This window comes from Bos indicus, chromosome 25 (assembly GCF_029378745.1).
Source record: "Bos indicus isolate NIAB-ARS_2022 breed Sahiwal x Tharparkar chromosome 25, NIAB-ARS_B.indTharparkar_mat_pri_1.0, whole genome shotgun sequence".
NCBI lineage: Eukaryota > Metazoa > Chordata > Mammalia > Artiodactyla > Bovidae > Bos > Bos indicus.
This window is the reverse complement of record NC_091784.1, coordinates 37,255,285-37,393,705: the sequence shown is the minus strand read 5'-3', so window position 1 is coordinate 37,393,705 and position 138,421 is coordinate 37,255,285. Positions and strand designations below refer to the sequence as shown.

The 138,421-nt window shown below is 47.7% G+C and overlaps 8 protein-coding genes and 2 long non-coding RNA genes across 19 annotated transcripts in view; 3 read left to right on the top strand and 7 right to left on the bottom strand.

The window, feature by feature from the left end:
* The window catches only part of LOC109578870 (paired immunoglobulin-like type 2 receptor alpha), a 16,893-nt gene extending 2,852 nt beyond the window's left edge, over positions 1-14,041 (bottom strand). Inside the window, exons 1-6 of the mRNA XM_019988392.2 lie at positions 13,826-14,041; positions 13,127-13,516; positions 7,031-7,225; positions 4,009-4,039; positions 2,958-3,007; positions 1-2,528 (exon numbers count right to left, since the gene is read on the bottom strand). The exon at positions 1-2,528 is cut by the window's left edge and continues 2,852 nt beyond it. Coding sequence (XP_019843951.2) covers positions 2,524-2,528; positions 2,958-3,007; positions 4,009-4,039; positions 7,031-7,225; positions 13,127-13,516; positions 13,826-13,880 — 726 coding nt within the window. The 5' untranslated portion in view covers positions 13,881-14,041 and the 3' untranslated portion in view covers positions 1-2,523. The remainder of the gene's footprint in view (positions 2,529-2,957; positions 3,008-4,008; positions 4,040-7,030; positions 7,226-13,126; positions 13,517-13,825) is intronic.
* Positions 14,042-37,388: 23,347 nt separating this feature from the next.
* LOC109578822 (NXPE family member 3-like) lies at positions 37,389-54,281 on the bottom strand. Of its 3 annotated transcripts, XM_070780167.1 has the most exons (7): positions 53,962-54,280; positions 52,810-52,979; positions 47,452-47,566; positions 42,204-42,928; positions 39,828-39,901; positions 39,510-39,722; positions 37,389-38,845 (listed from the first exon to the last, which is right to left on the bottom strand). In XM_070780167.1, the coding sequence occupies exons 3-7, from the start codon at positions 47,545-47,547 to the stop codon at positions 38,313-38,315; spliced, it is 1,641 nt and encodes a 546-aa protein (XP_070636268.1). In that variant the 5' UTR covers positions 47,548-47,566; positions 52,810-52,979; positions 53,962-54,280; the 3' UTR covers positions 37,389-38,312. The 3 variants fall into 3 exon arrangements, with proteins under 3 accessions (XP_070636268.1, XP_019843894.2, XP_019843892.2); XM_019988335.2 differs by lacking the exon at positions 52,810-52,979 and having other exon boundaries at positions 39,510-39,683; positions 53,962-54,281; XM_019988333.2 differs by lacking the exon at positions 52,810-52,979 and having other exon boundaries at positions 53,962-54,278.
* Positions 54,282-65,973: 11,692 nt separating this feature from the next.
* LAMTOR4 (late endosomal/lysosomal adaptor, MAPK and MTOR activator 4) lies at positions 65,974-69,339 on the top strand. The gene is made up of 4 exons (XM_019987975.2): positions 65,974-66,101; positions 66,593-66,673; positions 68,545-68,662; positions 69,011-69,339. The coding sequence occupies exons 1-4, from the start codon at positions 66,099-66,101 to the stop codon at positions 69,106-69,108; spliced, it is 300 nt and encodes a 99-aa protein (XP_019843534.1). The 5' UTR covers positions 65,974-66,098; the 3' UTR covers positions 69,109-69,339.
* A 216-nt stretch (positions 69,340-69,555) lies between these two features.
* TRAPPC14 (trafficking protein particle complex subunit 14) lies at positions 69,556-73,977 on the bottom strand. Its single transcript, XM_019987973.2, has 11 exons — positions 73,347-73,977; positions 73,038-73,133; positions 72,812-72,941; positions 72,560-72,646; positions 72,296-72,416; positions 72,044-72,191; positions 71,815-71,897; positions 71,542-71,705; positions 70,861-71,015; positions 70,456-70,649; positions 69,556-70,342 (listed from the first exon to the last, which is right to left on the bottom strand). Exons 1-11 carry the CDS (start codon positions 73,755-73,757, stop codon positions 70,189-70,191), a joined length of 1,743 nt encoding a protein of 580 aa, XP_019843532.2. The 5' UTR covers positions 73,758-73,977; the 3' UTR covers positions 69,556-70,188.
* A 204-nt stretch (positions 73,978-74,181) lies between these two features.
* On the bottom strand, positions 74,182-79,904 carry GAL3ST4 (galactose-3-O-sulfotransferase 4). The gene is made up of 4 exons (XM_019987974.2): positions 79,798-79,904; positions 78,308-78,620; positions 77,830-78,133; positions 74,182-75,630 (listed from the first exon to the last, which is right to left on the bottom strand). The coding sequence occupies exons 2-4, from the start codon at positions 78,430-78,432 to the stop codon at positions 74,608-74,610; spliced, it is 1,452 nt and encodes a 483-aa protein (XP_019843533.1). The 5' UTR covers positions 78,433-78,620; positions 79,798-79,904; the 3' UTR covers positions 74,182-74,607.
* A 983-nt stretch (positions 79,905-80,887) lies between these two features.
* On the bottom strand, positions 80,888-84,329 carry GPC2 (glypican 2). Its single transcript, XM_070780168.1, has 7 exons — positions 84,248-84,329; positions 83,353-83,515; positions 82,967-83,097; positions 82,581-82,733; positions 82,351-82,490; positions 82,082-82,254; positions 80,888-81,336 (listed from the first exon to the last, which is right to left on the bottom strand). Exons 2-7 carry the CDS (start codon positions 83,513-83,515, stop codon positions 81,089-81,091), a joined length of 1,008 nt encoding a protein of 335 aa, XP_070636269.1. The 5' UTR covers positions 84,248-84,329; the 3' UTR covers positions 80,888-81,088.
* STAG3 (STAG3 cohesin complex component) lies at positions 84,289-116,773 on the top strand. 7 transcript variants are annotated; one of them, XM_070780163.1, is made up of 37 exons: positions 84,289-84,371; positions 85,777-85,937; positions 86,829-86,974; positions 87,407-87,581; positions 89,054-89,242; positions 90,510-90,612; positions 90,993-91,106; positions 93,876-93,972; positions 94,656-94,732; positions 95,012-95,216; positions 95,633-95,784; positions 101,969-102,042; positions 102,965-103,088; positions 103,579-103,677; positions 103,885-103,964; positions 104,287-104,394; positions 104,641-104,755; positions 104,908-105,013; positions 105,196-105,299; positions 105,538-105,630; positions 105,740-105,829; positions 106,086-106,286; positions 106,407-106,477; positions 106,570-106,657; positions 107,116-107,196; positions 107,267-107,374; positions 107,519-107,687; positions 107,796-107,932; positions 108,865-108,966; positions 109,488-109,636; positions 109,881-110,009; positions 110,109-110,266; positions 114,178-114,352; positions 114,603-114,704; positions 115,011-115,089; positions 116,121-116,180; positions 116,391-116,773. In XM_070780163.1, exons 5-37 carry the CDS (start codon positions 89,064-89,066, stop codon positions 116,397-116,399), a joined length of 3,738 nt encoding a protein of 1,245 aa, XP_070636264.1. In that variant the 5' UTR covers positions 84,289-84,371; positions 85,777-85,937; positions 86,829-86,974; positions 87,407-87,581; positions 89,054-89,063; the 3' UTR covers positions 116,400-116,773. The 7 variants fall into 7 exon arrangements, with proteins under 7 accessions (XP_070636264.1, XP_019843941.2, XP_070636262.1 ...); XM_019988382.2 differs by lacking the exon at positions 84,289-84,371 and having other exon boundaries at positions 85,705-85,937; positions 107,282-107,374; XM_070780161.1 differs by lacking the exon at positions 84,289-84,371 and having other exon boundaries at positions 85,705-85,937.
* Positions 104,287-108,641, bottom strand: LOC139179764 (uncharacterized). The gene is made up of 2 exons (XR_011564119.1): positions 108,280-108,641; positions 104,287-107,990 (listed from the first exon to the last, which is right to left on the bottom strand). It is a non-coding gene; the product is annotated as an uncharacterized lncRNA (long non-coding RNA).
* On the bottom strand, positions 110,261-136,616 carry LOC109578838 (uncharacterized). Of its 2 annotated transcripts, none has more exons than XR_011564118.1 (3): positions 136,440-136,616; positions 117,442-119,718; positions 110,261-112,313 (listed from the first exon to the last, which is right to left on the bottom strand). It is a non-coding gene; the product is annotated as an uncharacterized lncRNA (long non-coding RNA). The 2 variants fall into 2 exon arrangements; XR_002183746.2 differs by lacking the exon at positions 110,261-112,313 and having other exon boundaries at positions 116,901-117,610; positions 117,760-119,718; positions 136,440-136,611.
* PVRIG (PVR related immunoglobulin domain containing) lies at positions 128,072-129,789 on the top strand. The gene is made up of 5 exons (XM_070780169.1): positions 128,072-128,249; positions 128,335-128,688; positions 128,774-128,897; positions 128,996-129,056; positions 129,158-129,789. Exons 1-5 carry the CDS (start codon positions 128,189-128,191, stop codon positions 129,488-129,490), a joined length of 933 nt encoding a protein of 310 aa, XP_070636270.1. The 5' UTR covers positions 128,072-128,188; the 3' UTR covers positions 129,491-129,789.
* Positions 136,617-138,421: the final 1,805 nt, after the last annotated feature.

The following is a 138,421-nucleotide window of genomic DNA, read 5'->3' as shown; positions in this document are numbered from 1 at the left end:
ATCCAGCGAATGTTGGCAATTTGATCTCTGGTTCCTCTGCCTTTTCTAAAACCAGCTTGAACACCTGGAAGTTCACGGTTCACGTATTGCTGAAGCCTGGCTTGGAGAATTTTGAGCATTACTTTACTAGCATGTGAGATGAGTGCAATTGTGCGGTAGTTTGAGCATTCTTTGGCATTGCCTTTCTTTGGGATTGGAATGAAAACTGACCTTTTCCAGTCCTGTGGCCACTGCTGAGTTTTCCAAATTTGCTGGCATATTGAGTGCCATGAGAAGATACCCATTGTCCAAGGTAAGAGAAACCCAAGTAAGATGGTAGGTGTTGCGAGAGGGCATCAGAGGGCAGACACACTGAAACCATAATCACAGAAAACTAGCCAATCTGATCACACGGACCACAGCCTTGTCTAACTCAAGGAAACTAAGCCATGCCCGTGGGGCAACCGAAGATGGGCGGGTCATGGTGGAGAGATCTGACGGAATGTGGTTCACTGGAGAAGGGAATGGCAAACCACTTCAGTATTCTTGCCTTGAGAACCCCATGAACAGTATGAAAAGGCAAAATGATAGGATACTGAAAGAGGAACTCCCCAAGTCAGTAGGTGCCCAATATGCTACTGGAGATCAGTGGAGAAATAACTCCAGAAAGAATGAAGGGATGGAGCCAAAGCAAAAACAATACCCAGCTGTGGATGTGACTGGTGATAGAAGCAAGGTCCAATGCTGTAAAGAGCAATATTGCATAGGAACCTGGAATGTCAGGTCCATGAATCAAGGCAAATTGGAAGTGGTCAAACAGGAGATGGCAAGAGTGAACGTTGACATTCTAGGAATCAGCGATCTAAAATGGACTGGAATGGGTGAATTTAACTCAGATGACCATTATATCTACTACTCTAGGCAGGAATCCCTTAGAATAAATGGAGTAGCCATCATGGTCAACAAAACAGTCTGAAATGCAGTACTTGGATGCAATATCAAAAACGACAGAATGATCTTTGTTTGTTTCCAATGCAAACCATTCAATAGCACAGTAATCCAAGCCTATGCCCCAACCAGTAAAACTGAAGAAGCTGAAGTTAAACGGTTCTATGAAGACCTACAAGACCTTTTAGAACTAACACCCCAAAAAGATGTCCTTTTCATTATAGGGGACTGGAATGCAAAAGTAGGAAGTCAAGAAACACCTGGAGTAACAGGAAAATTTGGCCTTGGAGTACGGAATGAAGCAGGGCAAAGGCTAATAGAGTTTTGCCAAGAGAACGCACTGGTCATAGCAAACACCCTCTTCCAACAACACAAGAGAAGACTGTACACATGGACATCACCTGATGGTCAACACCGAAATCAGATTGATTATATTCTTTGCAGCCGAAGATGGAGAAGCTCTATACAGTCAGCAAAAACAAGACCGTGAGCTGACTGTGGCTCAGATCATGAACTCATTGCCAAATTCAGACTTAAATTGAAAAAGTAGGGAAAACCACTAGACCATTCAGGTATGACCTAAATAAAATCCCTTATGATTATACAGTGGAAGTGAGAAATAGATTTAAGGGACTAGATCTGATAGAGTGCCTGATGAACTATGGACGGAGGTTCATGACATTGTACAGGAGACAGGGATCAAGACCATCCCCATGGAAAAGAAATGCAAAAAAGCAAAATGGCTGTCTGGGGAGGCCTTACAAATAGCTGTGAAAAGAAGAGAAGCAAAAAGCAAAGGAGAAAGCATCTGAATGCAGAGTTCCAAAGAATAGCAAAGAGAGATAAGAAAGTCTTCCTCAGCGATCAATGCAAAGAAATAGAGGAAAACAACAGAATGGGAAAGACTAGAGATCTCAAGAAAATTAGAGATACCAAGGGGACATTTCATGCAAAGATGGGCTCGATAAAGGACAGAAATGGTATGGATCTAACAGAAGCAGAAGATACTAAGAAGAGGTGGCGAGAATACACAGAACTGTATAAAAAAGAGCTTCACGACCCAGATAATCACGATGGTGTGATCACTCACCTAGAGCCAGACATCCTGGAATGTGAAGTCAAATGGGCCTTAGAAAGCATCACTACGAACAAAGCTAGTGGAGGTGATGGAATTCCAGTTGAGCTATTATGGTTCATTTTATCACTTTCTGGAAGGACAGAAGTTGAAGGTGACATCAGCTTTCTCCTTAGATGTGTTCAGGCAAATTGTACAGGTCCTTTTATTTTTGTGGTGAAAGGCTGGAAAGTTGAAGAGGAAATTGGGGCAGGGAGCTGTGTGACTCTCAGGTCCTTGGTGACTTTCAGCACCTGCAGGTCTCTGAGCTGTCTGTGTCTGGCCGGGGTGATTATGAGGAATTGAGATCCCTGTGCGCAGCTGACTCAAAGGAGGTCCTCACTCAGCCCTACTCCTTAGGTCTTTAAGACAGAGTATAGGGTCTCTTCCGGCGGTTCCCAGTGGGGAGGGGGGAGGGGAGGCGCTGCTGAGTTGGTGAGGTCAAGCTGAAGAGGGTGAGGGAGGCATGGAGGACTCCAGCGTCATCCTGGGGGAGAAAGAAGTGGGAGGGGGTGAGACAGCAGAGGGGAAGGGGTCCCATCTCAGAGCCACGATCCCACAGCTGATCCCCTACTGACACCACAGTCCCTCTGTCCATCCACCCCACCTCCTCCAACTTCCCTCTCATGCTTTCAGGCCCTAACCGGAGCTGCTTATGTCATTGTTGTGCTCTGGTTTTATATGTTGTCTTAGAAAAAAACAAGGTGTACTGGAGTCAGGTGACCAGGCAGTCAGGGTAGAGAAACGGGCAGGGGCTCCAGCAGTGAGGTCATCTCTAGATCAGGACCAGGGTCTCAGGGGAGGGTGGGTGAGGCAGGGGAGAGAGGAGGATGCTAAGGACACCTGTGGGGGGAGGGGGTGTGGGGAGGAGAAGGAAGACCCAGGTGAGAGCGGGGATGATGGCTGCAGGGCTTACCTTTATTCCCGATGTTCTCATAATTCTCTTCCATGTGTTTGAAGGACTCTCTGAGTGGGAACAGGAGGGCAGTGATGTGTCAGAGTCTGGGCAGAAAAGAGCTACCACCTGCCTCGGGCTGCTCCTCTCACTGGGGGCTCTGTGACCTGCCTGGTCACACTCGGAGATGAAGGCAGAGGTTTGAGGCTCTCAGACGGAGGCTGTCTGGATGGGGATGAGGGGCCATTTGCAGTGTAGCCCCGTCCCTGAGAGCTGACTGGGGTGCACTCTTGTAGAGAAGCAGCTTTATTGAGGGGAGCAGGGAGGAGAAGCAGGAGGGGGTGCCTGTCCTCTGTGGCAGCGCCTGTGTCCAAACTGGAGCGTGAGAACCAGGGAGCTTCTCTCTGGTCCCCTGGGAGACTCCCGAGGAGACGCCATCCGGGGAGGGGTCCCAGGAGGACACTGTCAAGAGTCAGGAAGGCGAGAAAGGAGGAAAGGGCTGTGAGAAGGAAAAGCCTGGACGTGGCAGAGAGGATGAGAAAGGAAAGCGGTGGGTGGTGAGGAGGGTGAGAGGAAAGGAAGAGGAGCCGGGGCCAGAAGAGAGGGAGCCAGGCTGGGGGCCGGAGGGAAGCTGCTCTAAGGAGAGACAGGGCGGAGCAGCCAGAGGCCCCGAGTCACAGGGCAAAGGAGGAGCAAGAAAGGGGACAGAGCATGGAGGAGGCTGGTGTGTTCTGGAAGGATGGTGTTCAAGGGGAAGACAAACCAGGATGAACAGAGGGAAAGGCTGAGACCTGAGGATGGAAGGAGGAAAGGCGGGTGCCAGAGACAGACAAAGGGAGATGTTCTGGGGTAGAGTCAGAGAAAGTGCTGGGGCATGGCTCTGACTGTTTAAGGATCGGGAGCCTCAGAAAGTGAATAGCCTGGCCTTTGGGGACTTGGGGGGATGTGGATGGAGGTCCAGGAGGGGAGGCCCGTGAAAGGCTCCCTGGTGCTGCGCTTGGGAGGAAACTTCTTGCTCATAAAATAGCACTCCCCACCTCCCCCCCACCCATACTGGAGGACAAGCGCTCACCTGGCTGGGGTCCTGGCTTCAGTCTGCACACCTGTAGGAGGACCAACAGCGAGTCACTGTGCCATCCACGGAGGCCTGTCTCCTCCCTGCTTATCTGCCCCATCCCAGCTGAAACCTCCCTGGGAAGGGCTCAGGACTCAGAGCTGACCTCCTCCTCCCCAGTGGCACCCCGAGGCTGCCTGCACCTGTGCTGCCTTGTCTTCCACACCAGTCAGGAGAGCAGCTCTTCCCGCACCCAGAGCCCTGTCACCCTCTGACACGGTGGTCTTGACCTCCCCCCAATTCAGGCTACCTCAGGTCCACTCAGCCAAATCCTGGACTCATTTTCTTTCCTCTTTCTTTTTAATCACTGCAACTGGGAACTCTGACAGAGCAAACACTAGTATTTTTATGCTCAGCTATCTTTCTGGCTGTCTTCAGTCATCATCCCTCTGTACCTGTACGTGACCTCACTGCACTCTTGTCCTGATGATCCACTCTCTCTCAGGTTACCCAAGCCCCCTGCTGAGCCCTCTCCTCTCCACCTGTGCCCTCCCATGGGCTCCCTGATCCCCTGGGTCGCCCTGTGCTTCTGCCACATTTGTTGACACGTCTCCAATCATGGATGCTCCCTGAGGCAGGGGATACTGTTTGTTGCCCCATATCCACTCTTCCTTGTTCAGTTACAGAAACTTGATTATATCTAGAGTGGCTGGGTGCCCCCCAACAGACAGATGTAGGATCTATAACTAAATCTAACATATAAGGGACTTCCCAAGTAGTCCAGTGGTTAAGAATCTGTCTTCCAATGCAAGGGACACAGGTTCAATCCCTGGGTGGTGGGGGTGGGGTGGGGTGGGGTGCAGGTAACAAATCCCACAAGCTGCACAGGGCACCTAAGCCCGAGTGCCACAAGGAGAAAGCCTGCGGGCCACAACGAAGAACATCCTCCCCCCACCCCCACAAAAAACGACAGCAACCATCATTTAAGTAAAACATTTTTTAAATATCACCAATAAGACATAAGGGGAAGTTGTGGGTAGGACTTGACAAAGGCTCTTTAAAAGGAGGACAGACAGCTGGGGAATAGTCTTTTTGTTCTTTCATCCTGATTGGATTCAGAAATAATGGCTGGAATTCTAGCAGCCATAATGAACCATGAGGTGGCCTTCAGGAGAGAAGCCAAAATGCAGAACAGTGAACAGAAAGGTAGGAATCTCCGTGCTTATGGATGGCAGCTTCTGCTCTCTGGCTCCACATTCTTTTATATGAGGGGGAAAAAGTAAGCTCTGTGTTATTTAACTTAACCATTCCTTCTGGATTTTGGTGCTAACAGTTGTATGCAAATTCTAACCAGTAATTCCTAAATGTTTCTAAACCTGCATGCTTGAATACTGCTGGGGGAAGACATAACTATGTGCAATGATGTTTCTACCCATTTGTGGTTTCTCATCTGAGTTGATCCTCAAATACCATTTTGCATTTCCACAGTGACTATGTCACATTTTCTCTTCATCTCTGACCCTCATCCTCACTCTCAGGAGACAACCACTATGGTTTTCACTCTGCAGAATTAAAAAACCAATTTGTATGTAGTTGAATTTATAAATATTTTTATTTATGACTTTGGATATTTTGTCATACTTAGTCCAGTCATCTTCAACCCATGGTTGTAAAATAGTTTCACCTGCTTTCTACTAGCACTAGGGTTAATTTTTCCTCATTTATATCTTCAATTTTGGTGCAAATTATAAGGCAGGGAGCTAATATTATTCTTTCTCAGCTGTGACTCCAGAAATACTCATTCTTCCTCCTTGATTAGAAATGCTTCCTTTTAACCTACTAAATTCCTGCATATATTTGGATCTGTGTTTACCCTGCTTGATTCTGATTTTTCACTTTTATTCCATTTGTTTACCTATATAATCCAGAATTACATAATTTTAATTGTTGTAGCTTAATTATAAGTGCTCATGCTCATATAGTGCTTACTTTGCAGCAGGATCTATTCTAAATGCCTTTTGTTTGTCATGACAACACCAGGGAAGTACTGTTTTCATTCCCATTTTACCGATCAGTAAGTTCAGGCTCACAGCAGTAGTATTAGTGTGCCAGAGTTTACCAGGCCAGAGTGTGAAGCAGGATTTGGCTGCAGGCATGCCCAATTCTGTGCTTTTCAATCTCTGAGCTTTACAATCTGACAGGGCTCATCACTCACTACAAATTTTAAAAATTATTTATGTACTTATTTTGCTATGCCATGTCTTGTTGCAACAAAAGGGACCTGTGTTTGTCATGCATGATCTTCCCTGTGATGCACTGACTGTCTAGCAGTGCATGGGCTTCAGTAATTCTGGCATGCAGGCTTAGCTGCTCTGCAGCATTTGGGATCTTAGTTCTGCCACCAGGGATCAAACCTGCATCCCCGGCATTGCAAGGCAGATTCTTAACCACTGGACCACTAGGGAAGTCCCCATATTGCAAATTAAAAAAAATATTTCAAATCAGTTTTGGAGTTTGTTGTGGCATAAATAGTTAATGCCTCTTGCCCTGTGGTCTCTTTCATCTGTAAATACATACATCCAAATTTCTGATGGGCATCTCTACTCAGATGCCAAACAAACACAAACCATCCCAAACTCAAGAATCATTCTCTCCCAATCATGGTCCTTGACCTCCTCTGCTCCCTAATTTACTTGGTGATCTCACCATGGCCTCGTTTGCCCAAGTTGGAAACATGGGACTTATTCCCACTCCTTCACCCTCACACCAATGCAATCACCAAGTCATACTGGTTTTCTCTCTTAAACTTTTCCAGGATCTGGCCTCTCCCTCCATGCACACAGACACGGTAGGTCCCAAATTTGATAGCACATGAATGCACCTGAGGAGGTCACTAAAAATTCAGATTCCCAAGCTCAGACCCCAGGTCCAGCAGGAACTTGCATTTTAACTGAGCACCCCTGGTCATCTCGTGCAGTAGGTTCTGAGAAACACCGAGCTGGGAATCTTGGGGAGAGGTTAGGGGTCCCGGACCACTTACCTTTGCTTCTCTTCCACCCGAGGTACACAGTCAGTCCCATGATTGGGATCTTGAGCAACACAACGCTGGCCAGCACCAACCCGACTATAGCTTCCATGGTCAGGGACCACAACTTGGAACTCTTTTTGCCCTCTGAGCCCCCGAGGCCAGCTCTGGTGGTGGTGGTGGTAGGACCCCAGGTGGTTGTCTTGCTGCCTGAAAAATATGCAAATTCTTCACTAAAGGGCTGGAGGTATCTGGGTGAAGCTGTCACATCTTGTTCCTTAGTTTGGGGAAAGGGGGGAGTGGGGAGCAGGTCTCTGAAGCTCTCCCACAGGGAGCTGAGTAACAAGAGGTGACAATGGAAGCTCTGAATCCTCTTCACATCTTTAAAATCCTGACTCTACCACTGATCAGTGCTATGACCTCAGAACCTCATTTTACCACCTACTCATAGGTGAACTAAATCACAGGATAAAAAATTATTTATTGTGGTAAAAGACACATAACATGAAAATTACTATTTTAACCATATTTAACTGTATAGTTCAGTGGCATTAAGTACATTCACACTATTGTACAAGTCTCACCTCCATCCATCTCCTGAATTTTTCACCTTCATAAACTGAAGCTCTGTCCCCCAATTCCCCTTCCCCCCAGCCCCTGCCCCAGCAGTCTTCTTTCTGATTCTGTGAATATGACTGTTCTAGGGACCTCCTGTAAGTGGAATCAAACAGTATTTGTCTGTACCTAATGTATACTGGAATGCATTTCTAAGGTAATTTCTAAGTCCTACAGACAGATTGTACCTCTTTTAATAGACAATTAAAAAATTACTTAATACCCCACTAAAGGGAAGAAAATCCCAAGTTCCAGTGAAGTCTTCCAGTTAGTGTGGACCAAATTCATGTCCACTCTTATTAGAAATTAATAATAAAAGTGTAAATACCATCCCTCAACTAAGATTTTCAAATTTAAATATTATTTAATTTTACTAACATATCAGATAATATCAGTGATAGGAATGCAAGTTAAAACCCTACAAAACTAAAGCTTCTATACACTTTCATTATTTTAAATGTGAAGATGCTTTAAATGAATGAAAGATTAGTATCCAAGAAACGAGTAACGAAAATAGTGAGGAGGCAGCTCTAAGGACACTTGTAGTTTGAAAGTAATGAAAACCTATACTGGATACATATTTAAGGAAATAGAACAGCAGAAGGAATGAAAAATGCAGGAGGCACTTAGAGAAAAACAAACCAGAAAGAAGATAAGACTCATAAATCTAACAGTGTCAAAAGAGTATTGAAATCATACATGCATTGAGAAAATCATTGAGAAATCTACAAAGCTCTGTGAAATGGCTGATTTTCTAAGACAAAAATTGAAAAGAATTAAAAAGTAGTAAACTTTAATGGGCAGACAAAGAAGAAATTGAGGACAGTTTTAAAGAACTACCTTTTGTAGAGATTTCAGCTCAGAAGGTTTAATGGCTAAATTCTTGTGAAAATTCAAGGAGTGAATAATTCCCAGACAGAAGGTTCCAGAACATAGAAAAATGATGCAATTCTAATTCCAAAACTTCCAGATGTACAAGCTGGGTTTTGAGGAGGAAGATCATGGAGAAAGCAAGGGAGTTCCAGAAAAACAGCTTCTTCAGGTTCATTGACTAACTAAAGCCTTTGACTGTGTGGATCACAACTAACTGTGGAAAATTCTTATAGAGATGGGAGTTCCAGGTCACCTTACCTGTCTCTCAGAAACCTGTGTGCGGGTCTAGGAGGAACAGTTAGAACCTGACATGGAACAAATTGACTGGTTTGGAAAAATTGGAAAGGAGCACGACAAGGCTATGTAGTGTTACCCTCCTTATTTAACTTCTATGCAGAGTACATCATATGAAATGCCAGGCTGGATGAAGCCCAAGCTGGAATCAAGATTGCTGGGAGAAATATCAACAACCTCAGATATGCAGATACTATCACTCTAATGGCATTAAGTGCAGCGCCTGGAGGGCTGCAGTCCATGGGGTAGCTGCGGGTCGGACGCGACTGAGCAACTTCACTTTCACTTTTCACTTTCATGCATTGGAGAGGGAAATGGCAACCCACTCCAGTGTTGTTGCCTGGAGAATCCCAGGGACAGGGGAGCTTGGTGGGCTGCCGTCTATGGGGTCGCACAGAGTCGGACATGGCTGGGGCGACTTAGCAGCAGTAGCAGCAGCAATGAGGATGAATGAAAGACAAGAATGAAAAAGCTGGCTTGAAACTCAATATTAAAAAATCTAAGATCATGGCATCTGGTCCCATCACTTCATGGCAAACAAAAGGAGAAAAAATGAGAGCAGTGATAGATTTTATTTTCCTGGGCTCCAAAATCACTGTGGATGGTGACTGCAGCCATGAAGTGAAATTTCCTTCCTTGCTCCTTGGAAGGATAGCTATGACAAACCTAGATAGCATATTAAAAAGCAGAGATGTCACTTTGCTGCAAAGGTCTGTATGGTCAAAGCTATGATTTTTCCAGTAGTCGTGTACAGATGTGAGAGCTGGATCATAAAGTAGGCTGAGCAGTGAACAATTGACACTTTTGAACTATGGTGTTGGAGAAGACTCTTGAGAGTCCCTTGGACTGCAAGGAGATCAAGCCAGTCAGTCCTAAAGGAAATCAAGCCTGAATATTCATTGTAAGGACTGATGCTTAAGTTGAAGCTCCAAATACTTTGGGCCCCTCACCTGATGCAAAGAGCCAACTCACTGGAAAAGACCCTGGTGCTGGGAAAGATTGAAGGCGGGAGGAGATAGGGGTGGCAGAAGATAAAATGGCTAGATAGCATGAGTGACTCAATGGACATGAATCTGAGCAAACTATGGGAGAGAGTGGAGTGCCGGGGTCCAGCCCCGGTGGATCCAGGGAATACGAAGCGGGGACGGCGTCGGCGAAGATCAGGAAACAACTGCTTAATTAAACTTTAATTAAGGATATAAAGAGTAATAGAATAAGGATAGCTCAGTGAGGAAATTCAGTGGAGAAAAGAGGCTGAAATAAGGATAGCTCAGTGAGGAAATTCAGTGGAGAAAAAAGGCTGAATAATTCAGCCAGAAGGTGAGAGAAAGAATGACATGGGGAGACCAAGTTTCGGTGAACAAGGCCCGCACTTCATTTTCCAAAGTAGTTTTTAATACCTTAAGTTATGCATAGAGGATAATGGGGGAAGGGGTAGAGTCATGCAGCAAGCCAGGCTTTCTTCCAGCAAACTTATCATATGCAAAAGCTTAGGTGATTTGCATCATCTTCTGGCCCAGAGGCCTGTTAACATTTTAAGACCCTTTCTTCAGAAAACTTACTTTTCTCTAAAGGTGATTGGTCAGGAGCCACCCTCCAAAAGCATTAGATAAAGTTGCATTCCTACAGAGCAAAGGTGTGGTGGGCTATAACAAGAAAAAGAATTAACTCAAGGGTCCCAGGTTACAAACATTAAAGCTACTACTTACACCAATTATATTAATCAATACACTGCCAGGGACACAGCAGGTAAAGGATATGGAAATTTAGCAGCAAACATTGGCCCAACAAGTGAAAATCCCTTCACCAATACAATTTCTAATCAATCTTTTAACTGCTCAAAGAATCTGTATTTAGACAGTTTAGAACATCTCATGCCTCTCACAGTTGGGAGGCTCTGAACAATCACATGTGGCCGGAAAAACCTATTCAGGCAGGCTAGAGGACTTCCAAAGGAGTTTGTAGGTTGAAACACTGTCACACCCAGGAATTATTAACTGGAGCTGTAAGCTAACTCTTTTTTCAGAGAGAGGTAGTGGGGGACAGCCCCCCGTAAAGTCAGAGGTGTAGGTGAAAGCACAAAGCAGAAAGTAGGCAGACTCTGGTTTGGGGGGGTAGATGCTCGAGAATTTCCAGGGGAACTCCTGAGGCTTGATCCCGCCTTTGCGTATGCCAAGCCTCCTTCCTCGTAACCTTTGCCACGGGCGGAGCTCGCTCTGGCTAGCTACAGTCCATGAGGTTGAAAAGAGTCAGACTCGTCTAAGTTACTGGACAGCAACAAAAACATAAACGTTATGCTAATCTGCCATCATAATCTGGACTGCTTCATACCCTCCTTCAGGGATATTCAGTTCAGCTCAGTTGCTCAGTCGTGTCTGACACTTGGCAATCCCATGGACTGCAGCACGCCAAGCTTCCCTGTCCATCACCAACTCCCGGAGCTTACTCAAACTCATGTCCATCAAGTCGGTGATGCCATCCAACCATCTCATCCTCTGTCATCCCCTTCTCCTCCTGCTTTCAATCTTTCCCAGCAGGGATATTAGGGGTTCACATTTATGACCCTTTAAGGGGGTTTGTAGCATGAATTGCTTTCCTCCTGGTTGTCCCCATTGCTAGCTTAGGGTTTAACTCCTGTGGTCTCCTGAGTGAGTTACATACATCTATTTCCAGCTTCCCAATTTTGTTTTTGTCCTCCTAGATCACAAATTTTTTGTTGTTGCTGGTTTTTGTCTTAAAAACTCCCTTCGCTGTCATTCATTAGATTTTGAGAGGGAGTGGAGATAAATATGTGCATATAACTCTCCATCTTGGTCAAAACGTATGCTTTACTTTCACAACTTAAATTATAAAAAGTAAACATTCAAAAGATAATGTTACACACTAATAATAAAAACAAAGAATGGAGAGGAAGTTAGGGAATTAGAAAAGGAAGAAGAGGGATCTAAGGAGGCCAAAAACCTCTCAGAAAAGGTCATTTAAGGAAATATGGAGAAGACACAGGAAATATTAATTCAAGGCTGTCTCAGTGAATTCAGATTCTGAGTCACTATCTGTTTGCTTTGAAATCAGCATAGTGGTCAAGAAGGGGCAGTCGTTTTCCAAGGGAGGAGTCTGAGAGAGTGCCCTTCCCAGGCCAGAGCCATCATCCCTGGTGGACACTGTTTAGAATTTCCAGCACAAGTGATTATTAAAGCAAACTATCTTAGTCAATCACTAGTTTTCTAAAAAGTTATAGACAACAACCCCCTTACTGCCTGTGACTGTCAGAGAGGACCCCACCCCCGTTGCTCTGGAGACAAATAAATTGAGGTTAAATAAATTGAGGTTCAAGTTCCGACAGCCCACTGAGTGACAGAGAGAGATCTGTTAATGCAACACATCCATTGTTAGGTTAAAAATACTCAGGACAACGAGATGACAGGTCAGTAGGTGAGGTTGAGAGGCTCATGGTTTAGAGAAGAGGTTCTGGGATTAAACTGGGGTCAAACCCCACCTGCACCAGGAGTGACGGGGCAGGTGTTTGCTGTCCGAGGACGACAGCAGGACCAACTGTTACATAGGGTCATGGGGAAGGTCAGTTGGGGCGATGCTGCCAAGGTGTCCCCCTGGGATGCAGGGCACAGTCAGGGGAGCTGCCGGGACTGCTGCCTTGTCATGACCAGGACAGAGGGGCACGGTCAGGGTGGACCCGGGGACAGGGTGACTGGAACCACATGGGGGGGGTGGTGGTAAGAGAAGGAAGGAGGTAAAGGGGATGGAAGAAGGGAGAAAGAGAAGGAAAGCGAGGAGAGATGAACTGAGGGAAGGATGGTTGAACTGATGTTCTGGGGTTCAGAGCAGAGAAGGAAGGGGAGATGGGAAAAGGTGATGGGGCACGGGGCCCCTCGGCACCTGCTGTGTGTGTGGGCTGAGCTCATGGCTGGGGGAACAGACATGGGGCAGCTGAGGCTCCACACAGGACTCAGGACAAAGGGGAGGAGCCACACCCTGAGGATGTCAAGTCACCTGGAGGACGTGGGGTGAGGTCAGGGGGCTGGGTGGAGCCCAGCTTGGAGCAGGAAGGGAGGACAGCTGGGAGCACAGAGGGTGCAGGATCTGGGGTAGGGGAGGGGCTGGATCTGGAGGGCAGAGAGGGAGATGGGCAAGGGAGGTGGTCCAGGGTTGGGGAAGATTAAGGTGAAAAGGGTAAAGTTGGCAGAGCCCTGGGGAGGAGAGGGGAGAAGGGAGAGGAGTTTGAGAGAAGAGTCAGAAGGAGGGGCCTAAGCCACATCTAGGGCTGAGGCACCAGTGGCCTCCAAGAGCCTCAGGCAGGACAGCTGGACTCACGGGGGGTGATGGTGAGTTTGGTCCCCTCGATGGACTGCCACTCCTTCTTGCCATCTCTCAGTGTGTCCAACTGCACCCGGCAGAAGTACACAGACTCGTCCTCCCTCCGCAGGTTTGAGATCCAGAGGGAGCCGTTCTTCTCAGGCTCTGCCCAGTTCAGGATGAGCCGGTTCTTGAAATTCTTGTGGGTGAACAGAGGGGTCATGTTGTAGATGAACTCCCCATGGTAGTGTTTCCATCTCCAGGATATTCTCATGTTGGGATCCTTGGCTAATTCCCAGGGGTGAGAGAAGGAGAAGGGGATGAGGATGGAGCCACCCTCAGGGGCTGAGAGATCCCTTGGTTGCTTCATCTCATGGTGTTGCTGTGAATTTCTTTGTGCCCGGTGACCTAGAGGAGGGAGGGAGAGACTCTGAAGCCACCAGGAGAGACACAGAAGGTGACCCCACCATCGGGCACCCTCACCTGCAGGGGGACGTGCGACGGGGTAGGACTGGCCCTCTGGCCTGCGTGATCCCCTCTCCAGGCTTGGGGCAGGCAGGAGGGTGAGGGGTTGGGGGACCCAGCACTGTGGGACCTGCCCTTTATTTGTTGGGGGTGGGAGGCCTGGCCAGCTACCCCAGGGGACCCTTCTACACACACCCAGCCACAGCTCCTCCCTGGGGTCCCTGGCAGAGCAGGACAGTTCCGGCCACTCACCAGCCTGCAGAGACGCCAGCAGCAGCAGCAGGGGCAGCAGCAGGGGCAGCCCCATGGCCTTGCCCTCCTCCCGGGTGAGAAGACAGGCAGAGCCCTCAAGGCCAGACAGGAGGCCTTGGGGGGCCCCTGGGAGTCTCAGCACCAGGAGTGAGGACTAGGCTCCTTCAGAGGACAGAGGAGGTAGGGGCCTTCCCCAAACCCGCCCACCCTGACAGTGATGGGCACTTCCTTTATCAACCTGGCTTCTTCTTTTCCTTTATTGCAAAAGGGCCTCCCTGTGGTCAGTGCAAAGGGAGCCATGATCTGGGGCTCCCCGCCCCCGTCTTCACGCTGAGGGGCTGGTCCTGACCTGCGCCTGCTGGGCCTCCTCCCTGCTCAGCTCCTGCCTCCCCGCCCTCACATCTCCCTGGCAGTCAGCCTCTGTGTCTCTCCTTGTCTCTGCTTCTCTGAGTGTCTCTCTCCTTCCGAGGGAAGGGACAGCAGCAGGACCAGCTGAGGCTCCTTTAGGGAGAGATGGGGGCCGAGTCCCTGCCCAGCTGCAGCCCCACAGGGAGGAGCAGGGGGGAGCCGCTGGTGGTCAAGCTCAGCCCCCCTCAGACACGGGGGCAGCAGCCCGCTCTGGGCCCCTCTCCCTCCAGGCAGGAGCTCCCTGCCGTGACTCCCTCTCTCAGTCTTCAGGCAGAACCAAGGCCCACGGCCAGGACTCCGAGAGTGGGACCAGCACTTGAGCTCCAGTCCTGCTGAGCCCACAGAACCGTCTGCTCCCTCTGGAAGCTTCCTCCTGGTCCCACCTCAGAATCTCTGGGTCTCACCTTCTGAGAGCAGAGCTCTGGGAGGTGACTCCCAGGAGGCTGTCGTTAATAACACTCCTAAGGAATCTATCTGCAGCTGTGAGTCCCTGGCTCATCCAGGGCCTTCCCTGGACAAAGGGGAGGAAGGTCAGAGCAGTCATGGGTCATCCTGACGACAGTCCCTGGGATCATCTCTGAGGGAGACATTGCCAGCTGTGACTGGTGGTGGGTGGGGTGAGAGACTGGGGGCTGGTGATCTTGGTGACCCCAGGGCTGCCTGTGAAGGAGGCTCCACTCACCACCTCCACGATGCACTTGGCATTGCATACTGAATGGACCATGGTGGTGGGAAGACACGGTTTTGACTTCCTTTCTCCTTTTCTCAGTTCCTCCCACCCAGTCCTAGTAGTTTTTTCCACACTTCTCTCATGGCCAGGCAGGCAGCTGTGCTATCTCTATGTACCTGTGTTTCCAGGCGGGAGAGGACAGATTCTGTGCTTCCATGGAACCCTCTTATCTGACTCAAGCCCTAAACATGCATTTTCCCACTTCCAGCTTTAGGACATTCTTTGGTTCAGTTCAGTTCAGTCGCTCAGTCGTGTCCGACTCTTTGCGACCCCATGAATCGCAGCATGCCAGGCCTCCCTGTCCATCACAAACTCCCGGAGTTCACTCAGACTCAAGTCCATCGAGTCAGTGATGCCATCCAGCCATCTCATCCTCTGTCGTCCCCTTCTCCTCCTGCCCTCAATCCCTCCCAGCATCAGAGTCTTTTCCAATGAGTCAGCTCTTCACATGAGGTGGCCAAAGTACTGGACTTTCAGCTTCAGCATCATTCCTTCCAAAGAAATCCTAGGGCTGATCTTCTTCAGAATGGACTGGTTGGATCTCCTTGCAGTCCAAGGGACTCTCAAGAGTCTTCTCCAACACCACAGTTCAAAAGCATCAATTCTTCAGCGCTCAGCCTTCTTCACAGTCCAACTCTCACATCCATACATGACCACTGGAAAAACCATAGCCTTGACTGGATGGGCCTTTGTTGGCAAAGTAATGTTTCTGCTTTTGAATATGCTATCTAGGTTGGTCATAACTTTCCTTCCAAGGAGTAAGCGTTTTTTAATTTCATGTCTGCAGTCACCATCTGCAGTGATTTTGGAGCTCAAAAAAATAAAGTCTGACACTGTTTCCACTGTTTCCCCATCTATTTCCCATGAAGTGATGGGACCGGATGCCATGATCTTCGTTTTCTGAATGTTGAGCTTTAAGCCAACTTTTTCACTCTCCACTTTCACTTTCATCAAGAAGCTTTTTAGTTCCTCTTCACTTTCTGCCATAAGGGTGGTGTCATCTGCATATCTGAGGTTATTGATATTTCTCCCGGCAATCTTGATTCTTTGGTGGATGCATCCTTATATCCCTTTTATCCCTGGGGGAAACTGAGGCACAGACCTTAATGTCATAGAGAGTCCCCAACTCTCCCATTCCTATGGGGGAAGGGAAGATGAATTCCTGTTATCAATTCAGCCCAAACATCTTCAGGATCCACAAAGAGGTCACCTTGAAGGCTCTTGCTTCCTCCAGGCTGGACTTGGACCACACTCAGGTCTGTCTGCCTTGTGAACCTGGCTCTTACCCAGATTGCCCCTCCCCTATCAATCACCCTGTTAATCACCAGTTAACTTCCCTCATGTCCCCTTCCTCCCACAGCCCAGGCTATAGGGGGGTCATTCATCGTGCTCCATTCGGCTGGCCACTTCTCAGGGTCTGGGGAAACAAAGGCAGGAGGGATGTGAGCATGGTCCGAGCCCGGGTGAGGCAGGACACACGAGGCACAGAAAGATGACGAGGGGTTCTCAGAAGGACGGGGACGGAGGAGAGAGGAGGGTCAAGGTCGTGGTCCCTACTCTCTCCCACGGACTGTCCGCAGGCCTCTGCTGACATCAGCACCCTTTATTTCCTCTTGTTTACCCTGGGGCAGGGGCCCAGAGAAGGCTTGTCCTGCCCTGGTTGGGTGCAGGCGTGCAGTGAGCCCTCCAGGACCCAGAGTCCAGCTGGGAAGGGAAGACCCACAGCATGAAACAAGCAGAGGGAGACCCAGGCCCCACGAAGTTAACGTTGAAACAGGCAGGAATGGCATCTCCCACTTATGCTGGGAGCCTTGTACTCACATTGACTGTGTTTTCTCATTCACTGTGTTCCTGATGCTCTGACATCTGGGGCCTCAGTGACCAGGGAGAGACTGTCCCTGCCAGGGCTGCCAGTTCTTAGAAGATCAATGGACGTGCGCAGGAGCTCACCCGTCAAATGCAAACCAACCAGTCCACAGCCCATGTTCCCCACCACCTCCTCCATTTGGCTCTTATGCTCCACGAGGCCCATATTCTTCTGCCTTATTCACTCCAGGGCCAGGTGCCAGGTTACCCGTGACAGCCCCTAATCCCCAGAGCCTGCAGACGTTGTTCAAACCAGCCAATCCTAAATCTCCCTGCTCACCCTTGCCTGTCTTTCTCAAAGAACCTACAGCAAAGGCTCCTGCCCATGATTCCCCCTTCCTCTCTCTGCTTCCTGACTGACTCGAGTGATGGGCATCTCATTTTTAAGGAGTTGTGAATGTAAAGTGCTTCCTTCATAACAGTTATTTGTGTGCTTGTCTTACCATACCTGATTAAAACAGATCCAGGTTTTATTTTAAAATATAAAAATATTTTATATTAGTATTTTAATAATATCAATGTAAATTCTAAAATTATACAACTGAAGGAAAAAAAACCAGGAGAAAATCTTTGTGACCTTGGGTTAGCCAAAGATTTCTTATATTCAGTGCCAAAAGTATGATCCATAAAAGAAAATATTTGAAAGTTAGAGTTCATCAAAATGAACAACTTCTCTTAACTCTCCCAGCAACCCCAGGAGGTAGGCAGGGTCTATTTTGATCCTCATTTTGTGCGGGAAGAAACTTGGGCCCCAACTGAGACTATGAGATTCAACCGAAGTCACATTGCATGTGAATGTTGGTGTGGTGTTGGGTCTGAACCCGGAGCCCATGCTCCCGACCACTTCCCCATGCAGTGACAAAGATCAGCAGCCCTCTGGCCGCATTAACAACCAACGCTTCCCTTTTCTGTCTTGTCTTCCTGCTACATACACAGATGCTTGAGGATCTAATGGGACAGTGCCTCAGGGGGCTTTGGGTCCTTGTCACCCAGCACAGGGTGTGGGGTAGTTGGTGCTGACCTAAGGTTTATGGAAAGAAGGAGAGATCTTGAAGGGATGGGTATCGGTGTGATGATCCATGTAGCTATCCAGGCCGTGTGCAGAGCCCCTGTGTCATCCTGTCCTCACTGGGCCCCTCCAAGGGAGGCGCTGTTACCACCCCCACTTTGCAGATGAGAAACCAGAAGCTCGGAGGAGGGAAGTCCTCTGCCCCACAGTTGGCTCCAGAGCCTGCATCTGCAGTTCCTGCCTCTGCCACATTCACAGGGTTCATCTTTGTGTGACTAGGTTTCCTCACGTCACTAGGATGCGTTTCAGCTCCTGATCCACCTGACAAATGCTGATTGGGCTTCCAGGAGATGAGAACAGAGGGCGAAGAACTGGGGAGTAAAGGCTGACCCCTGACCTGCTGAGCTTCTGGGCTGGGAGAAGTGAAGGACGATCACAAGAGTGGGACCAGGGGATTGTTGTCTGCACTTCCCCTCAGAGCAGTGTGCTGGTGAGCGTTCACCAAACAGTTTTCAGAGGTGTCCTGATTGGTAGGCTTTTACAGTTTCCATGTGTAAATACTCTCACAAAGTCAAGTTAACTATTGTGTGCACTGATTGTGTCCCCCCCCAACCCCAAATTCATATGTTGAACCCCTAACCTCTCAGTGTGTATTTGGAGATGAAGGCTCTAACAAAATACTGAAAGTTGAATGAGGTCATGAGGAGGGGACCCCAGCCCAATAGGATCAGTGTCCTCATCAGAAGTGAGCCCAGAGCAGCCCCTACACTCAGAGGCCATGTGAACACATGGCAAGAAGGCGGCTGCCTGCACACCAAGGGGAAGAGGCCTCAGAGTGAGACCTGCCTTGTGAGCATCAGAGTCTTGGGTTTCCCACCCTCCAGAACTGTAGAAATCAATGTCTCGTTTTTAGTCACCCTGTCTGTGGTATTTTGCCCTGGCAGCCTAAGCAGGTAATACAGCCACCAACGGGAAGTCACTGAATGTGAGTCGGGAAGCAATGTGGGGTGTGTGCCACGTGCAGCCTTCCCACCATGCAGCTACAATAAGTAGCACAGCAGCCTCGAAAGCATAGAAAGTAGTGGAATATGATGAAGTAAGTAGGCAGGGATGAGCGTCCCTCATTTCTAATATGATTTATTTAATTGTAGGGCTTCCCAGTTGGCGCTAGTGGTAAAGAACCCGCCTGCCAATGCAGGAGACTTAAGAGACACGGGTTTGATCCCTGGGTCGGGAAGATCTCCTGGAGGAGGGCATGGCAACCCACTCCAGTATTCTTGCCTGGAGAATCTCATGGACAGAGGAGCCCAGTGGGCTACAGTCCATGGGGTCACACAGAGTTGGACAATACTTAGCTCATGAACACATTTAACTGTAAGTTCATATTTTTTTCTTGATTAAGATTTTTTTTATTATGTAAAATATACCTAACATAAAATTTATCATTTTCACCATTTAAGTGGCATTAAGCCACTTTGTACAGGTACTATATAATTTTTACTAAGGCTGTGTTTTAACAACTGGCTTGCAACATTCCCCCAAATTTAACAATCAGCTCCAGCACATCCCTGTCAATGTGGTCTCCTTACCAATCCTCAGGTTGGTTGACAAATTTAGGATAAAAAGCCATGAAGTGATCTTGTTTATGTGCATTTCAAGTAATTCAAATTTATGATGAATTATGATTAACATAAAAATCCTCCGTTTTCTTCCTCTTCCTCCTTTCTTCCTCCCTCTCTCACACCCTCTCCTTCTTTATTTGTAATATCTTTTTAGTAAACTCTCATTCTGAACAGCTAAGTGAGAGTTGCTTCTAAGGCCTGAATTGGCAAATGGATCTCAGTCAAGGTCCTGAACTCCAGATACGTTTCATCTCAGCCCACAAAACGTCATGTTATTGCATGTCACTGGCCCTCATATTTATTTGTTTTCTGGTTTAAGACAACAGAAATTTGCTCTGTCACAATTCTGGAGGCCAGAATCCACAGTCACAAGGCTAGCAGTGCCATACGCCTCCCAACAGCATATGGGAGGAGGATGCCTCCCAGCCTCTTCCAGCTGCTGGTTCTTCCAGTGTCCTCAGCATTCCTTGGCTTGTAGATGCATCGCTTCAATCTCTATCTCCCACGTCTCTTTTTGAAAGTATTATTATTTGACTGCTCTGTGTCTCTGTTGGGGTGCACAGGCTCTTCCTTGCTGCATGAGGGCTTTTTCTGGTTGCAGCGAGCAGGGGCTGCTCTCTAATTGCAGTGCACAGGCTTCTCATGGCACTGGCTTCTCTGGACTCGAAGGTGCTCGGGTTTCAGTAGTTGCTGCCCTCGGGCTCTAGAGCGCGGGCTAAGTATTTGTGGCACTCAGGCTTAGTTCTCTCACGCCTGGTGGGCTCTTCCCAGACCAGGGATAGAACCCGTGTCCCCTGCATTGGCAGGAGGATTCTTAACCAATGGACCACCAGGGAAGTCCCCATGTCTACTCCTGAGTGTCACGACTGGGCTTCATTGCATTCCTGGTTCACAAAACTGGATCAATGGCTCTAGCGTGATCCTCTGAAGGGCAAATTGAAATTGTGAGGAAAATAGTTAACACTGAACTGCAGACAACACAGGCATGCGACAGCTGAGGAGACCAGGGGAGCAGCGAGGGAGTTTGCTTCTGCAGAGACGAGTGAGTGAGGGCAGCAACACCAGGACCAAGGGAGAGAAAGGCCTCTCCGAAGCCCAGGGATGATGTCTGAACGTTGGGAGAGACCCATGAAGTAGCGCCCCGCCCCACACACAGCTCTCCCTCCTCCCCCTCAGGACTGCAGGTCCTGAGCAGACTTGCTGGACTGGCCGTGGGCCACCACCCTGTCTCTCAGCGTTCGCTGGTGGCTCAGTGGTAAAGAAGCCGCCTGCCTATGCAGGAGATGCAAGTTTGATCCCTGAGTCAGGAAGATCCCCAGGAGAAGGAAATAGCAGCCCACTCCAGTATTCTTGCCTGGGAAATCCCATGGACAGAGGAGCCTGGCAGGCTACCATCCATGGGGTCGCAGAAGAGTTGGACACAACTTAACAACTAAACAATAACACCCTGCCCACCCCTTCTTCTCTAAGCATCCCTTTCTTCAGCTCTCTTTCAACTGCCTTCATCTGAGAGAGCCACCTGGTTCCAGCCAGGACACCCCCAACTTCATGACAGAGTCTGAATTTGCTTCCATTAAAGCCAGGGCGTCAAATTATAATAAATTCTAGTTTTGAAATAAATAGAAACTTTAAACTTAAAATAATGTGAGTTTTAATAGACCTTTTCAATTTTTCAATATTTTTTCAACTCTTCAGTATTCTGTTAAATGTTATCCATTAAATATACATGATGGTCTTCCCTGACTGCTCTGTGGTTAAGAGTCCCCGCTTGCCCTGCAGGGGGTGCAAGTGTGATCCCTGGTTGGGGAACCAAGATGCCACCTGCCATGTGGTGTGTCCAAGACAAGATTTTTTTAAAGCCCATGAAAGCGTGTACCTCGAGGTCCACACTCCTGTGTGTCTGGCAGGAAAGGGAGCTAGACCTTAAGGAACATGTGAGAGTCTCTGCCAAATCCCCACACTTTATGACTATTGAAAGCAAAATTATAATATCGTTGGTGGAATTTTCCATGATTATAGATTTAATACATATGATAATTACCACAAAAAGTGAACGGTAAATAAAACTCTATGGTTGTGAGGTGTCTACACGTCACTTAAAATAGTAAAATATTAATTTTAAGTAAACTGAAAAGTTAAGTACATATTACCATCCTAGAGCCCAATGTATTCTCATCCTTTACTTATTTCATCTTTCTCCTTTTTTATTTTTTGGCCTCGACACACCAAATGTGGGATCTTAGTTCCCTGTCCAGGGATCGAACCTGAGCCCCATGCACTGGAAGCAGAGTCTTAACCAATAGACTGCCAGGGAATTCCCTCATCTTTCTTCTTTGATCACAAATGCCTTTAACCCAGGATAGTTTCCTCTGCATACACGCTCATTGTGGTCAAGGTCTTGGTGACATGTTGTCCTTCTTACTGCTTCCTGAGAGGTTTGTTATTACCCTTTTAATTTCTTTTTAATCCCAGAGTTATTTAAGAGTATGTCTCTTCATTTCCTGGCTTCCCTGGTGGCTAAGCAGTAGAGAATCCACCTGCCAAGGCAGGTGCAAGAGACACAGGTTTGATCCCTGGATCAGGAAGATCCACTGGGAGAGGAAAGGGCACCCCACTTTATTTATTCTTGCCTGGAAAATCGCATGGACAGAGGAGCCTGGCAGGCTACAGTCCATGGGGGTCACAAAAGAGTCATACATGACTTGGTGAATAAACAACGAGAACAAAACAACTCTTCGTTTCCCAGTATATGTAGTTAAGATTTTTTGGTCCCATTAAAAAAAATTAGCCTCATGAGCAGTGTATAGTTCTATGGTGTTGGTGTATTACATTAGTCAGTTTTAATACTTGTGGTAAAATATACACAACATAAAATTTTACATTTTAACCCTTTTTTAGTGTACAACTCAGTGGCATTCTCACACTCACAATGTTGTACAGCCATCACCACTACCTCCTTACGAGTTTTCCATTACGCCATACAGAAACTTCCTTCTTTTGCATGTAGATATCCAGCTCTCCCAGCACCATTTATCCAAGAAAACTTGTGTAGTTTTTAGTGGTTGCTCTAGGATGATAATATGTGTACTTAATTTTTCAGTTTAGTTAAAATTACAATTATTTTACCATTTCAAGTGACACGAAGACACCTCACAACCAGAGTTTTCTTTCCCATTCACTTTATGTGGTAATTATCATGTGTATTATATCTATAATCACGGAAAATCCCACCAACAATGTTGTAATTTTGCTTTCAATAGTCATATATATTTTAAAGAACTTAAGAGGAGAAAACCACCTCTTCTATTCACCTGGATAATTACCATTTTTGTCGCTGGTCCTGGATCCCTGAAGTTCCAAGTTTTCCTCTGATTTCATTTCTCTTCCCTGTGAAGAACTTCCTGTAGCATCTCTTTTCAAGCAGGTTTGCTGGCCATGAGTCCGCTCAATTTTTCTCTATTTGAGAACACCTATTTCATCTTCATTACTGAAGGATGTTTTCGCTGGAGGTAGAATCTGGGTTGACAGAGCTCGTCATTCAGCACTTTGAACGTGCAGTTCTGCTGCCTTCTGTCCTCCGTGGTTTCTGATGAGAAATCTGCGGTCATTTGCATCACCGTCCCCCTCGTGTGGTGCTTTGTGATTCTCTGGCAAGATTTCTCTATCTTTAGTTTTCTCTGGTTTGATTATGATGTGTCTGGATATGGTTTTCTTTGAGTTTGTCCTCTCTGGAGTTCACCAAGCTTTAAATTGATCTCTTTAAATTTAAAAAGATCATCTTTAAATTGATCTCTTTCAAGCATTTGAGAAGTTTGTATTGTTTGTTCAAGTGTTTTCTTCTGCATCGATCCCTTTCTCCTCCGTTTCCAGGATTCCAGTGACACATGTGTTAGATCTTTCTATATTGTCCCCTGGGTCTATAGGCTCTGTTCATTTTTATAAATCTAATTTTTCCTGGTTGTTCAGGTTGGATCGTTTCTTTTGATTTATTTTTAAGTTTACTGACTCTTTCCTCCGTTATATCCATTCTCTTACTGGACTCCTCAAGTTAGCTTTTTGTTCCAGCAAGATCAGGTTTGTCAGCTTGAATGTTTTCATTTGGCTCTTACAGATTTTATTTTCTGCTGAGAATGTCTGTCTTTCTATTCATTTCAAGACTGTTCACCTTTATTTTGTAGAGCAAGGTTGTCATCGCTGTGTTAAAGTCTTCGTCTAGCAATTCCAACATCTGTATCATCGAGGTGGGTGTGCCTTGTGGGTTGTTGAGATTTTTCTCTTTATTTGTACCTCCAGGAATTTTGCTTTATATCCTGGACATTGTAACTCTTGTTCTATGAGGCGCTGGGTCCTGTTACAACCTTTCAGAGACTGTTGATTTCTGTTTAGGCAATGAGTTGCCCTGAGTCTTCAGCCCAGAGTCCCAACATGCCTGCTGTGGGCTGTTGTTCCAAAGCCATTTCCATTTTCAAACACTTGGCTGTGGAGTTTGTCCTGTGTGTGCACCCACCCCCTTCCTCTCCTTCACCCCTTGCCCCTCCACTGCCCACGAGCCACCCTGGGACTGGGGTGGGGGTCTACATCACAGTTTAGTTCTCAAAGCCTTTAGTATGTTCTTTAGGATCAGTTCCATTAATGTTTATCTTGGGTGAGAACTTGGGACTCCATATGCAGCTGATGGAATTCCTCTTTCAAGCTTCTTCCTCTTAGAGATAGAAAGCCCAGGTTTTAGCTTCCTCATCACTTCTTACAAGCACTTTCTGTGACTTCATCTGCCTTTTAGGGCAACAGTGAGAGGGAGGGGAGTGAGAAAAGCAAGGGAGTTCCTCCCAGGCTCTTTCAACCACAAGGTCTCCCTTTAGTTTCTGTGGTCAGGGAGCAGAGTTGATTTTTTTTTTTCTCTCTCTCTCCTAGTTTTTCTTTTTTTTTAAATATAAATTTATTTATTTTAATTAGAGGCTAATTACTATACAATATTGTAGTGGTTTTGCCGTACATTGACAGGAATCCACCATGGGTGTACATGTGTTCCCCATCCTGAACCCCTTTCCCACCTCCCTCCCCATCCCATCCCTCTGGGTCATCCCAGTGCACCAGTCCTGAGCACCCTGTCTCATGCATCGAACCTGGACTGGCAATTCGTTTCACATATGATAATATACATGTTTCAATGCCATTCTCCCAAATCATCCCACCCTCGCCCTCTCCCACAGAGTCCAAAAGACTGTTCTATACATCTGTGTCTCTTTTGCTGTCTCGCATATAGGGTTATCATTACCATCTTTCTAAATTCCATATATGTGCATTAGTATATTGTATTGGTGTTTTTCTTTCTGGCTTACTTTTGTGTATAATACTCTGTATAATAGGCTCCAGTTTCATCCACCTCATTAGAACTGACTCAAATGCATTCTTTTTAATGGCTGAGTAATAGTTCATTGTGTATATGTACCACAGCTTTCTTATCCATTCATCTGCTGATGGACATCTAGGTTGCTTCCATGTCCTGGCTATTATAAACAGTGCTGTGATGAACAGTGGGGTACATGTGTCTCTTTCAATTCTAGTTTCCTCAGTGTGTATGCCCAGTAGTGGGATTGCTGGGTCATATGGCAGTTCTATTTCCAGTTTTTAAAGGAATCTCCACACTGTTCTCCATAGTGGCTGTACTAGTTTGCATTCCCACCAACAGTGTAAGAGGGTTCCCTTTTCTCCACACCCTCTCCAGCATTTATTGCTTGTAGACTTTTGGATAGCAGCCATTCTGCCTGGCATGAAATGGTACCTCATTGTGGTTTTGATTTGCATTTCTCTGATAATGAGTGATGTTGAGCATCTTTTCATGTGTTTGTTAGCCATCTGTATGTCTTCTTTGGAGAAATGTCTGTTTAGTTCTTTGGCCCATTTTTTGATTGGGTCGTTTATTTTTCTGGAATTGAGCTGCAGGAGTTGCTTGTATATTTTTGAGATTAATTCTTTGTCAGTTGCTTCATTTGCTATTATTTTCTCCCATTCTAAAGGTTGTCTTTTCACCTTGCTTATAGTTTCCTTTGTTGTGCAAAAGCTTTTAAGTTTAATTAGGTCCCATTTGTTTATTTTTGCTTTTATTTCCAATACTCTGGGAGGTGGATCATAGAAGATCCTGCTGTGGTTTATGTCAGAGAGTGTTTTGCCTATGTTTTCCTCTAGGAGTTTTATAGTTTCTGGTCTTACATTTAGATCTTTAATCCCTTTTGAGTTTATTTTTGTGTATGGTGTTAGAAAGTGTTCTAGTTTCATTCTTTTACAAGTGGTTGACCAGTTTTCCCAGCACCACTTGTTAAAGAGATTGTCTTTTCTCCATTGTATATTCTTGCCTCCTTTGTCAAAGATAAGTTGTCCATAGGTGCGTGGATTTGTCTCTGGGCTTTTGATTTTGTTCCTTGATCTATATATTTCTGTCTTTGTGCCAGTACCATACTGTCTTGATGACTGTGGCTTTGTAGTAGAGCCTGAAGTCAGGCAGGTTGATTCCTCCAGTTCCAGTCTTCTTTCTCAAGATTGCTTTGGCTATTTGAGGTTTTTTGTATTTTCATACAAATTATGAAATTATTTGTTCTATGAAAAATACCAATGGTAGCTTGATAGGGATTGCATTAAATCTATAGATTGTTTTGGGTACTATATTTATTTTCACGATATTGATTCTTCCAATCCATGAACATGGTATATTTCTCCATCTATTTGTGTCCTCTTTGATTTCTTTCACCAGTGTTTTATAGTTTTCTATATATAGGTCTTTTGTTTCTTTAGGTAGATATATTCCTAAGTATTTTATTCTTTTCATTGCAATGGTGAATGGAATTGTTTCCTTAATTTCTCTTTCTGTTTTCTCATTGTTAGTGTATAGGAATGCAAGGGATTTATGTGTGTTAATTTTATATCCTGCAACTTTACTGTATTCATTGATTAGCTCTAGTAATTTTCTGGTGGAGTCTTTAGGGTTTTCTATGTAGAGGGTCATGTCATCTGCAGACAGTGAGAGTTTTATTTCTTCTTTTCCAATTTGGATTCCTTTTATTTCTTTTTCTGCTCTGATTGCTGTGGCCAAAACTTCCAAAACTATGTTGAATAGTAATGGTGAGAGTGAGCACCCTTGTCTTGTTCCTGACTTTAGAGGAAATGCTTTCCATTTTTCACCTTTAAGGATAATGTTTGCTGTGGGTTTGTCATATATAGCTTTTATTATGTTGAGGTATGTTCCTTCTATTCCTGCTTTCTGGAAGGTTTTTATCATAAATGGATGTTGAATTTTGTCAAAGGCTTTCTCTGCATCTATTGAGATAATCATATGGTTTTTATCTTTCAATTTGTTAATGTGATGTATTACATTGATTGATTTATGGATATTGAAAAATCCTGCATCCCTGGGATAAGACCCACTTGGTCATGATGTATGATCTTTTTAATATGTTGTTGGATTCTGTTTGCTAGAATTTTGTTAAGGATTTTTACATCTATGTTCATCAGTGATATTGGCCTGTAGTTTTCTTTTTTTGTAGCATCTTTGTCTGGTTTTGGTATTAGGGTAATGGTGGCCTCATAGAATGAGTTTGGAAGTTTACCTTCCTCTGGATTTTCTGGAAGAGTTTGAGCAGGAACATAGCCCTGAGCTTCAATATACAGGCTGCCCAAAGTCACACCAAACCCACTGACGTCTCAAAACTCACTACTGGACACTTCATTGCACTCCAGAGAGAAGAAATCCAGTTCCACTCACCAGAACACTGACACAAGCTTCCATAACCAGAAAATCTTGAGAAGCCACCCATCCAACCCCACCCACAGCGAGGAACCTCCACAATAAAGAGGAACCACAAACTGCAAGAATATGGAAAGGCCACCCCAAACACGGCAATATAAACAAGATGAAAAGGCAGAGAAACACTCAGCAGGTAAAGGAACAGGATAAATGCCCACCAAACCAAACCAAAGAGGAAGAGATAGGGAATCTACCTGATAAAGAATTCCAAATAATGATAGTGAAAATGATCCAAAACCTTGAAAACAAAATGGAGTTACAGATAAATAGCCTGGAGACAAGGATTGAGCAGATGCAAGAAATGTTTAACAAGGACCTAGAATAAATAAAAAAGTCAATATATAATGAATAATGCATTAAATGAGATCAAACACACTCTGGAGGGAACCAACAGTAGAATAACAGAGGCAGAAGATAGGATAAGTGAGGTAGAAGATAAAATAGTAGAAATAAATGAAGCAGAGAGGAAAAAAGAATTAAAAGAAATGAGGACAACCTCTGGGACAATGTTAAACGCCCCAACATTCGAATCATAGGAGTCCCAGAAGAAGAAGATAAAAAGAAACACCATGAGAAAATACTTGAGGAGATAATAGTTGAAAACTTCCTAAAATGGGGAAGGAACAGTCACCCAAGTCCAAGAAACCCAGAGAGTCCCAAACAGGATAAGCCCAAGGCAAAACACCCCAAGACACATATTAATCAAATTAACAAAGATCAAACACAAAGAACAAATATTAAAAGCTGCAAGAGAAAAACAACAAATAACACACAAGGGGATTCCCATAAGGATAACAGTTGATCTTTCAATAGAAACTCTTCAGACCAGAAGGGAATGGCAGGACATACTTAAAGTGATGAAAGTGAAAATCCTACAGCCCAAATTACTGTACCCAGCAAGGATCTCATTCAAATATGAAGGAGAAACCAAAATTTTACAGACAAGCAAAAGCTGAGAGAATTTAGCACCACCAAACCAGCTCTCCAACAAATGCTAAAGGATCTTCTCTAGACAGGAAACACAGAAAGGATGTATAAACTTGAACCCAAAAGAACAAAATAAATGGCAATGGGTTCATACTTATCAATAATTACCTTAAATGTAAATGGGTTGAATGCCCCAACCAAAGACAAAGACTGGCTGAGTGGATACAAAAAGAAGACCCCCATATATGTTGTCTACAAGAGACCCACCTTGAAACAAGGGACACATACAGACTGAAAGTGAAGGGCTGGAAAAAGATATTCCATGCAAATAGAGACCAAAAAAAAGCAGGAGTAGCAATACTCATATCAGATAAAATAGACTTTAAAACAAAGGCTGTGAAAAGAGACAAAGATGGTCACTACATAATGATCAAAGGATCAATCCAAGAAGAAGATACAACAATTATATATACACCCAACATAGAAGCACCACAATATGTAAGGCAAATGCTAACAAGTATGAAAGGGGAAATTAACAATAACACAATAATAGTGGGAGACTTTAATACCCCACTCACACCTATGGATAGATCAACTAAACAGAAAATTAACAAGGAAACACAAACTTTAAATGATACAGTAGACCAGTTAGACCTAATTGATATCTATAGGACATTTCACCCCCAAAACAATGAATTTCACATTTTTCTCAAGTGCACACGGAACCTTCTCCAGGATAGATCACATCCTGGGCCATAAATCTAGCCTTGGTAAATTCAAAAAAATTGAAATAATTCCAAGCATCTTTTCTGACCACCATGCAGTAAGATTAGATGTCAATTACAGGAGAAAAACTATTCAAAATTCCAACATATGGAGGCTGAACAACACGCTGCTGAATAACCAACAAATCACAGAAGAAATCAAAAAAGAAATCAAAATATGCATAGAAATGAATGAAAATGAACACACAACAACCCCAAACCTGTGGGACACTGTAAAAGCAGTCCTAAGGGGAAAGTTCATAGCAATACAGGCTTACCTCAAGAAACAAGAAAAAAGTCAAATAAATAACCTAACTCTACACCTAAAGCAACTAGAAAAGGAAGAAATGAAGAACCCCAGGGTTAGTAGAAGGAAAGAAATCTTAAAAATTAGGGCAGAAATAAATGCAAAAGAAACAAAAGAGACCATAGCAAAAATCAACAAAGCCAAAAGCTGGTTCTTTGAAAGGATAAATAAAATTGACAAACCATTAGCCAGACTCATCAAGAAACAAAGGGAGAAGAATCAAATCAACAAAACTAGAAATGAAAATGGAGAGATCACAACAGACAACACAGAAATACAAAGGATCATAAGAGACTACTATCAGCAACTATGTGCCAATAAAATGGACAACTTGGAAGAAATGGACAAATTCTTAGAAAAGTACAACTTTCCAAAACTGAACCAGGAAGAAATAGAAAATCTTAACAGACCCATCGTAAGCACGGAAATTGAAATTGTAATCAGAAATCTTCCAGCAAACAAAAGCCCAGGACCAGACGGCTTCACAGCTGAATTCTACCAGAAATTTAGAGAAGAGCTAACACCTTTCCTTCTCCTAGTTTTTCTCAGTGGCCACGGCTGCTCTGTGACTGGGTCGCCCCTACTGCATGAGCGTGCTTCTTTGGGTCTTACCCCAGGGCAGGGCGGGGTGCGATTACAAATAAAACCACGGTTTTCCTTCTAGTCTGTCTGTCCTAGTCCTCTGATCAGTAAAGGAGGGTTTCTGTTGGAGTTTTTCTTCCTGTGTCTGCTGTGCAGTTCTGGGATTCAGAATGCTCTGAGTCTGGGATGAGAGACACAGGAGGATAAAACAAAACCAAACCATAAACTCACCGCCATACCTTTCCATGAGTTCTGATTTCTCTCTCCCAGTCTCCTGTAACTGATTTTCAGAGTCCTCCAATAATTCATGTATTCTGTCCAGGGCTTTAGCGGTAATCAGTGGGGGAGAGACAGGGTGGAGTGTGTTTACTCACCTAACTAGACCTGGGACTCCTACCTTGGTATTTTCAATCACACAAGCTAGATATCATGTTACTGTTTTATAAGCTCAGTATTACTTTTGATTTACCTGCATGCTAACTTACATGCAGAGTACATCATGAGAAATGCTGGGCTGGAAGAAACACAAGCTGGAATCAAGATTGCCGGGAGAAATATCAATAATCTCAGATATGCAGATGACACCACCCTCATGGCAGAAAGTGAAGAGGAACTAAAGAGCCTCTTGATGAAAGTGAAAGAGGAGAGTGAAAAAGTTGGCTTAAAGCTCAACATTCAGAAAACGAAGATCACGGCATCCGGTCCCATCACTTTATGGGAAATAGATGGGGAAACAGTGGAAACAGTGTCAGACTTTATTTTTGGGGGCTCCAAAATCACTGCAGATGGTGATTGCAGCCATGAAATTAAAAGACGCTTACTCCTTGGAGGGAAAGTTATGACCAACCTAGATAGCATATTCAAAAGCAGAGACATTACTTTGCCAACAAAGGTCCGTCTAGTCAAGGCTATGGTTTTTCCAGTGGTCATGTATGGATGTGAGAGTTGGACTGTGAAGAAAGTTGAGTGCCGAAGAATTGATGCTTTTGAACTGTGGTGTTGGAGAAGACTGTTGTGAGTCCCTTGGACTGCAAGGAGATCCAACCAGTCCATTCTAAAGGAGATCAGTCCTGGGTGTTCTTTGGAAGGACTGATGCTAAAGCTGAAACTCCAATACTTTGGCCACCTCATGGGAAGAGTTGACTCATTGGAAAAGACTCTGATGCTGGGAGGGATTGGGGGCCGGAGGAGAAGGGGACGCCAGAGGATGAGATGGCTGGATGGCATCACTGACTCGATGGATGTGAGTCTGAGTGAACTCCAGGAGTTGGTGATGGACAGGGAGGCCTGGCGTGCTGCGATTCATGGGGTCGCAAAGAGTCGGACACGACTGAGCGACTGAACTGAACTGAACTGAACTTGCTTCTTCTTTCTCACTATTCTCTTTTGTACCTCAGAGCTTACTTCTTTCTGTTGTTTCTCATTTTGTTTAGAAATATCTTTATTTTGCTAATGTTCTTGAAAATAGCTTATTTGGGTACGTAATTCAAGGTTGACATAGTTTTTTTTTCTCAACACTTGGAAGATAATTTTGCACTTTCCGGTGAGAAGTTAGTTGTCTGTCTGTGGTGCTTCTGTAGATACTGGGTTTATTTTGCCTACTGTTAACATCTCCTCCTTGTCTTTGGTATTTTACCGTTAAACTAGAGTATTTCTGGTTGTGACTTTTTTTATTTATTATGCTTGGAATTTATTTGGCTTCCTGAGTCAATACTAGAATATCTATTTTCTCATCAAATACTGTTTATTTCCCAGTTTCTCAAGTCCGTATTTCTGAGGTCGTGTTATTTGACACATCAGAACTTTTTCACTCTGTCTCTTGTTGTTGTTGTTATTCAGTTGCTAAGTTGTGTCTGACTCTTGCAATCCCATGGACTGCAGCACACCAGGCTTCCCTGTCCTTCACTATCTCCCGGAATTTGCTCCAACTCATGACTCATTGAGTCAGTGATGTTATCCAGCCATCTCATCCTCTGTTGCCCCTGGCTCAATCCTGCCTTCAATCCTTCCCACCGTGAAGGTCTTTTCCAGTGAGTTGGCTCTTCCCATCAGGAAGCTCCAAGATTTTGGAGCTTCAGCATCAGTCCTTCCAGTGAATATTCGGGGTTGATTGCCTTTAGAATCGACTGGTTTGATCCCCTTACTGTCCAAGGGACTCTCAAGAGTCTTCTCCAGCACCACAATTCAAAAACATCAATTCTTTGACACTCAACCTTCTTTATGGTCCAATTATAACATCTCTACATGACTACTAGAAAAACCATAGCTTTTTATTTTATATTTGTCCTTTATATTTGACTTTTTTTTCTTTGTATTTTCCTTCTCTGTGCATCCAGGCTGCCTTCTGACAATTTTATCTCCCACTGTATTTAATTTGCCTATTATTATTTCAGTTTTATTTCAATTTTTATATTTTACATTTGAAGAGTTTCTATTTGTGCTTCCCCCCACCCCCAAACCTGCCTGGTCAGTTTTACATTCTCTCGTTTCATCATACTTCCAATATCTTATTTCTTCACACATATTGATTTATGAACAGTGTCAGATAATACTAATATTAGCAGCCTTTAAAGGTCTAAGTCTGCAGTTAATTGTTTCTATAGTTCTTTTGCTCACGATCACTCGTTTTGTTGTGTTCGATGATTTTTTAAATTTATATTTCATCTTACTTGGAACTATCCCATGTGAATTCTTTGAGACCTTGGTGTAAGTGCCCTCCTCCAGAGGTGATCTTTATTGACATCTGCTGGGTACAAGTGTACACCCATCTAGGGTCACTTTAAATGACATTTTTGGCTTAATATTTTTCAACAGCCATTTTAAGTTTTGGCCTAACCCCCAACCCCACGACCCCCATAGTGGCTCCCAGGATGCTCTTCTCACCCACGGCGGAGCCAGCGTCCTCTGCAGAGGGACCTCCAGGGAACCCTTGGGTGCCCGCCCCAAGAGACTACTTCCTGGCGGGTGTCAGTGGCGCCACCTAGTGGTGCCCCACGGCTGGCTCTGGGCACCCGGTTCAAGATTCTTCTTAATTAGGTTGGTTGCAAAGTAATTGTGATTTCAGACCTTGAATTTTTAATTATTATAACTAGACTCAAACACATATTTATTAATCAAAATAGGACCCATTAAAGTCAACACATTTTTGCAAACGAGAAATAAAGTGATTTATTCCTGTAGCGTAAAAATCCGTGCTTTGGGATTCGACAAACTCTTGTAAAGCATTTTCTGCCTCCTGCTGGTTGTGGAAGTGTTTTACCTGCAAAAAGTTGTCGAGATGCTTGAAGAAGTGGTAATTGGTTGGCAAGGGGTCAGGTGAGTATGACGGATGAGTCTAAACTTCGTAGCCCAACTCATTCAACTTTTGAAGCATTGGTTGTGCGACATGTGTGCGACGTGTGGTCAGGCATTGTCGTGGAGAAGAACTGGGGCCATTCTGTTGGCCAATGCTGACTGCATGTGTTGCAGTTTTTGGTGCATCTCATCGATCTGTTGAGCATACTTCTCAGATGTAATGGTTTCACTGGGATTCAGAAAGCTAGAGTGGATCAGACAGGCAGCAGCCCACCATCAGTGACCATGACCTTTTCTTTTGGTGCAAGTTTAGCTTTGGGCAGTGATTTGTAGCTTCTTCTCAGTCTAGCCACTGAGCTGGTCGTCACCAGTTGTGTAAAATCCACTTTTCGTTGCAGATTGCTCAATCACAATCTGATTGAGCAGTGGTTCATTGTTGTTGCACAGAATAAGAGAAGATGACACTTCTAAATGACGATTTTTTCAATTTTTGTTCAGCTCATGATGCACGCACTTATTGAGCTTTTCCACTTTGCCAATTTGCTTCAAATGCAGAATGACCATAGAATGGTCAATGTCAAGTTCTTCGCCAACTTCTCATGTAGTTGTAAGAGGATAACTTTCAATGATTGCTCTAATTGGTCACTGTCAACTTCCGATGGCTGGCCACGACACTGCTCGTCTCCCAGGTTCTGGTCTCCTTTGCAATACTTCTTGAACCACCACTGTGTTGTTCCTGAGCCAATTGCGTTGTTGATGTTGTGAGATGTCTCCACTGTTTTATGACCCATTTTGAACTCGAATAAGAAAATCGCTCAAATGTGCTTTTTGTCTAACATCATATCCATAGTCTAAAATACATGTAAAAAATACTCTATGTCATTGTCACTGCTGTGATAACAATTTTAATCTTATTTCTATGTACATGACTTGCTCTCACTTGGAAAGTTCTTAAGAGTTTTCTTTGATGTGCTTATCTTTTGTTATAACGCATCTACATGTTTCTCTTACTTCTCCTAGTTGGTATTCAACAAGGCCATGCAATCAAGTCATTTCTCTTTTTAATTAAATAAAGTGACTTTAGTAAATTCTGGGAAATTAGTTTCTATATTTGTGTCAGGGGAGCAGACAGATGACATTCTCAAATGGAGGAGAGTTTAATAAAGGGATCATTTCCAAAGGAGTGGGAAGGATTGTGGGATGCCGGCAGGGGAGGTGGAGCAGTTTGGAAGGGCAATCGTGGAGTCCCTGTTGCCCATATGCTTGAAGGAGCAAAGAGAGGGAAGAATTACCAGAACGGGGAATGAGTAGCCCCAGTTATAGTGAGAGGGACATTGGTGGAGGAGAACAGCAACCCAGGGTGATTCAGTGAGGAGGGTGGTCTTCTCCCCTTGATCAGCAGGTGCCTTCCACTGGCAGGTCCCAGTAGGAAGCCAGAGGGCGAGGGCACCTGGGTGATGTGGTCCATAGGAATCAGCCTCCTGGGGAGTGTAAGGTGGAAAAGTTGGGAGAGTGGATGGGTGGGAGAAGAAGCAAATGGCAATCTTAGCATTTTTTTCCTCCTTAATTAAAGCAGTTTAATAGACTTTATTTTTTTGGCTGTGCTAGGTCTTCGTTGCTGCCTGGGCTTTTCTCTAGTTGCAGCGAGTGGGGGCTACTCTGGAGTTGCGGTGCTTGGGTTTCCTGTGGCTTCTTTTGTTGCAGAGCACAGGCTCTAGGGCATGAAGGCTTCAGTAATTGTGGTTCCCCGGGCCCTGGAGCACAGGTTCAATAGTTGTGGTGCACAGACTTAGTCACTTTGAGGCATATGAGGGTCTTCCTGGATCAGGGATTGAACCCATGTCTCCCGCGTTGGTTTGAGGATTCTTTACCACTGAACCACCAGGGAAGCCCTTAACAGACTTCTTTAAAGAGCAGTTTTAGGTTTACCAAAAGTTATCCCAAAATACAGAGTTCTGAGCATGAGCCTCAACTTCCCCTGCTAAAAACTCTTTAAGGGTTTCCTATGACGTGAAAGACCAAGCCTTTAAAGCCATGGCCTTCGGCGTCCGTGCTTGCTTCACCCTCCTCACCCCTCCCTTCATCTCCCCATCCTTCCCCTGGTTCTCTGGGTCCAGGCCGCCTGCTCTTCCACTTCTTCACACTTTGATGCCGCTTCCTGCCACAAGGTACTTGTCTGATGTTTGCATTACCTGAAATGCCTCTCCTCTCTAATCCACTTTCTCCTGTTACTAACTCCTGTGGTTTCTTTAGACCTTAACACAAATATCACCACCTCAGGGAAGTTTTCCTGATCCCCCAAACCCGATCAGTGTACCTGGTTATGCACTTGGTGATGTACTTAACGTTGATCGCAATTTACCTTTTTTTCCTTGAAGTATAGTTAGTTTATAACGTTATATTAGTTTCTGGTGTACAGCAAAGTGATTCAGTTATACATGTATTCTTTTTCAGATTCTTTTCCATTATACTTTATTACAAGATTTTTAAAAAAATTATTGACGTACTTATTTCTGGCTGTGCTGGGTCTTTGTTCCTGCACGGACTTTAGTTGCAGCAAATGGGGGCTACTCTCTGGTTGCGATGCGTGGGCTTCTCATCGTGGTGACTTCTCTTGCTGCAGAGCACGGGCTCTCCACGCTCGGGCTTCAGTAGTCGCGCCATGTGAGCTCAGTAGTCATGGACCCCTGGGCTCTAGAGCACAGGCTCAGTAGTTGTGGCACTCGGGCTTAGTTGTTCTGCGGCATGTGGGATCTTCCTGGATCAACGATCAAACCCATGTCTCCTGCATTGGCAGGCAGATTCTTTACCACTGAGCCGTCAGGGAAGCCCTACAAGATACTGAATTTAGTTCCCTGCGCTTTACAGTAAGCCCTTGTTATTTATTTATTTTATATATAGTAGTTTGTATCTCGGAGAAGGCAATGGCACCCCACTCCAGTACTCTTGCCTAGAAAATCCCATGGATGGAGGAGCCTGGAAGGCTGCAGTCCATGGGGTCGCTGAGGGTCGGACACGACTGAGCGACTTCACTTTCACTTTTCACTTTCATGCATTGGAGAAGGAAATGGCAACCCACTCCAGCGTTCTTGCCTGGAGAATCCTAGGGACGGGGGAGCCTGGTGGACTGCCGTCTATGGGGTCACACAGAGTCGGACACAACTGAAGTGACTTAGCAGCAGTTTGTATCTGCTAATTCCAAACCCCTAATTTGTCTCTCCCCCATCTTTCCCCTTTGTTAACCATAAACTTGTTTTCTATGTCTGAGAATCTGGTTTTCTTCTGCAAACAAGTTCATTGGTATCATCTTTTTAGATTCCACATATAAGTAATATCATACACTGTCTGTCCGGGCCAGCTGCAGTGGCGGGGATGAGACTGAGGGACCCACCATGAAGCAGTTGGGGGTTAGTGTTGCTTTGTTTCCTAGGTCACAAGATGTCTGCTCCCTCCCAGCACCATAACTGCATCTTAGAAGGTCAAGAAGAGAAAGAGAAAAGGGCAAAAGACCCACCAGCCAAGTCTCTCTGCCTGTTAAAGAGCCTTCCTGAAGCCCAGCTCAGAAATGTCACTGGCTGAAGTATGTCACATGGCGTAACCCCTAGTTGTCAGCAAGTCTGGCAAATGCAGCTTTTACACCAAGTACTTTTTTGAGGGGATTCACGTGCAGACTTTATTTACTTTCTAGCCTCCATAACACACTAGGTTCATCTTACAGAAAATAAAAATATGTGAATTTATAAAATGATCTGAAAGAAGGAACATAATAATTAGACCAGAAATACAGTCCCTAAGGAAACAACCGTAAGAATGCTTAACTTTGGAAATGTAATTTTCCCTAATGTAATTAATTCCTGTTTATGATTCATGAACCGTTCCTTAATTTTCTGCTGCAATACGATTCTGTACCATTCGTGTAACAAGCAGAAAAGCTCCTAGCTACCCTGTGTGCACAGAGACTTTCTATAAATATTTCTGTAGTCAGTTTCATTTGCTTTGCCCAGGATTCGTTGGTTGACTGGCGATGCCTTGATTCATCACAGGGCAGATTCTCAGGAAGCCTTGATCATCCTTAATCGGATTCACACTGGGGCTATATGGACGCAGTGGCTCCACAGCAAAAATTTTAGTGAATGTAGGGGACTTCCCTGATGGTCCAGTGGTTAAGGCTCTGCGCTTCCACTGCTGGGGATGTGGGTTTGAGCCCTGGTCATGGAACTAAGATCTGGAGAAGGAAATGGTAACCCACTCCTGTATTCTTGCCTGGAGGAGCCTGTAGGCTACAGTCCATGGGGTCACAAAGAGTCAGATAGGACCGAGCAACTTCACTTTCACGGAACTAAGATCCCATATGCTGTGTGATGTAGCCAAAAAAACTTTTTTTAGTGAATGTAAAAATATGGGATCCATTTCTCTGTTTCTTTCTCTAGTATTATAAAATGCCTAGATTTTAATGCTTAGGCAGGGAACAGGAGCCAGCACACCCTAGGGATTCTTCTGTAATCTGATTCTTCAACGTTTCATCCATATCTATTAGAAAATAGCGGCTGTGTGGTTCACTGGAGCAACAAGGGTTGTCAATACATCATCTATGGATTCCCTGTAAGGAAAACAGCGTTCATCTTTTATTAGCACTAACATCCTCACACAAAAAAGCAGGGCTGTGTTCTGGCTGTTCATTTACCCAAGCTGAGCATATCACTCTCTAGATGGCAATCACAGGTTTCCTTGTTCATTTTTTGGTACTTTTTCAGTTTTTCTACAAAGAGCATATGTTACTATTTACAGTTAGGAGACATATTTTATTTTACAAATCAATCTATAAAAGTCTTTATATACAGAGTCAGGCTTTCCACTTGGGTGGCCTCTGATAACTGAAATGGAACCCATCTCCTATCTTTGCAAGGCTCCTTGACGCTCTAAACAGAAAGCCCAAAACGGACCGTCACAGTGCACATGCTCACTGAGGGAGCAGGTGTGGCTTCTGCCCCCAGACTCTCATCCCCTCCACGCGGCTTTTCACATGGGGACAGACGCTCTTAAGACGCACTGGAGGACTGCCAGGCTTCCTGCATCGGAAGGTGGTGAGAGAAGACATTCCGACAGCTGAGGGGAAGGGCTTCCAGGCTTGATCATCGCACCAGTTTCTTCATCCACAGCCCCAGGACCGGCAGGAGCGCTCAGGTGGGGCAGACATGGGAGAGCAGGAGGTCCACCTCGTTTCGGACGACGCACCTCCCCGGGTGGATGCTGTCGGGCAGGGCCAGGCTGGAGGTCATTTCCCAGGCGTCCACAAAGGCCACGCGGAGGTCGACAAAGGCAGCTCGGAGGAGCCGGTTCACCTGGAGGGTGAACCAGTCGCTGCCGTACACAGACTTGTAGCCGGTGTTGGCCAGTTTGATGACCACCAGAGTGTCGGGCTCCCGGGCCAGCAGCGCAGCCACAGCAGCCCGGACCCCTGCCAGTCGTTGCACGAAGACGGACGGAGGGAAGGTGGTGAAGTGGGCGCCCAGGCTCAGCACCACCACAGTGTGGGGGCCCCCAGCCAGGCCCCCCAGTTCCCGGACCACGGAGTGCAGGGCAGCCACAGGGGTGCGAAGAGAACGCAGGGGCCAGCTGTGCGTGCGCCACTGCAGCACTATGGCCCGGGTGGTGTCCACGGCCATCAGCGGCCCCGTGTGATACGTGGCGTGTAGATCCACCGGCTTCAGGGCTGCGCGGAGGACGAGAGGAGGCTTAGGGGTGAATACAATTGGACCCTGCACCATCCTCTTGGATGGAATGCTAACGATAGCCCCCACTTCCCAAGACATAAACCTTCTCCCCCCAAGCCCTAGGGCTGCCCCCCGGCTCAAGTTTTCAGGGTTGCCAAGGATCTCCCTATTATCCATCCAAACTCCTATTCAGTTTGCTTTTAATTCTTTGGCGTTTAATTCCCTATGCTGGTTGCCTTTCTCCTGAAACCTTCCTTTCTTGCCTCCTGTCACACTACATCATCCCTGTCACATTTTCCTCTCCCTTTCGGGTCAGAGCACACAGCTGAGTGAACACACTGGGTCTCTAGACCCTCTGGCCTGGTCCGAGCCTGGTCACCACTGGCAAAGTGCATAAACTGGGCAAAAAGAATCTCTAGCCTGAGGCCAACCTTTAAGATGAATCCAAGTGGGAGTGCTCGGTCAGAAAGCAGAGAGGGACAAGACACTGCAAAGAAAGGAGATGGTTCCCAAAGAAAAGTCAATGGTGCAAAGTGCTCCAGGGGGCCGGGGAGCCCAAGAGCTAGGACTGGGTCCTCAGACTCGGTAGCCAGGAAGTCCCTGGCAGCATTCTAGCTCAGGGACAACAGACCAGTGCTGCCCTGCCCCCTCGAGGCTGCTCACCGGGCACGGTGTCTCGCAGGTACTCCCACCACTGCCGGAGCGTGGAGTCCCCCATCATGTGGACGACGCGGCCAGCCAGGCAGCGCAGGATGCTGTCGGCGGTGGAGAAGGAGCGGCTGGAGCAGGACAGTGAGTGCCACATGTTTTGGTGGTAGAATCCAGAGGGCCTCGGGGCTGGGATTCCAGGGTGGCAGGGTTGCGGAGGGGACAGGACTGTAAGCCATTGTTCAGGAGCGAAACAATCAGTGAGAACACAGGAAGCTAAGGCCATGGCCCTGAATCAGGGCTGCCCTTCCCACCAGCCCCAGAGCCACTCACCCAGACTTCTGTTGTTCTCCTGGGCCACCCAGATTGGAGGAATGCCCTGAGGGAGGGTCTTGTTTGTCACATTCCTGAAGAGAAACCAGTGGGCAGAGGGGAGTGTGTGATGAGAAGGAATCCTGGGCTGAGGTGAAGGAGGGGTCCTTGGAGGAAAGGAAGTTCTCAAGGGTGAAGGTCATCTGTCCAGTGTCAGGGCTCCTGGGACACAGCGAGTTAGGGGCCTGGGGAGGGACTGGAAGCTGGAGGTCAGACATCCAGGTTCTTTGAATTTCAGGACCTCAGGGATTGCATCCGTGCAGAAAGCAGAATTGTTTAAACATGTACCCTGGGGACTTCCCTGGTGATCCCATGGCTAAGACTCCATGCTGCTCCCAATGCAGGGGGCTCAGGTTCGATCCCCTGTCATGCTGCAACTGGTGATCCCACATGCTGCGACTAAGACCCAGCACAGCCAAATACATAAATAAATACTTTTTAAAAAGTTGTTGTAAAGAAAACACCTGACCTTGGGGTTGCAAATCCATGTCCACTACACACTTGCACATGTGTGGTTGTCTGTTGAATGCCGTCTTCAATGGGCCCAGTGTTGGCTCCTGAGGGACGGGGCCCTGATGCCCTGCTCTCCTGTCCAGGACCCCCAGGACCCTGGACAGTGTCTGGTACAGAGGCAGTTTCAGGGGTGCCGCTCAAAAGCAGCAAATGCCTGAGAGCAGGTTCTCAGAGCCGACAGAGCCTGCTGTGCTGTCCCTGATCTAAGCACACAGCATACAGTAACTTATTTGAACCTCACCACAACTCAACAGGGGAGGTACTAAAGTTATCCCCTCTACCAGTGAGAGACTGGAGGTGCAGACAGGTTAAGTAGCTTGCCAGAGATCCCACGAATAGAAGCTGGAGTATAGTAACAGGTGGAGCAGGAATTTGAACCCAGGCAGTCTCACTCCAGAGATGGCTGGTCTTTACCTCAAAAGATGTCCTGAGATGGCTCCTGTATTGAATCTTAGACTTATTTCCCACCGATCAATGCAAAAAAGGATGTGTGGTTATTTTCTTCTGACCAAAGGGAGTACAAAATTTGGTCTGGGAAGAACCAGGTTTCCTGGTGCAGAATCCTAAATGCTGTGGTTGGTGGTGGTTTAGTCGCTAAGTCGTGTCCGACTCTTGCGACCCCATGGACTGTAGCCCACCAGGCTCCTCTGTCCATGGGATTTTCCAGGCAAGAATACTGGAGTGGATTGCCATTTCCTTCTCCAGGGGATCTTCACAACCCAGGAATCGAATTCAAGTCTCCTGCATTGCAGGCAGATTCTTTACCAACTGAGCTATGAGCGAAGTCCCAAATGCTGTGGGAAGTCACTAATCAATGCAGAGAGCCTCTAGCAATGGGGGTCTGATGGAGCTGGTGCCTCTGGGGTCTCCAGCTCAGCTGCCTCAGTGCTTCAAGCCCACCTGCCTCTCCCGTCCTCATAGAGCCAGTGGGAAACTCCATGCTCCCTGGGTCTCAGAGCTGCACCTCCTCCCACCTGCCCACCTCCGCCTCTCCCACAGCTCCTTCTCCCCCCTCCGCCTCCAGAGTGGGTGTCCCTCCCCATCTGCCCCGGCCCCAACCTTCCTCTCAGACCCTGTTTTTGCCTCCTTCCCCTACTGTCTCTCCCAGAGACCAGATGCCCAGCTGCTCCTATCTTTAAAAATGCTTCTTTCCTCTCTGGGGTCTCTCTAGCCCAGTCCCAGCCTCGGATCCCAGGGGCAGAAGCCTGTCCAGTTTTACTGTCTCCTCCCCATCACTCCCAGTCTTGCTGGTCCCAATCGTCCCCTGGGACCGAGGACGATTCTCAGCTTTGATTTCACTTGGTTTCTAGGCTGCAACCTCTGCTCCACTCTCACTCAGTGGGCTCGCATCCATCCCCCCTGCTCCCTGACCACACCTGCTGGTAATTTTCAATGGACACTTCTCCCTGCAGGCCATCAGCATGGCAGAGGGGCCAGGACACTGCTCTGTGGCGGGAGATCTGCAGGTCTCCTTCAAGCTTCAGCTCACCTGTCACCTGCTCTGACCATCCTACACCAGGTGGGGTGCCCTGTTCCGTATCCTTAGACCCCTCGCCCCTCAGTGCATGCTGCAGTTAAGCACTCACTCCAGTGCATGTTTTAAAAGGTCCCATGTCCCCTCACTGAAAACTAGAGGGCAGGGATGCCAACCATTACATAAAAGTTTTCAGCACTTAGCATCAGACCTGGTATATAGTAGGTTCTCGGAAACATGTTTAATAGAAGTGAGTAAATGAATGATAAGGGTACGGGCTCAGGCAGAATGACCACAGGGACTGGGTTCAGGGGTTGGGGCAGACACCCAGATGACACTGGGTCTCCTACCGTGCCAGCAGGGCCTCCTCGTGTGGTGTGGTCACGTTCCAGTAGCGTCCACTTGAATGTCCTACCAGTGAGTCACAGGGCAGGGTCGGAGGTCGAGCACAGAACCAGAGCTCACCTGAATCTTCATCCCTGTAGTGACAGGTGCCCTCTTCCTCCCCAATTAACAGGGGGTTAACATTGCAAGTCACAGTTTCTTCGTATCCTGTGGGCCCCCGGAAATAGCCCGTGAAATCAACCGTGGCCCATTGGTCTCTCCAGATGCCCCGCAGAACCCTGACTGCCTCGCTGGAGTGGATCAGCCGCACTTGCACCTGGGCCTGCCCAGCCCAGAGCAGGGGGAGCGTCAGCAGGTATGTGCCGTTCTCCAGGTCTGTGACATCTCCAGGGACACCTGCCTTCAGGTCAGGACCCAGCAGCTGTGCCCGAAACAGATCCCCACCATGGGCCTTGGGCCTGCCCTGGTGGTCTCTGGCGATGAGGATGGCCTCCAGGTAGCCTCCCAGGGTGTAGCTAGTCTGAGCAGGACTCCTCAGGTGGTAGGTGGAAGTCTGGGGGCTGGTGGAAGCCAGAAGGTCCCCCCCATCTCCTGGGGTCAGAGGCCAGTGCAGAAGATGGGTCAGGCCTGAGAACCCCTGGGGGAGAGAGCCAGAAGACTTGTGGGCAGGGCGGGGCCCTGGCGGCAGAGGGACAGCGCGCTCAGGCCAGGAAACCCCGATGTAGAAGATCTGTGGGCAGAGAAAGAGGAGCCCATCAGTGGTTTGTGTCTCTTCTCCTTCTGGGAAGAAGTTCTCGGTTCACCAGACTTAGTGCCTGGTGGTCTCAGGCAGAAATCCCATCTGCCCTGCTTCGTGCTGCTCTGACCCGAAGCTGGTGTCTGAGCCACTATCACACACATCTGCAGACACCACCTCATGTTTATTTTGTACTTTTTAATAATTTTTATTGAACTCTAGTTGATTTACAATGTTATATTAGTTTCAGATGTACAGCATGGTGATTCTGTATATTTATAGATTATACTCCATTTAAAGGTATTATAGGGACTTCCCTGGTGATCCAGTGACTAAGACTACACTCCCAATGCAGGGGCCTGGGCTCACCCTTGGTCAGGGAACTAGATCCCACATGCTGCAACTAGGACTTCACATACCTGTGATTAAGAGATCCTGCATGCTGCAACAAAGATTCCAGATCCTGCTTTTAGGGGGAAATTAGGATTTGTTAAAAAAGAATGCAAAGGAAAAGATGACATGTAAAGGCTGTGATGAAGGAGAGGAAAATGGACTAATCTTATAAGCATGTTAGAATATTAGAAACTTATTTGAAGCTTTTTGAAATGATTAGGGAACAACAGAGAGGAAGACAACACCAGAGATAAACCCTCTTCTACAAAGAAAGATGTGACACAGAGAAATAACACATGTTACTCCAACACTGGAAAATTCAAAAGCAGAAGAAAAGCATACGTGTTAGTTAGGAATTGCTTTTGGCCGGTAGTAACAGATACTATAGGACTTCAGTGGTGTGAGCAAAGAAAGGCTTACTTTTCTCACAATGAGTGTCTGGTTCAGTTTCTTAAGGAAGTCAGGGCAAGGTCTCTGTGATTCTCTTGGCATTCCTCTCATGGTCCCAAGAAGACTGCTGGAGCACCAGCCATCATATTTACTTTTGGAGCAGCAGGAAGAGGAAAAGCAGAGCACCAAAATAGCTTTCAAAATCCCACCCAACAACTTTTGTTTGTAAACCATTGGCCCCCTTGTGCCTGCGATGGAGTCTAGATGTAGAGCCCTCCCCCTTTTCCCTACTAGTAAGGAAGAATGGGAGCATATCTCTAAATGCTAAAATGAGGCAAAAGCCGTGAAGCTACAAGAAGTAATTTAGAGATCTGCTGAAAGTGAAATCAGTCGGGGCTGAGAGTGAAACTACAGCCAGGAGGCATGTTTCACGTGAAAAAGCAATGCTCTGTCACGTGAAACATGGAAGCGAAGAAGAGGCCACAGCCTTTGAACCGAGCACAGAGGTTTGTGTGTGCTTGTGTGATGCCTACACACAAGGTACGGTAATATGTGTCTCTGTTGCGCTATTTGCAGAACCCACACCTTATGCAGCAATTGAATGTCTGGACCATGGAAGTTGATGGGGAACAGGAAATCGAAATACTTTAAACAGACATGACGGTAGGGGACGACGGGCCCCTCAAGTGAGATCTGATGATGAGGGTTTTGTTAATGCACATTTCCACATTTTTCAAAAAGAAAGGAATGTCCCACACCCCATTCTCTTGTGAAGGAGGCAGCACACAGATGTGGGTTTCCTCTATGACTCTACACGCAGGAAACAATCACTCTCGGTGGGAGAAATTTTCCAATGACGTTTATTCATTTATTTGATTGCACTGGGTCTCTGTTGCTGCGCTCAGGCTTTCTCTAGTCGGGGCGAACAGGGGCTGCTCTTCATTGCAGCGCGCAGACTTCTCATCGCGGTGGTGTCTCTTGTGGCGGAGCACGGGCTCTATGGCGGAGCACGGGCTCTAGGCGCACAGGCTTCATCAGTTGCCGCACGTGGGCTTCAGTAGTTGCGACTTGGGGACTCAACAAGTGGGCTCAGTAGTTGTGGCGCACTGGCTTTAGTTGCCCGCAGCATGGTCTCTGACCAGGGATCGAACCTGTGTCCCCTGCATTGACAGGCAGATTCTTACCCACTGCACCCCCAGGGAAGTCCTGCCAGTGAAATTCAGGTTCATAAGTTGTAGGTGTTGGACAACCAGTGCAGGCCAACCGGTGATCGGATGAGGGTGAACCTGAGAAGCTTTTCTCTTCTTTGCTCCTCACCTGGCTCCAGCTCCCTCTGAAGTTCAGCTTCCCTCTTTGGCAAAACCAGAGACTGGGTTGTGATGAGTACTGGGCTCTGGGGACATTGTTTTCTGGGCTGACTGCTCAGAGGGATGGGAATTTGCTATCATTCTCTGACTTCACGAAGTGTGGGCCTGGTGCAATGACGATTGTAGAGTCCTGCCGACTCTGCAACTCGTTTTGTCCTTCTCTCTCTTGTTCCATCTCTGAACCCTCAGGGCTAGTGTACGTGAGACTGTGATTCTCTATAAGTGTGTCTCTTGTGCAAATCCAGGCCCTCATGCAGGTTTCCTGGGGTCTAGACTCGGGGGAGCTGTTTATGTCAGACACTGTTGTTGCCTATCCAAGACCTCATTTCGGTTTGGAGCAGAATGTAGCCACAGGTGACACATATAATAATAATATATTATTATTGGTCTCAGTCAGTCATGGCATCCACATCCCACACTTTCCCAATCTTTAGGAGTTTCTGAGTTCCAATAAGGCATAAGGAGGGGTCTGATGAGAAATACCAGGGCCAGCTTTCACTCACCTAATAAAAAAGACCAATGAAGCTGGAACTATTTTATTTCCACCTGGGATGTGGATTCATTGTGTAGCAATGCATCAGCCTTCTCAAGATAAGAAGGGAAAGGCCATTTCAAACCTGGTTTCTCCTCCACTGCCCACATACTTCTGGTGCTGGGTGTCAGAGGAAACATACATATTGTGATGGGACCTCTGGCTGTCTCTTCAGGTCATGATGCTGAGTTGGCACTGTGTGGCATAGGAATGTTCCTGGAAGCTGTTCCTATACTGAGACATTTAGCTGTCACCGAACTATACACAGGAATGACTGAAAACCATGTTAAGTCAAAACTAAATATTCCTCAACTCAAATTCCCCTTATCAGGCTCTAAAAAAAGTGCCTGTGACCACTCCAACATCATCTGACATGGAGGAAGTTGTAATAGAAAGATACATAACCTTAACACAACAAGGTTAAAATATTTTACTGTTGTAAATTTTACAAAAACACATTGACACAAGTGCCTCTCCCAGGGCCTCAGAAGGGGTCTTTTCAAGGGAAGGACTCTGAACCATGAGCCTCTTGGCAAATATGCCTCAGGTTGTAATCACAGTAATGCCAACTCTGCCCCCAGCTGACTGCGATGTAATATACTATAATTCACAAGACAACATCTCAATTTCAGAGATGTTCAAATGTGAATTGATTTTAGAATTGATCAATGAAATGTGATGTTCGTCTTAGAATTGATCAAATATGGTATTTGCAACATATATTATAACCAAAGGACTCAGAAAATAGGAAGGATGGTCACAAGTCAACATGAAAAAAATAGTTCAATAGAAAAATATGCACAGTGTATGAATAGACAACTTACAGAAACAGAACTATAAAGATAAAATAAACATCAGGAAAAAAATGCTCAACCATGTTATATGATCTAGGAATACTTCAGCTGCAAATTAAAGAAAACCCCACACACAGTGACTTAAGAATGATGGTCTTATTTTTCTCACATGACAACATGTCTGAAATAGAACATTAAGGGTTAAGCATATTTATTAATTCTAGGAGTCTTTTGGTAGGTTTCTTGGGGTTTTCTATGTAGAAAATAATATCTTCCATGAGTAGAAAGTTTTATTACTTCCTTCCCAAACTGTATACTTTTTTTCCCCTTGCCTTATTGCACTGGCTAAGACTTCTAGTACAACACTGAAGGGAAGTTTTGAGAGCAGACATCCTTGCTGTGTTCCTGATCTTTGGGGATAGCTTTCAGTCTTTCACTATTAAGAATGATTAAGTAGATTCCTTCTATTATCTCAAGTATATTCCCTTCTATTTATAGTTTGCTAAGATTTTTAATCATGAATAGATGTTGAGACTCATCAAATGCTTTTTTTGCATCTGTTGAGATGATCATTTGTTTTTAATATGGTGGAATATACTTACAATCCCTGTTGATGTTTGAATGTTGCATCAGCCCTGTACACCTAGGGTAAACCACTTGATAATGCTGTATTCTCTCTGGAAGATTTTTTAACTACAAATTCAGTTCCCACAATGGATACAGGACTATTCATGAAGTATATTTCTTTTTGAGTCATTTTTAATTGTTTTTTTTTTTTTTTTTTTGTCTTTCAAGAAATTTGTTAACTGCATCAAAGATTTATAATTTGTTGGCTTAAATTTGTTCATAGTCTCTCATTATTATCGTAACATCTGTAAGGTATGTATTGATGACACCTCTTGCATTCCTGATATTGATAATTTGTGTTTTTATTCTGTTTTCCTGATTAGTTTGTCTAGGGGACAGCCTTCTCCTTCTAGATGAAAGTAACTGGTTCAGGTTCTGTGGATGGATAGGACAGGCGGAAAGAACTATACTTACACAAATTGCAATGACTGATGCCACAGCCACAATCCTGGGCCACTTGAACTGTCTGATGAATAGGTTTGTGGAAGCTCGGAGTTGTTTATTAGACATCTGGTATGTGACCAAGACCCTAGGTAGATAAAAGTGTAGAAGTAAAAGGAGTGAGGTCATAAGCATGATGCAGTGTGAGCTTCCTACCATTTCCCCACCAAAAAACAAAAGTTCTTTAACGTCACCCATATGGCTGAGAGGGCTTTTGCAGAAGTTTGGGTGTTCAGTGAAGAAGTTCCAGCACACACTTGGGGCAATTATAATCCAGAATGTCCATAGTGAAACAGCCCAACTGGCATTTCTGGGGGCCTCTGAAGAGCTCTGATCCTTTATGTCTCAATGCAGAAAAAACTCAGTGAGATGCAAAGTAATAGATAAGAAGTGAATTATTAGAATAGGACTCTTGTGAGGCTTACAGGTGGGCGAGTGAGAGGGTGTCACCCAGAGAACTTAGTGGGCTACAGTTTTAAAATCAGAGGAAAAGTGTGCAAGAGGCGAAAACCACTTTCTTCCTCATTTTTGGGTAGACATCATGCTTCCATCATCAACTCCTCTTCCAGGTGAGGAGGGGAGTGTTTTTGTCCTGTTTTTGTTTTCATGGTGCTGTGGAAAAATCATTTCAGGTCTCAGTACAATAAGCGCCCCTCATTTTGAAATGTCACCTTTCATAAATTATTGTGTTTTTTTAAGTATTTATTTATTTGGCTGTGCCAGGTCTTAGTTGAGGCATGCAAGGTCTTTGGTTGTGGCATGTGGGATCTATTCATAGTTCCCTGATCGGGGATCAAATCTAGGCACCCTGCATTGGGAGCATGGAGTCTTAGCCACTGAACCCCCAGGGGAGTCCCCATAAATTACTGTTGTCATGTGCTTAGAGAACATGCCCTAAGGATCATTAACTTCCTGGGCACGTGGGGCTCATGCCACCATTGTTTCATTATTTGGGGCCATGTCCTGTGCTTCCGTTGCGTGGTTTTGTCGCTATGAAAATTCGCTGTTTTTTTTTTGGCTGCACTGGGCCTTGATTGCTGCACACGGACCTTCTCTAGTTGCAGCGAGTGGGGCTACCCTCCGGTGGCAGCGCTCAGGTTCCTCACTGCGTCGGCCTCTCTTGCTGCGGAGCACAGGCTCTAGAGTGTGCGGGCTTCATTGGTTGCAGTGCACAGGGTTATTGCTACTAACTAACCCTGGTAAAGAGAGACTCTTTTCCACCGGACCACCAGGGAATTCCAAGCCTGCTTGGTTTTGTGGTTAAGCAAACCTACTTTCTTGAATAATCATTAATCATCATCATCATTATTATTATTAATCGTTAATAATCATTAACTTACAGGGGTCTCCCATAATTTTTCCTACTTATAATCCCCTAGTGGGATTAACTATTTAATCACCTACTCGTCCCTATCAATAGCAGCCTTATTCATAATATTTCCAAATTTAATAAAAGAAAAATATATACCAGTGGAAGAATAGATAGCAAGTCTGGGAGATTCGTGCAATTGAATACCACTTAGCAATAAAAAGAAAACAATTACTGATAAATTCAACAATATGAATGATTCACAGAAAAAAATCAGGTTGAGTGGAAAAAAACAAACAAAAGTTTCGTGTTATATGATTCCTTTAATAAGAAATTCTAGAAGAGATCAATCAATCTATGGTGATAGAAATCAGAAGAGCACTTGGCACTGGTGGAGGGGGTTGACTGGAAGGGGGCGTGAGAGAAACTTATGGGGTTCTGAAAAGCCCTTTATCTTTAATTGGGTGATGGTTATATGGGTATATACATTTGTCCAAATTAATTATACTCTTAAGATCTGTGCATGTGACTTTATATAAATTATACTACAATAAAAAGGATTAAAAAACAGGATACTAGAAAAGACAAATAAGTACATTCATAAAACTATTGACTAAACTCCAGGCAATATCAACATCTAGAGGTGGTGCATTGGGTAAGATTAAAAGATGTGAGAGTCTGTTCAAGTACTCTTATGGGTTCAGGGAGAAATAGATATTGATAAGATAAATCAACAGGTCTAAGTAAACATAAGAAACCAATATAAGACTAAAAACAGAATGTAAAATGTTTAAATCTGAAAAATATTTCATTCACCTATTGAAAAGTACGGAAAGAGGAAAAAAGAAAGTACAATAAATGGGGAACTTGAAACAAGTTGGAAGAAACAAGAAACTATCATTGCAATAAATATAAATAGGTTTAGGGGGAAGAAAAGGGTGTGACGTTAGGAGAGTAGCATTGATATATACACACTGCTGCTGCTGCTGCTGCTAAGTCGCTTCAGTCGTGTCCGACTCTGTGCGACCCCCTAGACGGCAGCCCACGAGGCTCCTCTGTCCCTGGGATTTTTCAGGCAAGAATGCTGGAGTGGGGTGCCATTGCCCTCTCCGATATACACACCACCGTGTGTCAAATAGACAGCAGGTGGGAAGCTGCTGTGAGGCGCAGGGAGCCCAGCGAGGTGCTCTAGCTGGAGAGGCGGGAGGGAGGTTTGAGAGGGAGAGGATATATGCACTGCTGATTTACTTCCTTGTACTGCAGAAACTAACACAACATTGTAAAGCAATTGTATTCCAGTAAATTTTTGTTAATGTAAATAAGTTAAACTAACCAATTAGTCAGAATGCAAGCAAGAACATATACTCTTGGGACTTGCCTAGCGGTCCAGTGGTTAAGACTCTGTGCTTCCACTGCAGGGACGTGACCCTGGTCAGAGAACTAAGTTCCCACATGCCTCAAGGCACAGCCAAAAATAAAATTTGAAAAAAAATAAAAGAACATATGCCCTCAGTGAACATCTCACTTCCCCAGAAAACACAGAGAAAGAGCCGGGTTTACCACATCCAACCTCTCAAACTAAAAAGTATACTTTCATGAAGGAATTGTTTTCTTCCTTCTTTGAGGCTGGATCCCAGAGAAGGGCAGAATTAAGTGGGGACAAAGACAAACATAACCCTATGTCCTGCCTTGGTGGCTGGTGACATGTTTAAGTAGGGGAGGACCAAGTACTTGAGGAAGGAGCTGGAGAGGGACCTGAGGGCCTAGGAGCAGGGCTGAGGGAGAGTTCAGAGGGTACTTACATGCGGCATATGGGGGTGAGGGCTCTTTAAGATTGTCTAGAACTAGATATATAGTATATATGTGGATAGATATAAATGGATATATATATGCAGAGTACATCGTGAGAAATGCTGGGCTGGAAGAAGCACAAGCTGGAGTCAAGATTGCCGGGAGAAATATCAATAACCTCAGATATGCAGATGACACCACCCTTATGGCAGAAAGTGAAGAGGAACTCAAAAGCCTCTTGATGAAAGTGAAAGAGGAGAGTGAAAAAGTTGGCTTAAAGCTCAACATTCAGAAAACGAAGATCATGGCATCCGGTCCCATCACTTCATGGGAAATAGATGGGGAAACAGTGGAAACAGTGTCAGACTTTATCTTTTTGGGCTCCAAAATCACTGCAGATGGTGATTACAGCCATGAAATTAAAAGACGCTTACTCCTTGGAAGGAAAGTTATGACCAACCTAGATAGCATATTCCAAAGCAGAGACATTACTTTGCCAACAAAGGTCCGTCTAGTCAAGGCTATGGTTTTTCCAGTGATCATGTATGGATGTGAGAGTTGGACTGTGAAGAAAGCTGAGTGCCGAAGAATTGATGCTTTTGAACTGTGGTGTTGGAGAAGACTCTTGGACTGCAAGGAGATCCAACCAGTGCATTCTAAAGGAGATCAGTCCTGGGTGTTCTTTGGAAGGACTGATGCTAAAGCTGAAACTCCAGTACTTTGGCCACCTCATGGGAAGAGTTGACTCATTGGAAAAGACTCTGATGCTGGGAGGGATTGGAGGCAGGAGGAGAAGGGGACAACAGAGGATGAGATGGCTGAATGGCATCACTGACTCAATGGACGTGAGTCTGAGTGAACTCTGGGAGTTGGTGATGGACAGGGAGGCCTGGCGTGCTGCGATTCATGGGGTCGCAAAGAGTCGGACACGACTGAGCGACTGAACTGAACTGAACTGAATATATATATATATCCATTGGAATCCTGGCCTGGAGCTTGAGAAGCAGGCCTTCCATTGCTCACCCTGAATCCTGGGAGTGGCAAAGAGCTGCCAGATTCGATGACAACCTGGCTATTTATGAGGATGAGGACCAGCAAGCTGGAGAATAGACCAAGACTCCTTGACCTTCTGCATTCATTTCTGCCTATCCTCTAATCCAAAGCATCAAAGAACTCTGGGCCAGAGGGTCATACAGCAATTGAGTAGTGTCACCAATGTCACTGTAATTATCCATATTATTGATTCCAACAATGTCCCTGTGGGTACTGAGTAAGTATAAGATGCATGCGTGCATGCTCAGTCTCCTCAGTCGTGTCCGATTCTTTGCAACCTTGTGGACTATAGCCTTCCAGGCTCAGTCCGTGGGATTCTCTAGGCAAGAATACTGGAGTGGGTTGCCATGCCCTCCTCCAGGGGATCTTCCCCATATGCCAGCACAATTAAAATTATGAGGTCCCATAAAAACGTAAAGCAAGAGCAACAGCAGTAATACAGTAGTAGCAGCAATACAAGGCACCTGGGCAGATTTTAGCTTCCGCCCAAATGAGGATGGAAGGCAGGGAGAAGTGTATGAAAGAGATCCAGTCCCCCAGCTGCTATTACAAACTCCAAATAGGCTCCCATTTTCCTTCTTGTCTTGAAACACAGGAATCTTAGCTCCTAAGTTCCACCCACCTACTCACCTCCCTCACCTCCATTTAAGCACCTAGAAATTCTACCTGTGCTTCCTTGTACCTGTAATGTTGGACAGACTTCCTTAGAGTAAGAAAGCTGCCCACAGTGCTCTAATAAATCCGGTCTTCCTACACTGTCTGCTTCCAGAATTACAGCATCATGTTTATTCAACATCCTGACAAACCTAAGGCAAACACTAGTGAGAGAATTTAACCTGGGACAGAGTCAGTGGTCTCTTCTCCAGGTTCATAAAGCAACTGCTACCTATTATTTTTCCCTTTTCAGCCCCTCTTCAAGTAGGAAGCTTAGGTCCTCCTCAGCACTTACTTCTTGGGGAAGAACCCAGTAATCCAAACCATCCTCCCTTAGAAATTCTAGCCATCCTACCACTCAGTTAACCCTTTTCACCCCTAGGATTAGGATGCAGGCCTCATTTTCACCCCAGCACAGCCCCAGGACCGAGGTAGGTACATTCAGCTAGAGAAGACTGCATAGTTATAAGTGATGGTCAGGACAGAATCAATTTGATACCATAACGCAAACCACAAAGGGTTACCAGCAAAGAAAGCCATCTCAGGGAAGCCTGTTCCACTGATGGATGAAGTCACTGCCTTATGTAGACCTGAGCTCACTGTTGGAATTTTGGTGGCAATCAGTGTGCGTGGTTCCCCAGCCAGCGCTGTATTCAGGACCATCCAGACATTGCTGTACGTCAGGCAGTGGTCACTAGCAGCAAAAAGGGAAAAGGGAACCGTCGTGTCTGGGTGCCCTACCACCACCCAACGTCACCTTCCTCTTCCTTGTGGCCTAGTTCATGTATAAGAATGAGCACACAGGGATATCATGGCATGGCCTACAGAACCAAGGGTCAGCTATGGGCCTGTTGGTACAGCCCCAAGTCAGGGATGATGCCTTGCCATCATTCCTGACTCTACGCAGTTGAGCACTGGCGAGTGGCTTTGGCAGGCAGACACCCAGTATCCTATCCTACATGCATGCGTGTTACACTGCTTCAGTCATGTCTGACTCTTTGCAACCACATGGACTGTAGCCCACCAGGCTCCTCTGTCCATGGGATTCTCCTGGCAAGAATACTGGAGTGGGTTGCCATTTCCTCCTCCTGGGGATCTTCCTAACCCAGGGATCAAACCTTCGTCCCTTAAGTCTCCTGCATTGGCAGGTAGGCTCTTTACCACTAGCACCACCTGGAAATCCCTAAATTCCCAGATATTCCAAATCTTCTAGAAACAAAAGATCCATCCTACCCCACTCCCAACCACAAATCTACTTCCAGTTCTCCTCAGGTTTACCAGTGTTAACTGTCATCTCTGAGGTCTCTTTCTCCAGTATCTTTCTCAAATTCTCAGCACTATTTTAAACTGTTGACCACTTTCTCCAACCTGAAGCCCTGCCCAGTTCTGGTTTTCATGAGCACCTGAGTCTCCTGTCTTCCTGACCACTCATCTGTGGATATGACCCCGTGTCCTCTTTGTTAAGCCCTGTACATATCACTGTCAAAATCAGGCACATCTTGTGATCTTCTTTGTATCCCACACAACACCAAGGACAGTAATTTGCCCGGATTGTGATTTCAATCCATACTGGTTGCACGACAGATAGGCTAAGTGCCCTGTTCCCTAAACCTGCATCTGCCCAGGAGTCTACTCCCCCAACTCACATTTCCTTTCTGAAGCCTAAGCCCTCTTACCTCATCGCAGGATACCCCTCGACTCTTCTTGTTCTTTCTCTCCGTCCTCTGCAAAACCCCCAAAGTCTTGTTTCCTCTCTTCACAGTACCTCACAGGATAACATCCTGTTGATGCTGCGGCCACTGGCAAAGTACGGCATCGCCACACAAATGGATGACATGGCCAGTCAGGCCCCCAGAATGAGGTCAAATGTAGAGCAAGGGCAGCTGCAGTAGGAAAGAGAGAGCCATGCTCCTTAGCAGAATAAACGCAGAGGCTGAGAATACACAGTCAAAAAGGAACGTGGGAATAAGGTGCAGCAGGAGGAAATTAATCACCATAGAACACTGTGGTCCAAACCCCAGACAAAGAAGAATGACTTCCTCTTCCCACTCACCGGGGAGCCTTTTCTATTGATGTCTGAGGAACAAAGCAATGCCCTGGGAGAGGGCCATACATCTCTCCTTTCTAGAAAGAAACTAGACTTGAAATCCATACCTAAGTGGATGAGGGAAGTGCAGGGGATGAGATATAGTGCTCTTGCTTGAAGACTGAGTGCTTTCCCCACCAATTTTCATTGTCTTCTACGTAGCACTCAGTACTAAGAGGAGAGAGGTGGCTCAAGCTGGAAGCCATGGCTGCAGGAAATGGGGGAGAGGTTGGGAGAAAAGAGACATTTTAAATTTCAAGGTTCACAGAGGAAACATTATTTCGATTCTATTTCCAAAAGATATTATGCAAATTATTTGATTAGACCAGATAAGAATGATTTACAAACAAAAAGCTCAGAGAACAGAGAGGGTCGTACACAGGCATACCTCATTTTATTGCACTTTGCAGATACTGTATTTATTACAAGTTAAAGATTGGTGGAACCCTGTGTCAAGCAAGTCTGTTGGTGCCGTTTTTCCAACAGCATTATATTTTGGTTTTATTTTTAATACAATTTTTAAAGCGTACACTTCAGTTAACAGCCATTACAAAATACAGGCTATATTTCCCGTGTTATATAATACATCCTTGTAGCCTATCTTACAGCCAATAATTTATACCTCCCACTCCCCTACCTGCCTCCACAATGCTACCCACCCCCACCTCTGGTAACCACTGGTTTGTTCTCTACACCTGTGAGTCCCGTTCTTTTTTGTTATATTCACCAGTTTGTTGTATTTTTTAGATTTCACATATAGATGACAGCATACAGTACTTATCTTTCTCTATCTGACTTATTTCACTTAGTGTGAAGTGAGTGAAGTGAAAGTCACTCAGTCACGTCTGACTCTTTGTGACCCATGGACTCCATGGAATTCTCCTGGCAAGAATACTGGAGTGGGTAGCCTTTCCCTTCTTCAGGGGGTCTTCCCAACCCAGGGACGGGACCCAGGCCTCCCAAACTGCAGGCAGGTTATTTACCAGCTGAGCACTTCGTGTGATGCCCTGCAAGTCCATCCGTCACTGCAGATGGCAACGTTTTCATTATTTCTATGGCTGAGTCGTGTTCTGTTGTGTATATACACAGCGTATCTTCTTTATCCATTCATCTGTTGAGGGACACTTAGGCTTTTCCATATCTTGGTGATTGTAAATAATGCTGCTATGAACACAGGGGTTGTGTATATCTTTTCAAATTAGTGCCTTTTTTTTCCAGATATATACCCAGGAGGAGAATTGCTGGGTCATGGAGTAGTTCTATTTTTCGTTTTTGAGAGATCTCCATACTGTTTTCCACAGTGGCTGCACCAGTTCACATCCCAACAGTGTATGAAGGTTCCCTTTTCTCAACATCCTTGCCAACATTTGTTATTTGTGTTATTTTTGATGGTAGTCATTCTGACAGGTGTGAGATGATATCTCATTGTGGTTTTATTTTCATTTCCCTGATGATAAGCAATGTTGAGGATCTTTTCATATGCTTGTTAGCCATCTGCAGTTCCTCTTTGGAAAAGTGTCTATTCAGTTCTGCCCATTTTTTAATCGGGTTGTTTGTTTGGTGTTGAGTTGTATGATCAGTTTAGATATGTTGAATATTAATTTATTATTGGTCATGTGATTTGCAAATATTTTCCCCCATTCAGTAGGTTGTCTCTTCATTCATAAAAACTTAGACAAACATTCTTTGACATAAATCACAAGAGTTTTTTGGATCCATCTCCTAAAGAAAATAAAACCAAAAATAAACAAATAGCATCTAATTGAGCTTGGAGAAAACAGTGAGAAAAAAAATTTGAAGAGATAATGGCTGAGAATTTCCCAGAAATAGACACAATGAGGGGCATGGATCTACTGTCGCAAATATCTCAACAAAGCCAAAACAGAAATTTTTGAGAAATCCATACCTAATCACATTTGATTGAAAATATAGGAAAATCAAATGAAAAAACAGAGAAGACAAAAATAACCAATGCCAGGAAGGAAACAGAGGCTATGGCTACAGGCTCTGCAGACATTAAAATAAGGGAATATTGCAAACAGCTCCATGCACATAAATTTGACATCTGAGATCTATTTCTGCTTTTTGACTATACCAAAGCCTTTGACTGTGTGGATCACAATAAACTGTGGAAAATTCTGAAAGAGATGGGAATACCAGACCACCTGACCTGCCTCTTGAGAAATCTATATGCAGGTCAGGAAGCAACAGTTAGAACTGGTCATGGAACAACAGACTGGTTTCAAATAGAAAAAGGAGTACATCAAGGCTGTATATTGTCATCCTGCTTATTTAACTTATATGCAGAGTACCTCATAAGAAATGCTGGGCTGGATGAAGCACAAGCTGGAATCAAGATTGCTGGGAGAAATATCAATAACCTCAATTATGCAGATGACACCACACTTATGGCAGAAAGTGAAGAACTAAAGAGCTTCTTGATGAAAGTGAAAGAGGAGAGTGAAAACGTTGGCTTAAAGCTCAACATTCAGAAAACTAAGATCATGGCATCCGGTCCCACCACTTGATGGCAAATAGATGGGGAAACAGTGGCAGACTTTATTTTGGGGGGCTCCAAAGTCACTGCAGATGGTGACTGCAGCCATGAAATTAAAAGACACTTACTTACTCCTTGGAAGGAAAGTTATGACCAACCTAGACAGCATATTAAAAAGCAGAGATATCACTTTGCCAACAAAGGTCCATCTAGTCAAGGCTATGGTTTTTCCAGTAGTCATGTGTGGATGTGAGAGTTGGATTATAAAGGAAGCTGAGCACCAAAGAATTGATGCTTTTGAACTATGGTGTTGGAGAAGACTCTAGAGAGTCCCTTGGACTGCCAGGAGATCCAACCAGTCCATTCTGAAGGAGATCAGCCCTGGGATTTCTTTGGAAGGACTGATGCTAAAGCTGAAACTCCAGTACTTTGGCCACCTGATGCGAAGAGCTGACTCATTTGAAAAGACCCTGATGCTGGGAAAGATTGAGGGCAGGAGGAGAAGGGGATGACAGAGGATGAGATGGTTGGATGGCATCACCGACTCAATGGACATGAGTTTGAGTGAACTCTGGGAGTTGGTGATGGACAGGAAGGCCTGGCGTGCTGCAGTCCATGGGGTTGCAAAGAGCCGGACATGACTGAGTGACTGAATTGAACTGAACTGATGAATTAAACAATTCATTAAAAAGCACAAACTAGGGACCTCCCTGGTGGTCCAGTGGTTAAGAATCCACCTGCAGTGCAGAGGACATGAGTTGAATCCCTGGTCAGGGAACTAAGCTCCCACATGCTGGGAGCTTATAGCACAGTCACATAATGAGTAAATAAAAATAAATTTTAAAAATCAAGGGACAAAACAGCCAGATCCCAGAATGGATTTGGCTTTGAAAAAACAATTGCATAAACTCTTGAAGGACAATTGAAGAAACTCGATTATGAACTGGATACTAGATGAAAAGAATCTAGTTTTGGTTATGTAGAATCTACTTTTGGTTAACCCGATTTTTTTTTTAAACTTTACAATATTGTATTGGTTTTGCCATATATCAACATGAATCCACCACAGGTATACACGTGTTCCCCATCCTGAACCCTCCTCCCTCCTCCCTCCCTGTACCATCCCTCTGGGTCGTCCCAGTGCACCAGCCCCAAGCATCCAGTATCATGCATCGAACCTGGACTAGCGACTCGTTTCATATATGATATACACGTTTCCATGCCATTCTCCCAAATCATCCCACCCTCTCCCTCTCCCACAGAGTCCAAAAGACTGTTCTGTACATCTGTGTCTCTTTTGCTGTCTCATATACAAGGTTATTGTTACCATGTTTCTAAATTCCATATATATGCGTTAGTATACTGTATTGGTGTTTTTCTTTCTTGCTTACCTCACTCTGTATAATAGGCTCCACTTTCATCCACCTCATTAGAACTGATTCAAATGCATTCTTTTTAATGGCTGAATAATACTCCATTGTGTATATGTACCACTGCTTTCTTATCCATTCATCTGCTGATGGACATCTAGGTTGCTTCCATGTCCTGGCTATTATAAACAGTGCTGTGATGAACATTGGGGTACATGTGTCTCTTTCAATTCTAGTTTCCTCAGTGTGTATGCCCAGTAGTGGGATTGCTGGGTCATATGGCAGTTCTATTTCCAGTTTATAAAGGAATCTCCACACTGTTCTCCATAGTGGCTGTACTAGTTTGCATTCCCACCAATAGTGTAAGAGGGTTCCCTTTTCTCCACACCCTCTCCAGCATTTATTGCTTGTAGACTTTTGGATCGCAGCCATTCTGACTGGCGTGAAATGGTACCTCATAGTGGTTTTGATTTGCATTTCTCTGATAATGAGTGATGTTGAGCATCTTTTCATGTGTTTGTTAGCCATCTGTATGTCTTCTTTGGAGAAATGTCTTTTTAGTTCTTTTCCCATTTTTTGATTGGGTCATTTATTTTTCTGGAATTGAGCTGTAGGAGTTGCTTGTATATTTTTGAGATTAGTTGTTTGTCAGTTGCTTCATTTGCTATTATTTTCTCCCATTCTGAAGGCTGTATTTTCACCTTGCTTATAGTCTCCTTTGTTGTACAGAAGCTTTTAAGTTTAATTAGGTCCCATTTGTTTATTTTTGCTTTTATTTCCAATATTCTGGGAGGTGGGTCATACAGGATCCTGCTGTGATGTATGTCGGAGAGTGTTTTGCCTATGTTCTCCTCTAGGAGTTTTATAGTTTCTGGTCTTATGTTTAGATCTTTAATCCATTTTGAGTTTATTTTTGTGTATGGTGTTATAAAGTGTTCTAGTTTCATTCTTTTACAAGTGGTTGACCAGTTTTCCCAGCACCACTTGTTAAAGAGATATCCTGATTTTTAAAGGTTTATACTGAAATATTTGGGAGTGGAACATCATGATGTGTGAAATTCACTCAAAAATACTTAAGCACATGCAAATAAAGTAAAAAGTAACATGTTTATATGCTGATGGGAATGTGATGAAAAGAAGGCTGTTGAGAGGAAAGATGATTTAGGAGGAAGAGGGAGAAATTGGCTGAGTGATGCTCTTGAGTGGGCACAGGGGATAAGGTGTAGAGATGAAGTTGCAGATGGGAGTGTGGAAAGTTATTGCTTCATTTTGTTCAAGAAAGTAGGTTAGGTCATCAGCTGAGTGTGGGGATGCAGAAAGTTTCAGGAGAGAGGAGAAATACAGGGGCACCAGGGCGGTGGCTCAAACTTCAGTGCACGTCAGAATCACCTGGAGGACTTTTTGAAACAGACTGAGCTCCCTGTGTGTGCGTTCTCAGTCGATCAGTCATGTCCAACTCTTTGAGACCCCCTGGACTGTAGCTCACCGGATACTAGAGTGGGTTGCCATCTCCTCCTCCAGGGGATCTTCCAGACCCAGGAATGGGACCTGCATCTCCCACACTGGCAGGATTCTTTTACCACAAGTCACCTGGGAAGCCTGAGCTCCTCCTGAATCTGGCGGTCCTGATTCCAGAACTCCTGGTTCTGTAGGTTTGGGGTGGGGCCCGAGAAGCTGTATATCTTACAAGCTGCAGGTGATGCTGATGCTGCCGGCCTGGGGATCACATTCTGAGAACCACTGTGATTGCTGTGCAGCAGTAGGGCCTCCCTGAGGTTTGTGGTCAGACTCTAAAGTGAGAACAGTCAGTGAGAAAGTTCAGAGACAACTTTTTCTCCAAGCGTGTTCCGATACACAGGTGCAGTTGAAAAGAGGCAGAGGGTTGAATGAACCAGAGATGATCACCAAGATCATCACAGAGCTGGCTGCTTCTTATCTGAATGTGTGTGTGTGCTTTGTCACTCAGTCGAGTCCGATTCTTTGTGACCCCACGGACTGTAGCCCGCCAGGCTCCTCTGTCCATGGGGATTCTCCAGGCAAAAAAAAAAAAAAAGAAATTAAATATGGCAGAGATTATTTAAAAAAAAAAAAAAAAAAAGAACACTGGAGTGGGTTGCCATGCCCTCCTCCAGGGGATCTTCTCAACCCAGGGATCGAACCCAGGTCTCCTGCATTGCAGATGAATTCTTTACCTTCTGAGCCACCAGGAAAGCCCTTTTATCTCTGGGCCCAGCCCAAATGAAACTGCCTCAGAAGCATCTTTCCTGACCATCTAATCTATCTTCCGCCTCCTCACCATCTTGCACTTTCACATTATTTTTTTTCTTGCAGAAAAATTTTCATTCTTCAGAATCTTATGTATATTTATTTTGTTACCTGTTTCTGAGTCTTTTCACTGGAGTGTGTGCACCACAAAACAGGAATCTTTTCTTGTTGGTGGTGGTCACTGCTATGTTCCTAGAACCTAGAAGAATGCCTGGACACCACAGGTGCTATTTACTCATGAAAAGTAGAAAGAAAGAAAAAAAAAGAAAGGAAGGAAGGGAGAGGAAAAAAGAGAGAGAGCCAAGGAAACACAAGAAACTAAATGATAGTATTTGTTTTGACTACGAAGAGGAAAATATTTATATAATTATAAAATATAAACACAGATTACTATGTCTAAGAGGCTGGGATGGTTAGATAGCATCACTGACTCAATGGACATGAATTTGAATTTGCAAAGGAGATAATAGAGGTCAGAGGAGCCTGGCATGCTGCAGTCCACGCAGGTTGCAAAGAGTCAGATACAACTTAGCAACTGAACAATAACAACACAAAATTATTGTAAATACATTAGAAAGATGGGAAGGAGGAGCTAGCTAGTTGCATCTTCTTTTCCTGAAGACAATGCTTCCCAAATTCCCTGTTTGGACCACGAGTAGGTTGTGGTCATTGGAACTTAGGCAGGGAAGATGCACACCATTTTCATGCCTGGCTTCAAAACATCTCATGCAATCCTTTGTTCTCTGTCTCTGTCTCTCTCAGCTCACCAGTGTGCTGAGTGCAGAGGACCCAGTAGTGACCTCTGGGGAGGCCCAAGGGGACAGTGGAGTTGTAGGATGAAAGGGGCCTGGGTTCCGATGTGGCAGCTTGGAGGACAGCAGTGTAAAAGCCTGCTCCCAGACACTGGCGGGACTTCAGGTGAGTTGAAAATAAACTTTACTTGTGTCAAACAGCCACTGAAATTCCAGGGCTATTTGTATTACTGAGAAAAATAGAAATGTCAAAAGGTGATTTATTAGGAATTACTAGTGTTCAATCAGGAGAAAAAGAAATCACATGTTAATCTGAACAGGGAAAGTTAATATAAAGAATTATTAACTGTAACAGAGTAAAGAGAGTTCTAAAGAACAGTAGTGAGTTCTGGAGTAATTCTTCACCTTACTAATTCACTCTCAAGTGGTATCCCTTCTGCTATGTATTCCATCCACTGAGTATTCTTAAAGAATATTTCCATTTGCAAGCTAGCTAATGGGTTCTCTGTAGGGTGTAAACAATGCAAAGTAACATACAAGCTATTCAAAATGAAATTGACTCCAGGAGGGATCTAAGTGTCTGTTCCCACATGGCAACAAAACAGCAGGAAAAAATGGCATGAAGAAACACTGGCTGGCACTGCACGCCCCCACCTGACATCAGTAGGGCAAAGTGTGGACCTGAACTTGCACCTTCATCTGGAGGCAACAAGGCCACGAGAACTGGTGCTCCACTCACACCAGGCGGCACTGGCAGAGCCCAAAGGGACGGCACATAGCATTTGTAATATCCACGATTTAATTTTTCAAAAATGTAAATACATATAAAAAAAGAATATCCAGTGAGTGCTCACTGGGCTTCTTGACAGTGAGTTCCTTGAAGATGAGGACCTAGTCCACCTTTGAAATTCCAGTGTCTACCTCAAAACCTAGCACACTGCTACCTACAAAACTTCTTTCCTATATGCCAAATTGCAATTTATTAATTGCCAAGGATAAACATGTTTCCAAGACTTAGAAAGGTGTGTATAATTTGGGGCACCATTTTCTTGATTTTAAATAATGCCATTCCTTTAATTAGGGCTTGGAGAATTCAACACTTTCCATTTAAGCATTCACCTCTAGATCCCCAGAATCTATGTTAAGTTGCGAATTAATGATTTTTTCCTACATTGTCCCAGCTTTTCTCCCAAGACTTCCTTCTAGTTTTTAGAGACGTTTTTATTTTGGCCTCTGGATCTCTAACTCTGCTCTTTGCCCTTCCTTCTTTTGAAAAGGAGGGAACAAATCCAGACATGTAAAATAACATGTTTTCATCCATCCCAGAGGCAGAGCTGGCCTGCTCCTTCCTGTCTGAGTCCATTGCCAAAAGATCCCAATACCCCCCGCCCCCCCGCCCCCGCCACCCCTCAGCCTAGCAGAGCCTCCTGACTGGAAACCACGCATCCTTTTATTCACCCTTAACTCAACCCCTCCCAGTGCACATGGCTTGTCCCAGGGGATTGAAGGGGCTCATCTCTCAAGTGTTACTCTTACTACACTTCACGTGACTCCATGCCTGCCTTGTTCACTTACAAGCTGAGCACTCACGGCTCAGGGCTGTGTGTTTTCACCATTTTATTCCCAAAGCACATGATGCTTATCCTGTAGTCCTTGAAAAGTGCTGGTTGAACTGGTGTCATCAGGGTGAAGAGAACCAAGAAGGGCAGAGTTGGAAATGGGGAGTCTGTTGATGGCTGTTTGATAGGGTAATAATTGGTTCTAGGAAAATAAGAGAAAAGGAGGTTGTGTGTGACAGGCAAGGAGGTCTAGTTTCAAAGCAAACAACGACCCCCAAAAATCAGAATCAAAAAGAAAAAGAATGCAAAGGGAGGCAGCAAAGATGCCAAACCCACAGGAACCAGCCATGAGTTAACCACTGTGTTAGTCAGCGTTCTCAAGAGAATAAGGGGATGGGGTTGGTGGGAGAGAGCATATTTATTTTGAGGAATTAGCTCACAATATGTGGGGACTGGTAAGTCTTGAATCTGTAGGCTAGGCCAGCAGACTGGAAATTCAGGGAAGGGCTGATGTTGCAGTTTTGAGTCTGAAATCTGCTGGGCAACAGCCTGGAACTCAGGAGCGTTTCTGTACTCATGCAAATAGTTACTATGGTGCCTGGCCAGGGTGGGCAGTTTCAATCAGTGTGCTTCCCCTAACATTTCTATGTAATTAAATTCTTGATGAGAATTCCTTCTTCTCCGGAAACCTCAGCCTTTTCTCTTAAGACCTTCCGTCGATTGGATGAAGGCCATCCACATCATGGAAGCTAATGTGCTTTATTCAAAACTGAATATTTTTCCTACCTTAGAAGCACCTTCACAGTGTAGGGGAGGCATTTTTTTTTTTTTACCTCTACCCTCTTAGGGTTTTCAGCTGGGCCTAAGAATTAACTTGACAGAAGACAGATTAGCAGGAGAAAAGCATACAAATTTACTTAATGGGAGCCCTCACAAGGAAATGAAGATCCAATGAAATGGACAAATCTACGTGCTTTTTATAGCAGGTAGAGGAAAAAGAGGCAACTGAGGAAAAGTGACTAAGCTGTGGGGAGCCTAAGGAAAGACAGAAATTTTAATAAGGTCTGTTTTAGAGAATTCTCTAGCTCTAAGTCCTGTAAATGGAACTCTGCTTTATGCAGAACTCTGCTCTGCATAGCATTTCTCACTGCTCAATATACTTATTTTCTTATTTATTAATTTATTATCTGGCTCACCCTCTGCCCCAGGGCTCCTTGAAAACAATAAAAAAATATGTTTCATTTGTATTCAATGCTGTATCTCCAGTTTCAAGAACAGTGTGTGTGTGGTACATAGAAGGCACTCAATAAACACCAGATGAATGAAAGACTTTGCTTCCTTCATAAGTAGCATGTTTCAAGCTGTTTGTGTAAATGAAACAATTCTAGCGATGGCTGCTGAGCATTGTCCTGTGAAAGGTTCCTCTGTGTCAAGAACAATGAGAACTGGCAATTTCTGAGGTAAAATCAAGTGTAACTTCAAAAAAAAAAAGTTGGCCAGTGGAGCAGTGGAAAAAGCCTCAGCCTCAGCAACAGCAGACTTAGACTGGAATCTGGCTCTGTCACTTGCCAGCTGTGTGCCGTGAGCAAGGCTCAATCTCTCTCAAGTTTCCACTTCCTCATCTATATAGTATCTGGGGATATTATTACAAAGACGGTTAATGAGGATTTGGCCAGTGTATAGATGAAAATGCTTGGAACCAGTGTGTGCTAAAAAAAAAAAAAAAGATTCCACAAGGCCACAGAAGGTTTTGCAGACCAAGCATCTCCACAGAATTTTCTCTCTCTACATCCCCCTCCAATTTAAATTTTATATTATAATCGTACCTGATTTTTAAAAAGGCATCCATCTTCTCTAACTGGTTTTCTCCTCAAGCAACAGCAGTTTTATTTTATTGATATGATTCACATACTGTAAAATTCACCCTTTTAAACTGTACAATTCAGTAGTTTTCATTACATCCACAAGGTTGTGAAACCATCATAACTCTGTAATTCCAAGACATTTTCATCATCCAACACACCTATTAGCGGTCACTCCCCATTTCCCCCTCTGCTCAGCCCCCCGCAACCACTAATCTGCTTTCTGTCTCTATGAATTTGCCCAGTGTAGACATCTTACAGATACACCCAGATGATATGTGGCCTGGATGGTCTGAGTTCCATCACTTAGCATGATGTTTTCAAAGTTTATCCGTGTGATAGCATAGATCAGTACCTCATTCCTTTTTACAACTGGATAATATTCCACTGTATGGATATGCCACATTGCTTTATCTGGTCTTCAGTTTATGAATATTTGGGTTGCTTTCCATTTGGGGGCAATTATGAGTGATGCTGCCATAAACATCCGTGTACAAGTTTTTGTGTAAACATACAGTTTTCAGTTCTCTTAGGTATGTATTTAGGAGTGGAATTTTTAGGTCCCATTTAATTTTCATTTATAAATATAGTAACTCTATTTAACTTTCAGAGGAAGCACCAATCTGTTTCCCACTGCAACTGCACTATTTTACATCCCTACCAGCAATGTATGAGGGCTCCAATGTCTCCAAATCCTCATCAAGCTTTTTTATTACTGTTTATCATCATTTTGCCTCACATTAATATTGCAGCAGGTCTAAAAACTACTTAAATTAAAACAAAATTTCTAAATGACACTCAAATATTTAAAAAGTTACCCCAAGGTCATTTTCTAATTATTCCTGGCAGAGAATATTCAGTATTGCAGCTCCCTTGGCTAGGGAAGGATAATGCTCTATCACACAGTTTCTTACAGAATCCCGGGACGAAAAATCGCTTTGGAACAAATTCCTGTCAGAGAGCTGCCTGAAGTAGGCACAAGAGTAGCATCTGAATAGCTCTTTATCTACGTCTTTTGGCTTTGTCAGGATTCCACTAGTGAGCCGCCTAGCTTTGTTGGAATCTGCCCCCCCGCCGTCCCCGTGTGCACAGGCGCAAACTCTCAGCCCGGCCTCCCTCCGGCCCCGCCTCCAGACCCGCCCACCGCCAACACGCCCCCTACCTTCGTGCTCTGGGGCTAAGGGGAAGGGAGATTAATGTTCAGGAGGATGTGCGGCCAATGCGCGAGCGTCTCGGAAGCGGCGCTCCGCACTGGCAGAGTAAGTCTGATGACGTAGCCACTCTCCAATCGGCATCCTGGGGGCGGGACTAAAGTCGGGCTGGGCAGGGCTGGAGGAGGAGACCGCCGGGGGAAGCACGTGACCGCGGCCTGGAGCCGGAAGCAAGGTCTGGCTGCAGGCGCCCCTAGCACCTAGAGCTGCGATGGTGAGTGAGGACGCATGCGCGGAATTACGCGCCGCGCCGGGGGTTCCTTACCCCTGTCCCCCAATCTCTTTGGTTGCCGGGTCCTGAGCGTGCCCTCCGGCCTCACCTCCTGTTCTCCCCGGGACTGGAAGGAAATGGAGAAGGGAGGGGTGGCGACGTAGAAGGCTAAGGAGAAGTCGCTGGGAGGGTGTGTAGAAGCTGGGGACTAGTCTGAGGGGGAGGCGCAGGCCACAGGTGGGTTTGGGGAGGGGTCCCGTGGGGTAGCAAAGGTGACGTGTGGAAAGCTGGTGGAGCCCGGGTGAAGGAGAGGACTGACGGAGGCTCAGGAGCATCAGTGTTGAGGCCGTGTAGAGGGAAGAAGGTCTGGAAAGGCCCTGGCTGGGTAAAGAGGCCTGGAGCGGGGGCAGGGGGCACTGTCAAGAGAGACACTCGGGTTGCCCAAGGGCCATCCTTTCGGCCCGCTGCTCACTAATTGCATCTTTACCCACCAGACTTCGGCACTGACCCAGGGGCTGGAGCGAATCCCCGACCAGCTTGGCTACCTGGTGCTGAGTGAAGGCGCGGTGCTGGCGGTGCGTTCTGGAAGCGGGAGGGGCGTGCTCCAAGTACACACGACCCTAGGATGCCTTCTAATGTTGCCCTGTTTGGCCCGATTGGTTTCTATTCTTGGTCTTTACCTGGTATCACGCCTGGCATGTAGGAATTAAATCAATTAATCAATCTCTGGACTCTTAGTCTTGTAACTGTCCTGAGGTAAAAGAGGTTTACCGACTTTACCAAAGGCAGGCAAGTTACAGATTTGTTGATAACTGACAATACTCAAGGTACTCTTGAGTATGTCTTTATTTGGTATGTATTGAAGAGGTTTGGTATTTTGTTCTGTAGTACAATACAGTGTCAGCTCTGGAAGTTTTCAATTTAGCTAGAGAGACAAGGCTTAAGGCTAAAAGTTTAAAGTAGTGCGTGTGGTTAACCCAGCTGAAGGAGTCCAGAAAGTGAAGGATTCAGCCCTTCATATTATAACTTGTGTTTTGGCAAGGAACCTTCCTTGGACGAGGTAAGAATTCATCTGGGCTTCAAAGATGGATAGATGACAGGAAAAAAAGAATATTCAGGGTTGGGAGGTGGACATTTTGCAGGAGTGTAACACCAGCCTGTCTGAATTGGTGATGGAGTTATGTTGAAAAGATTTGGAAACATTTGGGGGAAGAAGAGGATATGGTGAGGAAAGGTCCGATTGTGAAGGACTTTCAAGGCTAGGTTAACACATTTGGCTCTCTTGGGAGTTAACACATTTGGATTAATCTTGAAGGATTTTTGAACAGAAACAAGCTGATGAAGTGATTGAGTGGCATTGTTCTGTTAGGTAAAGCTAAAGGTAAGCCAGAAGGGGTGGGATTCAAAAGCAGGGATGCTATTGCCAAAATGTAAGTATGAAACCTCTGGTTGCAATGAGGAGGAGCAAGGAGAGAAGGGGTTTTTAAAGGAAGAATCAATTTGTCTTTGTAATGACTTGAGTTCAGTAATAAAGGGGATACTTTTCCATCCTGTAAGACTTTGAACTCAAGTCTAGAATGATGGTCCCCTAACCAGCAAGGACTTAAGAAAGGAAGTTGATTGGGGAGGGGAAGAGGTAAGGGGGATTTTGATAGTGCAGCTTTAAATACTGAGTTTGATATAGAAAAATAGGGTAAACTCCAGGAGTTGGTGATGGACAGGGAGGCCTGGCATGCTGCGGTCCATGGGGTTGCAAAGAGTCAGACACAACTGAGCGACTGAACTGAACTGAATAGCAGTTAGATAGATAATGCCAGGAGCTAGTGTGAGCATCTTGCCCCAGTACTCTTGTGACACTCACAAGCACGTAAGATAGGTACTGATGTCCCCAATTTACAGATGAGGAAACGTATAGAATCCAGCAGGAGGGCCACACTGAGGAGGTAAGAAGTTGAGATCATTACCAGAAAAGAGGAAGCCCAGGCCACTGTGACGTCATTACTCAAGGGCTAGGTAGTCCGAAGGGGTTCAGAGACAAAAGGGATGTTTATGTTTCAGGTTCTGCAGACAGGGTGACAAATGGGGAATGGGAAAAGATGGAGCCTGGGACTAGCTGTGGTGGGTGGGCACTGATCTGTGAGAATGTGGTTTTTTTCAAATAAGTGGAGACAGGGAGAGAAACCAAGATTCAGGGATTAGGGAAACAGGGTCAGTAAAGAAATGGATGAAAGTTCCTGCTTCCTCGGGAAGCCCAGTATTTTGGAACAAGATGGCATCAAGAGGGGCAACAATGTCATAGGAAAGTTTTAGGTTTTTCCAAAACTAGGGGTGATGTTGGGGTATCGGAAAGTGGAGACAGAGAGGTTATACATGCTACCACCAAAGTGTTCTTGGAATTGCCTCCCAGTCTGTTCCCTGATTCCTGCCCCCCTCCCTCTGTGTGCAGTCATCTGGGGATCTGGAGAATGACGAGCAGGCTGCCAGCGCCATCTCTGAGCTCGTCAGCACGGCCTGCGGTTTCCGGCTGCACCAAGGCATGAGCGTACCCTTCAAGCGTCTGTCGGGTGAGCCCCGGCCTCTGGTGGTGGGGAAGGGAGCGGGGGTGCTGCTCCCCAGGGCCACTCTTTTCAGGGAAAGACACCTGTCCCCTACCAGCTGCCCACCATCTCTTCTGGAATCCCTGTCTTCCCCTTGGTATTTACCCCTGTATCAGAACTATGAGAAAAGCAAGAGGAGGGAGGGGATTTAATGGAGACCTCCCATCTTCTAATCTCTGAGCTTTGAACTGTTGAATTCCTTTGGCTTTGGATCCTAGCCGGTTTGTGTGCAACCCCCACGGAGGCCCCCACAACCCACTAACTCTCTGCTCCCTTCCCTCTTCTGGGCTGGGGGAAGGTGCGTCTCCCCTCCAGTGGTCTTTGGAGAACACACACTGCTTGTGACCGTGTCGGGACAGAGGGTGTTTGTGGTGAAGAGGCAGAACCGAGGCCGGGAGCCCATTGACGTGTGAGCCTGCCCGAGGGCGAGGGGCAGAGGAGGAACCTCTGTGATGAGAAAGACGGGAACCTCCGCGGCCTCTCTCTTGGTGCCACTAGAACTAAAGCTGTCTGCTCACCCGCTTCCCCACCCCGACCTGGAAGGGCAGAGGCTCGGGGACTTTGTACTCTGTTAAGGAGAGTGAAGGTGAGGGGACCTCCCTTCTTCTCAGCCTCCCTAATAAACATGAGTATGATGTTCCTGGGCCCGGGGATGTGTTGTGTGTATTGGGGGAGGAGAGTCATACCCCATGTGTCTTTCAGCTTCCGGGCCCTCATACCAGAGGAGTGGGGTGGACAGATAAAACTGGGAATCAGAAGAAAAAAAAACAGGATGGAAGGGAGCTATTTGGTGTACAGGTTGGAGGGAATCTTTCTGAGCCCTTAGGTCTCTGCTGCTGCCACCAACACCCAAGTAACAGTCTTTTTCTCCCTCCTGAACAGGCATTTAATAGTCTTATTTCAGTTGGAAGCAGTAGTCGGAGAATAAGTTACAGGGACAGACAGACCGAAAAAAAAAACAAAACCCAAACCAAAAATCCCACACAACTTAAAGTGCTTCAGGCTGCAAACGTAAACATGAGGACGAGGGGAGGCCACCTAGCTCTCTCCCCTGACCTGAGACAGGAGGGTCGTGTCATTGTCGGGTCCCTTTACCGTCACCACCCTCTGATCTCAGCCCTGCGGGTGGGAGGGAGGGAGGGAATGTCAGAGGCGGGGAAGACAACATAAGAGGAACAAGGAAAACACTTTGTAAACTTAGAACCAGGGTGCAAGGCGGGGGGCAAGGGAGCTCCTGGAGCCCCTGCCCTGGCCAAGGGGTGGGGCCAGCCCCCCCAGGAAGTCCGGGAAATACTGTCGGCTTCACGCTGCAGCCATCCCCGGCCATTTCACAGCTTCTTCCTCGTCCCTCATCAGTAAACACAGACAGGCGGCCCTGCGGGGGCCCCCTCACCCTTGGTGGGAGGCTCCCCGGGGAGGCACAGCCTGGAAGGGAGCACCCACACTGGGGGCTGTCCATTTCCGGGAGTGTGAGAGGGAGGCGGCCGGATGGTCTACTTGACCGGCTCCACCACCAGGACCTTGCACTCGCGTTTGGCGATCTTGTCCAGAGAGAGCACAGCCTTGTCCGGAGGCAGGTAGAGGGGGCGGCCAACAGGGGAGGCCACGGGGGGAGTGATGGCCCGGCGCTCCATCACACTGCCCGACCTGGAGGAAGGTAGAGGCTGTGGGCTCTGGCCGGACCCCAGGGTCCCGTGCTGCTCCCTTCCCGATCCCGGCCTCTACCAAGCCTGCGGGCTCCTCCCCACGCGGTTCCATACCTCATGAGGTGGCTGCGGGAGGGCTGTTGGTGGGAGAAGGACTGCGAGCGGCCCAGGCTGGCCTGGTGCCTCTCCACCAAGTCCCGGACGGCAGGGCTGCTGGGGCTGCTCTTGCGAGAGAGGGGCCGGGCCTCGGGCGGCGGGTGGGACACGCTGGCAGTGAACTGCAGCTTCAGCTTCATGTGCTGGCTCAGCTGGGGTGGGGAGACACAGATCAGCCGGCCAGCTCAGCTGCCAGGCCCCCGACCCCCTTTCAGGTCATCTTCCCCACTGGACAGGCCGAAGTTGGATCTAAAGCCCACCTTCCCTCCCCCCGGCTTCGTAGCACCCACCCATTTATGCTTCAGCCATAGAAGCCAGCAGCTCTGACTCCTCCCACCCGACGCTAGGCCTCACCCAGCCCACCTCGAAGAGCCCGGTCCGCAGAGCCTGGAAGGCCACGCTGAAGGTGAGCGCGCTGCCCTTCCGGGAGAAGCCGAGGTTGTTGAGGGGTGTGTGGCAGACGATGGAGTCCAGGGCTGCCTGCATGGCCCGGCGCTCCTCCTCACACAGCTGCTTTCCTGAGGGGCAGAAACAGGGCCGGGAAACACATCTGTGTGGCCTTTCTCAGTCTGCAGAGGGCTTTCATCAGCACAGTCTTGCTTGATGCTCAGAGCCACTCTGTGGAGTAAACTAAGTATGTGCTATTTTTTGCTGAACTTTATAAACAACAGTGGCTAATAGTTATCATGTACTGAGATCTATTCTAACCACTTCACACATATTAACTTACTAAATTACTGTAACAGCCCCATGAAGTAGTATTTCCTCCATTTTAGAAATGAGAAATCTGAGGCTCAGAGAGGTTAAGTAACCTACTAAAGGTCACACAGCTAAGAAATGGGAGATGTACAAGTCAAACGGGGAACCCAGCTCAAGTGTCAGTGCCCTTAAAATCACTCTGCCCATGGCCTCTCTAAACTCTGCATTATGACACCGTGGAGACCATCCAGGTACACAGCTGAAGCAGCCTGGCACAAGTCACCTGCCTCCATGACATCTTCCTTTCCCCTCCCCTCCTTGAGGACAAGCCTGGCAGCTACCTACCAGCCTGGGCATGCTCCGGGGTCCACACGAGCCTTACAGCAAGGAAGTCTTGGAGATTGTTGAGCAGCGTATAGGTAACAGTGAAACGCTCATAGGTCCGAACAGGGGACTCACAAGAAGCAGTCATCACAAAGCACGGGCGGTCCAGGCGGATGCTGGGCAGGCTAGAAGCAGTGAGAGACAGGGAAGCAGGATGTGTGTGTTTCGAAACAGAGATGAACAGGATGGTGTCCAGCAGGGGGGGGGGCATTGAGGTGTGTCCCACAAACTCACCGGTAGTGGGTATAGATGCTCTGGGTGAAGGGCAACTTCGGCGTAGACCACTGAACCACAGCAATCAGGGGAACCTCTAGGCCCTGTCAGAGGGACAAGCAGAAACAGTACCTGTGTGTAATGACCTGAAGGAGAGGTTTCCTCTCCTGTTAGTCAACTCCCTGGCCTCTCTCTTCCCATTGCATTTTCTCAGCCTTTGTCCTTAAACACACCAGTCCATTGTACTCACCTCCTTGGCCCCTGGAGGGGGCTGCTCACCCGCTCTGAGCTGAAACAGGAAGTTATGTTCCTCCAGGGCACTAAGTGGGCAGGGGAAGCAGCCAGAGGTACCAGGGAGCCGGCAGAAGGAGCCCATGGAGACTTCACCAGATTGGTGACTAGTTGAGAAGAAAGGGATTAGAGCTGGACCTTTCCCTGCCAGAGCTCTGGGCCCTGCAGCAATGCCCAACACTCTGCAGCCCCGCCCCTCCCAGGACCTCACCAGACGTTGTCCACCAGCAGCACAGAGCCGTCGGGCATGACAGGTAGATAACTGGCATTGAAGTTTGGGAGAATGCGGATATCCCAGACAGAAATTTCCTCCTGGGAGGAGCTGTTCAGCACTGTGGGAGGTAACCAGCTCAGCTCAGAGAATCTGAACTCCTCAGACCACACCAATCCTCCCCCGCCACCAAAATGGATCTATCCCCACCGTATTGTCCAGGGCCACATTGCCACCCAAGACCAGAGCCTCCAGTCTGCTCACCCTTGAGCACGGTCAAGTGTTTTCCAGCCACAGTGAACTGGCGGCACTTCAGAACTGGAGGGGGCAGCAGAGTCAGCAGGGTGCTCACTGCAGGAGAGGGCGGAGGCTGGAGATGACCGGCTGGGCGCACCTCACCTCCAACCCTCAGGTCCAGTCTTCCTTTCCCCGGATCGGGCACTTGCTGGTGTCACCCCTCCGCTGTCCCCACAAAATCCAGACACTAGGATTTCCTGTCTGCATTCTCCTCCCCACCTTGGGCCTTGAAAGCGCTCTGCTCGCCCCTGAAGGTCTCCCCAGGAGATCGGGTCTGCAGCAAGCGCAGGTAGCCTTGATCTCTGACCTCTGGTGCCTCAACCTCCCGCTTCCACACGGTCACTACAATCTGAGCACAGGGGACACGGGACCACAGTCAAGAGGAGAAACAGCCTCAGAAAGGGCGTCTCAATTAAGACAGAGCTCCACTCCGTGCCAACCTTACCTTGGCCTTAGGTGTCCCTGGGGGCAGTCTATCCAGTGAAACGGTGAGTGGGAAGATGACCTCATCTGTGGACACAATTGGTTCCTCCACAGGCAGCTGGGTTGCCAGAGGGGTTGAAGAGGTCAGGAGAGTCAAGGCCACCCGCCGCGCCCGCGTCCCCTTTAAGATCTACGGTACGTGGTTCTCGCCCTCCCCTCTCCTCATCCGTCATAGACCTCCAGCTTCCCGCAAGCGTCCCTCTCCCCTCCGGTCTTGGGAGCCCAGCAAACCGCCCCTCCGCCCTGTGTCGTGGCGCTCCGGGCTCCTCACCGTGGTCGCTCCCCCTGAGGTAGCAGGGCCCGGGCCGTGGGTGAGGAGGGGGCTGCAGCCTCGAAACAACCCCCCACCGCCAGGGTCCCCGCCCCCCGGGGGTTCGGGATCCTGGTCGCCCGAGCCACCGCCCGCGGGCGCCCCGCCTCCGGCGCTGACCGAGGCCAGGGCGGCCAGGGCGGTCGCCAGTTCCGCCCAGGCCCCTCGGGAGCCCAAGCCTGGGCCGCCCCCGGCGCCGGACCCCGCACCGCCCCGGCAGCGCAGCACCAGCAGGAAGCGAACCGTCTCCCCTAGGTAGAGGTGGTTGCGCCGGGGCAGCGCCCGGTACCGGCCCGGGTCCCCCGCCAGCTCCGCGCGCGGCGGCAGCGGCACGGCCGGGAAGTACATCGAGTAATCGCACTGGGACTCCATGGGCGGCGCGGGCCGGGGGGCGAGGTGGGCCGGGGCCGGCGGAGGGTAAAGGGGCCGCTAGGGTGGTTCCGGGAGCCCCGAGTTCCGACTGGTGCTGCGCGCGGCCGGGCCGGCCCGACAGACCAGCTGGGGCCGGGAACCGGGACAACGAACCCGGAACCGAGACCCCACGGGGCCGGAACCGGGGGTGCAGGACCGAATGACTGGTGAGAAACCGGAAGCGGAAGGGGAGGGGCGTGGCCTCGGAGGCGCCGGAATTTGTAGGTGACTGGACTTTGGAGGAGAGGGGCGGGTGCGGCCGGGATTAGGCTGCTGCAGAAGGCTAGACTTCTTGGACTACGAAAAGGACCCCCCCCCCCCCCGCCAACCCCGTTTCTCCCAGGAAGATGCTCCATCCCTTTCCCTTGCCGCTCTAGAGAAGGTCGAAGTTTCAAATTATTTATTCACTGAACATTTCATTCGTAGTGAAATGAGCATAGCTCAATAACAAGTGTTTCATAGAGAGATGGACGTATTCCGATCCCTTGTGTCCCAGACTTTCTCTGTCGTACTCCATGGTTTGCTCCTCCAGAAGGCCTTCGAAAGTGCAGCTTGGACCTTCAGGGATGGGGGTGGGGTCGGGGGTGGGAAAGGGGAAGGGGCAAAAATGGGAGGGAGCCTGCTGCTCGGTCTGGGATTCCTTGGCACGGGCTGGAGGATGTAGGACCAACATTCTTATAAAAGTTCCACTGGTCCTCTGGGGAGCTGACATGCTTTCTGAGGGAAGCCAAAAGGGCATCTGGCTGCCTCACACTCATCACTGGCGCCCTATGGCTTAGCTGCTCTTCAGCCTAAGACAGTGGTTTGATGCCTAGGGGGAGGGTCGCCTTGAAGTCTTGAGGGGCAGAGAGACTGTTGGGGGGAACTGCTTGGCATCTAGCTTATCCTTGTACTGCAGCTCGGGGGTAGCCAGGCGCTCACACTCCTCCTGGTCTTGGAGGCTCAGCCCACTTCGGAGCACATAACCCAAAACCTTACCTGACCCAAACTGGAAAGGGCGGAATCGCCGGTCAGTGATGTACTTGGGGTCTAAAGCCTCACCCCCCACCAGACAGTGTTTAGCCAGGGCTTCTCGGCGAGCCCGGAGCTCCGCCACAGCACTGTCCAGCCGGCTCTGGCCATATTGCTTTATCCGGGCCCATAGACTTCGGTTGAAATGAACATAGAGAGCCCAGTCCAGGTTGTTCCAGGCTCGTGCCCGGGCAGTCAGCTGCCTTTCCTCAGTGGTCAGTCCACCATCGTCAATGGTGCTTCTGTCCTGCCCACCTCCAGCCTGGGCGTTGTGCATAAAGCCTACCACATCATCTAGACCCCAGCACAGCGCATCTGCCAGCAGGACCAGTGACTCGTCAAAGTACTCGGCCACCAAGACCAGGTCAAAGACAGAGTCCAGCCAGGCCAGATTCCACTGGATGAAGGATGAAGACCCCAAATCTAAAGAGGCAGGGCTGGACATCTGGCTGTGACCATCAGCAACAGTGGGAACAGGATGGAAGAGAGCATTGGGATCCAGGGTGTGGGCTGGAGGGCCAGCGCCAGAAGGTAACTGGGGAGGGTTGGGGTCTCTGGAGACATGCGGATTCCCTCTCTTGGTCCTCAGCTCTGGGGGGAAGGGGAGGCCAAAGTCAAACCATAGCAAGTTGCGTGCATAGTGGTCCCCCCGGGCCCCGGGTCGGTAGAAGGCTCGAGGATTGGCCAAGAAGGCAGCCAAGGATGGTGCTTTGCGGAAGGCCGATGATGTGGATTTATAGTAGGAGAAGGCAGAACGGGCCAGAGCCGCTGGGTCTCGGACAATGGAAAAGAAGAAGCTGTCAGAAGGCATGACCTGAAGTACCTGGGGAGGAGAGGAAGCGGGCATGGAGTGAACCAGGAAGGAAGAGACTAAGAGCAACCAGTGCACACCGGCCCCCCAGCCTCTTCCTGCCTCCTTCTGGCGGCTCTGCTGGGAACCCCCAGCTTCCTTCATTAGCTGCACAGAGCTTGGTAAGGTACTTGACATCTCCGAAACTCCATTTACATATCTGCAAAATGGGGACCATCATACCTTCCTTCCCAGACGATTATGGAGGTTACATGAGATAAGGATAGGAAGGAACCCAGAATATGGGGAGCTCCTAGAGAACATTTCCTCAGGGCTTTCTGTCTGCTTTGGTAACACTCTAGGAATCAAACCTTGTGTTCACTTGTCCAACAAAAACCTATAACATGTCTACTCTGGGATTCTTGGTCACAGCTCCAAGAAGGGAACTGGCTTCAGGCCTCCTCAGGAGGATCACTGGCAGCAAGTAGATAGCAACCATAATTCTATCTCAGATACAGGCGTCATGTGGGCAGGCCAAGCCCAGAATGGCTGAAAGTCAGGGCACTTGGGAGGCTCCTTGGCATCTTGGAAAGCAAGAGACATCCCTGAAATGGGCACTGGGGCACCATGGCCACTCAGTAAGGAGCTGTTCTGAGTCTTGGGACATAAGATCCCACTTCTTGGCAAGAAGGAAGGTGGGCATTGGGCTGAGCCACACCCTAGTGTGGTCCGGCAGGCAGTTCCACACCAGAGTCCAGCTCTGGGACTCCCTGCAGGATTTCTGCGTCTGAATGTGACTGTGGTCATTGACCGTGACTCCCTGACAAGTCCTCCAATCTGTTCGATGGATGTGGGCGTGCCTGAAGGACAAGCCTGTGAACTGTGTGTCTTTGAAGGCATAGGGGAAGAGGGCAGAGAACAGTCCATGGCATCAGAGGGACCTGGAATAAAATTCCAATTCAGCCATTTACCAACTGGTGTAACTTTGGGCAGGTTATTGTACTTCTCAGAGCCTTTATTCCTCCATCAATAAATCTGGGTTAATACTCACTCTGAAGAATGTGGAAGTGCATGGAACACGGGAGGTAGGCAGTGAATGGTGGTGATAGTCATCCTAAACTCCAGAGACACCTGCCTCAGTGATTCCTCTCCTCGCTTTACTCTCAACAGTGCCCCTCACTGCCCGTTAGATCAGTTCATGCTGCTGCTGCTTTCTTCAGCTCCAGCTCCAACAGGACTGTCTTTGCAGCCACCGCTGAAGTACTATCACTTATACACACACACATACACACACACCCCACCGCCACTGTGTCTCTGAGATGTTTTGCTCTGAGAACACCCGATATTTCCCTTACTACAAAGTGACGTCCATCCTTCACTATAAAACCCACCTCTTGAGAAAAACCCCACCTCTTTTGATGAATATTCTCACCGCAGTTCCAAAAAACAAATACACATATGCACACACACGTGCAGCAGAAGGCACTTTGGAGCAGCTGGGCCTGGGTTCAAATGCTAGTCTGCAGCTTTCTGTTAACAGAGGCCAGTCCCTTAGCCTTTCTGAGAGTGCATCTACTCATCTGTGTAGTGGGGACACATGCCTTCCTGGCAGGGTGATGATAAGATGACTACCCAGCACTCGACGTGTTCAGTGAAAGTTCTCTCTTTCCCTGGGTGTTTTCATTTGCCCACTGATTTTCCTCCTCCAAGAGCTCTCAGGTTCCTGTGTGTGTGTGCACGGATGACACGTGAGTGCGTGCACTCATCTCCCTATTTAGAACTGAGGCTAGGGGCAGGGAAGGGAGACTGGGACTGGGCTAGAGCTTGGCATATAGCTGATCCTCAGAATCTGGCAGACTTGGTGAAGGGAGTGAGAGGAAGATGGGTCCGAAGGCAGTGTCTGTTCAGGGACCCTGGTGGTGTCAGTGGGAGAGGCCAGGAAAGGCCAGCGGCACCTGGAGGGAGAGTTGGCAGAGCACTGATGCCAGCAGGCTAAATGGATCAAGGAAAGAGACTCTAGTAAATTCTAGATGGGAGAAGGCAGAACTTCAGGTGCTAGAAAATTCTGAGGCAGGGACAGCTGAAGAGAAGAGAACAGGACTCCCACCTTTGTGGGCCCCCCCAGCCCAACTTTTGGGTAAGGAGATGCCTGGGGTCTCCTCTCCTGGTGGTCTTGGCTACAGGCCCGAGCCCATTTCTCCCCAGTCCCTCCCACCCCCTCACACTCCTCACCTCTTTCAGGTTGAACCTCATGTGATGACAGAGAATGTGGAAAGGGGGCTGGGTGCCTCCACTCTGAGGCCGGTAGCCTTTGACCCGAGAGGCCTGGAAAAGTCTTGGGTAGCCAAACTGGTAGCGGGCAGGGAGGGCAAAGCGCAGCCCGTGTCGGTCCCCATAGCGGTGAAGCAGACTCAGCACAGAGCTGCTCCCGGATTTATGTGTCTTCAGGAACACAAGGTGCTGCCGAGGTGGACAGGATGGAGCAGCTGGTCCCAGGGATGAGGCCCAGGAATGTCGGAGCTGCAGCCCGGGTAGCCTGGGGAGAGACGGGAGGGGAAGTGTCCTGTCCCTCACCAGCAGGTGGATGGGTGTCTCGTGGAGCCAGAAAGGCATGGAGTGTCCTCTGAGTCCCCAAGAGTCACAGCCCCAGGTGGGACAGACAAGAGCACGTGGGGCATCTGGGGGCCGTTGGGACAAGATGGGAACTCACCTCCTCTGGAAGGGACCCCCCAAGAGCTGGAGGGCAAATCCAATGGTCATGAAGACTCCCAGAGCCACCCCTAGGCTCCGGGGCCCCCAGAGGCGCATGGTCCTGGTGGGAGACAGAACGCCCATGTGGCACAGGGGAGGGTGACACTAGAGAGGGACAGGGCAAGGGCCAGGCACAGAGGCAGAGACAGCTGGAGACCGCCGTGCAGCCGCGGAAGGCGCTCGTTCGAGTTCGGGGGTTCATTCCCCAGGCCTGCTCGCAGCCCTGGTTGAGTCTGCCCCCTGAGTTAGCAGATTTTTGCCTCCGTCAGCGTCTAGAAGGGAAATGAGGGGGAAGGAGGGGAATCTAAGGAGCGGGTAAGAGCCTTTGCTCGTGCTGCCGGGCAGCCACGACCTCATTGCAGGCAGGGGGGTGGGAGGGGAGCCCTCTCTACACCCAGAGCTTCCAGGTGCCCCATGACTGCGGCTCTGCTGTCAGCTGCAGCTCCCTCCAACCTCCAAGGACAGTTTTGCCTCAAGCCCCAGGGATTTGGAAGTGAAAGGGAGGAAGATCAGACCAGTCCACTCTTACCAGGGAGATGGACATCTCCAGGCCCCGGGCCACCTCCTCTGCCCCTCTGCCTGTGACAAGTCTGGATGTGGCGCCCCCCCTCCCACCCCCGAGGCTGAGAGGGGAAGCCTTAAGGAGGGCCTGACGGGGCACACGGCTTAGAAACCCAGGGAAGTGAGACCGCAGGAGCGATTTTGTAAGGAGTAAGAGTAGACCAGCTCATTTAAGCTCAGGCATCCTTTCCCTCGCACGGTGGCGCGCGCGGGCAGACCCCAGTGTGTGAGAGCGGCCTGGGGGGTGTAGGGTTGCTTACGAAGCCCAGATCTCAGCCATAACCCCCTCCGCCAAAACACACCCCCGTTCCCACTTTCCAATCCCAGCAGTGCACTCAGAGGGGATTGAGAGGGTGGGGCTGGGGAGAGAAACTCTGTGACACAAAGATAACAAGACAAGAAAAGTGGACGCTGAGCTTTGGAATTCCTTCTCAGGCCCCAGCTTCCCAATCAATTGGGAGTCCGGACCTGCCCCTTCATTCCAACCCACAGCCACTGGCCACAGTCCGTCTTTCAAACAAGCCCTGACAGCCCCCTTCCAGGATGAGCCCAAAGCGACCCCAGGCAGAGAACGCACACTTGCTACCCAGAGACCTGCCCCCTCTGGCATCACCCCCTGGTTTCCTCCCCCAACCCAGCCCCAGGGTCCTGACCCGCACGGCGCCCCCGCCCATGCTTAAATTTCTTGTCTTCCTTCCATCCATCTCTGTCTCCTCCCATTACCTCCAATTCCAGCCCTCGGACCCCTCCAGCTTTGGGGATTGCTCAGTCTGTTGCCAGCCCTGGGTTGGCTCCCTCTGGGGTTCTCTGTGAAACCCCTCATGACTCCTCCCATCAATTCTAGGGTCCTTCCACTGATCTAGGCCTCAGCTTCGCTTGCCGACTCACCAGGCCACCTGAGGAGCAGCTGGGAAATCGGGGTCTGGCCCTCCCGCCTGCCCCAGCCACCGCCCGGTTCCTCGCTCAGCTCAACTTTCCCCATAAACTTTCTCAGCGCCCAGGCTCCTCCCCCTCCCTCCCTTTGTCCCGCCAGTCTGTGCAGCTGATTCGGCTTTGACCGAATTCGGCGTCTCTGGGTCTCTCCTTCCCCGCATCTTTCCTTCTCTTTCAGGGCACCCAGCCTGCCCTTAGAAGACACTTCTACCCTCCTTTCGCTATTGTACTTTTTCTTTCAGCTTTCTGCAGAACAGAAGACTCATTCAGGCGACTGAAAGAAAAAAGAAAAGATGGTAACAGAGTTGAAAGCAGACATTATCGAGGATATGACAAAGTAGCCAGAGGAACCTTCACAGAGAAGAAGGAGGTGGGGGCCGAGGGGGCCCACCCACCCTGAAGGCAGAGAGCAGTAGTATGGTGATATTAATGATGCCTTGGGTCCAAAAGAGTTTTGCTAGTCTCCAGAATTCTCCCCATTTTGCAGATAGGTATTCAGACCCAGAGGGTGGACAGCTTGCCCAAATTCAATCCCAGGGGACAGGTTTCAAGGAGGCAGAAAATGAACTGCTGGTCACAGAGACTCTGGGGCTAAAGGTACAGAAAGTCACACACCGGGTCCAACAAATTAGCCATTTATTTTACAGAATAAACACTGAGTTGAACACTGAAACATGAAATGGGGATACTTGTGAAGGATGTGGATGGCAGAGACCATGAAATGTGGGTTTTTTTGATATTTTAGTTTAAGAAAGTGATACTGAAAAACTCAACAGAATCCAGCCCCATAGATCCTGACATCCTAGTCCCCTGCCCTGCACCCCATAAGCGCCCAGCTTTGTCTATTTCTGAGTTTCTGAGACCGGGTGCCCCACCCACCCCACTCTCAACTTCTTTCAAACCCCACCCCACCAACTGCAACTCTGAAACTCCTCCCTTTCTCCCTGTTGGGGCTCACCAACAACCTAACCATAGAGGCTGGGTTGGAGAGACCATATCTCCTTCCTAAATAAATACCCCCCCCCCCAGCCCTTCCTCCCCAGATACCAAATGAAAAAATAAATATTGTGAACACCCACCCCCCAACCCACCAATGGAAATCTCCTGGATTTGGGGCCCCAGCCATTCACCCAAAACGTCCCTCTCTACCCTCTCTGCGGCCGCCTTCGACTCCTCTCCCCACCCAGCTGATGGGGGAGAGGGGAAGGGCCATGAACCCTTCCGATGCCAGGGCACCCCTCCCCTGTTATCGAGGTCCAAGCAGGGCTAGGGCTAAGAGGAAGAGAATGAGGAGGGGTTGTGTGTGAAAACCAACAGACGTCCCTCCAGTCCTGCTCCGGTCCTGGCTGTGGCGGATAATGACACCTCCTCCTTTGCCCCCAGCACCTTCCCTTCGAGGAGGGCGAGGAGCTCGCGCTGGGGGGGCCACAGCTGCTGCGCCAGCCATCCAGTCATCTGCATAGTGTTGTCCCTCTCCAGAGCCGCTAGCGTCCTCTGGAAGGAGGGGGAGGATCGGAAACAGGGATGGTGAAGGGAAGTAGCGTGAGAAGGTGCAAGAAACAGCCACAGGCAAGGAGGAAAAGAACTCGAGACAAAAACAGTGAAAGGTTGGGGCAGGGGCAGGCAGGATGAGAGGAGGGAGAAAGTGAGTGACAGGAAGGCGAAGAGAGAGATCAGACAGACATGGAAATAAGGCAACGAGACACAGGAAGAGACGAGACAGAGACAAAAAAGAGCGACAGATGGGGAGAGAGGATAAACAGGAAAAGACAGAGAAAACAGACAACAGAAGCAGCGAGCAGACGGAAAGAGGAGTGGGGGAGGAGAGACAAAGAGAGACGGTGGGAGTGAGGGGAAAAAATGTATGTCAGTGCCTTGCATCTCTGGCAAATTCTACTTTGGGGAGCCAGCCCCGTGGCACCCGCACCCCACTTCCCTGCCCCCAGACTCTTCCCACAGCCCACCCTCGGGAGCTTCCCATCGCTCTGTAAGAATAGTTTGGTGTCTCCCCCAAGGGACCGTGAAATCAAGGGTAGAGATCTTCTCCTTGGTCTTCCACTCCCTACCTTTGAGGTAAGCGCTCAATACAGGCGTGTGAACTGCGTGAGTGAACGAATGAATGGTAACTGAGACACGAGGGGAGGGACAACAGACGCAGGGGGCGGGGCTGAGGGTTGGCCTGAGTCCAATCGCGGAAAGCGGGGCGGAGCGAGGTCCTCGCGGCGTCCGCGGGTCTCACCCCAGTCCTCCAGCTCCAGGTCGCGTCCCAGGGCAGCCGCTTTCATCCTGGTTGTGGTGGCCCGGAGCTGCAGCCGCCGCCTCCGCGTCTGGAGGTCGGGGCTTGAGGCTTCTGCATCCAGCTCTGGGTTGTCGAGCTTCCCGGCCTGGAAGCCGACCACGGGCGACAAGTACCTGCGAGCAGAGCAGCCCCGGAGGCTCCCGCCCCACCCCGCCCCAGGAGTCAGCCTCGCCCGCCCGCGCCCCCGCAGCCCACCGCCCGGCTCTCACCGGCCCGGTCCAGCTCCGGTCCAGCAAGGCGCCGCCTCCTGCGAGAGGTCCGCCGCCACGCGGGGGTCCCCGCACACAGTCTGGGGCAGCCCGGCCCAGATGCCCCTCACCCGGCCCAGACGCTCGCGGAGCTCCCACACCTGGACGTAAAGAGAGCCGGCCGGGCAGAGATGGAGCGCGCGCCCCTGTCCCCCGCGCTTGCGCCCCTGCCGCGGCCGCCCGCCACTCACCAGCCGGGGCAGGCTAGCGCCTGCAGCCGTCGTCGGCCGCTCCTCCTCCGCCGCCGCCGCCGCGGACCAGAAGCGACCCACCTCCTCCCTTGGGGCTGGGGCACGGCGGGCGCGAGCCCGCGCTGGCTGGGGGCTCCCGCATTCCTGGAATACCTTCGGCACCGGGAAGAGACCCCACACACAGTCATCCCGCGGTAAAACCCACACCCCAACACGCCAAACGTCCTTGATACCCCAGTTTATCCAGAGACCCTACAGTGTCTCCCTAACACCCCACACTGTCCTCCCACCCCAGGGCCTCCCCTCTATGCTTCTCCCTCCTGTCAACTCCCTCCCTCCCGCCAACTCCCAATCTGACACTCTCACCCTTCCTGTGGCCCCTGTACCTGGGCTGACACCCCTACACTGTTCTCCTGCAAATGCATCAAGCCTTCTGAGATCTTCACCCCGATGGACTGGGCTGCCAGCTCAAAAGAAAAGGGGCCTTGGATCTTGTCGGCTAGGAACAGGAGACCATCTTGAAAGAGGGTAAGACGGAGAAAGGGTTAAATGAGGGGCTGTACAGGGAGATAGATACTCACTGAAGTGGGATGTTCCCACAGATCCTGACCCAGGCCTTGGAGGGGAGCTGCGGATCTTAGATTGGGGGGAGGACTGACATGAGAAGAGCCCCCCTCATCCTCTGCACTCAGCACTGCTGAACACTCCCTCCCCAGTCCACCCTGCCCACCCCACACAGACAGCCATCTCAGGCTGTCCTGAATCCCCTCACCCAGATAGGGCCCCCAGTCAGGATCCAGTCCTTGGCTGCCGATACAGCCATAGGCCACGTTGAGGCAGAAGCCCCGGCAGGGTGGCAGCGAGGGCACCCCCCGGCAAAGGGGGCAGCCTGTCAGACGCATCACAGCCCGCTTGCAGCCTTCGGACAGCGGCATCTGGGAGCAGAGAGCAGGGCTGTGTCATCCACAAACACTTGGCTGCCCTCAGCCAAGCCTGGTGCTGGGCACAGAGAGAAATCCAATACCCCATCCCACCTTTCCTAGGCTCTAAGTGTGAAGCTGGATGTGAATCTCTAGGGTTGATGACCCCACGCAGCAGCAGGAGTGACCCCAGGACTGCGCCAGATCTGAGGAGGGAGGCTCCTAGGGGCCGGGCTGCACATCCTGCTTCTTGGGAGAAATGGACCAGAGGGGCAGTGAGGGGCCTGAGAATAGGTTCAAGGACAAGAGTGAGCCCATCATGGCTGAGAGGAGAATGAGGATACAGGAAGTAAGGCTGGGAGGCCAAGGAAAGAATGGGCAGTCGAGAGGGCCTTGAAGCCCAAGCCAGGAATCTGGCCTCTAGGAGGGAGCCATGGAGGGGCCCTGGAGAAAACCAGGGGGGCCAATGGGCCAATCTCAGAGAGGCTATGGAGATGAGCAGGTCCTGAGAGGCTGGCAGAGGGTAAGAGTCATCAGAGGGCAGAAGAGGGTCAGAGGTGGGAAGAGTCATGGGTCATGACACAAGAAAGACTCCAGTCTTCCTGATTTACCCAGGATGCCAGGGCTTCATGGCTGATAAGGGAAGGCCAGGCCTCTCCTGCCAGCTGACACCTGACTCTTCTTCACGGGGCCTTTCCCACTTCCTCTCCCTCCCTGGGCCCCACCCATACTCAAGGCCCTTCTAACCTTAAGTGTTTCGCTGACCACATTTCTTCCAGTCTCCAGGCCCTGGACAAAGGCCCGGGCCGCCACCAGGGCCCGGGTTATCTGGAGGAAGGGAAAGGGGAGAAAAACCACCAGATTGTTGAAGGTCAGTCAACACTGGGGCCAAGAGACTGCACCAAAGGGATGAGCAGTGGGGATAAGGTTTGCAGGTTATCTTGGGGTGATTAGGAATGTCAGGTGGTTCCGGGAGGCAGGTTCAAGAAGATCAACGAATTCAGAGTCTGGCAGGACCAAGGGGAACTGGGCTTGGGAAGAAGTGGAAGGGTTACATTTTACAGGACTTGGAGATAGAGGGACTTATATTGGAACAAATGCTGAACCTGAAGCCAGGAGACCTGGGTGTGAAGCCTAGCTCACCCCTTACTGGCTGTGAGACCTTAACCTCTTCAAGGTTCAGTCTTCTCATCTGTAAAATAGGAATGTGAACATCTACTTCATAGAGTTATGACAATTAAATGAGATACTATAAGTGAAAATCCTTTAATAGTGTTGAACCAGCGTTCAGTACAGTCACAACTCACACTCACACTACACAGCTGAACCAGAGGAAGTCAAGATATTGGGAATAGGGATGAGTTGTCAGAAAGGGGGGGCAGGGAGCAAAAGCAGATGAGTGGGTGAGCCACTAGGATGAGACTAGGACACAGAATTGGGGGGCAGGGCTCCAGTCAAAGGAAACAAGGAGAGCTGGGTCAGGCAGAGGTGACTGGGGCGACTGGGGCATGAAAAGGGGGTCACTGAGTTGGAGGTGAGTGGTACACAGTTCAGAGGTCACTAGGTCAAAGGTGGCTGAAGCTCAGGCCTTGGGGCCCCTCACCTGCAGGCGGAGGCGGCGGGGTGAGTCCCCAAAAGGCTTCAGAGAGTCATCAGCAGAAGAGGCCAGGCGTGTGAGGCAGAACAGGTAGTCGGGGGAGAAGATGTACTGTGGGTGCAGCAGGGGGAACATTTTCTCCAGGAGCTGAGCCCAGAAATCCACCAAGGCATCATCTAACCCCTCACCGGACCTCTCATAGTAGTCCCGTAGCCGAGAGAACAGACCACTGAACAAGGGGGTGTGCTGGGTATACAGGCGGCCGAAGGAGCGGTGGAAGAGCATGGACAGGGAGTGCTCGGCTGAGGAGAGCATCTCCCGAAAAACCTCTGTGGCAAGTGCAGAAAAAGAGGTGTGAGGTGGGATGAAGCCAGAGAAGGATGGAAAAGTAAAAAGGCCGAGGCAAGAAGAAATGGGCATGGGGAGAAAAAAGAAAAGACAAGTGAGTTAGAAATTAAGCAACCCTTAGCAGTCTGGGCAGACTGGGGGTGGGGGGGTGGGGCAGGACCCTGTGAGAGCATAGGGTGGGGATGTGGGGGCTAAACCAGGGCTGGAGTGCCTTTGGGATGAGTCAGGAGTAGGTACAGGATGCTTGTGGGGGTCATGAGCTCAGAGAGAAGGTATGAAGCCAGGTTTGGGGGTGCCAGGTCCTCACCATCAAATTTTCTGTGTCGGGCAGCCAGTGTGTGAACCAAGAAGGAACCATTCTCCTCCACCAGGCCTCGGAAGGTGGCCTCAGTTTCCCAGGTCAGCCTCTGCTCTATCTCACTGGAACAGCAAGTGTACTCCTGAGGACAAATCCGGAGGTGTTCACCTGGACAGAGGAGACACGAAGGAAAGGTGGAAAGTGATGTCATGAAATTCCTTCCTTCTCCTGCCCATCTCTGGGGGCCATCCTTTCTCTTCCAGCCGTCTGGTTTCTTTTCTATTGTCTGCCACCTCATTCCTACCTGGTCCTACCCCCTCCTTATTGTCCCCTCACCCATCCCAAGTTCACTGCCTTTAGGCATGGGATCAAATAGGAGTGGGTCAATTTAGTGATCAGAGGGTCCTCAGGTAGCCTGCCTAACATCACACACTCCAGGCCTCAAAGGACATACAGATGGTTTCAATGGGAAGAATGGGGTTTGGAGGGGTGGGGTTATCTGGTAAGAAAGCAAGTATTATCATACAAGGGACTCATGGAAATAGCGAGGGAAACAAATTAGGCTGTGAAGAAAAAAACACAGAGGGGTTGCTAATTATTAGAAAGGGATTCCTGGGGTGAGGGTGGAGTAAGAGAGCTGTTATGTGAAGGGGAGTGTTATTGTGATCCTGATAAAGAAGTTCCGGAGGAGAATAGACATTATTACCGTGAGAGGAAAAGATTATTATAACGGCCACTCTGAAAGGGAAGAGAGTTATTGTGAGATGGGGAGGACCGGCCCCCGCCCCCTCCCTCGCCCCCAATTCTCTAGTCTCCCTCTTTCTCCTCACCTGAGATCAGGGCGGGAGGGAGTACGCTTAAGCTATATCCCCGGGCCCCCAGAATCTGCCGGGTCTCAGTGCAACTCCGGGTGACCTTTGCCTCGATACCGGGTCCAGGACCAGGACCGGGACAGAGGGGCAACAGCAGAAGCAGAAGAGAGCGCAGCGCGTACATAGCTGCTGCTGCCACCTTGGGACCGCAAAGTGGGTCGTAAGGAGGAAAGAAGAGCCGCCCGAACTCAAAAAGCCGGTTCTCTGCCACAGGACTGTCCCGCCGGCCAGAGAAAGAGCGCGACCTCCGAAAAGTGAACCGGGACCACGATCGCTGGACCAAGGCGGCATCTGCCGAGACAATGGGAGCGGGGAGCCGGACAGGAGGCGGGGCCCGGGGCGGGGCCCCGCCAATAATGGTAAGGAGCCGAGTTTAGGGGCGGGGTCAAGGAGAAATGAAGCCAATGTACTGGGGAAGCTCGGCCGCGGGGCGGGACTCGGCAGGACTAGGAGGTTAGGGGAGGGGTGTGGTCTTCCTCTGAGGCGTGGCTATCTACATCTAAAGGCGGGGCCTAGGTGGAATCCAGCCTATGGTAGTTGAGAAGCCAGATTAAAGGAGTTACTACTAGGGCAGTGTGAAGCCCAGCCAATAGAGGGGGAATTTGGGGGCCGGGCTGGGGCGGAGCCAGGAGGAGCCGAGTTAAAGCAGGTGGCCAGCGCGCGGGAGCCCACGTGATACGGCTGCAATCTAGAGAGCTCGTGGCCGCACGAGGCTGCTGGAGTGGCGTGGCTAGAACGTGGTGAGCACGAGCTGGCACACGCTCAAGTCTCGCGGCAACTTGCAACCCTAGGACGAGCCGTTGGGCTCGCGCCTGCGCACGACAGGCTTCGCGCCTTCCCGCGTTTTTCTGGATTCGTCTGCCACCCAAAGGGACGGGGGCGTGACCACAGAGAACTAAAGGGACCCGAGACGGTGACTTTTCCTCAACGCTGCTCGGCCAGAAGTCGCTGTCCCGGGCTGTCACAGTGAGGCTCCCCTTTCACCCAGGCGTTCCCCGTCCCCCGCTCTCCAGTCCTGAGAGAAGACCCTCCCTCCCCCATGGCTTCTTCCACAGAGGCCAGGAATCCCAGCCCCGGAAGACAGATAATCACTCGAGCGGTTAGACGGCTCTGTAACCCAAATAAACTAGCCCAGGCTGGGCTACAGAGCCTGTCTTCTGGAGAAGTGGAGAACGAGAGCTTTCCGTGACTCCTTCAGCGTTTCCGGCCCGGTTTTGATGGCGCCTCCAGCCCCAAATCGTTAAGCGCGTCCCAGTCTGGTCCTTGTCGGGGGGCAGGTTGTAACGTTGCAGGAATGGAAGTTTATGTGCCTTTGTAGGGGGATGGGGGGTTATTTTCTTATTTTTCTTGTCTTTTGTTTTCCCCGTGGGAGCTGGTTCCGTTTCACATGATTCTCTCCTCTGAATCGTGGAGAGAGAGAAGGGTGTGTTAAACTACCCTGGTGTGTGCCTTGGTCGACGCTTGGGGAGCACCTTCAAACCCAAGGATGGCGTTGGGACGGTGGCGTCTTTAACTTCCTGATGCCTTGGGTCAGGACCCTCTCGGTTGTTTTTTAGGCTTTTTTTTTTTTTTTTTTTTTTAATTGACGTATTTTAAAAAAAAACTTGTGCCAATCTCTGCTGTACAGCAAAGTGACTCAGTTATACACAGACATGCATTTTATTTTTGCTGTGGATTATTTTTGAAGTCTTTAAAAAATAATTCGTTATATATTTTTGGCTGGGCCTTCGTTTCTGCCAAGGCTTTTCTCTAGTTGTCGCGAGTAGGCGCTACTTTTTAGTTGCGGTACCAAGGCTTCTCATTGCGGTGGCTTCTTTTGTTGGGGAGCACAGGCCCTAGGCCAAATGGGCTTTAGTAGTTGCGGCTCCTGGGATCTAGAGCACAGGTTCCTTAATTGTGGCGCATGGGCTTAGCTGCCCAACAGCATGTGGGGTCTTCCTGGACCAGGGATGGAACCCATGCCACCTGCACTGGCTGGCGGATTCTTTATCACTGAGCTACCAGGGAAGCCCCATTTTTAAAGTGTTTATTGGTAACAGTATTGCTTCTGTTTTATGTTTTGGTTTTTTGGCTGGGAGGCATGTGGTATCTTAGGTCCCTGACCAGGGATAGAACCGCTGCCCGCCCACCCCCCACCCCCATCGGCAGGTGAAGTTTTAACCACTGGACCCGGCGGGAAAGTCCAAAACATACACATTAAAAAAATTTTTTTATTCTTTTCCTTTATGGTTTATCTATAAAGCTGTGCTTTTCTGTTTGTTTTTTTTTTAATTGACGTATAGTTGATCTACAGTGTATTATCCCTCTAATTTTGCGCCCCCTACCCCCACTCCCTGAGTTCCAGAGCCATTCCCATGTAAAGAAGGGGGATCGTTGGAGCTGGGAATGGAGACGTGGTGGGTCAGGACGCCTTCCTCCCTTTTCCCTTTTTCCCGAAGCTGGACCACCATGCCCACCCTTCGGTCGTCGTCCTCCCGGTACCACAGCTCCTCCTCCCCGAGCAGCACGTCCTCGCCGCTGCGCAGAGCGGTAGCGGGTGGACGGAGGAGCGTGTCTGCTGCTTCTAGTTCTTCTGTGTCTGTCGCTATGCCCTGCGATGACGGGGACTCGAAGCAGACTTCAGAGGGGTGAGTGGAGTTGGTGAGAAATGCGTCGTCCTCAGGTTTTTCCCATTTTCATTTTCCAAACGAGCAAACTGGCAACACATGTGTGACTGGGAAACGCTAGGAGATGCTGTGCTGGTTCAGAACTGTGACCCACGCCTGCCGCTAGCTCTGCTGGGTGCCTTTCTGCTGCCCTAGGTGTTGGAAGCCTCGAGAATAATCCATCCTGTTATAAATCCATCATCCATCTTGTCTAAACTTTTCTTGAACACGTTTGTATGTTCAACAGGGACAGCCTCTGGTAAGGGCCCAGACATGGGGGAAAGGGAAATGAGTTCTTTATTTGGTGCCAGAAAACTAGTATATCCTTTTTAGTTGGTGTCCTGTAATTCCTTCATTTAGGGTTATAGAAACAAGTCATCACCTGTTAGCATTTATGAGCTTATTCTGTGACAGTTATAAGAGTACATCCTGGGTTAAAAAAAATTGTTTTTTTAATCTTTCCAGGAAAAAAAAAAGTCTCATACAAGGTCTAATTTATCCCCTGGTAATTTTTTTTATTGAGGTATAGTTGATGCATGATATTATATAAGTTTCAGATATACAGCATAATGATTCACTATTTTTAAAGTTTATATTTCAGTTATATATCTCCTGGTAATTTTATTAGTCTCTTGTAAATCATTGTGCTGTTTAGGACCAGGTTATATATATTTTGTACATTTTAATCAGTAAGAGGTGAATTTGTTTTAAGGGCTGAAATTTAACACCAGGCACATATTAATCTCCTGTTTGTGTATTAGTATTAATCAAACACGATTTCCTGACCCATGCTAATTTTTCTCTGCACAGCAGTTATCCCCCTGACTGCCTACGTGAATATCTTTTTTTTTAATGTGGATATTAGGAAAGAGTTTGGAGAAGGAAATGGCAACCCACTCCAGTGTTCTTGCCTAGAGAATCCTGTGGGCAGAGGAGCCTGGTGGGCTGCTGTCCATAGGGTCACACAGAGTAGGACACGACTGAAGCGACTTAGCAGCAGCAGCAGGAAAGAGTTGTGCTTCATCTCCCTCAGTGCCTCATTCTTCATTTCCAATGCTTTCTTTAAGTGAAAGTTTTCCTTTAAGACATTGTCTCTACTTCCTGGCAACAGTCAGCTCATCTCTCCTTAAAATCTGAATATATTTTTCTCATGGAGAGGGGTGTATAGTTAGAGAAATTATAATTCATTTATCCTTTTATATATAGGGACTAGGGTGTTGTATCTAAGCAGAACCACACTCCTTCATAGGGATAGTGAATCTTTGTCAGCTGGTGAAGGCAGTGATTTCGAAGACAGCTTGAGACGAAATGGGAAGAAGAGAGCAGCAAAACGTCCACTCAAACCAACCCCAGTGAGTCAGTTTTGTTTTTGAACCTGGTCTGGAAAGCAGCTAAAGAAAACCTAGAAGAGGCTCAGGTGACATGCTTGATGAAAGGACAGGGCTTAAAGAGTATTAAGGGACAGAAGTAGAAAGAAGGCAGATTTTGAAGAGCAGAGAATACAGTATTAGGGTATAGAGGAACAGGAATGGGGTTAAGGAACTTTTAAAAGGAGATAAGGCTAGAAATAATAAAGTTTATAATATAAAAATCCTTGATTTCTAAGCTGAGACAGTAACTCAAACTCTGCTGTGGAATTAGCAGCTTAAGCCTAACTGTGATTTTGATGAGAGTAAGTGTTAATGTCACTTTTACTTTTTAAAAACATTCATGATTTCTTATTACTAACTAGGCAAAACTTCCAAAGAAGAGGTCCCAAACAGTACGTGCTAATGGTCAGAAAGAGTCAGAGCCACCAGCCAGTGATCTCTTTGATGCTGTGAAAGGTGCCAAAAGTGACATGCAGGTAAAACAGAGTATCTCACGCTGGTGGAGTGATAAGAACAGATGGTACAAACTTGATTTAGTGAACATAACTGGTATCAAGAGAGGCAGATTAGGCCACAGGGTGAATCCGTAGAGTGATGTAAGGGAGATCTTGCATGAGGGGGAATGTTCCTTTCCTAATACTATCACAGATGAGGGTAGGTCTTGCCTTTATTGATTGATGGGAGGGGCAAGGAAAGGCATTGGATAATTTAGAGAAGCAGCTTGGATTCGGGTGGCGACGTGTTCACCCCTGTCACTTTTAGCTCCACTTTGACAATTATACCTATCCACTCTGCCTGTGTCTCCTTTAATAAGAGAGATTGATTCATATTTATTGTCAGTACTGATATTTTTCAATTTATTTCTACCATCTTAAGTGGTTTCGCTTTATCTTGCCTTTTCTGTTTCTCTTTCCTCTTCTCTTTTTTCCTTTTGAATGTTTTATCTCATACAAGAACCTAAGCACATTTTAATTCCAGTTAGACCTTACAGTTTACATACTGTTTGGGTTTTTTTTTTTTTTTTGGCAGTGCCAAATGACTTTCGGGATCTTAGTTCCCTGACCAGGGACTGAACCCGTGCCCCATACAGTGGAAGTGCAGAATCCTAATGACTGGACTGCCAGGGAAGTCCCCTTACATGCTGTTTGTTGTACAGTGTTTTAGTTCTGTCCTGTCCTTCTCTTCCAAGTAGACATCATTGTTTTAAATAATGTTTGTTTATACTTATCTACATTTTAATCATTTTTTGTTCATCATTTCTTCTTTTAAAAAATATTTATTTGACTGTGCTGGGTCTTAGTTGCGGCTCTCAGGATCTTCAATCTTCATTGCAGTATGCAAACTCTAATAGTTGCATCATTTCCTTTCAAATCAGAAATCTTCCACACAGAATCATTCTCTTGCTGTCCAAAGTTTTATGTTTTAAAATTTCTTTTAGATAGAGTTTATTAACAAACTCATTGTTTGCTTGTATAAATGTCTTTTACCCTTGTTCTCAAAAGGTTGCTGGGTATCAAATTCTAAGATGACTTTTCTTTCGGCACATTAAAAAGATTATTCCACTGCCTTCTAACTTCCTGTATTGCTATTGAACATCAGCAATCAGTCTAAGTGCTGTCTAATGCAACACTCTCTAATGCTGGAGATGTCTGTATCACTGTTGTCTGGTACAGTATTCCACCAGCCACATATGGATTTTTGATATGTGGCTGGTGTGACTGAGGAACTACATTTTTAATGTTTGATTTAATTTAATAACCATATACAGCTGGGACTGTTTTTGTGCACATCTAACTTGTAAATGCTTTTGTTTGTAAATGTTAAATGCATGTCCTTTGTAAGTAATTTTTTTTACTTTAACAGTTTTCAAGACTGTTTTGCTTTTGTGTTCTTATGTATTATCAGATGTTCAGAGGTATAAACTTTTCTTTTCATGCTTGAGGTCAGTTAGGTTCCAGGCTCTGAGGACTGGTGTCTTTTGACAACTATGCAGAATTCTTTTTCAATGTTGCCTCTTTCTCATTCTGTTAATCTCCTTCTGGAATTCAATTAGACATCATTAGAAATTCTTGCTCTTTTCCATGTCTTAATAACTTTTTTCCTTATTTTTATTTGTCTCTCTGGGCTATATTAAGTCTTTGACTTAATTTTCTACTTCACTCATGTTGTGCTGTATCCAATCTGTTTTTAATCCATTCATTGAAATTTCAAATTTTATTTATTATATCATGCACTTCTACACATTTTGTTTGACCCCTTTCCAAAGTTAATTGTTCTTTCTTGTATTTTCAAGCTTCTATTTTATTTAATCATGGAAATAATAATTTTATAATCTGTGGTAACTTCCGTGTTTGAAGCCTGTGAGTGTAATTCTGTCTGTCTGTCGGCTAGTTGTTAGTTTTAGTGCTTGTTTCTTTGTTGGGGTCTTTGTTGCTGGGTGCAGGCTTTCTCGAGTGGTGGCAAGCAGAGGCTGCTCTCTAGTTGCAGTGCGCAGGCTTTTCATTGTGGTGCCTTCTCTGGTTGCAGAGCACGGGCCGTGGAGTGCAGGTTTCTGTAGTTGTGGCATGCATAGGTTTATTCGCCCCATGGCATGTGGAATATTCCCAGACTAGGGACTGAATCCGTGTCCCCTGCATTGGCAGGTGGATTCTTAACCACTGGACCACCAGGGAAGTCTGAAGAATCACTTTTAATTAAATTCTGATTGAAATTATTTTGATTTTATTGGTAAGGTGGATCTGGACTGCAAATCCAGATGTGAGGACTGGCTTATGGTTATGAATTCTGAAGGAACAATTCTTTTTTTCTTCTACCCCACACTAAGGTCATAACAAGCTAGTTGTCTTGCTTCCCTTCAGACCTGTAAATCTATTTCTCATTCTTGCTTTCATGAAGGTATGCCTCTTTGCAGGAGCCTCCTTTTGGACTACTCTCTTTGGAAGCCCTTTAGCCTTTGTCTCCTGTGCTCTACATTCTATGCATCCATCTGGACAGAAAGTTAGGGTTCCCGGGGTTTAGTAGACCCTCAGCAAAAGTCAGCTTGCTTATCTCCCAGAATTGCTACCTTCACTTCCATTTTTGGTTTTATGGAATTCTACCTTTCATTCTCGTTTAGTAGTACATCATTTTAAAAGATGTTTTTAATATTTTAATCAGAAGTTTAGATGTTTCAGTTAGGAAGCTTATACAGAATTTCTAGTCTATCATATTGCCAGAAATAGAAATTACCCACACTGTTTTCCTAGTCTTTGGTCGATGAGTGGCTGGATAGCTACAAGCAAGACCAGGATGCAGCGTTCCTGGAGCTCGTTAACTTTTTCATCCGGTCTTGTGGATGTAAAGGTGAGGAAACTACCCTTTTCTAACCCCCAGCCTTTCTCATAAAACTTTTTCTTTGTGAATATGAGTAGGATTAGGCATTCCTAAAAAGAGAGGGTAAAGTGTAAGAAAAGTTTCCTTTATTTAACTAGTATCAACTACACTGTTGATTGGTAAATAGGGAAGTGATCCAGTAATGGAATGTATTGGTTTGGAGACAGAATCCTTTGGAGAAAAATAAACATACTAAAGTGATGATGTTTACAGATTTGGACCATCAGACCTTTCTTTCCTCTAAATAATCTTTTCTTATCCCTTATTTCTAAGCCATTTCATCTCATATTTCTCTACTGAAACTGTGGCCCCAGGTCCCCAAAGGCCATGACCTAATTTACTGGGGCAGATAGTCTTATAAGACTGCAGGTTGTATTATAAGAACCTGGCATAGTTTTCTTGCTTTCTTTTTGTTTGGAATATTTCTTTTTAACTGTAGTTTTCTGCTGTTTGATTCCCTGGGGTTTTCTAGACAGGTTGCCTTATATCAGATATTCCAGTTAGATGGTAGCACATTTATGACTAGGATTCTGGTCTTCTGATTCCCCACCTGAGCTCTTTTCAGTATATTTTTAAGATCATCTTCAAATGTTTATGTAAATGGTCATGGTATCTGTTATTTCCCTTCTAAGTATCTCATCTCCATTCCTCAGGCACTGTGACCCCTGAGATGTTCAAGAAGATGTCTAACTCAGAGATCATCCGGCACCTAACCGAACAGTTTAATGAGGTGGAGGAAGACTATCCAGGATTCTCTAGCCACCGTTATTGCAAAATACAAGGCCCATTACCCTCTTCTTTTCGATTCTGGGAAATAGGATAGCTTTTGGAAGGAGGGATTTAATCTCTTGGGAGCAAAAGGGACCTATACACATTATCCGAATATGCCTACAGAGTTGAGAATAAGATATATATTTTTTTACTATATGGTTGGGTTTTGACATCCAGTCTCTGTGACTCCATGGATCTGGTAGTAACTCTCCCATCTTTTTCATGAACTCTTCTTTAGGATTCAGGAGACTATCCTCTGACAGCTTCAGGCCCATCCTGGAAGAAGTTCCAGGGAAGCTTCTGTGAATTTGTGAGGACATTGGTCTACCAGTGCCAGTACGGCCTCCTCTACGATGGCTTCCCCATGGACAACCTCATCTCCCTGCTCACTGGCCTCTCAGACTCCCAGGTCCGTGCCTTCCGTCACACCAGCACCCTGGCTGGTAAGCAGTCACTGTTAACTCTGTAAGTGTTCTCATGGGGGTTGGTAGAACTTCCCTCTGTTCTCTAGTCCTGGGTCATCTTTCCTGCCTGCATTCTAGCTGTTTACTTCAGGGTCATGCTTATTTTGTCCTGAACCTTCATCCAGTTTCTCACTAGTGGGATTGTTAAAAGGGGTGGATCACAGTGACAGTTTCCAGCTTTAACATGTTTCTCAGAGCTCACTGAGAACAGGCTAAGGATTAAAAGCAGCCCAAAAGAGGGAGAGAAAAAGCCCACTCCAGAACAGTGAGTCTTAGGATTTTAGGGTCACCCTGCTCTAGCTTTTCTTTTTCACTGCTCCTTTTTCCTTCTTTTTTGAACATACCATCCCTCCTCTGACTTAATGATTTTCTTACCTTGTTTTTACTGACTCAAGCCATGAAGCTGATGACCTCCCTGGTAAGAGTTGCCCTCCAGCTGAGTCTGCACAAGGACAACAATCAGCGTCAGTACGAGGCTGAACGGAACAAGGGCCCGGGACAGAGAGCGCCTGAGCGCCTCGAGAGCCTGCTGGAGAAACGCAGAGAGGTGAGCTGTTTCCCTGCCTCCTGCTCTGCTCCCGCGCTTCCATCACAGCTGCTTATCACACCGCCTTATCAGCCCCCAAGCTTCTCTCTCCCAGGCAAGCTTTCAGACTGTGATGATGGAGTTTGGCAGTAGTTTAATAGACCCATCCTGTTAGAGGTCATTGTATGTTCAGCTTGTTTCTGGGATTTGGGCTCAAGAGAGCATTTCTAGTTAGAGTAAATTTTAAAAGTTCTCTGTAGTTCCACTTTTGCTCAGTTTCTATTGTCTGCGTTCATTATCACAAGTATTTAAGTGTTGGGCCTGCATCTTGTGCAAGGAATTAAGCATTGACTTTCATCTCAAGTGTATGGTATGCAGGAGTGCTGGGAGGCCAACTGCTGGTGGAGGAGGCCAAGTTTTCAAGGAATGGAAAGGACACAGGCCTGTCGTTCACTCCTGGATTTAAATTCTGTTCCAGTTAGCTACTAGCTCCATGGCCTTATGTAACCTCTAAGCTTCAGCGTCCTTTCCTTTCAAAAGGAGGTAATTGTTTTTGTGATGACTAAATGAGACGAGTAAATTGCCTACCCAGGCACGTAGTAGGTACTTGCTTTGATTCCTTTTAAACCTGAAGACCACCACCAGAGGACATAACCCCCAACAAAATCTCTTACACTGTGTAAACCTTCAAACAGCTGTGTATGTCATGAAACTTAACACTGATTTTCCCCTTACTTCTCCAGAGTATCTGAGACCTCCCCAACCATGAGGTTGGCAGGACTCACCATGTCTAACTGTGCCAACTGACTGTTTTCCAGCTCTCATCAAAGATCTCTTCCATGCTAAATCATTAGAGGAGGGAATGTTCTACTTCCCGGATTCTCTTTTGCTGTTTTCACTGTCAGTGTGATCTTAAATAGTATATGTATTAAATCTGTCTCAAATCTTATATACACTCGTGTGATTGTTTTATTGGGACTTCTCTGGCTCTTGCTTCATCAGTTGTAGTTTTACTTTTCTGTCTTTAATTTCTCCCTCCCCAATGGTTTCCTCTTTCCAGTTATAACTGTATATAAGCGTTTGAATCTATCCTTAATCCTTCTCTATCAGTTACTCCATTTCTATCCTTTTAGTATTTCCTTCCTTCCTTAATATCCAGCTGAATCCTTTTTGCTACCTAGCTTCTATACCCATTTTTTCCTTTCCAATTTCTCTCTCCAAACCAGTAACTTCTTAATCCCTATAGCCAATGGCCTTTTATCAGTCTCCCTTTTTGACTTAACGTAAAATTTGGTATTGATAGACCCACCTTTCTTCCTTTCCTCTCTTTTCCTTTTTCTTTAATTTTGAAAATATTCAAATGTTCAAAAAGATATATTGGTAGAATGAACACAACATATGAACTATCTAGATTTAACAACTATTATTTCGTTCAATCACTCAGTCGTATATTTCACTATACTTCATCTACTTTTTTTTCCCTGGTATTTTTTACTAAATTGTGGATGTGTATGTGTGTGCTCAGTCATGTCCGATTCTTTGCGACCCCATGGACTGTAGCCCTCCAGGCTCCTCTGTCCATGGAATTTTCCAGGCAAGAATACTGGAGCCGGCTTCCATTTCTTAACGTCAGGGCATCTTCCCAACCCAGAGATCGAACCGCATCTCTTGCACCTCCTGAATTGGCAGGCAGATTCTTTACCACTAGTGCCACCTGGGGATATTTTAACCTAAAGATTTGAATATGTCCTCTAAAAAAACATGTTCCTGTATTATACTGTTTTCCTATCCAAAAACATTAACAGTGATTCCCTAATATTTTCTAATCCCAACTCCTATTTAAAAATTTCCATTTGTCCCCAAAATGCCTTTTCAGTTCAGTTGCTCGGTCATGTCCAACTCTTTGCAGCCCTATGGACTGCAGCACTCCAGACTTCTCCATCACCAACTCTCAGAGTTTGCTCAAACTCATGACCATCAAGTCAGTGATGCCATCCAACCATCTCATCCTCTGTTGTCCCCTTCTCCTTTCTTCAGTCTTTCCCAGCATCAGGGTCTTTTCCAGTGAGTCAGTTCTTTGTATCAGGTGGCCACAGTATTGGAGTTTCAGCTTCAGCATCAGTCCTTCCAATGAACACTCGGGACTGATCTCCTTTAGGATGGACTGGTTGGATCTTCTTGCAGTTCAAGGGACTCTCAATAGTCTTCTCCAACACCACAGTTAAAAAGCATCAATTCTTTGGTGCTCAGCTTTCATTATAATCCAACTCTCATATCCATACATGACTACTGGAAAAACTATAGCTTTGACTAGATGGACCTTTGTTGGCAAAGTAATGTCTCTGCTTTTTAATATGCTGTATAGGTTGGTCATAGCTAGTCTTCCAAGGAGCAAGCATCTTTTAATTTCATGGCTGCAGTCACCATCTGCAGTGATTTTGGAGCCCAAGAAAATAAAATCTCTCACTGTTTCCATGTCTTTTATATCTGGTTAATTCCAGCCAGACTGTGGCTTAGTTAAGGATTGTGCATTTCATTTGGTCTTTTGTGTTTCTTAAGTCTCTCTTAATCTTGTACAGAACCTCTGCCCCGGCCTCCACTTTCCCCTCAGGATATTGATTTATTGAGTTGGGTCAGTTGTCTTCAAGAATGTCGCCTTGCAATTCTGCTTCCCTGTTACCTGTTAGGGTAACAGATAACATCTAGTCTAGCGTTTCTCAACAATGCCATTTAGGAGGCTGTCCTGGCATTGTTTCAGCAGATGTGCTCAATTGTGTCCAACTCCTTGTAACACCATGGATTGTAGCCTCCCAGACTTCTCTGTCCATGGGATTTTTCAGGCAAGAATACTGGAGTGGGTTGCCATTTCCTCCCCCAGGGGATCGTCCCATCCCAGGGATCAAACCCACAGCATCCCTGGCCTGTATCCACTAGGTGGCGGTAGTACCCAGGTCGTAATAAACAAAACTGTCTTCAGACTTTGCTAAAGTCCTGTGGGAACCCCAAACTGAGAATCACTATTCTAATTGCTTTGGCATAGTCACTTATAGATGTTTTTCTGGAACTCTCTTGCTTTTTCCATGATCCAGCAGATGTTGGCAATTTGATCTCTGGTTCCTCTGCCTTTTCTAAAACCAGCTTGAACATCTGGAAGTTCACAGTTCATGTATTGCTGAAGCCTGGCTTGGAGAATTTTGAGCATTACTTTACTAGCGTGTGAGATGAGTGCAATTGTGTGGTAGTTTGAGCATTCTTTGGCATTGCCTTTCTTTGGGATTGGAATGAAAACTGACCTTTTCCAGTCCTGTGGCCACTGCTGAGTTTTCCAAATTTGCTGGCATATTGAGTGCAGCACTTTCACAGCATCATCTTTGAGGATTTGAAATAGCTCAACTGGAATTCCATCACCTCCACTAGCTTTCTTCGTAGTGATGCTTTCTAAGGCCCACTTGACTTCATATTCCAGGATGTCTGGCTCTAGGTGAGTGATCATACCATCGTGATTATCTTGGTTGTGAAGATCTTTTTTGTACAGTTCTTTTGTGTATTCTTGCCACCTCTTAATATCTTCTGCTTCTGTTAGGTCCATACCATTTTTGTCCTTTATCGAGCCCATCTTTGCATGAAATGTCCCCTTGGTATCTCTGATTTTCTTGAAGAGATCTCTGATGCTGCTGCTGCTGCTGCTGCTAAGTCGCTTCAGTCATGTCCGACTCTGTGCGACCCCATAGACGGCAGCCCACCAGGCTCCCCCGTCCCTGGGATTCTCCAGGCAAGAACACTGGAGTGGGTTGCCATTTTCTTCTCCAATGCATGAAAGTGAAAAGTGAAAGTGAAGTCGCTCAGTTGTGTCTGACTCTTCGCGACCCCATGGACTGCAGCCTACCAGGCTCCTCCGTCCATGGATTTTCCAGGCAAGAGTACTAGAGTGGGGTGCCATTGCCTTCTCCAGAAGAGATCTCTAGTCTTTCCCATTTTGTTGTTTTCCTCTATTTCTTTGCATTGATCGCTGAGGAAAGCTTTCTTATTTCTTCTTGCTATTCTTTGGAACTCTGCATTCAGATGCTTATATCTTTCCTTTTCTCCTTTGCTTTTTGGTTCTCTTCTTTTCACAGCTATTTGTAAGGCCTCCCCAGACAGCCATTTTGCTTTTTTGCATTTCTTTTCCATGGAAATGGTCTTGATCCCTGTCTCCTGTACAGTATTACAAACCTCTGTCCATAGTTCATCAGGCACTCTATCAGATCTAGTCCCTTAAATCTATTTCTCACTTCCACTGTATAATCATAAGGGATTTTATTTAGGTCATACCTGAATGGTCTAGTGGTTTTCCCTACTTTTTTCAATTTAAGTCTGAATTTGGCAGTAAGGAGTTCATGATCTGAGCCATAGTCAGCTCCCGGTCTTGTTTTTGCTGACTATATAGAGCTTCTCCATCTTAGGCTGCAAAGAATATAATCAATCTGATTTCGGTGTTGACCATCTGGTGATGTCCATGTAGTCTTCTCTTGTGTTGTTGGAAGAGGGTGTTTGCTATGACCAGTGTGTTCTCTTGGCAAAACTCTTGTCTTTGCCCTGCTTCATTCCGTACTCCAAGGCCAAATTTGCCTGTTACTCCAGGTGTTTCTTGACTTTCTACTTTTGCATTCCAGTCCCCTATAATGAAAAGGACATCTTTTTTGGGTGTTAGTTCTAAAAGGTTTGTAGGTCTTCATAGAACTATTCAGCTTCAGCTGCTTCAGCGTTACTGGTTGGGGCATAGACTTGGATTACTGTAATATTGAATGGTTTGCCTTGGAAATGAACAGAGATCATTCTGTCATTTTTGAGACTGCATCCAAGTACTGCATTTTGGACTCTTGTTGACCATGATGGCCACTCCATTTCTAAGGGATTCCTGCCCATAGTAGTACATATAATGGTCATCTGAGTTAAATTCACCCATTCCAGTCCATTTTAGATCGCTGATTCCTAGAATGTCGACATTCACGCTTGCCATCTCCTGTTTGATCACTTCCAATTTGCCTTGATTCATGGACCTAACATTCCAGGTTCCTATGCAGTATTGCTCTTTACAGCATTGGACCTTGCTTCTATCACCAGTCACATCCATAGCTGGGTATTGTTTTTGCTTTGGCTCCATCCCTTCATTGTTTCTGGAGTTATTTCTCCACTGATCTCCAGTAGCATACTGGGCACCTACTGACCTGGGGAGTTCCTCTTTCAGTATCCTATCATTTTGCCTTTTCATACTGTTCATGGGGTTCTCAAGGCAAGAATACTGAAGTGGTTTGCCATTACCTTCTCCAGTGGACCACATTCTGTCAGAGGATGAGATGGCTGGATGGCATCACCGACTCGATGGATGTGAGTTTGAGTGAACTCCGGGAGTTGGTGATGGACAGGGAGGCCTGGCATCCTGCAGTTCATGGGGTTGCAAAGAGTCAGACACGACTGAGCGACTGAACTGAATCTAATTTCTTCCTTCTCTTTTTTTGTTCAATTTCTTTTATCAAACAAATTGCATTTATTTAAAAAATTTCCCCAGTTGATGTTCGTAAAAAACTTGTATAACTACCAGCTAGGACCTCTGAATAGCCAAAGATGGTCAAAATAACAAGACACAGAAGGGATATTTTTTCAAAACAAATCTCAGAAGTATTAGTTGACTATACAGCTTCTTTTAGAATTAGAAGGTTTAACCTTTTTCTATTCTGATAACTTATTGGCTTCATTTTCTTTTTCTCTGCTTTAGACTGATTAGCTTAATTACTTTCATTTGCCAACTCCAGCTTTCTCATCAGCTTTGTATTTTAGAGGTATCTTACTGACTGCCTAACTTCACCAGGCTATCCAGTATCACATGTGGATGAGTAGGTGGTATTCTTTTCTAAGGTATCTAATCCATACCCTCAAAGGAAAGAGGGAGAGTGGCTTGTAGCTTTCATACCTTATTTATAGATGTGTATTTTTCACATGGAGAAAAAAGTGATTTGGGGAGATAGAAGTATTGTGAACATGTGGGAAATAAAGCCACATGACCTGAAAATAAAAAAAGGTTTAAAAGGGAACATAGGATACAGGAGGTTCAGACTGTGCCCTGTAATTAATAGGAAACAGGTGAATGTCATATTTTTCTAATATTTTTGTGGCCTTATACTGCTGGGGGACATGAGAGATTGACCTGTTCCTCCCCATCCTCCAGCTTCAAGAGCATCAAGAGGAGATTGAAGGGATGATGAATGCCCTTTTCAGGGGTGTCTTTGTACATCGGTACAGGTGAGTTACTGGGCTCCTTTCATTGAAGCAGCTGGGTCCTCAGTTACGGAGTCTATAGAAATAACAAGGTCCCCTCCTAACCCTGTTATCTGTAGTCCCACAGCTCAGAAAAAACTCTTTAACAAATGTTCCAAATTGGGTTTAATTTATTCCTGCCTACAAAGGATTGCATAAACTCTTCTGGGAGGGAAGATAAGAGCATCAGGCATTGATGAGTATTATTCTGCTCCAACTTTGCCCAAGACCTCCCCTCCCCCATCTTCATGGGGCTTGAGCCTTGAGAGGACAAGAGGAGAGAGCCAAAAGCAGGGCCTTTCTGAGGGTTTACAGTTCTTCCGGCCTTTCCCCAGCCCACTTCACCCTGCCTTTCACTGTGCTAAAGGCAGGGGAGTTTTATACTGGGTAAATAGCTGGTAGAATTAAGTTAAAGAGTGTCCATGTTTGTGTCTCACTCTTACCTAGATTTCAGCCTCTGCCTTTTCAGAACCCTTCAGCTGATTTAATCTTTTCTTGAAGTGGAATCAACACATACACGTGGATATGTTGTATAACATAGGGAATATAACCGATCGTCTTACGATAAATAAAACATAATCTTTAAGAATTATGAATCACTGTTGTACACCTGAAACTTATGTTGTACATCAGCTGTATCTCAGTTCACCACACACAGTTTGGTCAATAGTTAAGATTCCAAAATCAGTTTTTAAAAGGGGCATAGAGGATAAGTTTTAACGATTGGTTACGGAAGGGAACTGTTCACTTTTTAATGTATTTTATTTACATTGGGACGAGGAAGTGAAAGGGCTAGTACTTGATGTTTAGTCAAGAAAATAGACTCTTCTGTGACAAACATATCTGCTAGGATAGAAAGTCAGTTTGGAGAGAAGGTGAAAAGGGTCAGCTTTCTCTCTGTGCCTAGGGATGTCCTTCCTGAGATCCGTGCTATCTGCATCGAGGAGATTGGGTCTTGGATGCAGAGCTACAGCACCTCTTTCCTCACTGACAGCTACTTAAAATACATTGGCTGGACCCTGCATGATAAGGTGAGAGTTGACTCAGTCCTCTTCCCTGCCCCAGGGTGCTTCAGCTTTTCCTGGTCTTGCCACTTAGGTGTTTCACTAGTGATCAGTGATGAACTCATCAAGGCACTGAACCTCAGAACTCCCCTAGTCCTGGGGAGGGTAAGAGAAGTTAGGGGAGAGAAGGATATATTTAGGGGAGTAAATGCCTTAAAACAGAGTTGAGGGAAGAAAGACTTTGCCTATGAAAAGGCAAGACAGTTACTGATAGGGTGGTGATACAAGTGCTGGGGTGGTAGCCAGAAGATCCTCTTAGCAGGATTGCTTAATTCTGTTGAAAAGGAGAATTTGGGATTTTAAGTGAGAAGACAGTCATTCATTCTTTTTGAGACATCTCAGAGTCTTCAATATAGAGGATACCCAGGCCCAGGATGAGCAACCTGAGAGGGAAGTATGGAGATCCAGTAGGGGTAAGTAGAGGAGGAGTCATTCATATTTCCATTCTCCTCAGTAGCATCGAGATGTGCGTCTGAAGTGCTTGAAGGCTCTGAAAGGGCTGTATGGCAACCAAGACTTGACTTCGCGCCTGGAGCTCTTTACCAGCCGCTTTAAGGTAGAATCAGGACCGTGCTCCTGTGCTTGGCCCTGTCTGTGGTTCCCATTTCCGCACCTCATTTTCCCACTTGTATTGCTTTTATGTATCTGTGGCTATCCCAGTATCTGCTTCTACACCCCCTCTTTAGGAATCTCTCAGATTCTAAGAGGTTGGTGTTTGGGGATGGATGCAAGGAGGTACTAAGTGATGTTCTCCTTCTTACAGGACCGGATGGTTTCCATGGTCATGGACCGAGAGTATGATGTGGCAGTGGAGGCCGTTAGGTTGCTGATAGTTATACTCAAGTGAGTCCTGGGCAGTGGAGAGACAGGGATCTCAGGGTTATCTTTTCAGTATCAGACAGGCCCTTCCAGAGTCTCTCTCCCTTCACGCATTGTAGGTTGACTCTTGTCTGTACAGGTTGAAAGACCGAGATCATTCCCAAGTTGCAAGAGCTCCGGGGGGAAATTTCCCATCTTCTCTAACTCCATATCCCTCTGTCTCCCAATCTTCTATTTGCAAGTTCTTTGTGAGTTAATCCTTGTTGGCTTTGCCATGTTTCTAACCTTGGTTGTGCCAGAGGACGACATCCACATCCACCTGCTCGTTCTGCTTTTCTCCCGGCAGGAGCATGGACGGGGTGCTGACGGATGCAGATTGCGAGAGCATCTACCCTGTCGTGTACGCCTCTAACAGAGCCCTGGCCTCTGCTGCAGGGGAGTTTCTGTACTGGAAGTGAGTGGGGCTCCTTTTGTTTGTTTCTTTATAACGCCGTCTTCTCTTGGTTTCTCTCCATCCTCTGCTGCTGTTCTAAGCTCCCCTCCCCAACCCATTAGTCTCCCTTGGTGTCTCCTTCCCACCTCAATCCCTGGAGACTTTCCTTAGCTCTGTCTCTTTCTCCTTTAATCCTCTCCCTCCAAGGTAACTTGTACTCCTTCCTTTCTCCTGTGCTGTGCCCTTTCCCTCTGCCCCTTCGACCAGGCTCTTCTACCCTGAGTGTGAGACAAGAGCAGTGGGCGGGAGAGAGCGTCGCCGAAGTCCACGCCCCCAGAGGACTTTCTTCTACCTTCTGCTGTCCTTTTTCGTGGAGAGTGAGGTGACGTATGGAAAGGAGCTGTTGTGCTAAGATGTGCAGGTAGAGAAGGATGGGAGCTGGCTCTACACGCGGTGGAGAAATGATTCATCGGGAGCCACTTCTAGCGTGTTAACATACGGCTTCGGTGACTTAACACCTGCCTCCTCCCACAGCTCCATGACCACGCCGCGTACTTAGTTGACAGCCTGTGGGACTGTGCAGGGCCTCTGCTGAAGGACTGGGAGAGTCTGACAAGCCTGCTGCTGGAGAAGGACCAGAGTATGTGCCAGCTGGTAGCCAGGGAAGGGGCCCTCTCCCCTCCTTGTAGGAAACCAGGAGAGATTTCTCTCCTGACTTGTAGAAGGCATAGGTAATGGGTGATGGGGGTGATGGAGGGGGTTCTTAGGGATCAGGTGTGGATAATCTATGAATCTGTGTTTTCCATCCGCCTGCCAACCCAGACCTGGGCGATGTACAAGAGAGTACGCTGATAGAAATTCTTGTATCCAGTGTCCGGCAAGCTTCAGAGGGCCACCCACCTGTGGGACGGGTCACAGGGAAGAAGGTACAGCGTGAGGGGTGCGGGGGTGAGGGTTGTTGGCAATGTTAAATCCAGGCAGGTACTGTCTGTCCTTACCCTCAAGTCTTAGGTTAGGGTGCTCCTTCCTCAGCCTCTCGAAGAATTCCATTTCTAGCAAAAGAAATCTGAAGGCAGCTGCTTATCTTCCTAGGAAGATAAGAGTATCAGGCAGAGGAATACACATACATACACCTTTCCCCCATCCCCAAATGATTAATTTCAGGGCTTAACCCCAAAAGAACGTAAGATCCAAGCCGATGACAAGGTGAAGCTGACTGAGCACCTCATCCCCCTGCTCCCCCAGCTCCTGGCCAAGGTAGAGGTGCCTCATCGCTCAGCCTCTGGGAAAGAGCGGGTGGAAGGAAGTGGCCTCCAAATTAGCAGTGTGGCAGGTTGTAAGTAGGCTTCCCTCTGAATCACCGCAGTTCTCAGCTGATGCAGAGAAGGTGGCTCCCCTGCTGCGGCTTCTCAACTACTTCGACCTCAACATCTACTGTACCAGGCGCTTGGAGAAAGTGAGGGGAGAGGACGACACATTCCCTCTTGCTTGCTGCTTTTGTCCCAGAGCCAAAGATTCTACTGCCAGTACCTGCTTTTTCTTAAGGACATGGATTCTAGAAAAACCAATAAGCCTTCCTTCTCCTAGGCATCTTATCCTTGAAGTTTAATGTTGTCAATGCTGTTTCTTTCTCCCCGTGTCTAGTCCCCTCAGGAGGAGTTCTCTTCCCCAGCTCCCCCACGACACTGTCTTCTCCCACCTTTCTTTCTCAGCACCTGGAGCTGCTCCTGCAGCAGCTCCAGGAGGTGGTGGTGAAGCATGCGGAGCCTGCGGTGCTTGAGGCAGGCGCTCACGCCCTCTATCTGCTGTGTAATCCTGAGTTCACATTTTTCACCCGCGTGGACTTTGCCCGCAGCCAGTTGGTGGATCTCCTGACCGACCGCTTCCAGCAGGAGCTTGAAGAACTGCTTCAGGTTGGAAGTAGGGCTATGTGACAGGACTCCCCAGACCTGTGTGGGAGAGGCCATGAGATACGGGGGTGTGGATCCGCGAGTTCTCGGGGAAATGCCACATGGACTTCCTTTTTTCCTCAGTCGTCCTTCCTAGATGAAGATGAGGTGTACAGTCTGGCAGCCACTCTGAAGCGCCTCTCTGCCTTCTACAAGTGAGCAACTCCCTGCCTGCTCCCTCTTCTATTCCTGCCGGTGTCCGTTCCAGTGTAACATTTCCCTCTTCCGCCCCCCACCCCCCACAAAGTGCCCACGACCTAACCCGCTGGGAGCTTTATGAGCCCTGCTACCAACTCCTCCGAAAGGCTGTGGACACAGGAGAAGTTCCTCACCAGGCAAGTAGACAAGTTGGAAACGTGGAAGCAGGAATCTTAGGGGCCCCGTGTCCCAGGTGGCCGCCTTGCAGGTGGTTCCAGTCCCAGGGGTGTGGAGTGGATGAGAGCTCCAGCGTGCGTGTCGTTCCTTCTGTCCCACTCTCGGAAGTGAATGTACTTTCCCAGCACCTGAAAACAGTCATTCTCTCTGGCTTCTGGGGAGTCAAGGATAATATTGAGGGATTATAGGAGACTTTAAATCAGGAAGAGATGGCATTCCTGCTCAGGGCAGAATTCTCTGAAGACTGTCGAGAATCACTTTTTTCCTCACCAGAAAAGGAAGTAGGTGTCTCCTCATCTCATTCTCTCTCTTCTGGTCTGCTTTTTTCTTCTTTCCTTCATGTGTATCTGCCTGTCTGTGTCTCCCCGCCTGCCCGTTACTCTACTGATCTTTGCTTTTTAACATGTGGTTCTTACAGGTGACCCTGCCAGCCTTGACTCTTGTCTATTTTTCCATTCTTTGGACACTAACCCACATTTCTGGATCAGATGCTTCCCAGGTGAATATGGGCCTGAGGAGGGGGAACAGGAATGGAGTACCAGTGTCTTCCTTCATTCCTTCCCCTGAAGTCGTTGTCTCCACAGAAGCAGCTGTTGGATTTGAAGGGCAGGATGGTAGCCTTCTGCGAACTCTGCCAGAGCTGCCTCTCAGATGTGGATTCTGAGATCCAGGAGCAGGTGAGCGTTCGTCAAGGACGCACATCGTCTGTAGCCCGGCTCCCATGGTCTGGGGAAACCCATTCTGAGGGGAACTTAGCAATATAATTTCTGTCATGGTCACTTTTCTGTCCTTTTTAAGCATTCTCTTTTTTCCCCCAACAGGCTTTTGTCTTGTTAAGTGATCTGCTTCTCATCTTCAGCCCTCAGATGATTATAGGGGGACGAGAGTTCCTCAGGCCCCTTGTCTTTATTCCTGAAGCCACTCTGCAGTCTGAGCTGGCCAGCTTCCTCATGGACCATGTCTTCATCCAGCCTGGGGAGCTGAGCGGTGGTACCAGGGCTCGGGAAGGGTTTGGGGCTCAGGCCTGCTTTGGGCTTGGAGGGCAGGGGGCCTGAATTGTGATTCTGACACTTCCACTCTGTGCTTGGGGGGAGCCAGGTCATTCCCAGGAGGATCACTTACAGATTGAGCAGCTGCACCAGCGGCGCCGCCTCCTGGCTGGGTTCTGCAAGCTGTTGCTCTATGGGGTGCTGGAGATGGACGCGGCCTCGGATGTTTTCAAGCACTACAGCAAGGTACAGCGGGGCGCCAGGCTGAGTATAGCTCTGACTCATGACCTCAGACCCTGTAGCGCTACAGAAAGGGTGGGGGAAATGATAGTACCAAGCTTAAAGGAAAAGTCAGGGGAAGGCCTGTGGTTCGGAATAAAGGGACAAAGAAAAGAGCCTTAGAAAACAATTGTGGAGGAAAAGCTGTTAGGAAGAAATTCATTGGAGGGAAAATGCCTTAATCTTCCTGTCCAGAATTTTTTTTTTTTTTTTTTTTCTTTCTGTGAGCCTAGTCTGTGGAATGGGGTAATGTAAGAAGGGGAATAAAAAGAACAGAAGAGGGTTCAGTCCTTCCAAGGTACCTAGATACCTACCTTGGTCTCCTCAACCCCCATCGTGTTGATTTCTATTTATTGAGTACCTAGTATCCCAGGCACGAAGGGCTCCTCAGTGAACAACAGTCAACTGTTCCTGCTCCTTGGAGCTTCTGTTCTGGGGGAGACAAACAGCGAAGGTTTCAGTGCAGTGGCAGTGTGTTCTGGCAGGTTCCTACTCTTCTCTGAGAAATGGACTCCAGGCAGGGTTTCTTCCCTTCGTTATTTGCCTAAACCGTGATTTCTCTGGGGCTTTGTCTCTGCTGGCCGGAGATGTGGTCTAGTATGAGTTGTTTCATGCGTAGATTCATATTCCCTACCTCAGGTCCTTTTGGAAGGAAAAGGAAAGAAAAAATCTTGATGCCTTCCCTTGGTTGAGCAGAATCATTTTAGGAAGACAGGCCCCTCCCAACTATCTCCCAGGGCTGAGGCATCCTGTCCCAGTGCTTCTTCCTCCTGCTGGACCCAGCCTGTCGCCCAGGGATACCAGCTCACCCAGAAAAGAAAAAAAAGTGAAGAAAAAATCAAAACAGAAACAGTCCCTTTCTGTGGTCAACATCATTTTGTCTACTTCCTTCCCATCAGTTCTACAATGACTATGGTGATATTATCAAGGAAACATTAACAAGAGCAAGGCAGATTGACCGAAGCCACTGTTCCCGAATCCTGCTGCTGAGCCTCAAGCAGGTACCCCTTCTGCCTGGGGGGCCTCAGGCCTTCTGTGTCCCCCACTGCAGCCCACCCCCAGCTGTTCAGAACGTGAGCTCTTTCAGAGCAGGACGTTTCTAACTTATTTTGACTTTTATTTCACATGACAGTCTCCTTCGTAACTAGTAGATCCATAAAAAGTAATTTATTTTAACCGTCAGGGCAGTTTCTACCCCAATCCCATAGATCTCCTGTGTGAATTAATTAGCACATGGGAGCACCACAATAAAGTGACAGGGAATTCCTAATTTTCTTCTGGCTGTCGTCTCTCAGATTCTTCAGTTACTACAGGCATTTTAATTTATTTTTACAGAGCACAGTGAAGCCTTCTCTGGTGCAAGGCAGTCAGGAATAGGGTCAGTGTCCTCAGAGGAAAGAAAGTAAAAACAGCAGATGGTTTCCCAAGCCCTTTAGAATTTCTAAAGGACAGAGAAAGGAATGCTGTACTTGCTTGTTCTATCTTGTTCCTCCCTTTCCTGTGTGCCATGTCTCCTGGACAGTTATACACAGAACTGCTGCAGGAACAAGGGCCCCAGGGCCTGAATGAGCTTCCAGCTTTCATCGAGATGAGGGACCTGGCCAGGAGATTTGCCTTGAGCTTTGGACCCCAGCAGCTACAGAACCGTGACCTTGTGGTCATGCTACACAAGTAAGGAAGTATTGGTAGAAGGCAAGGTACTTGCCTCTTCCAGACTCTGTGTACAGGACCAGCTGGGAGTGAGGTCTCAGAGGGAGGGTCATCAGGTCCAGGAGTAGCGGTCACGTGGGTGAGCGGGTATCCCTGGGCGACAGGCTGGGTCCAGGGGGAGGAAGAAGCACTGGGACAGGATGCCTCAGCCCTGGGAGATAGTTGGGAGGGGCCTGTCTTCCTAAAATGATTCTGCTCAACCAAGGGAAGGCATCAAGTTCTCCTTGTCTGAGCTTCCTCCAGCTGGCTCCTCCAGTCAGCCCCCAAATCTGGCATTCCTGGAGCTCCTCGCGGAGTTCTCCCCCCGACTCTTCCATCAGGACAAGCAGCTGCTGTAAGTTAGGGGTGGGTGGATAAAGACGTGGGTGAGAGAGGAAGGGTCTGGTGAGGGCTGTGACCACTTCAGACAGGCTCCATCCCGCCTCTCTCTCAGACTGTCCTACCTGGAAAAGTGTCTGCAGCGTGTCTCCCAGGCACCTGGTCGTCCCTGGGGTCCAGTCACCACCTACTGCCACTCCCTCAGCCCCGGAGAGAACACGGCCGAGGTCAGCCCTCAGGGCTACCCCCGCTCCAAGAAGAGGCGAGTTGAAGGTAAAGTGCAATGAGTGTGGGTATCGGGGTGCTCAGCGCTACTGCCTTGATAGCCACTGCTTAGGGAAGCAGCATGTGGCCTTTGCCCCTTTCAGAGTCTTGCATTTGGTCAAATAAATATTCATGTAGCCCCTACTATCATTAAGGCTACTCATTTTCTTCCAAGGTTTATCTAGCCAAGTAAAAATAGCCAACTTCTATGAAAAATTAAATAGAAACTAATGATAAAACCAAAGATTGAACTAAAGAATCTGTACATTTATGATGCCTCTTGTTGACATATTATTTTGCAATTTTTAAAAATTTTATACGGTCTTCATGATTTTTATAGTCTTCAGATCATACCTGTCACATTTACATATGTTTTTTCTTTAAAGTGATTTTTAAAAAATATAGTCTCGTTTTGTGATAATACCCCAGAAATCACAAACTTGAGGTGTAAGTTAGTTTTCTGGTGTACATTTTAAAATACTAGTAGTCACACCGCATCCCCCAGGTCTAGGTAGTAGACTGACCTATTTCTTGTCTCCGGATTTGCTTATTTTAGACATTTTATGTAACTGGAATCATAGTCTGTGGCCTGTGTCTTCTTTTAATGAGCATGTTTTTAGGGCTCATCCATTCTTAGCATCTGTCAGTACCTCATAACTTTTCATGGCTGAATAATCCATTTGTATGGATATGTCATTTTATCCATTCATCAGTTACTTGACATTTAGATTGTTTCAACTTTCTGACTGTTAACACCTGATGCTCCTGTGAACATTCATGTGTAAGTTTTCACATGGATGTAGGATTTCACTTCTCTTTAGATACATGTAGGAATGAAATTGCTGTATTGTATGGTGACTATGTGTAACTTTATGAGGAACTACCAAACTAGTTTCCAAAGTGCCTGCATTGTTGTGCAGTTCCTACGGCAGTTGACAAGGGCCCCAGTTTCTCTACACGTTCAAACTTGTTATTGTCTATCTTTTATTTTATCCATCTCTTAGTGACTAAATTGGTATCTCATCTATTATAGCTTAAATTTGTATTTCTTTAAGTACTAATACTGTTGAGCATCTTTGCACATGCTTATTTGCTATTTGTATATCTTCTTTAGAGAAATATCTATTCAAATTCTTTGCTCATTTAAAAATAGGGTTGTCTTTTTATTGTTGAGTTGTCTCTTACCAGATATACAGAAAAAATTTCCTCCCATTTTTTGTTGTCTTTTCATTTTCTTGATGGTGTCCTTGAAATACAAAAGTTCTTAATTTTGATGAAATTCACCTTACCTGTTTTTTTGTTGTTTGTGCTTTTGATGTCATATCTTAAACTTTCCTCATCTAAAGTCACAAAAATCTATTCCTGTGTTTTCTTCTGAGAGTTCTCTAATTTTAGCTAATACATTTAGGTCTATGATCCATTTTGAGTTAATTTTTGTGTGTGGTGTGAATTATTTTTAAGGTCTTCTGTATGCCACCTAAAGTTATCTTTCATACCACCAGGAAACTCTGCTTTTAACCAGTAAAGTAATACTTGTTAAGGACCTACCATATGCAAGATACTGTATTAGGTGTTTTAGAGGCCATGATAGATTCTCAAGCAGCTTACCATCTAATAGAAAAGAAAGAAAATACATTTATAGAAAATCTGAGCTGTGAAGTCACCAGTAAGTGATAACTTCCCCGGGGTTGGACAGATGACTGCTACAGAATTCAGAGAAGAAAGGTATCCTTTTATGTTCCGTTGATCTTATGAAGGCTTTATCAAGAAGATGGTATTTAAGCTAGATCTTGAGAAATGGGTAAGATTTATATAAGCTGAACAGAAGAAGAATAAGTACCACGGACAAGCAGAACAGCACAAGCAAAACAGGTCAGTGTTTGCCAAAGCACATGAATACATAGATTGGTTTGCCTAAAACAGAGGGTTTGTAAAGTTAGGATAAAACTGAAAAAATTGGTTCCATTGTTCATCATACTTACTGAGCTCCTTGCCTTCAGTTGTGCTTGGAATGCAGGAGTGAGCTTTCTTTGGAATAGTGTCAGATAGCGATGTGCTGTGGAAGAGGGTGGGGAAAGTCTTACAAAAAGTGATCAGGGAAAGCCATAGAGAGTATGAATGCAGGGCAAAAACTGGAGAAAGAGGGGGTGCCTGGTGTATATCAGAATAGCAGATGAGGACTTAACCTGGAGGTCCAGTGGTTAAGGCTCTGTGCTTTCAATGCAGGGGCTGTGGGTTCAATCCCTGGTCGAAGAACTAAGATCCCACATACAACACAGCCAAAACCTTAAAAAAGGGGCAGCTAAGGGAACAGCAGACAGGCGGGTGCGAGTGGTCCAGAGGCCATGGCAGGGTGTCTCTGGCTTGTTCAAGGAATAGCTAAGAAGGCCAGTATTGCTGAGTGGAGATTGTGTAGGATACAGGACCAAAGAGGTTGTCAGGGTCCCAAGCATAAGTCAGAATAAAAACTCTGGCTTCTACTCAGAGTGAAATGGGTAAACACTGAGGGATTTGAGCAGAGGAGTGACAGGATCCGCCTCACATTTTAAGGGGTTCCTGGGTGCTGTGTGTAGAACTGGCTGACGGAGAGGCAGGGCTTGAAGGCAAAGAACTGCTGAGGAGGCTGCTATAGGGGCCCAGACAGGCGGGAGCGGGTGAAGTGGGGAGAGGCAGATGTGAGAAGTGACCAGACTCTGGACATACTTCCAAGCTGTCACTAATAGGGCCTCATAATAAGAGAGAAAGTAAAATATGAGAGAGAGAGGAGTTGCGGATGACTCCATGGGTTTTGGCCTGACACTTGGAAGACTGGAGTTGATAGCAGCTGAGATGGGGAAGTCTGTAAGAAGTGAGACCGGGACTTTGGTATGTTACAGGTGGAGATGCTGGAGACAGGAGTCTGGAGTGTAGGGTGGGGGGAGGGAGAAGCTTGAGATAGATGTTCGAGTTGGTACTTAAAGTCATGAACCTGAAGGGCTAAGAAAGCCACTGAGGATGGAGATGGGGAGAGGTCCTAGGGCTGAATCCTTGGACATGACACCAGTTAAATAGGCTGGAAGATTAGGAGTCACCTGGGGGCTCAGGTTTATTCTCTGGGAAGACAAGCTCACAGGTGTGGCTCTTCCCTGTTTAGGGAATGTTCTAATGCTTACACCAGAAGCAGCTCACTCTCCAGTTACTGGTTTCAGAGTGCAAACAAGGCTGTGGGGAGGGAGACAATGGGTGTATGAGTGTTTCCAGTTGATAAATACTAATATCAATTTGACTTATGTTTTAAAATAGCTTTACCTGGGTTTTTTTTTTTTAACATTTTGGCTTCTTTCTCCTTTGTCTTCCTCAATCTCTTATAGACAGTCCTTAATATTTTGAGCCCCAGGTTTTCCTCTTACCCTTCGTATTAGAACTATGCTGACATTACGGTCATTTCATTTTTTTTCTGGCTTTTAGAAAACCCAGTCTTTCACTTTCCTGTTTCTCCTTAACTCTCATGCTTCCTGCCTCATTTCAGGCCATTCTAAACTTTTTCTCACTACAGAAACCTTGAATGAATGGAATCTCAGATTTCTCCATTGATTAACTGAGACCTCTCAGTCTCAGCGACTCCAGCCTTCTCTCACATTTGTATATTACGTTTATCTGTGGAACGTATGTCTCTTTCCATCTTGTTTTCTAAGCTATGTATGAATTTCTCCTGGACAAGCCCTTGATACAATTCTATAAACCCTACTTTTTAGTACGTAGGGCTGTGCTCAGTTTTAGTCATGTCGTAATGAGACCATCTAGATTTTCCACTGCCTTTTTTTTTTATTGCCTTCTTATTTAACTTTTTGTTACCAAATCCTGACTGAGCAGATCTTGAAAAACTGAAGTGTCTGGTGGTACCTGGTCGCCAGTAAGCATGTGCCTCTGCTGCTTTGCAGGGCCCTCCAGGCAGCACAGAGAAGACATCTCTGCATCCCAGGAGGAAAGCCTACAGCCGAACAGCATCCCAGCCACACCTATGCTCACCTCCACAGCTGTGAAGAGTGGGCAGCCCCTTGGGGCATCAGAGGAGATGGAAGAAGGCGGCAGCTCAGAACTGGCATTTCCCCAAGGGTGCGTCCCCCGGGGAAACCTGGCTCTGATTTCCCAGTCTGGTGTCTCCCCATTTCTGTTGTGTTGTTCCCTGCCACAGGATCCCCTCATTCTTGGTTCTTCTCAGGTCCTTTCCCCTTTTTTCAGCTTTTCATTTTCTCTTTTTCCCTCCATTCTGAACTTTCTGCTGGCTTTAATGCTGGCCACTTTACCTCCTCTTTTTACCCTACATTTTTATCCCTTGTCACTGATCCAACTTCATTCCCAACAGCCTGTACCTTTTAGGCAACCCAAGGTCAAGGTCCTTGAGTCCACAGCATTTCCAGACTCCGCTCAACCCTTCAGATCCTGGTCTGGGCAAGCAGCTGACCCGGTGAGCTTTTCTTATCATCTTCTGTCTTCACTTCAAGTCTGTCCCCCATTATGAGGGGATTCTCCCTGATCAGTGCTGCTGTGCTGGTGCTTTCTAGACTGTTTTTAACCACACAGCACTTCCTTCCAGTGTAATGTGGAGCCCTAGTGTATAAAACGGATGGAAGTAGAGCTGCTCTGATGGGAGCAGGGGTGCGAATCTGGACCCCTGGTCTGCTTACTGCCCTGCCCCCGCTTCCCCATTCCCCTGGGGTGCCAAGAAACTCTTGGGTCCTTGAAAACCTCTACTCTTGGCCACTGCTTCCAGGCTCAGCTTGATGGAAGAGGATGAGGAAGAATTAGAAATTCACGACGACTTGAGTGAAGATTGGCAAGGTTCAGGCAAGGTGAGTGGACCCAACAGTCCCTTCTCCCTTTAGAACTGGAAGCAGATGCAAGGGAAAGAACCTAGAGTGATTCTCCTTTGTCTTGATGATGCCTTGTCCCTGGAAGCTGCCCCAGACATTTTCAAAGAGTCATAAAAGAGTAACGGTTTGTAAGTTTCTATTCACTTTGCTTGGACTTAAAATTTTTCTCCCCTATCCTCTTAAAAAAGTAAAGTACCAAAAAGGACTGGAACCACACTCCCATTCCCAATCCCCATGTAAGTATTTTGTTTGTTAATTGCCCCAGAACTAAAGAGAGCCCTCAAGCTAGAGAGAGATGGGCAGTTACCCAGTGCTTAGAGCCTGGCAGCAAGTCTCTCCTGTCCCAGCGCAGGCTCAATTGACCTCCTCTCCTGAGAGGGCTGCCCGAGCCCCTCCTCCACTCACTCCTCTGCCCTTGCCTGCCTGCTTCCACAGGAGGAAATGCTGCCAGTTCAGTAGGAAACACATTGAATTCAAATGAGATGTCTCATAGGAGTCCTAGGTTCCCCTACTTTATCAAGTTAACTCCATAACCCCTCTCGGCCTCATCTTTAAAATGGACCTTTTACGCAAGATACAGAGAAAAGGAACCGTATAAACAGAAGAGTATTGTGTTTCTGCGGCTGTTCGCTCCCTCCTCTGCTCTTTGAGGAGAAACGGGCACAGCGGAGCGGGGTGGGGCTTGGGGGGTCTTGTGCTTGAAGGCAAAACCAGACAAAATGTTCACCCAGAGCCTAGACAGCAGGACCTCTGTTAGGTGTTTAGTGCTAAAGTTCCCCCAGGAAGACCCGACCTCTGGTTCCAGCGCTGAGCAAATGGAGGTCTCCGTCGGCAGGCCAGGAGAGGGGGCACTGCCCTGATGACTCTCACTTTGCTCCTCTGCCCTTCCTGGCTGCTTCAGGGACCCACTCGGCCTCAAATTTGCCACGTGAGAGGGAAGGGGCCCTCTGTTGTCTGCAGGTGATGGGAGTGGGGAGGACTGTTCTGACATTTGACCCCGTTCTCTCTAGTCCTCCTCCTCCAGTGAGCACAGGCTGGACCTTTTAGATTCTACAGAGCTGAACACTGAGGTGAGTGTCCCCAGAACAGACTGCAGAAGGCAGGTTAAGAGGCCTCAGCCCCGGGCTGCCGTCTCAGTCACCTGGGGCTTTAGCGTGTCCTGGGGGAGGGGCGGTACGGGAAGAGGAGGAGAGTGTCACCTGGAGGACACTGCAGTCATCTCTTTGACCCCTGGTCCATTGTTAGGTCTCTGTATTTTACTTTAATCTTTCTCATTACAGGATTTCTGATGTAACCCTAGGTCCTTCCCCATCTCCACGACATGACCCAGCAGAAGATGGAATGAAAGGAATCGTTGCTTCCCCACCCCTGGTCTCTGAGGGGGAAGAGCTGGGCTGTGCCTTGCTCCCTGGCCTTCTCTGACGATGCTAGGCTGGGGCAGTCAGAAGCCCCTGTCCTTGGGGCTCCATCCCTCTGTTTGAGCAGAGTGCCTATTTTCTGCTGTTTGGAGTTGGGGGGGGCATCACCTCAGTTGTGGAGAGGGGCACCGCACACCTGTGTTGAAAATAAGGAGCCCATAATTTTTTCTGTATTGTAGGAAAGTTTCTGAGCTGCTTTTGTGCCCTATTGATTTAGCTCAATAAACACGTATGAGTCAGTTGCAGGATGTGGCTTGAGACTGTTAAACTGATGGGAGGTCAGGTTCTTTGCTGGAGCCTTAAGCAGCTCTGCCCAGCCCTGTGGTCCCATGTACAGGTGCTGGCATTGCCCCCACCCCCGGCAGGTGCTTTGTGCACTGGCTCTCGGGGATGTGTTGCTTAGTCAATGGGATACTGGCTGCCCCCGAATAGTTTGTCTGGTGGAACGAGTTTAGGTCGAAGAGGGAAGGTAGGGGAAGCGTCCCGAAGGGCGGACCACGTGCCTCCACTGAGACCAGGCCAGTTCCCGTGTCTTGGCAGGCTTCACCCATGTGCTGCTTTCTAGGGATAATTTCACGCTCTCATCCCAGAGACAGCTGTTGTAACTTGAACTTCATTACAGAATCTCAGTATCTGAGAGTTGGGAAGAAACTCAGAAGATATTCTGAATGTCCAACCCCAAACCTTCACCACCGCCCTCTCCTCGTCCTTTCATTCCCCAGCTAGTTCCTCACCAAGCCCTGGCAAGTCATTCTCCAAAATTTCTCTGATCTCTTTCCTGTCAGTGCTGCCGTCATCTCACACCCAGACTCCATAGAATAGCCTCTGGCTACTGGACTTCTTGAAACTGACTTGTTCTCATTTTGCTTCTTGAAACACTGTTCTCTGTTCCCTCTAACAAGTAATCAAATACCTGAAACTGTTGTCACCTTTCTGCTGTGACTGCTTCCTTGTGTGGTTTAAGGAACTCTTCAGCCTCTCCTTTTAGATACAACTTCAGTTCTTCCCTGTCCTGGGCATCTGCTGTAATCTCAAGTTCTCGCTGTGTGGTGTCCCAGGCTGCCCAGCCGGTCTAGTGGTTTCTGCAGAAGGATGCATGGTTTCCTGTGATGAGGTCACTCAACCAAACTCATTTCTTCCTCCTCCTCCCTCCCTCCAGATAAAAGCTAGAAGTTGGGTTTGTGGGTCCCATTTTAGAGAGGCAGAGTGCCAGTGCCCCGGGCACCTTCACCTGTAATCAGTGGAGCAGTTCCAGAGAGGAGCCTTTTCTGTGGGTCTGGGAGCAGAGTGGGAAGACCAAGGTGAAGACAGAGGTCACTAGGGGTCTAGGAGGAGAAAGAATCCCAAGTTACTTAAATACCCATTAAGCTGGTACTTCATGAGATCAAAAGAAAGTCGGAAGCTCTGGAAATGTGGAGATCTTTATGCAGCCGACAGACCAGTGGAGGAGGTTGAGTCCCAACCTTAGAATCTATGCGTGTTTTACACCATGATCCCCAAAGTCTTTGCCACTCCTCATATATTGAGACTTTGGGTCTAAGTCCTTTGCCTTTGAACACGGGTTCTGTGAGTGCTAGGTAAACACGATACGGTGGGGTGATGCTGGGCCAATTTCTGAGCCCAGACCTTGAAGAAACTGGCAGCTTCCACATCCTGTTTCTTGAGACACTCACTCTTGGTGCCCCAGCAGCCATGTGGCGAGGTCACATGGAGGTGTCCCTCCAGCAGCCCTAGCCGAGGTCCTGGCCTGTACTGAGCACCAACTGCCAGGCGTGGTTCAGATGTGAATCAGGTGATTCTAATGCTCAGCTTTTGAGTCTTCTAGTTAAGGTCCCAGCCATCGGGGAACAGAGACGAGCCATCTTCCCAGTACCTTTTCCAGAGTTCCTGACCCACAGAATCCAAGAGCATAACTGAACGATGGTGTTTACACCACTTTGGGGGTTCATTATGTAGCATCAATAACTGAAACAGAACCTTAGTCATAAGATGCTTTGGGCATATTTGTCAGTTTAAAAATTACTTACATATTAAATGAAAATTTACCATCTCTTCTATGCATTCACACGTAATGGATGAATTTATGAGGGAATGTTTTAAAATATTTTATTGGTTAACAGTACAAAAACCCCTTTTTTGCTCTAAAAGAAACATTATACTGAGAGCAAAGTGAGAAACATGAGAGAACATTGTTGTGCTTGTGCCGCTCCTGCCGGCTCCTGCGGTCACTTGGCCTTTGGACGCAGGGCATCTTTCCTCGGCAGGTCCCGGCATTTGCCAGTGGTTGTTCAGCAGTTCACTGTGATTTTGGCGTTTTTATGAGAGGAAGTCAGCTCATGTCCTTCACCATCTTATCTCCGCCCCTATTTTGAGAAACATTTTTAAAATCCGCTTATTTTCTGAAGTTCTAGTTAAAAGTGTGTTTAAAACTATCAAAATAAACTGAACTTCTTAACTGAAAAGATTATCTTTCAAACATTTAAATCCGAATGGAACAAGTGCTTCTTCGGCTGCATTTGATGAGTCAGAACGCACTGAGATTCTTCATTTGGAAGACTTGTCAACAGGTGAGAAAGTGATTTCCAAGTTGAAATAACAGCATTCTTAGAGGGAGAAACACACTGTTTGGGACAAAAAACCCACTACATCCTGCAGCACGTTAAGTTGCAGTTGGTCACGCAAGCTGAGTTTACTTCTCTGACCTTATGACACTGACCTTGTTAGCCGTGAACCATGGCATGTGTAACCAAGTGAGGGCACCAGGGTCACTTGAAAATACAGTGAACTTAACTTTTTATTAGTTATCTTTAGAAATCTTCATTTTTCCTGCATGACACCAGTGGGTATTTTGTACCACCTGAGTTGCAGGTACCGCCCTTGACAGCTGCAGCTCTGGAGGGTTCTGTGCCAGTAAGCCCCGAGCTGGCAGAGGCAGGGCTGGGGCTTCCTAAGCAGCAGCTCCGGTCAGTCAGGCCCAGGTCAGGATGGAACCACAGCTGAGGCCAGTCCCGGCAGGAGAGGTGGAGGCCTCTGCACGGCTGAACCTTCCCGTGTTGATAGGAATGTTTGCAGGGGACTGGCGTTGCTGTGCCTGTCCTGGCTGCTGAATCACTGCTTAAATCATTTTAAATATTTTTCAGTAAGACTTTTTCTTCCCTTGCAACCATGAACTCTGTCAGAAGGTGAGTTGCTGAAAAAAAAGTAAAGTATTAGTCATGTCTGGCTCTTTGCGACCCCACTGTACAGGCTCCTCTGTCCATGGGATTCTCCAGGCAAGAATACTGGAGTGGGTTGCCATGCCCTCCCTCCAGGGGATCTTCCCAACCCAGGGATCGAACCCAGGTCTCCTAAACTGCGGGCAAATTCTTTACTATCTGAGCCACCAGGGAAGCCCTGGAGGAGTTGGTGTTCTCTCCTAAAGTGAAGAGGGTTTTTCCAGTTTGTTGAGAAAAGCCTTCTGCTAAGAAACATTTAAAATTTTCACTTTGTCCTTTGAACTCCAGGCAGCACTGACCCTGGGGGTTACAGGATGAAAGAATTTGTGCTTGGATGACGTGAGAGAATGGGGTGGTATTTTCATAAATACATTTTAAGGCCTTCTCTGTAGTTCCTTCCCAGGGAAAAGGAAGGGAACATCAGGATCCTGAGAAGAAGCCACAAAGCAATTCACTCTCTAGCACAGATTCCCTGAAAACCCTGTGTGTTGAGTGGGATTGCTGAGAAATAGGCCCTGAAGAGTGCTCAGGCAGGAGGGGAGAAATGGAAAGCCAGCAAACTCACCAGAGATGAACCCAGGAACCTCAGGAAACTAGAGGGCAGGGCTCAGAATGCTGGGGGAGACCCAAAGGACAGTCCATTTACTTGAGTAGATTAGACCCGGTCATGGGCTGAGTGGGGTGGTAGAAGCGGAAAAACAGGATCGTGTGTTGGCCCCCCCATCAGGATGGCGAGGGTGCCTGAGGCAGGAACTCAGCACAGGTTGTCTGCTGAGGTGGCAGATGCTGTGGCTTTTGTGACGAAAACTTTATAATTCCACTTAAATTTTTCACTGGGACAAGCTGCTGAGCATAGTGGTTAGTAGAGTGAATTTGGGAGCTACAACTTCTGTTCGCTGTGTACTGCTAGCTTTGTGACGCTGGATAAAGTATTTGCTCTTCAGGTAGTGGTGAGCAATTCACATACGTTAGTTTCATAGTTACAAATTTAGTACATAGTATACACTCAGATATAATCTTTTACATTATTTTGATGTAAGAACTTAAGTGGCCTATTACACACATTTAAAACAGATGTAAAAATGAGTCTGTCTCTACCAACTCAAAATGAGGATCCACTGAGAGGTCTGGAGGCTGTCGTGGGCAGAGTGCTGCCCCCGCGCCATTTACCTGGTCCTCCAGTCACACTCCAGCAGCTTTCCCGCTGCTTTGCCTGATCATGAAGACCTGGGAAATCCTAGCCCCAGTTCAAACCCTCGAGGTTTCCAGAGACTGACCATAGGTGCTGCTTGCTCTGCAGGAGGACTAGGGCTGTGGCCACAGGGCTTTCACCAAGAGGTGTCAGAGCAGGAGGTGGCCAGTACCAGACCTGTGTTATCTAACCTGTACCTCCAGGCCAGAGGGCAAAGGCCAACAGTGGTGAATACATGGCTCACTGTACTTAAAAGATTTTAATGACCTTTGTGTCTCCAGAGCTCAAAATTCTGGAGACTGTTCAGGAATAGCCAAGAAAGTTCTGAGAAAGGATGAGCACCTTCACATACATCAGAACATAAAAGCATTCTACTTAGGACCATGTGATATTGACACTGGAATAACCAAATAAATCAATGGATAGATTAGGAAAGAATCTAGAAGTAGGCCCCTTTGTGAGAATTAATAATTAGGACACCAAGAGACTGAGGGGACTTGGCCAAGATGGAGTAGAAAGACCCTCAGTTTACCTCTTCTCATGGGCACACCAAAATTACCACTATTTACAGAAGAATTAATGAGAAAGATCAGAATCTACCAGAAAAGATCTTCTACAACTAAAGATATAAAGAAGGAACCCCAAAATGGATAAGAGGGGCAGAGTTAGGACAGAGTCGACCCAGAGTAAGCAACCCTCAAATACAAAAGTAATTATAGTTGCAGAGGTTCTCCCCATGGAGGGTGGGATTGGCAGCCCACATCAGGCGCCAAAGCCATTGGGAAGATGGGCCTGCAGAATGGCCTTGAAGGCTAATGGGGCTTGCTTGAGGGAGAGCCAGAGGGCTGTGGGAAATGGACTCCACTCTTAAAGGGCACATACAGACACATGGTGGGGGACTCTGGGCGGAAGAGTCTGAGGCAGAGCCACCTCGGAGAGCCTCCCAGAGAGGCAGGTGGCAACCGGCATCCACCTTGGGGACATAAGTGCTGGCAGAAGAGCTTGTTCTACCACAAGGACACTGGCGCTGGCAAGTTCCACGTGGACTCCTCCCTCTAGTTCATCAGCCTTGGGACTTGGCCCCACCACTGCCCCCACCCCCGACAGCCTGCAGGCACCAGCGCTGGGAGCCTCAGGCCAGGCAACTGCCAGGGCTCATGGGGTCCTGGCATAGCAAGCTGCAGGGTTGTGGTCCTGGAACTGGTGTCTGCCCACTGGTGGGCTGGACGGGGGTCCAGGGCACCCCACCCCCAGCACCTGGCAGGCTGCCTTAAGACCCCCAGAGCCCACAGTCACTGTCCACTGAAGGGCGCAGGACCCGACTTCACCTCACACTCCAACTCTGGGATGCAACTCCGCCCATCAGTCGGCAAGTACCAGCCCCAATACCCCTGGGCTCTGGGTCCAGCTAGTAGCGAGCTGGCAGGCCCTAGCCCCACCTGCCAACAGGTAGATATTAGCTCCAGACCATTGCAGCCCCATAGCCTGCCATAGTGGGACCCAGCCCACCCATCAGCAGGCAGATAGGCACAGCCCTGGCGTCCCCCTGAGCCCTGCTCACCAGTTCTAGGACACCTTGGGCCCTTGGCCAGAGAACTTGGGATTTAGCACCACCCAGCAAGCAGGCTGACACCAATGTCAGGATCCACAGGGCCCAGTAACCGGAGACCCTAGGACCCATCTCCGCTCACCAGTAAACCAGCACTGGCCCAGGACCCCTGGGGTTCTGCAGTCAGCTAGCAGCCTTGTGATCAGGCCCCAACTAGAAGCTGGTAGGCTTTGCACAAGACAGGGCCTAGAAGCCAGCCCAACGAGGGGCCAGCTATGCTCACCAGACTGCCCACAGTGATTAGCCTGCCACCATAACCCACACAGGGCCACCCCTAGAGCGTGTATCCCTGGTGACCAGAGGGGAGTGCACTGCTGGGATACATAGGACGTCTCCTACAAAAGGCCATTTCTCCAAGACCAGGAAATGTAACCAATCTAACAGATAGTGTGCTGGTCACTCAAGTCATGTCCAACTCCGCGACTCCATGGGCTGTAGCCCACCGGGTTCCTCTGTCCATGGACTTCTCCAGGCAAAAATACTGGAGTGGGTTGCTATTCCCTTCTCCAAGGGATCCTCCCAACTTAGGGATCTAACCCAGGTCTCCTGCAGTGCAGGCATATTGTTTACTGTCTGAGCCACCAGGGAAGCCCAGGAATTCCAATACATTCATAAAAAAGAGTCTGGCCCTACATAGAAATAAAAACAGCAAATTAAGCAGAGTGAGGTGACAGAGAAACGTTACAAAAGAAGGAAAAAGACAAAGTTGCAGAACTACGTGAAGTGGAGACAGTCAATCTACTCGATAAAAAGTTGAAGGTAATGGTCATAAAAAAGAACTTCAGAGAAAAATAGAAAAACAGAGTAAGAAGTTAGAAGTTTTAAGGAAGAGTTAGAAAATATAAACTGGAACTGAATAATAAAGAGAAAAATACACTAGAAAAAAATCAACAGATTAAATGATACAGAGGAATGGATCAGTGAGCTGGAAGACAGCAGTGGAAACTGCTACAGCTGAACAGAAAATAAAAAATGAGGACAGTTTTAAGAGACCTCCAGGGGAACACTGAGCACGCTACCATGCACGTTACAGAGGTCCCAGAAGGTGGGGAGAGAGAGAGAAAGGGGCAGGAAACATATTTGAAGACATAAGAGCTGAAAACATCCATAATCTGGGGATAGCAACAGACATTCAGGTTCAAGAAACACAGAGTCCCAAACAGGATCAACCAGGATACACTGTAATTAAAATGGCAAAACTGGAGAATATTGAAAGCAGTAAGGGAAAAGGAACCAGATTCATACAAGGGAACTCTCGTAAGGCTATCAGCTGAGTTTTCAGAAGTTTTGCGGGCCAGAAGGGAGATGCGTGAAATGGTGATAAAAGAGAAAACCTACAACTAAGAATGCTTTACCCGGCGAGGTTTTTGTTCAGATTTGATGGAGAGATCAAAAGTTTTATAGACAAGCAAAAGCTGGAAGAGTTCAGCACTACCAAACCAAGAAACCTTAAAGGGATTTACCCAAGCGAGAAAAAGGTAACACTAGAAACATGAATATTACAAAAGGAAAAACCTCATTAGTAAAGGCAGATATACAGGAAAAGTAGGAAGTTAGCCACATACAAAGCTACTAGTAAGATTAAAAGACAAAAGTAGTAAAAATCATCTATACTCATAATAAGTAGTTAAGAGATATACAACAAAAAGATATTAAAATGTGTTTGAAATCAAGAGATCAGCAAGTTAATCACATATATATATATAGACTGCTATGTGTAAACCTCATGGTAACAACAAACCAAAAATCTATAACACATACACACAGAAATTCAAATACTAAAGATAGTCATCAGTTCACAAGGGAATAAGGCAAAAAAAGAACAAAAGAACTACAAAAACAAGCAGAAAACAACACTTGGACTGGAGACACATTAATGCCACAGGTGTTAGTTTCTGCAAAAATCCCCCAGTCAACATTAACACCATGGGTGTTAGTTTCTGCAGAAATTCCCCAGTCAGTAATGTGTTAATAAAACAGCAATAAGTGCATACCTATCAGTAATTACTTTAATGTCAATAGACTAAATGTTTGAATCAAAAGACACAGAGTGGCTAAATGGATACAAGACTCATATAGGTGCTGCCTACCAGAGACTCACTTCTAATCTGAAGAGACAGAGACCAAGAGAGGGGATGGAAAAAGGCATCCATGCAAATGGAAATCAAAAGAAAGCTGAGGCACCAATACTTAATATCAGACAAAACCAACTTTACAACAAAGAGAATAGGAGACAAAGGAGGACATTATGTAACGATCAAGGGATCACTCCAAGAACAATAATTAAAGATATATATGCACCCAACATAGAACACCTCAATACATAAACTAAGCCTCTTGATGAAAGAGGAGAGTGAAAAAGGGCTTAAAGCTCAACATTCAGAAAACAAAGATCATGGCATTTGGTCCCATCACTTTATGGCAAATAGATGGGGAAACAGTGGAAACAGTGTCAGACTTTATTTTTTTGGGCTCCAAAATCACTGCAGATGGTGAGTGCAGCCATGAAATTAAAAGACGCTTACTCCTTGGAAGAAAAGTTATGACCAACCTAGATAGCATATTCAAAAGCAGAGACATTACTTTGCCAACTAAGGTCCGTCTAGTCAAGGCTATGGTTTTGCCAGTGGTCATGTATGGGTGTGAGAGTTGGACTGTGAAGAAGGCTGAGCGCCGAAGAATTGATGCTTTTGAACTGTGGTGTTGGAGAAGACTCTTGGACTGCAAGGAGATCCAACCAGTCCATTCTAAAGGAGATCAGCCCTAGGATTTCTTTGGAAGGAATGATGCTAAAGCTGAAACTCCAGTACTTTGGCCACCTCATGCGAAGAGTTGACTCATTGGAAAAGACTCTGATGCTGGGAGGGATTGGGGGCAAGAGGAGAAGGGGACGACAGAGGATGAGATGGCTGGATGGCATCACTGACTCGATGGACATGAGTCTGAGTGAACTCCAGGAGTTGGTGATGGACGGGGAGGCCTGGCGTGCTGTGATTCATGGGGTTGCAAAGAGTCAGACACGACTGAGCGACTGAACTGAACTGAACTGAATATTAACCGACATAAAGGGGGAAGTTGACAGCAACACAATAGATGAATCTGGAGGGTATTGATGCTTAGTGAAATAAGTCAGAGAAAGTCAAACACTGTACATCACTTACAAATGGAATTTAAAAAATACAACAGACTACTGAATATACCAAAAAAGCACTCATGGAGAAAAAATTAGTGGTGACCAGTGGGGAGAGGGATGGTAGAGGGGCAAGATAGGGGCGGGTGATTAAGGGGTACAAACTACTATGAATTAAATAAGCCAGAATGATATTAGTGTGTAATACAGGGAATATAGCCGATAGTTTATAATTATAAATGGAATAGAACCTTTAAAATTGTGAATCACTATGTTGTCACCTGAAACATATAATATTGTACATAAACTATACCTCAATTTAAAAAATAAGGCTCCAAGGTTTGTACAGCACAGGGAATATAGCCAATGTTTTGTAACTTTATTTATTTTTTTAGCTCACAATATTATTTTTTTTACTATTTTATTTTTTTAACTTTACAATATTGTATCGTTTTGCCATATATCAACATGAATCCGCCACAGGTATACACGTGTTCCCCATCCTGAACCCTCCTCCCTCCCCGTACCATCCCTCTGGAGTAAAATCTATAAAAAATGTAAATCACTATGCTGTATACCTGAAACTAATGTTATAACTCAACTACCAATAATAATTTCAAAAGATGGCAAGTGACTATTCAACGGGGGTTTGGAGACCTTGGCTGGCATCCTAAATTGTAAAATAACACCAGCTCCGAATCAAAATTCTTCATGGATCAAACGTAAAGCCTCATAAGAGTTAAGCATAAAAACAAAGCTATGAAGTTATACTTTGGCCCTCCTAAGCAACACACAAAATCCAGAATCAATAGAAGATGGACATTCTTAACCTTACTGAAGATTAAAATGCAGAGGGAAAGGGAGCGGGCGGCTGAGAACAGTAATGTTTTCTGCTCTTCCAACACAACAACAAACACCACACTGGCGTCTGAATCTCATACGATGAGAACTTACTGGGACGACGTGACTTACAAGACTGAAAAAAACCCAAAATGCTGAATAGTTAACTTTGTGCCGTGGCTTTTCATTCACCGGTCACCCAGTGTTGAGCTCCTCTATGTACTTGGACCGTGTGGAGGTTAATAAAAGAGCCACCACCAGGGCCCGCCATCTGGGCGGGAGGTTATCCATGAAGGAAAAGCACTCTGGAGAGACAGCTTCCTAGAGTGGGTGGGGTCTGACCTGGGCCTCGCAAAGCGGGGAGAAGAAAAGGGTCCTCCCAGCTAGAGAGGCTGAAATCAGTGGCCCCGTGCGCCCTGGCGCTCGGCACCCGCGCTGGGCTGGGCCTCCGTGGAGTGGCCGAGCTCTGCACAGGTCTCCCTCACCTCAGGGGAACAGGAGGGGAGAAGGCGGGTGAGAGCAGGTCTGAGTCAGGTTTGGAGACCAGCACCCAGCCTGAGAGAAGGTCGAGGAGTAAGAGAATGCACGCCACCTGGGCTGGGCGCCGTGAAGTGACTGGCCCGGAGGCCCTGCTTATTCTGGCTCTTGGGTGTGGATGGTTCACTTGAGACTGACAGGCTGATGGCTGGCACCACGGAGTCTGAAGAGATGCTGAATCAGGGGCATGTGGCCAGGGCAGGCCTCGGCAGCACTGCCCTCTGAGTTCTCACCACACCCCAGACAGGAGTCCTCCACACAGACCCGTTGCTCTATCCCCTAAGCTCAACAAGCCACTCTCAGCCCAGATGCAAGTTCAGCGGAAGACAAGACAGGACGCAAAGCATCCTGAGCACTTGTCACTGCTGACAGCAGCACTCTGGTCAGTGTGTGGTCTGTAAACGAAGGTACACAGGAAAGCGATTTAGAGCGATTCTTAGGGGGAGAGACAGCTTGAGCCCGAGAGGTGGGGGTGGGGTGGTTAAAGAGAGGCCAGGTGGCCAGGATGGGAAGCCTTCAGAATTTCCTGACGGGCTGAGATGAGTGAAGAGTTTAGATGACTGTGCCTTTGGCCTTAGCAGCTGGAAGCCAGTTGCCCTCAGCTGTGGGGAGGAAGGTGCAGATGGAGCAGAGCTCTGCAGGCAGGTCACAGCCCAGCTGTGCCTGGCAGGCTCCGCTTCCTCTCCCCAGGTTCTGCCACATTCCCTTCAGGGAGGTTGGGGGGGTTGTGTGTGTCTCAGCCTTCTTCCTAAAGACAAACCAGGGGGTCTGTCCCTCTCCAGGGAAGGACATCGTCTCAGGTCCCCCTGCAGCATATCTCCCCTCAGAGCCGCCCCCCACCCCAGGGCTGGTACGCACAGGCAGGGCAGGGCTGGGAACCTGAGCCACCGTCCCGCTCACACTGGAGCGCAGCGTGGGAACAGGGAAAACCTTGTCACTATCACTTTAAATTTCTTGGGGGGCGTTGTTTCTCGACCCCAGATTCAGAGAAGGAAGTGGGGCAGATTTGCTGAGAGTACCCAGCAGCTGCTCCCAGGACCGCTCATCCTCATACGTAAAACTTCCTGCGATGACACCGGAAATACAAGTGCTGTCCCCACGACCACAGCCCCCTGGAGCCCGGGCCAGAGGGGAGCCATGGACAGGCCCCGGGCCCTGGGCCTGCTCTGGGTGCTGCTGACTCTCTGCCTCACTACTGGTGAGTGGGGGCCGCAGAGGAGCAGAGGCCCTGGGTGCGGGTGGAGACCCAGGCCCGGACCTCGTCCCTGCACCTTCTCCCGCAGGGACTCCGGAGGTGTGGCTGCAGGTTCAGAGGGAGGCCACTGAGGCCTCCTTCACCGTCCGCTGTGGATTCCTGGGCTCGGGCTCCATCTCCCTGGTGACTGTGAGCTATGGGGGCCCCGACAGTGCTGGGGGGACCACGCTGGCTGTGCTGCACCCCACACTCGGCACCAAGAACTGGACAGCTGCCTGCCGGGCCCGCTGGGAAACCAGTACCAGCATCTCCCTCACCTTGGAAAGGGCTCCCACCGCAGCAAGGGACTCCAGTCCCAACACCACCTTCTGCTGCAAGTTCACGTCCTTCCCTGAGGGCTCCCAGGAGGCCTGTGGGAAACTGTCCGCCAGCACAGACCAAGGTGGGGCGGATGAGGAGGGGGGCTGGGGGGACAGGGAGGGACTTGGGACGCCAGCCACCTGACTGGTATGTCTCTCTGTGCACAGAGCTCCCTGCTCCCAGTCCAGCCTCCGTGCTGCGGGCCGACCTGGCCGGGATCCTGGGGGTCTCGGGGGTCCTCCTCTCTGGCTGCATCTACCTTCTCTACCTCCTGCGTCGGCAGAGGCACTGGTGAGATGCAGCCCCCGCTGAGCCCAGTCCACCGCCCCCATCTCCCCCCATCCCAGGCCGGCCACACGCTTTGCCTCTGACCATCCTCACTCCCCCAGGTCCGTCATGAAGCTTCAGCCGCCGAGACACGGCAGTCCCCAGACAGACGGGAGAACCAGTGTGAGGATGGGGGCTGGTTTCGGAGGGGAACGGAGGGAACTGCAGCTGGGGGGCCAGGAGATGGAGCCTCACTCGGGCCTCCGTCCCCATCATCCCTGCAGGCAGCCGGCCAAGCCTCCCTGACCTCCTTCCACGTTCCCTACGCCACCGCCGCCACGACCTCCAACTACTTCAGCCCGGCAACCCTGCACCCGGTCCCCCCACCCCAGCCACTGCCCGGGTGGGTGCCGCCCCTCACCCACGCCGCGCGCCGACCCCAGAGCCCCGGCCCCTGGGCGCCCCCGCCGGCCTCCGCACGCAGCAGCTTCGTCTCGGTGGAGAACCGACTCTACGCTCAGACAGAAAAGCGGCCGCTCCACGCCGGCGCCGACCACATCTCGCTCCCGGACCGTCTGGGGCGCAAAGCCGCTTTGGGGCCTTCAGGAGTGCGATGAGAGGGACCCCGGGTCACTCTGCCTTTCTCCTCTCCGGGCCTCTGGGAACCCCCCCCCCCTCTGTTGGATGTCCGCGTTCTGGGGGCCACAGTCTTTGCACAGCTTGTTTTATCCTTAGGCTTCCAGCGAGCGTCTCCACACAGACCCCGCGGGCTGCGGATGTGGGCAGCACGTGTGCAAGCGTGGGCACCCGGGTGTATGTGTGAGGCGACAAAACCCCATCCCAGGTGGTTTCCTGTTTTCAAGTCCTCAGCTCCCCAGGTGAGGGCGATAACTGTCAACAAAAATGGTTTCTCTGACCTGGCCTTTTCTTCTTTGGGGGTGCAGGCGGTGGGGGGCGGGGGGCAGGTTTGTAAGAGCTTAGCGGCGTTTCAACCCCTGGGAGGGGCCAGGTTAGGACCGGAGGGGAGGGGGCGTCAGCATGGGGACCTGTCCTCTGCCCCACCCCTGGCGGAGGTAGGGGGTGGGGATGTCCTGGCCCTGCAGGTCTGGCTGAGGAACGCCAGGTGCAAAGACAGGTTGGGGGTCTGGTGGCCCAACCGCAAATCCCACTATGTCCTGGGACCGCAGCAAAGGCTTCTGGGGCTTCAACCTCAGAAAAGTGCCCAGGTCAGGGGCTCCCCGAGATGGCCTGGGGGTGGGGCCCTGATGCCCTCCCTCCAGAGCTGACATTCGGAGGCAGGGGACCCACCTCAGCTCTGCCCACACCGGCTTCCTCCGGCTCCTCTCTGTTACCTGGGCACCAGGATTGCTCCCCACTGGCCACCTTGAAGGGTGGTGGGGGCAGGCAGAGGCCGCTCAGACCCGGCCTGAACCCACGATCGCCCCCCACCCCCCGGGAGCAGTTTTCCTCCTGTAAACAGGCCCAGCGACCCTCAGCTGGGCCCGGGCCTCCTCACACCTTTGCCACAGGAGACATGGTGAGAACCCTGTAACTGCAAGGACCCACGGGCCGTGAAGGATTCTGGGTGGTGGGGTGGGGGCCGCAGAATGGGCCTGGAGCCGGGCTCGGACAGCACCCAGCCAGGCGGGGGCACCTGCTGCTCTTGGCCCCTTCCTGGGTCCTGCCTGTGGGAAACCCCAGGAGTGCCACCTCTATCCCAGGAACTGCCTCCTCTGCCTGGCTCAGGGAGGGTCTGCTCAGAGACTACGCCCAACCACAGAATCTTCCAGAAACCTCACTTACTCCTGCAGGCATTGTTCAATGAACCCATGGGAGCCCCACCAGCCAGCAGCTCTACACCACACAGGGGAGAGGGTGAACCAGATAGGGCGAGGGGGTGGTTGAGGGTCATTGGCATCCTCTGAGGAGCCCTCAGCACTGGCTTGTCAGCTCAGTGGTCCATGTAGGATTGGGGGCTCATGGGAAAGAGGTGGGGGTGCTGAGGAGGGCCCTGATGGTAAACCAAGATAGAGATGTAAGCAAGGGAATAGCCTGGGGCCGGGCAGCCGTGGGACCACGTCAAGACCAAGGACAGAGGGGTGGGCAGTGGGGCTGAGGGAAGGCCTTGAAGGAAGGTTCACTTGCCTAGAAGAGACTGTTCATGGGAGGAGGGGACCGCTCTGAGGGCTCCTGGGCCCCCAGCCAGGCCACCGGCCCATCAGAGTCGGGAGAGCCCGCCACCCGCGGCCTGAGCCGGCCTTCCGCCACGGGCCTGTTCCTAGCCGGCCCCAAGTCAGAGCCAGGGGTGGTGAGGGGCCCGGCTGAGAGCCGAGGTGTGGCTGCGCACAGTCCCCTCAAAACCCAGCCTTCGTTCAACAGTTGGGGTCCCTGAGGCCCAAAGGGGCGAGGACTGGCGCCAAGCGACAGGACTTAGCCAGCCCCAGAACTTCCCCTGGGCATCAGGGACATGCCCTCAGCCGATCCGGCGGCATAAGGCTTGGGTTCTGATCCCAGGCGCCGCGCCCCGCCTGGGAGACCCCGGGGGGCTCACTTCAACTCCAAGAGGCTCACTTTGCGCCTCACGGGAGGGAGGTAAGGCCCGAGGGGCATGAGGAGATGGTGAACCAGGCCCAGGCACTAAGCAACTCCGCCCGGAGCATCCTATTTACTACTTTGAAAACACCTGCCACTCGGGGTGTTTAACAGCCCACTTAAGAGATGTGGAGCCAGAGCCCCAGGTCCCACAGCTGGGAGGCAGAGGCGTTCTTAGTGGGAAGGAGGGGAGACGCTCGCCGCTGGGCTCGGAGAGTGGCAGAAAGAGACCGCGGCGGAGACGCCGGCCGGGCGTGCGGGGGCCACCAGGTGGCGCCACCGACACGACTGTGCGGCCCCGCGAGGCGGTCCGGAGGCCCGTCCGCAGAAGCCGCCCGCCCAGCCAGCGGGAGCGAAGAACGAACTCAAGGCGCGACAGAGCTGTGGGCCCAGCCCCCATCCGGGACCCCCATCCTCTCTAACCAGCCCCGCATCCCCGCCCCCCTCACCTGGCCCAGGAGCCCGCCCCAGAGCCTGCGACCCCAGCCCAACCCTCAGACAGCCCTGGGGACCCTTCCTCCCCGTGACTGCCTGCCACCCCCGGCCACCTGCTCCTCCTCCCTCTCCCATCCCACCGCAGCGAGGCCAGGGGGCCCCTGAAGACGCACCCCAACCTGCTCCCCCCTCGGCGACCCACAAGCTCCCCTTCTGCAGTTCAGCCCCCACCCACCCTCGGGCTCGCCCTGCGGCCCCGCCCTGAGACCACCCCCAGTCCCCAGCGCTCAGGAGCCCTCCTCCCCACCCGGTCTGCCACCTGTCCCGGTGGGCCGCAGCTCCCACCCTCCCTCTGGGGAGCCCACGGCTTTTCTAGGCTTCCGACTCTCGGCTGCCAGTGCCAGTGCTGCTGCCCGCCCAGACTGAGCACTGGACCCTGGGCATCACCACCACCTGCTGGTGTGACCTCGGGCTTCCTGTGGGTCCGGGGAGCCTCACACCCTTGCTGGTTAGCTGTAGGGGCTGGGCAACGTCGTGGCCTCACCCCCAGTCCAGTCCAGGAGCCCACCACCTGGGGTTGACCTTAGCAAAGGAAGGGAAGGGTCTGGGACCTAGGGAGCAGAAATCAGATGTGGTGTCTGAGGGCTTAGCCAGCCCCAGCACCTCCAGAGAGAAGGGCTGGCCTGGATGAGCCGGGGGCTGGAAGGGGCCAGAGTTGCGGAGCCAGGGGAGCCTCTGGCCTCCCTGCTGGTCTCTGGGCCTCTCCCAGGCCCCCGGGGAGCGACTCTCCAGAGAGAAAGCACAGGCTGTGCCCCATCCCCAACACGGGGATGCCCGAAAGCACAGGACACTATGTCTGCTGGCAAAGCCAGGGGTGGGAAGGCCCTCCAACCTCAGGTTCCACTCAAACCCTGCTGAGGGTGGGCATGACGTCTGGAATTTCCATTAGTGACCCCTCAACAGCTTCATTTCAGCATCCATGAAATGGGTCAGAAAGCTATTTGGATAAAATAAACAGACATTACAAAAGATTAGGGTGCTCTGAGGAGGAGGAGTAGGGCTCCTCTGGGATGACCTTTTTTCCCCAATTTTTTTTCTTGTAGCAAAATATACAAAACTTACCACATGAGTCATTTTTAAGGGAAAAGTTGAAATGCAGTTGAGGAACAATATTATGGTAATTCCAGGTGTACTAATTGATACTTTGAACTGTGGTGTTGGAGAAGACTCTTGAGAGTCCCTTGGACTGCAAGGATATCCAACCAGTCCATCCTAAAGGAGATCAGTCCTGGGTGTTCATTGGAAGGACTGATGTTGAGGCTGAAACTCCAATACTTTGGCCACCTGATGCGAAGAGCTGACTCATTTGAAAAGACCCTGATGCTGGGAAAGATTGAGGGCATATGGCAATTATATCTTTAATTTTTTGAGGATCCTCCATACTGGTTTGCACAGTGGTTGCACCAATTTACATTCCTACCAACAGTGCCCAAGTGTTCCCTTCTCTCCACATCCTTGCCAACATTTGCTATTTTCCGTCCTTTTGGTGACAGTCATTCTGACAGGCATTAAGGTGGTATCTCATAGTCATTTTCCTTTGCAAGATGACATTTAAAATAAAACCTGAGGGACTTCCCTGGTCCCTGGTTGGGACTCCACAATTCCCAGGAAGAGGGCACAGGTTCGATCCCTGGTTAAGTGTAAGTAAGTGTAGTTGCTCAGTTGTGCCCGACTCTTTTCGACCCCATGGACTATAGCCCACCAGGCTCCTCTGTCCATGGGATTCTCCAGGCAAGAATACTGGAGTGGGTTGCCATGCCCTTCTCCAGGGGATCTTCCCGACCCAGGGATCGAACCTGGGTCTTCCACATCAGGCAGATGCTTTACCCTCTGAGCCACCAGGGAAGCCCGATCCTTGGTTAGGGAACTAGAATCCCACATGTCACACGGTGCAGCACCTGCCCCCCAAATTAAAATTAAACCTGAACATGAGTGGTAGTTCTCTATGCAAAGATTGTGGCGAGATCGTTCCAGGCAGGAAAAAGTATGTACAAAGGCGCCATGGTTAAGAAGAGCTTGGCACTAGCATGGCCCAAGGAAGGTCAGGAAACAAGGCGAAAAAGAGAGCAGTAAGCAAAGCCCAAAAAAGGGATCTGGATTTTATTGTTAGGGCAGGAGTCACTCTTGCTGGGTTTTAAGCAGAACAGTGAGATGATCAGAGTTACATTATACAAATATCATTCTGGTGCTGGGTAGAGAACACTTGCATGAGAGGGAGAATAGAGAACAGTTAGGAAGCTACCTCATAATCCAGGCAGGAGATGGAGTGTCTGAGTCAAGGATGGTGAAAAGTAGATGGAAAGAAGTGGATGGATTAAAAATGTTTTTTGGAAGCAGAGGGTTGTTCCCGGCTGTGGAAAGGGATCAGGATGGTGTTATGGGTAAAGCCCAGTTTTCCAGCTTGAACAACTAGGTAGGGGGAGATGCCATTCACTGAGATGGAAGACTAACAGCAGCACATCCCAGGGAAAGGGCGATAAGGGGCCAATAAACGCTTGAGTTGAGAGAGCTGAGATGCCTGAGCTCGAATGACGTGCAGCGATGTCAGTGCCTCCTAACAGCCCAGGCAGCATCTTTGGAAGGGACAAGAATTATATGCAAAATATTGGAAAGAAATAAAAGTTCTAAGTAAATGGTAAGATATACTATGTTTATAGATCAGAAGACTCATTGTTTAAAGATTATTTCTACCTAATGTATCTACCAGAGCAGGAAATGGCAACCCACTCCAGTGTTCTTGCCTGGAGAGTCCCGTGGACAGAGGAGCCTGGTGGGCTGCTGTCCATGGGGTCGCACAGAGTCGGACACGACTGAAGTGACTGAGCATAGCATGCAATGTATCTACAGAGTCAAAGCATTCTGAATTGATACTCCAGCAGGCTGCATTGTAGAAACTGCCCAGCTGATTTTAAAACTTAAAATGTATTTGGAAATATAGAAGTAAAATTCCTATATCATATGGCAATTATATCTTTATTTGGAAAAGTAAAACAATTCTGAAAAAAACGAAGTTGGAGACTCATATTATTGAATTCAAAACTTATGTAAAGCTAAAGTAATCAAGCCAGTGAGGAGTATTGGGGGAAGAATAGATGTAGATTAATGGAACAGAATAGTCTTAAATAGACCCCCGCACGTGTATATTTACAGTCAGCCCTCCACATCTGCAGATTCAACTAACTGTGGATCAAAGGTATTTAGCAAAAATTTTTCAGAAATTTCCACAAAGCAAAAGTTGAATTAGCCACATGTTCGCAACTCTTTACATAACATTTATATTGTGTAAGGTATTATAAGTAATCCAGAGGTAATTTAAAGTGTGCAGGAGGGAGGTGGCCAAGATGGTTGAGAAGAAAGTATAGAACAGCAAAGAGTCTACAAATAATAAATGCTGGAAAGGATGTGGAGAAAAAGAACCCTCCTACACTGTTGGTGGGAGTGTAAATTCGAGAACATTATGAAGCTTCCTTAAAAAACTAAAAATAGAGCTACCATATGATCCTTCAATCCTACTCCTGGGCATACATCTGGAGAAAACCACGCTTTTAAAGACACGTGCACCCGTGTTCACTGCAACACTATTCACAATAGCCAAGACACGGAGGCAACCGAAGTAAATGCCCATCAACGACGAATGGATAAAGATGCATACATGTATACAATGGAATATTACTCAGCCATAAAAAGAATGAAATAATGCCATTTGCAGCAACCTTGATAGACCTAGAGATTATCACACTATGTGAAGTCAAACAGAGAAAGACAAATATCATACGATACTGCTTGTATGTGGAATCAAAAAAAATGATATAAATGGACTCATTTATAAAACAGACTCAGAAGATAAGCTTATGGTTACCACAGGGGAAGGGTAGAGAAAGATACATTAGGAGTTTGGGGTTAACAGATACACATTATATATATAAAACAGATAATCAACAAGAACCTGCTGTGTAACACAGGGAACTATGTGAAACATCTTAGACTAATCTCTGATGGAAGAGACTGTAAAAGAAGAATATAGGTATTTATTTACACATATAATTGAATCACTCACTTTGCTATACATCTGAAATTATCACAATAAAAATTTTTTAAAATAAACTATACAGGAGAGAGGTGACCAAGATGGTGGAGAAGGAAGACCCTGAACTCACCTCCACCCATGAATACACCAAAATTAAAATTACCTACAGAGCCACTATCTATGAGAATGACCTGAAAATGAGCAGAAAAGATTCCCCACAACTAAAGACAAAGAAGGAACCACACAGATGGCTAGGAGGGGCAGACATGCAGTGCAGTCAGGACCCACACCCCAGGTTTACAACCCACCTATGGAGGGAATACCACAATCCTAGAGGTCCTCCCCAGGGAGTGAGAGGTCCAAGCCCCACATCAGGCTCCCCAGTCCCAGAGGTCCTACACTGGGAAGATGAGTCCCCCCGAACAGCTGGCTTTGAAAACCAGTGGACTTACGTTCAGGAGAGCATGAAGGCTGTAGGAAACAGACTCCATTCTTAAAGGGCAAGTGCAAAATCTCACACAGAGTCCCAGTAGAGAGGCAGATACACAAAAATCTACAACAGACACACAAAAACTAGAAAGGAATACAACCGCACCACTAAAGAAAATCAGCCAATGGGGAAGAAACTAAAAGAAGAACCACAAAAACAACCAGAAAACAAGGAACAACCAGAAAACAACTGACCCAGCTCGAAAGGAGCCTGGGTCAGTCCCACGCGCTGATCTTGGCGAGCCTCCTAGAGAGGCCAAAGGCCTCTCCCCCTAAGGACAGAGATGCTGGCAGCCGCCTTTTCTGGAGTTCACTCCATCAGGGTAACACCCGCACTGGCGGGCACCATGTCGGAATCCTCCCTCTAGCCTACGAGCACCGGGGCCGAGGCCCTGTCCGCCAACAGGCCAGCGGTGGTCTCAGGCCCCACCCCAGGCCGACAGGCCAACCACAGTGTACGGCTCCCCCACCCGCCAGTGGGCCTGGTAGCCGCTGGGCCGGGATGCGCGCGACTAGCACAGCTGCAGTGGAAGGGCCCGGGCAGTGTGCGTAGGGGCCATCCCAGAACACACAGGTCTGGTGACCAGAGGGGAGCCTGCTGCTGGGCCCCACTGAACATCTCCCACATACGGGAATTTTTAAAATGTAGATCTTTTAGGATTCATGTGAACTTAAATGACTACCAGTTTAAAACAAGTGAGTCTAGTTATAGGTCAACATATATGAACTCCGTGGTAACCACAAGTCAAAAATCTACAACACATACACAAAAACTAGAGAGAAAGGAATACAGCCATGCCACTAAAGAAAAGCAGCCAAAGGGGAAGAAACTAAAAGAAGAACTACAAAAACAACCAGAAAACAAGGAACAAACGGCAGTAAGTAATACAGATCAATAACCACTTTATGGAAAAGGAAATGGCAACCCACTCCAGTATTCTTGCCTGGAAGAGTCCATGGCCAGAGGAGCCTGGCGGGCTGCAGTCCATGGGGTTACATGACTGAGCACGTTTGCATGACAGTGGAGGGAGATGGGCTGGTAGCAGTAAACTGGTAGAACTAAAAAAAAAAAAAATCGCTTTAAATGTCATTGAACTAAATACTCCAATCAAAGAGGGGCTGATTGGATTTAAAAGACTCATCTATATGCTCTTTATAAGAGATTTGCTTCAGAGCTGAAAACATTCAAATTGAGAGTGAAGTAATGGAAAAAGATATTTCAAGCAAATGGAAATGACAAAAAAGTAGCAATACTCACATCAGACAATAAATTTTAAAACAAAGTCTATAACAAAAGACAAAGAAGGGCATTATATAATGATAAAGGGATGAATACAAGAAACTATAACATTCATTAACATATATTCATCTAATATAAGAGCACCAGTTATACACAGCAAATGTCAACAAACTTAAGAGTAGAAACTGACAATATAATAACAGTAGGAAACTTTTAACACGTCACAATGGACATTCTGTTCGAACATAATAATAATAAGGAAATAATGGTCTTCAATAACCTCAGATATGTAGATGAAACCACTCTTATGGCAGAAAGTGAAGAGGAACTAAAAAGCCTCTTGATGAAAGTGGAAGAGGAGAGTGAAAAAGTTGGCTTAAAGCTCAACATTCAGAAAATGAAGATCATGGCATCTGGTCCCATCACTTCATGGCAAATAGATGGGGAAACAGTGTCAGACTTTATTTTTCTGGGCTCCAAAATCACTGCAGATGGTGATTGCAGCCATGAAATTAAAAGACGCTTACTCCTTGGAAGGAAAGTTATGACCAACCTAGATAGCATATTCCAAAGCAGAGACATTACTTTGCCAACAAAGGTCTGTCTAGTCAAGGCTATGGTTTTTCCAGTGGTCATGTATGGATGTGAGAGATGGACTGTGAAGAAGGCTGAGCACCAAAGAACTGATGCTTTTGAACTGTGGTG

Bases quoted from the DNA above. Each gene is read 5' to 3' on its own strand.
- LOC109578822 (XM_019988333.2), bottom strand. The intron at 39,723-39,827 runs GTGAGTGGCTCT...AATGGCTTACAG, and splicing joins GGAGAACAACAGAAGTCTGG to TCCTGTCCCCTCCGCAACCC. The intron at 38,846-39,509 runs GTGAGCAGCCTC...TCCTCCGCGCAG, and splicing joins CCTGCGAGACACCGTGCCCG to CCCTGAAGCCGGTGGATCTA.
- LAMTOR4 (XM_019987975.2), top strand. The intron at 66,674-68,544 runs GTGCGTTCTGGA...CTCTGTGTGCAG, and splicing joins GTGAAGGCGCGGTGCTGGCG to TCATCTGGGGATCTGGAGAA. The intron at 68,663-69,010 runs GTGAGCCCCGGC...TCTCCCCTCCAG, and splicing joins ACCCTTCAAGCGTCTGTCGG to TGGTCTTTGGAGAACACACA.
- TRAPPC14 (XM_019987973.2), bottom strand. From the start codon at position 73,757: ATGGAGTCCCAGTGCGATTACTCGATGTACTTCCCGGCCGTGCCGCTG. The intron at 71,898-72,043 runs GTGAGTACAATG...TCCCTCTGACAG, and splicing joins CCCCTCCAGGGGCCAAGGAG to GGCCTAGAGGTTCCCCTGAT. The intron at 70,650-70,860 runs GTGGGCTGGGTG...TCCCCACCCCAG, and splicing joins TGCGGACCGGGCTCTTCGAG to CTGAGCCAGCACATGAAGCT.
- GAL3ST4 (XM_019987974.2), bottom strand. From the start codon at position 78,432: ATGGGCGTTCTGTCTCCCACCAGGACCATGCGCCTCTGGGGGCCCCGG. The intron at 78,134-78,307 runs GTGAGTTCCCAT...GTCTCTCCCCAG, and splicing joins GGGGGTCCCTTCCAGAGGAG to GCTACCCGGGCTGCAGCTCC. The intron at 75,631-77,829 runs GTGAGGAGTGTG...TCTCCTCCCCAG, and splicing joins TGAGGTTCAACCTGAAAGAG to GTACTTCAGGTCATGCCTTC.
- GPC2 (XM_070780168.1), bottom strand. From the start codon at position 83,515: ATGCCGCTGTCCGAAGGCTGCAAGCGGGCTGTGATGCGTCTGACAGGC. The intron at 82,491-82,580 runs GTGAGTGGCGGG...CTTTACGTCCAG, and splicing joins GCGCTAGCCTGCCCCGGCTG to GTGTGGGAGCTCCGCGAGCG. The intron at 81,337-82,081 runs GTGAGACCCGCG...CCCTCCTTCCAG, and splicing joins CCTGGAGCTGGAGGACTGGG to AGGACGCTAGCGGCTCTGGA.
- STAG3 (XM_070780161.1), top strand. From the start codon at position 85,720: ATGAAGCCAGGTTTGGGGGTGCCAGGTCCTCACCATCAAATTTTCTGT. The intron at 106,478-106,569 runs GTGAGCAACTCC...CCCCCCACAAAG, and splicing joins CGCCTCTCTGCCTTCTACAA to TGCCCACGACCTAACCCGCT. The intron at 109,637-109,880 runs GTAAGGAAGTAT...TGCTCAACCAAG, and splicing joins CTTGTGGTCATGCTACACAA to GGAAGGCATCAAGTTCTCCT.
- PVRIG (XM_070780169.1), top strand. From the start codon at position 128,189: ATGGACAGGCCCCGGGCCCTGGGCCTGCTCTGGGTGCTGCTGACTCTC. The intron at 128,250-128,334 runs GTGAGTGGGGGC...CTTCTCCCGCAG, and splicing joins GACTCTCTGCCTCACTACTG to GGACTCCGGAGGTGTGGCTG. The intron at 128,689-128,773 runs GTGGGGCGGATG...CTCTGTGCACAG, and splicing joins GTCCGCCAGCACAGACCAAG to AGCTCCCTGCTCCCAGTCCA.